This window comes from Protopterus annectens, chromosome 9.part0, assembly GCF_019279795.1.
Source record: "Protopterus annectens isolate FY-2018-M chromosome 9.part0, PAN1.0, whole genome shotgun sequence".
Classification (NCBI taxonomy): Eukaryota; Metazoa; Chordata; order Ceratodontiformes; family Protopteridae; genus Protopterus; species Protopterus annectens.
The window spans coordinates 154,976,924-155,121,102 of record NC_056743.1 but is presented as its reverse complement, the minus strand read 5'-3'; the positions used below and the strand labels follow the sequence as shown (position 1 = coordinate 155,121,102).

Here is a 144,179-nt window from a genome sequence, read left to right as displayed (position 1 = left end):
ACAACTGAGGGTTGGCGTGATGCAGATGTCTAAAAGGGAAGAGAATAGTATTGTATCTAAGGATATAATTATCGATGATATATTGATAAAGTATGCATGGAGAATGAGGAGAGTTGAATGTGAGTGTTGGAGAGGGGCAGTGTTTGATTTTATAGCCATGGAGGTCAGTGGAATAGTGAAGTAGGAGGAGGGAGTACAATAGTAGAGTGTAGTAGTGCAAGCAGTGGCAGAATTTAATTGTGAGATAAGACTATATGTAACAGAGAAAGAGAACTGAGGGATGTTAGAGTAAGAGGACTAGTGGGAGGAGGTTAAGGCTATGAGGTACTACAAAGGAATGTGACTGTATAAGTATAGCAGAGGGAGGGGTTTTGAAAGAGGGTGGAGGAATTGGTTGGAGAGTAGAACAGGGGTGTGGTTATCCACTTGAAGGATTGGAATTTGCATCTTCCCTAAGTTCAGGCCATGTTATATTCACTAAAACAATTTGGCTTACTGTTGTTGTTGTTGTTTGTCTTTCGGCTCTTCCCGGTTAGGGGTCGCCACAGCGGAACTCCGGTCCGCTAATGATTGGCAGTAGGTTTTTACAGTGCTGAGTTGCCAGCTCAGTACCCAACCTTCAACAAAGGCACGCCCATTCACGCATGTCTTTCGGAACGCCACTCAACCGCAGGGAGGACATGCAGACTCCACACAGAAGGCACTCCCTGCACTCCAGTATTTGGCTTACTGTTAAAGCCCCAAAATATAAAGTGGGAATGACAAAGGTATGATATATGGGGTATGTGGCTAAGAGGGGAAACTATCAAAGCCCAGAAGGAATAAAATAAAGTTGTAAAGGAATGATCAGTTCCCCAAATGAAGAAAGACATAAGGGACTTTTTAGGTTTTGCAGTTTATTGCTCAAAATTCATGCTCAGTGCTACCTTTATTGCATGTCCTCTTACATAAATTATTAAAGAGAAGCTGCCCAGTAAAATCAGGTAGACTCTTGATGCTGAGTAAGCCTTCCAGTAATTAAAAAAAGACAAGATTCAAATTCATTTTGATGTCCCCTAATTCTTCTGAGCCATTCATTGCACATATAGAGCCTTCAGAAGTGAGATTGGGGCACTTTTATCTGGATGGTAAGGGACAAGGCTCATTTTCTATGTAGGTAAAAAGCTATCCAGCACAGAAGACAGATATTCTATGCTGGAGAACAACTGCCTGGCCATTAAGTGGGTGTTAGGATATTTATGCTACAATCTATGATATCAGGAATTTGCCCAGTTTATGGATCACACCACACTGCAATGGCTATGTTGACAAAAGAAATCAAGATCAAGCTTTGGTACTGGGCCATGACATTAGTCTTTCCATTTTTGGATACAGCACAGGTGCAGTGTTCATTGTCACAATTCAGATAGCCTGTAAAGGGCCCACAGACCTATTGTGAGATTTTAAACTGGTTGTTTCAAGATGGAGGTCATCTGTATCATAATGCAGTAGTTGACATTTGTTCAAGGTTAACTTTTTCTTATGACAGGCATAAACTGATGTATTATGTGGATCTATAATGTAGTTTAGGATATACATGTTGTTGACATCGGAAAAAACTCTCTCTTTTACACTTGAATATAATCAGTATAGTACATAGCACAGGAAAGCTCAGTCTCTCCAAGTTTAAAATGCTAGAACAAGTATAAAAATGGCTCCAGGTAAAGGAAGAAGCAGAGAGGTAAAGACAAAGCATTTTGAAAAGAAGGTCTTAATGAATCTGAAGGGTGCCTGTGTAAAAGGAAGATAAACTGAGGATATAACTTTAGCTAAAAGACAGAGTCTACATGGAAAGACTGGAATGCCAGCAAAAATCCTGGTAACAATAACATTGCTTCCAGGACACAGACCAGCAGTATCTTCTGACAGACTTTGATGCTGTTAATTATAAAATATAATTTAAAGTTCTAGTTTACAGTTGTTAGTACGAGAGTTCTGTATAGTAATTATCAACACTAGAAAGCATGAATATTTGCTTGATGAAACTGCATCAGTTATTTTATATTTTACATACTGATAAAGTCATCTTATGGCTTTATATTTTTAATAATAATAATAATAAAAGAATGTAAACATCTGATGATTATGTTCCACAGTATAAACATTTACACATGCATAAGGCATTTTTTCATGTGGTTCTTGGCTGGAGTGAAAATCTTCAGTGCTGCTACAATCTCCAGTTCTGGTTCTCCTCTTCTTCGCAAATGTAATCAATACTTAGAGTCCATATTTGTTCATCTTTCTGTACAGTACCTTCCCTCAGCATTTATCCTCATCCCACTTTTGGGCTGTGTGTAGCAAGGTGCTTGTACAATATGTTGATTGTTGTCTTGTACAAGACCCTAATCCTTTTTTTCAGTTCTGCCTTGTATCAGACCCTGATCCTTTTTTCAGCTCTTTCCTGTATCAGACCCTGGCTGCTCCTTTTTTCAGTTCTATCTTATATCAGACCCTATTCCTTTCACATTCTGTCTTGTATCAGACCCTGTTACTTTTCACATTTTTGTCTTGCATCAGACCCTGTTCCTTTTTACGTTTGTCTTGTATCAGACCCTGTTACTTTTCACGTTTTTGTCTTGCATCAGACCCTGTTCCTTTTTACGTTTTGTCTTGTATCAGACCCTGTTACTTTTCACGTTTTTGTCTTGCATCAGACCCTGTTCCTTTTTACGTTTTGTCTTGTATCAGACCCTGATCTTTTTTTCAGCTCTTTCCTGTATCAGACCCTGCTCCTTTTTTCAGTTCTGTTTTGTATCAGACCCTGTGCCTTTTTCAGTTCTGTCTTGTATCAAACCCTGCTCCTTTCTAAGTTCTGTTTTATATCCGATACTGCTTATTTTTCAGCTCTGTCCTATGTCAGATGCTGCTCCTTTTCCTGTTCTGCCTTGTATCAGACCCTGCTCCTTTTTTTCCTTCGGTCTTGTAACAGACCCTGCTCCTTTTTTCTTGCTGTCCTACATCAGACCCTGGTCCTTTTTAAGTTTTGATGAGTATCAGACCCTGTTTCCTTCCCGGTTCTGTCTTCTGTTAGACCCTGTTCCTTTTCCAGTTCTGTTTTGTATAGAACTCTGCTCCTTTATAAATTCTGTCTTGTACCAGAGCTTGTCCCTTTTTTTATTTTGTCTTGGATCATGCCCTGCCCCTCTTTCTGGTCTGTCCACTATTCACACTCTACCCATTTTCCATTTCTGTCTTGTATCAGACCCTCTTCTTCTTCAGTGCTCTCTTGAATCAGACCCTGATCCTTTTTTCAGCTCTTTCCTGTATCAGACCCTGCTCCTTTTTCATTTCTGTCTTGTATCAGATGCTACTCCTTTTTTAATTTCTGTTCTGTATCATACCTTACCCCTTGTTTAGTTCTGAACCAATGGCCCATTTTCAGTGGAGACCCAGAGAGAAAAGCTGCAAAAACAGATGCAAAAACATTTAAACTGTAATTGATCAGTAATTATATACAAGGGGAGAAAATCCCTGCAACAGATTAAATATTTTACAATGAGCTGGGAATAAAGGCTCCACAAAACACATACATTCACATTTTACAATAGCTGATAAGTAAATTATATACAAGGGGAGAAAATCCCCACAACAGATGAAATACAAACAGATTGAGATACATTTACAGAATATTACAAGAATAAACTATGATCAAGAAGATAATATGACTGCAACTAGCAAGGCACACTGCAGAAGTGGATAGCCTATGTCAAGTAAAGTAATATATATACCTTTTTCAAAATATTGACTATATTTCTAATAATATATGCAGCTCTGAAATAATAGAGTATTCTGTTGCCAAAATAGAGCAATAGAATGAGATTAGGAGTAATAAGCGGCAGGGAAAATTAAGGACATGGAGAGAGAGAGCTTATTATTGCACAGAGGAGAATGTTACGGAAGGACATTAGAGACAAAAATAAATAGTGGAATGTTTTTGCAGAAGACGTAAAAGAATATGGATTGGTAGTATGGTACCATTAAAGTGAGAGCTTCTTTTGATGTAAGCCCATTACTAGCTGGTAAGATGTAAAGGTGTTAGTCAATTAAGAGGGAGAAAGGCATGGTTATAGTGAGTCAGTGGTCCTGCACCTGTTTTTGAGGGTTGTGCAGGTACAGTGCCAGGTGTCAGATATATATATTTTTAGATTGGCCTTGAAAATGGAAAGTTTGCTATTATGTTTAAGGGATAAGGGAACAGAGTTCCAGGAGTGGATTACATGGCTGGAATAGAGACAGATTCCTTCTGACAGGTATGGTTTGAAGGTAGTGAGGAGCATTTTGTTCTCAGGTTGAAGTGACCTAGAACACATACCTCTCAACTGTCAGGTTTTTTTTCAGAATGTCCAGATTTTTGCTTTATATTTTTGGTCTGTTGTTCTTCATAACATTTGTGGTTTTCTTGATTTTTATGGACAATCAGTGAGGACTGTATTCAGTAAATAATAACAGGAATTTGAGTTTCAGAATTCATATCCTTCAGTAAATGCATGGTAACATATAACCTTTTATTCTAGCAACTTTCTAAATCTATAAGAACAATATTGAAAATTTGTACCTGTTTTGAGGGTTTTGTCTCCCATTATTTTTCGCTTTGCCCAGATTTTTTGAGCTAAGAGGCTGAGAGCTATGCATAGAAGGGGTATATGTATGTAATGAGTCTAGTAGGGCTTTGTTTTCTGGTTGGTATATCAATTTGTGAACTAGGAGTAGTTGGTTGTAAGTGAGTTGCCTGGGTAATTAAAGCTAATCAAGCTGTTTTAAGGCTAAGCTTTGATGGATTACTTTTGGTGAGTTAGTGGCAAATTTTGCTATTTTTGTTGTAGCACTCACTGGTTTAGTTCATTTTGAATGGAAACTTGAAGGTTAAACAGTACTGTTGAGGTATACAATAAAGTGGGGAGTAGGAGTGTAGAGGCCATGAGCTTCCTGGATGAGTCAGTTACATTTTTGTTCCATGCAGTGTCCCTAATTTTTGGCAAGTTTTGTTTTGATAACCCATTGCAAGTGCAAGTCACATTTCAGGTTATCATCAATTGTCATGCCAAGTAGCTTTGTATGGGGGATGGCATCTACAGGGGTGTTATTAGAGGCTGTAACTGAGAAATTATGCTTGAGGTGTGTACAGGCTTTTGCAAAGAATAATAGCAGCTTTGTTTTTTTGGACTCAGAAGAGACTAGGAGTTGTTGAGACAGCTTTCAGTTGATGAAAATGACTCTCAGCTAAGGTGGCTGAGGTGTATATGTTACTAGCAAAACAGATTTAATATGGAGTTGTCAGCATATTGTGCGAGGGATGTTTGATATTTGGCAGAGCATAGGTTGTTGGAAAATATGTTGAAAAGCAGTGGCTCCAGTATGGAACCTTGGGTAATACTTGGATTGACAGGTAGGAAGGATGAGTAAGAATTAATCCATTTAACAGACAAGAGCCTATTGGAAAGGAAGCTGGATAACTAGTTGGTGGAGTTGTTTGACAGACCAAGTGAAGAGAGTTGTTTTAGAAGTAAGGTATGGAAAACAGTATCGAAAGCTTTGGATAAATCCAGAAACACTGCAGAAGTTAGTTGGTATTTATCCCTGGCAAGATTAATAGTGTTGGTGAAGTGGAGGAGAGCTGCAGTGGTGCAATGACCTGGTCTGAAACCATGTTGTTTGGGGATAAGGAGTTTGTTCATTTGTAAACAAGTCATTAATTGATTATGAATGCATGTTTCAAAGATTTTTGAAAGTCAGGAGAGAGTGGCAATTGGTCTAATATTGGCTATATCATTGGAGTTACTTCCTTTGTGAAGTGGGATGATGTGAGATTTTTTCCATAAGGCTGGGACATGTGATTCTTGAATAGACCTATTTATGAGAATGGATACTGCAAAGGAAATTGAGCTGGCTGTCATCTTTAGGAAATCACCAAGAATTCCATCTGAAGATAATATACTTGGTTCAATTTGTTTGAGATATTTCTGGATTGTTGTGATGGATACTGTTTGAAAAGAAAAAGAGTGAGTTAAGATGGAGTTGGGAAGTGAGACAGACTGGGGTGTGGTCAGGTTATTAGAGAAGGTTGAGTTGTTTTGAATTTGTTTGTGAAATAGTTTAGTAATGATAGAGATGAAGTAATCATTGAAAGTGTTGGCTGTTTCTTCAGGTGTGTAATAGGGGTTGGAGTTTGGTTGGGCATTTGAGCCAGAGTAATAAAGTTTTTTGTCAAGTTTCACCTGGCATTCGGCTTTATTTCATTTGTATTTATATTGCTGAACATTGTTTTCAGTTTTATTATTGATTTGAGCCATTTCTTCCTGGCCTTATCTCTATTCCTCATTAATTTCCGGGCGGTAGGGGTGAACCAAGGAGCAGGGTTGCACCTAGCAGTACTGTAGTTTGGCCAAAAATGATCTTAGAAGTTCTGACTGCAGAACGTTTTTTTTTTTTCAGTTTAACTTTTATTAATGGTGTTTGTATAACTCTAAAAATGTATAGTTTAGTTTCATTATTGTTAACGGAAGTGTCTTTCTATGAAGTAAAGAAAATGGATATGTTACAGCTGTAGTACTTGCCAACCTATACAGAGAGTGTATGTGTGTGTTGGGGGGGGGCTGATAAACTATTAATGGGATAGTATTTAGCAGGCAGATTATATTTGAAAAAGACACCATTTTACTGTGACCATGATTAAGGGGTTGGTGCTGACTACATCCCAAGCCTTGTGTGTGTACCTATAGTGGTCAGTAAAACAACAGGTCAAAAGCCAATCAAATTATTTGAGAGAACATAAGACTGCTTGTTTTTGTTTTTAAATAACTGCTACAGAGTAAGCTGTTAATACAGGCTGAAAAAATCTTGATTGCTTTAGTGGAGGCACCCTTTGTTCTTTTAGACTTGCTTACAGATTGACCTCTCAGTTGGAGACAGTGCACTTTAGGAGGGACAGGTGTAGTTGCCTGATAGCTGGGGGTGGACACAGACCTTTATCTAGGACAACAGATAGAAAGGAAGGAAGAAAGAAAAATGCTTGAGAATGTAGCCACAATGATAGACTAGCACAGTATGAATGCAAAAGCAGAGTGTGTTAGAGAGCCAGCCTTCTCCACATGACCACTGAAATAGTTTTGGCCAAGTATATTGAGACACCAGCAAGCTGAAAACTTCAGGAGGAGGTAGAACAGTTCGGGTTCAAAAGATAACCAAAAAAAAATGCAATCTAGAAAGGGAAGGCCAGCCTTCACTACATACCCACTGAAACAACTTTGGCCAAGGATAGTGACACACCAGCAAACTGAAAACTTCTCTAATGTAAAAATTATCACACTTGACTTAATCTGGAAAAGGGTGGGTTTTTTTGGGGGGGTAGTAAATTAGCCCTCCCTATGGTAGATTATATCAGGAAAATGGGCTGTATTAAGTGTCATACCATTTATAAATAGTACAAATGTATATAACTGTAAAACATAGTTAAAAAGACATGATATGCTCATTAAACATTATGAATATATAGTACAATATTCAACAAGAAAAGAGGAGACAAACAGGATGTACTAGATCATTGAATAATGGCAATAAAATATGCACAACTAGATGGAAATAGTAACTTTCTGATTACTGGCAGCACCAACACTGTTAATTTGTGGGTGAGGATAGCATTAAATAAATAACCAAGTGTCTATCACAATCTCACACATACCAGAAATCATATGATAACTGATCTAAAGGCTCATTTCCATTTATCATTAACAGGATCTAAAGCTCACACCAGTTTAACATTAACAAGGTCTAATACAGTGATGTATACTCTCATAATACAACTTTCTACATCAGCATTACTTTTTACTCAAAATACTTTTTTTTTTTTGCAAATGAACAGGAATATTACAAATTAACCTTGTTAAACCAGAATTGTAAATAGAAGCTTGATGCCAGAAATAACATTGTCTGAGTTAAAGCTGTATCTCTTTTACTATCAGGATAAACTAACAGTCATAACTAAGCCACAGGACCAGCCTTAGAAACTGCATCATCTGATCTGGACCATTTTGGTGGGGTCCTTCATTTGGTACCCCATTGAATATCCCACCCCTCTATATATACCTCCACCCCTCTCCACTTGCTTATTTCTTGAATATATAAGATTATTTCAGATTAGTTATCAAGAATGAATGCTGTTACTGTCTATTAAAATAAAGCAATATAGAGGAGTGGATTATAGATAAATCATGGTCATGCTTATGCAATGACCCAACTTAATGGAGGCTGTCCTTTAATTGTAAGATTGATCCCTAACACTAACACTTTCAAAAATAACATTAGTGGTAGTTTATTCCATTCATTTGCCATTGAGTGGCTGTAGAGGAGTTTGCCAATATTTCCATGGGGCACATAAACTTGGTGTACCTGCTGTTGAGAGCTACAGAGTGTGAGGTTGGGAGTATATGGCTGGAGGGTAGAGACAGAAGGACTGGAAGATGGTTTATGTAAGATAGGGTGAGCCATGAGAAGTTGGGGTAGTAGGATTTGATGATGAAATTCAAGCCACTGCAGGTTTTTCAAGGATTGGCAGTGATGAGAGTGGTTAGTGGCAAATCTTGCAGGTTTATTATAGGTGAGTTCCTGTTTAGACAGAAGATTGGATTGGAGGTTTGTAAGAACAGGGGCAGCATATAGTAAGGTGGGGAGTAGGAAAGCTTGTGCAAGAGAGAGCCTAGAAGCTCTCTTTTGTGTCTATATAGCAGGCCCAGCCTTTGATGAGTTGTTTTAATGCACTGCTCAATATGAAGACTGAAGTGTAGTTGGTCATCTACAATAAGTCCTAGAAGTTTTGTGTGAGGTTCAACAGTGATTATAGTGCTGTTAATGGAGGAGACAGTAAAGGTAGTTTTGTGATGTTGGAGAGATTTTGGAAGGAATATGAAAAGTTTAGTTTTCTTAGAGTTAAGTAGGAGTTGGTTGGAAGCTAGCCATTTTTCAACTAAGTGGAGAAACTCTTTGGTGAGGGTGTAAAGGTGGGTGATATTGTCAGAGTAGGAGATGGCTGTCTAATCATCAAATTGAATTATACAGGAGAGAGGACAGGAAGAGTAGAGGTCATTAGTAAAGATATTAAATAGTAGGGGTCTGAGGATAGAGCCTTGGGGTACTCTGCTTGTACTGGTAGGAAGGGAGAAACGTTAGATTGTCATTTAACTGCCTGGAATCTATTGGAGAGATAGATGGAGAACCAAAAAAGTGGAGAATTGAAGATATTACGGGTAGTTAATTTGGATTGAAGTAATCTGTGGGAAACAGTGGCAAAGGCTTTTGAGAAGTCTAAAAATAAACAGGAGACTAACTTATTGTTGACACAAGATTTTGCAATAGAATTTATGAAGGATGTCAGAGCAGTAGCTGTACGGAGATTTGGATGAAAACCATGCTGTTTAGGGGTTAGCAGACTTTCAATCAGGGAGTAGTCAAGGAGCTGTTTATGAATAAACTTTTCGAGAATTTTTGACAGGGGAGATAGAATGGCAATTGGCATAAAATTTGAGGGGTCTGTTGAGTTATCATCTTTATGTAAAAGTATGACATAGAATTTCTTCCAGATTTCAGGTACAACTTTTTTTCTGGATTGATATATTGATTAATATGGAGACTGCATAAGCGATAGAATTTGCAGCAAGTTTAAGGAATTGAGAAGCTTGGTTAAAAGCTGATGGAGAGCTTGTTTTAAGTTTGGTAAGAAGTGATTTAATATAAGCTGAGGGGACAGGTTTAAGAGAAAAAGAGGTTATATGGGTAGTTGGAGGGGTAGTGGGATGGACAATGATGTCATTTTTGGTTAGATTGTGGATAGAGTCAATGAAGAAGGAATTAAGAAAGGTAGCAGCATCAGTGGAACATGTTAGGGCATGGGTTAAGCAATGAGCGGCTTCCAGGATGCAGCAGTTTATTAACAGAATGCCAGAATTTTGGGTGGTTGGAGTGGGGATTATTTAGTGGTTCTTTGTAAGAGGGTTTTTTGGTATATTTGCCATACGTCATGTTAAAACAGAAGTAAACTACTGGACTTCTTGATTACCCCCTCCCCCACCACCGCCAAATTCCAACATCTCTTATAGTTAATTCCTCTCTCAGGGTCTGCTTAACTTACTCATGAACACTGTAAGGGGCCAGTTTGACAAGATACTGAGTTCCTGTGTCAACATATGATGTCACCAGATGGGTGCACCCTGGCTTAACAGGAAATATGTTCCCAAACTCCTATAGTACTGTCTGTTTCTCCTAAATCTAGATAGAAGGTAGCCCCTACACGTTCCCCTTAGTTTCCCCGCATTTTTTATTTTACTGTATTTTACTGTATTTTGTTTTATTTTTTTTTTTGCATTTTCTGTCTCTCTCCTTTCCTCCCTTCCCCTCATTTGACTCCTGGCTTACTCTCCTTCACATTCCTTGCCCAACAATTGCATATACTGGACACTGTATATGGCTTTCTCCATAGACATTATACTATATGGTGTTATGACAGTATGCAGGTACTTTTTTTGCCTATTTTACTACATATCTTACTGATTTAAATCGTGCATCACAATCACTTAATTGTGTTCACTTATGCTACTTAACACTTTTCCATGCTTACTCTTACATTAACACTATTGCATTTATGTTGACTAAAGTTTATTGTTTTTTCCCTTGTTTTCTGCTGTTCCTGTTAAATACTTTCAGCAAAGTGAGTAATTTTTCATCCACCTTTGCCTCCCACTTTTCTGCAGGCACACCTTATATTTCACTAGTCTGGGATTATTTTATTCTTATCAGAGATTGCAAAAAGTATTTCTTTACCATACTACTAAATTGGCAATATTATGTTACAAGTTTTAGTGACTTTACCATACTACTAAATTGGCAATATTCTGTTACAAGTTTTAGTGACTTTACCATACTACTAAATTGGCAATATTCTGTTACAAGTTTTAGTGACTTTACCATACTACTAAATTGGCAATATTCTGTTACAAGTTTTAGTGACTTTACCATACTACTAAATTGGAAATATTCTGTTACAAGTTTTAGTGACTGGAAGTTACCTCTCATCACAGTATCACCATTTTTTATGCTTACCAATGTTTGTTTTCATGCTGTCTGAGATTGATTATACCACCGTTATTTCTTGTAGCTTTATTCATAGACCCCATGGCAGCAAGAGAAGCAAAATAAAACAGTGCCTCTCTATCAGTGTTGAAAATAAACAGGTCTTCTCTTCTTATACAGTAACTATAGTGGGTACACAAAAGCAGATGTTTAATCCAACCAGTTTTGGGTTGAAAACTCTGATGACCACTCAGCAACAGCAATTGACTGCTAAGAAAGTGTGATCAGCTAATGGTGCAAATCATATGAGATGCATGAAGCTGCAATTACTAATAATACTGGACTAGCCACTAGTGAAATTCATTATAGGAAATGTCTGCTTCACTAATGAAGTTGTAGTTACTATGGCAGCAGGACTACAGTAGAAAAATGCCTTGTATGGTCTGCTGTTGCTTCTTTTAGGCAAATCACTGGGTTATGTAAGGCATACTAACCCTGTCATAACCTAGTTCGGGATCCCCTGAGGGAGCAGGACCCTACTGGGCCAAATTGGCCCAAGGCTGGCCCTGTCAAGCCATGTAGTTCTTTAGAGTATCCATCTACAGACGCTGTTACTTTTCCAGTTCTGTCTTGTATAAGACCCTGCTCTTTCTTCAGTTTTCTCCAGTATCGTACCCTGCTCCTTTTCATGTTATGTCTTGTATCAAACCCTACCCCTTTCTCAGTTCTGTCTTGTATCAGACCTTGTTCATCTTTCAGTTCTGTTTTGAATCAGACCCTGCTCCTTTTTCATTTCTGTCCTGTATCAGACCCTGCTCCTTCTTCTGTTCTGACATGTATCAGACCCTGTTCTTTTTTCAGTTCTGTCTTGCATCAGACCCTGTTCCTTTGCAGCTAACAACATAACTTCTTAATCGTTACAGGCTACTGCCCCACTGTGTACATTTTAGTTGCTACCTTAAAATAGGCCATCATCATTATCTTCTTACATAAAAGTGCCACGTCTTTTGAAATCAACATCTACTGCTCAGTTATACTCTTCTGCCCATTACTTATGAAGAAGCTAACCATGTTTCATAATACCATTTCTTGTCACACAGCATGGTGTATGATTTGGGATACATATTTACAGGGTATTACTGAGTACCAATTTGCAAATTTAAACTCCATTTATGTTCCTGTAGCCATACATCTTGTCCTATCCAAGGTGCCCCTCATTGTTAATCATCTCTCTTTACTAGACTAAACCAGCTTTGTGTTTCTTCCCTCACATTATCCTTATTAACCAGTTACTTCCTGAAAAGAAAACAGTTGCTATGAAGGAGCTGTTCTGTTCTGTTTCTGCATCTTATCTAATGAGTCAGAGTGTGCCTCAATGTTCCTTCAATGCCCCCATTTCATTTTTTGTTTTCATCAATGGCATGCAGCAAAATAATGAACTTCCCAACCATCTCACTGTGATTTGGGTAAAACTGCCCATAAAATGTTTTTTGTTTGTTTGTTTTTTTTTGTTTACTCCTACCTGTGTTTTTCAAAACACACATATCATGCTCTCAAGCAGGCATATCCTTGTATAATGACAAGGCCATCACAACAGGACACAGGCAAAAGGTTAAACTGCTTTGAAAGCTGTAAAACCTTTTCTTGCTGTCACAGAAAAAAGGCAGACCAAATTCATATCCTTTAAGGGCATTCAGAAGTACATATAGTGTTGCTGCACAGACAGTGGCCAGAAGGTAAGTTTTCTGTAATGCATTTTTTATATAACTAGCAGTACACTGGAGTGGCAGAAGCTGCATGTACTACACAGAATTACAGCTGAGTCTCTCCAGTCATCACAAGCTAATTATGTGATCTCAAGTGTCACCTCTGATCTCAGTATGAATTTCTTATCATTTATATCTCAAACATTTAAGTTCACTATGACTGGAAATCAAATCATAATTCTTTATCGAACACATCTAAAAAATGCTCACTTTGTTCACTGCTTCCCAGCTGCTTCCCAAAATAAGTATAATTTCTGAGTCATCTTTCAGCTAACTTCCACCATGACATCACTCTGTAAATCCACATTTTTGTGATTATTCTACATTTGTCTTTCATATACAAACATTGGAATAATTTCCTGCCTTCATTCATCAAAGTTGTTGTTGTGTCTTTTGGCTTTTTCCCGGTTAGGGGTCGCCACAGCGGAACTCTGGTCCGCTAATGATTGGCAGTACATTTTTATGTGCCGAGTTGCTGGCCCTGACGTACAACCTTCAACGAAGGTACACCCATTCATGCATGTCTCCACACAGAAGATGCTCTAGCTGAGAATCAAACAGGACAACGTCTTACTGTGAAGCGACAACACTACCGCAGCACCACCACCACCGCAGTCCTTCATTCATCAAAGTAATAACACATTTTTTCCGGAATATCCTTTATGCTTAATCTTTTTTGCTGCATCCAGTTTGGAATTATACCGTCTCTGAAGAAGCAACCTAATAATTCTTTAGCAACAAGTTCCACACAGTTTTTTATTGTTTTTCTCTCAGTAAACTGTATGACAGACCTATACTCAAAATGTAGGCTTATTACAGATTACTACTCAACCTCTATCCCTCACCTCAGTGTTTCATTTTTGAACAGCCTAGACCTAGGGACATTTGTGCCTCACTACATCATTAAGCATAACTTGATCGATTGGGTGGGTAACCATAAATTCACTTCAGGGGTTTCACCTCTGTCCCTCTTGGATAGGGGCAGTCTGTGCTGATTTAGATCTCCTTGAAACATAGACCATATCTGTATACCCTTAAGGAACAAGGCTTGAACTTGGCTAGGCTTGTAAGGGCCCTAGGTCCATTAGCCTAGTAACCTTCTATGAACCTATGTCCATGGCATTTATGTCTTTGATGGCAGCAATGTCTACCCTCCTGTCTTTCATCTCTGCTTGCATCTCCTCAGCTTCCTATTCAGAGCACTTTTTTCATAGTTTATACCCGTGCTGATACACCACAGTATTCTATATACTGCTTCTAGTTTCATTTCATTCTACTTTGGGTAGACCAGTCCCAATGAGACCAATGCCTGATTTCCTTTTTTTGCTCTATTGCCATCATTTTCAATCCCCTCGTGTCTGAAAAAAACCCTTAATGTCCATGTTTTTGTACATATGGACATCCTCTCCAAATCCTTCCTTAGACTCTTTCTCCATCCTCTACTGCTGCACCTGTCTTTGTGACATTATTGAAGAGGCCAGTCCCATTTCATTTCCCACACGTGTTTGAAGCACACAGACTAAAGGGTGAGTGACTCTGGGCCAACATTTGTAGTACTCAACTGATCATATTTTATCCTTGGCATTTGCCCTTCCTTTACAACTCTGTGTAACTGGAACATTTACTTTATTTATTTTATTTTTATTTTACATTTGTTGACCGGGATAGTCCGACTGGATGCATGTCCATTTTCAGCAGAGGCCCGGGGAGAAAAGCTCCAAGGGTAAGCAGATACAGCATTACATAATACCAGCATTACATATTACAAACAGACTATTTATGGAGATTACATAAGTAAGCAAGTTAAACAAGTTCCACAGGTTACAGTTAATCCTGAGCACAAGTCAGGATTAAATTAAATTACACAGTAAACTGGTTAACAGATTTTTACACGTTCTAGAGAAAGTTAGCCAGGCTTGATACAGTGACATAGCCAGTTAAGTGACAAATGTTGTTTGAGTCTCATTTTAAATTGACCTAAGGTGGAAAGTAAGGTAATATCAGCTGGAAGAAAGTTCCAGGATCTACTTACAGAGTTTGCAAAGAGAGAGTTACCGGCTGTGTTATTAATTTTGCTAGTCTGAATTAGTAGTTTGTTAGAGGATCGAAGCGGTCTATGATTGTTATAGGGGGTGATAATAGTTTTAAGTGCAGGAGTATTGTCCGGATTATAGAGGATTTTATAGGCCATAATCAGTTGGTTATACTGGATTAGGCTGGGTAGTTCAAGCCACCCAAGCTGATTTAGATTGATGCAATGATGGGTCCTAAAAGGCAGCCCAGTGGCAAACCTGGCAATGTGGTTGTAGCAAATTGAGAGTTTGTTAAGGACAGTCTTGTTTAAATTCGAGAGTAGAGGGGATGCATACAGAAGGGTTGAAAGAAGGTGAGAGTGAGCTATGGCAATTTTAGCTGGAGGGATTAGGAAGGCTTTTATTCTGTAAAGTGACCCCAGTTTTTTATTGATGGTTTTGATAGTTTGGTTAACATGTTGGTCAAATTTTAGATTATTATCTATGATGACACCTAATAGTTTTGTAGAGGGGGCAGGGGAGATTATTGTGCCATCATCTGAATTTATGGTAAAGGTGAAAGCGGTAGACCTATGTGTTGGTGAAAAATAACAGCATTTTAGTTTTTTGGGGGTTTAGGATCAGATGATATTCAGAAAGCCAGTTTTCTATTGTATTAAAGGTGGTCTGGGTAGCTGACCATAACTCTATTGGAGATGTGGCCGAGCAAATCAGAGTAGAGTCATCAGCATATTGGATACAGCTGACTTTTGGGATGACAGTATAAAGGACGTTAATGAAGATGGAGAACAGCAATGGCCCTAGTATAGAGGCTTGTGTTACTCCAAGGGTGTTAGGTAGAAGGTTAGAGAGTTTGTTTTGCCAGAGGACAGCCTGCTGTCAATCATTCAGGTAGGATTGAAACCATTGAAGGGCTCTAGTATCTATACAGAATTATTGCAGGCTGTGGATTAAAAGTTGGTGATCAACCATATTGAATGCCTTGGAAAGACCTAAGAAGAGGGCTGAGGATATATAATTATTGTTACGATTATGGTTTATGGTGTTAGTAAAGGCTAGGAGGGCTGAAGTAGTGCTGTGTTGAGGACAGAAGCCATGCTGAGTGTCTGCTATAAGGTGATTCTGGATTAAGTGGTGCATGAGTTGTCTATGAATACATTTTTCCATAATCTTTGCAAGTGGAGAGAGTATAGCTATTGGCCTATAATTGGAGAATTCAGAAGAGCTGCCTCCTTTGTGAAGTGGGATTACATAGGATATTTTCCAGATGGTGGGAATTTTAGCTTCTACTATGGTTCGATTGATTAGTATTGAGACGGGGTAAGCAATAGCATCAGCTGATTTTTGTAGGTACTCGGCAGGGAGTTGATCAGCAGAAAGTGTAGTGGATTTTAATTTTTTGATCAAGGTACGGATAAGTGAAGTGGTGACTGGTTGGAAGCTGAATGCGAGTAGGTTTCTAGGGGTGCTACTTTCAGGACCAGGGGAGCTAGGAGGTAGTTGGCTAGCTAGGGCTTGAATTGCCTCAGTAAAGAATCGGTTAAAACTGTCAGAAACATCTTCAGGGGTTTTATGAGTAGTAGCAGCAGGGATTGGGGTTGAAGTTTGTCCAGGAAGCAGTAGATTATTTAAACCTGCCCAAACCTTCTGAGGGTTATTTTGATTTGGGTATATAAAATTATTTTTAGCATCATTATATGATAGAGTGTATTTATATTATTTATTCACATACACATGTGTATATATATATATATATATATATATATATATATATATATATATATATATGTATAATTTAAATAAAAGTGTATATATTTGCGTATGTGTATATATATATATATATATATATATATATATATATATATATATTATATTTATTTATTTATGTGTTAAAGTGTGTTTTATGTCAATATGTTCATTATTAATTCATATGCATAGTTAATTATATATGAAACAAATGAATGTTAAAAAAGCTTTTTTCTAAGGTCACTTTAAGTAAAAGTTTCATTCCTTTATTAAATTGAAACTTTAATTGATTAATTAATTAATTGTTTCATATCAAATGGTATAAAATGTACTGCCATGATGGATTAAAATGTGATCCTTGAAGTCGAACTGCCGAGGTACCAGATCGTTGGAACAATAAAGGAATTACTGGTGAAGTACAGGCTGATTGGTGTGTATTTATATTTTATTTTGATTTACTGTCTGTAAATTACAGTAGTATTGTTTTTTGTCTTGTAAAATTGACTTTTTAATTTAGTTCCTGGATTGCCTGTATTTAATGTGATCTTGGGGGTCTTTAGAAGAACACCATAAAGCCCATGCTTTGTTTCTAAGGGTAATTTTGAGTTTAGACTCTTTAGAAAGCCATGGCGCAGTTTTTGCCTTTGTTTTTTTTGAACGAACAGGTGCATGCAAATCAAGGATCTCAAGGAATTTGTTGTTAAAGTATGCTACTGCTTCCTCTAAGGGGACGTGTTTTAGAATAGACCAATTACATGAGTTTAGTTCTTCTTGGAATTTGGCAGGGTCAAACTTTATATTGTTTCTATCCTTTCTGAGTAAGGGTTGTTGGGATTTAATGGCTTTGTGCTTAATCACATATGTGAGAAGGTGATCGCTTAGGCCATCAGGGAGGCTACCAGAGGTGTACAGTTGGGGTGACTATTTATGAGTACCTAGTCAAGTATGCTTTCTTTTTGGTTGGGTTTACCTATCCTGGTAGGGGTGGATATGATTTGTGTAAATGCATGCAGGTTAATATGGGTGGTTGGGGATTCTGAGGAACAGGTGCCCCAGTCTATGCTAAAGTCTCCAAGTAGTAGGGTTTCTTGGGGGCAGTGACATGATAGCCAGTGCAGGATATCTGCAAGTGTAGATATATTGTTACCTGGGGGTATGTACATACAGATGATATTAATACATTTATTTTTATTAAGTTGCAATTTGGTGGCAAGAATCTCCGAGTTATTAATCTGAGGTGGTAGTATTACATCTATGGTGACATTCAACTCAGATTTATAGAGTACAGCTACCCCACCCCCCCCTTCCTCGAAGCACGATCCAGCCTGTGTATGTTGTACCCAGGTGGTAACACTTCATTGTCTGTAGTGTTAGGTTTTAACCAGGTTTCAGATAAACAGAGAATCTCAGGGGAGTGGACATCCAGAAGTGCATGCAATTCATGTACCTTGTTATTAATGCTTCTAATATTGAGATGCCAGGCTAGGAGAGAGCTAGTTGGCCTATTAATTGTAGGTTTGTAGCTTAGATTGCAAGTAGAGGGGGTATGTGTATCTGAAGTGGGTGGGCCAGGGTTGGGGTGAATATCACCACCAAGTATTAGGTTAATTCTATACTTGGTGATGAATTTCAGGAATTTGTTTATTAGTTTGTGGTAGTGTTTGGATCTAGAGCTAATGTGCCTGGGGTTGAGATGTTGATAGACTGAGCAAGACATTGGATAGGACCTGGTACTGTAAGTATGGTTGAAGGTGGGAGAATTTACAGCTGGGGTGATAGTATGGCATTTTGGGACCTGAAATCCTGTGAGAAACTGTTTTTTATACAAGGTAAGGAGGTATGGTGCGAACAAGAGGGGTAGTAAAGAGGAGTATATCATTATCTGTGATTCAGCTAGTGAGTTAAGGAACTATTTTACCTGGTGATGCAACACCAGAAGATAGAGTGGTGAGGTAAAGGTACTGGAAGGGGGATGGGAGAATGCCAGATAAAAGCTAATAGGTGCTATTGAATTGTAGGTAGAAGTATGGGGGTGGGAGGAATTATCCCAGATGAAAGCAGATAGGATCTAGAAAGTGGGGGAGTGGCTATAGCACTATAAATTTAGAGATACTGGGGGTGGGAAGGAATTTGGGGCAGGGAGGGGAGCGAAGAGAGCCCGAGCGCAGCGAGGGCAAATGTAGCAGGGCTATTGCAGTTTACAAGGTTTCCTAAGGTGTCCTAAAGCTATAAGGTAAGTATTATAGTTCTTAATGTAAGAATCAGTTTACTTAAGTTACAGGGGAAGGAGGCAAACACTCAAGTAGAAACAAAGAGCCCTATGGCTGACCAAAATGGTGACCTGCTTAATTACACAGCACTGTAAGTGAAAGCTTAACAAATGTTTTTTTTTTGTGCAACCTACTCTGCTTAAATGCTGAGAGAAACAGTTTGCAGTCCTGTAGACTCTGTTTTGTAGGGAACTGTAGAGTTCAACTAGGAAAAGAGAAAAGCAGAGATTCTAGAGTAAGCATGAAGGCAACAGGAAGTTATTTTATTATAATACATTCAGAAAGGTTTGATGGTGGGGGGGTAAAGTAGCATACTTCAGAATGAACTAAGATTTATAGCTAAGAAACCTAAGCAACAGAGCAATGCAGTAAATAATTAAATACTTAAGCTAACTGATTCACTTAAATACTTAAGCTAACTGATTCCCTTACTACTTCCAACACACTCACATGTGCATCTCCATTCATGCCTGCATTCACTCTGGCTGACTGTACAAAATGGCACTGATCTTGCATGTGCTCAGTAACTTATATGCATGTGCTGTTTAGCTACAGTGGCTGACTAGGTACAATACACACAATGATCTACAACCACAACCATACATTATACTTATAACACCTCCTCAGAATGTTAGTTACTTGTGGAGGTAATGCTTTTTAAATGTTACCTTCATCTTAACATCTCACCTCTATCTTCCTTCCCCTTGTTGCCAACACATCAGCTGTCTTCTCTGACATGTTTTTGGTGCTTGCATGTAACATCACACACATCCATTTCACTTTCCTCAGTGGTCAGTTTGGGAATTAATTTCTTAGCTTACATCTGAGACCATTTTAAGTGTCGCCTGGTATGTGACATATTCCTTTTCAAGGCTGTTAATCCTCTTGGTGTTTCATCACCAAAGCCCTCTATTTTGCCTCCCATGCATACTCAATTAGTGCAGGCTCCTTCGTGTTTGCACTCTGTATTTTCTTTTTCACTTGTCACTTTTTCCTGCAACTATACTTTAACAGTGGTATCCATTCCTTGACCTCTCTTGTACATATTGTACAGTCTCACTTCACCTTACTCTTTCTGCCTCACTTGTTCACTGACAACCACTACTCGTGATGTCCTGCTGTCCTCTACTTTTCTATCTCCAACTTTTCCACTCTGCTTGCCTAGGGGCTTTCTGTTGGTTCCTCCTTTATACTTTCTGATTGCATTTTTTTACTTGGTTAGCCACCATTTCTATCTTGTCTATTCTTCAGTGAAGTCCTTACTTCTCCTGAGTACATACAGTGTGTTCTGGACACCTAAGCTAAGTCAAGCTATTGTCCACACTCTATGTACCTCATCCACGTCCATCAGTCCCATCCAGATTGTACAGCTACTTTCTTGGATCCTGCAATTTACTTTTTCATCATTTTTAAGCCCCTAGCTAGGCCTTCTCTTTTCACACATTGCTGACCAGCTTGTCAAATACCAAACAAGTAACAAGAAGTTAGAGCAGTAGGCATGTAATTATCACTTAAGGTGCCTTTGAAGACCTTGTCCAAGAGCAATGAAAAATAATGCATGTGTGTTTCTCTATTCTAGATGAGATGCCCCATGTATACTTCAATCCAAATTCACATTTTTAGAAGCAGAGGAAAAATTGACATGCAAACATGGTCAGAAAATGCCGTAAACATAACATTTGGAACTAAGGAATGAACCAGGCTCCATGGCATAGAAGGATGGAGCACTTTTTATAATGCAGGTGACATGAGTTTGATTATCTATGTAGGCACTGGAAAAGCCAGGCAGGGAACTTAGGAAGGAGAAGCTGTTTGTGAGCTCAAAAGTCTGGAAGGAAAGGTTGAGTTTCTGTTTGTCATGTGGCATGTCCACATGCCCGCAGTGATGGGGGCAAAGCTGTAATTGTGCATCAGATTGCCAAAAAAAAGGTCCCTATTAGACTGGCAAAAAATCAAAATCTCGAATGGCTGACAGTTCGAAAATGCCGTTCTTCGAAATCGCTATTGTGAGCTCGCAGTACAGTTAAGATCAGAAAATGTGCCCTTTCCTCACTATAGTGCGATCTCAGAGTTGGTATATATAATTAGAGGGGGGTGTGGGGGGTGCACCCCCCCCACATTACCCATTTGAAGAACGGCAATTTCGACTTTTAAGCCGTTTCATATTTTAAAGTTTCATTCATATAATAGGGACCCGCCAAAAAACTTTGTAGGCTGCAGAGATACATGTGATGTCAGTAGCTGTGCCCAGTTACAGCATCGAAAAAATCCCCTGGTGAACAGCACATATGTGACTGTCGGCTGCGAAATCCTAATAATTTTCTTCCCAACTCTCCAATGGAACCATTCCAGCCCCAGAGGTTTTTACCAGAGAGATTAGGGATGAAAGGAATACAAGTACTAATGTCAGATAGAGGATAGGCAAACAGGTGGAAATACAAACAAATTAAGAAATAAAACAAACAAAAAAAACAAATCTATATGCGTGTGTGTGTGTGTGTGTGTGTGTGTGTGTGTGTGTGTATGCATGTATATATATATATATATATATATATATATATATATATATATATACACACACACACACACACACACACACACACACACACACACATATATATATATATAGATATAGATATAGATAAATACATTGATAATAGATATTTAGATATATAAAGATAGAGAGAGATCCTCTTTCTCTCTCTCTCTCTATGTATATATATATATATATATATATATATATATATATATATATATGTGTGTGTGTGTGTGTGTATACACAGGTGTATGTATATATATATATATATATATATATATATATATATATATATATATATATATATATATATATATATACAGGTTCATAGGTTCATACTAGGCTATCTGCCCTAGCGCATTTATAAGCCTAGCCAGAGTATGTTTGGCTTTCGCCACCCATTTTAAATTAATTTTGCTATGTCCTTTTTCGAGGTTAGTATATTGTGCCTCTGTCTAACAGTGACACAGAAGTGACACCCGGGGTAAACCTATGATCTCCCATCCACTCTTCAAGATTCCTCTTGAAGAGAGTCAGTGAGGGACTCTGCCTAACCTAGACTGGGATTTTATTCCAGAGTGAAGGGAGCCTCTGGGTTATGAATCTGTCCCTCCAGCATGTCCTATTTATTTCAGTGCTGAGGTTCAAGTCTCTCGAGCGCATAGCTCGATGGGATTTGGATTTTCTGAGGTGCAGCATGTCCATTAATTCCGGGTTGGACATGGCTTTATATGTCAGGCACAGATCGCCTCTGAGCAGGTGGTGTGCCACTGAGTAGAGCTGGAGTTTCTTTAACCGGACAGCATATGGCATCTGTTTGAGCCCTTTGATCCTCTTGGTGAGATACTTTTGGGGTCTTTCCAGTTGCTGCAGGTGTCTGGTAAGGTACATCCCAAAAGGGGCATTCTACTCAATTATGGGTCTGATGAGGGATGAGTAAAGAGGCACGATGACCTCCCCTGATCTAGATGTGAATCCCTTCATGATTAGGTGGGCTATATAAAATGTTTTTCTAACCACTTTGGCCATGTGGTTGACAAATGAGAGAATGCTATCAACTTGGGTCCCCAGGTCCCTAATTACTTCTTCTGTACTTAATGGATTACCACCTATGTGGTAATTTGTGGGCACTTTGTTTTTGCCAAAGGGGATGACTATACACTTTTTGGCATTTAGCTTGAGGCCATGGCTCTGACAACAGTTGTCTGTTTCTATGAGGTCCTTTTAGAGGATGCTTGTGTCGGCTGGAGAGTCGATTATGGCACCCAGTTTGCAGTCATCTGTGAACTTGGTCAGCCACAGTCCTTCTGTGTTTGCCTGTACCTCTGAGAAATATATACCAAACAAGAGAGGTCCCAGGACTGAGCCTTGTGGGATGCCACTTGTAACTGGTTTGGAGTCTGACATGGCTCCAGCAATTCTAACCATGTGGGTTCTGTCCTTGAGCCAGTTTGCAACCCATCTAGTGACATAGGAGTTTATATTTAAGCTGGTGAGCTTATCTATAATGCCCGAGTGGGGTATTGTATCGAAGGATTTTGTGAGGTCCAGGTAGGCTGTGTGGACCACCTTCCACTCGTCAATGGCCTTGGTGACTGTTTCAAAGAAATCAACCAGGTTTAAGAGGCAGGATCTGCCCTTAACAAAGCCGAACTGGGTAGGATCCAGTGTCTGTAGGTCCCCAATATCTTTATTTATGAGGTCCATGATGATCCTTTCCATAGCTTTGCAGACCAAGCTAGTCAGGCTTATGGGGCAATAGTTTCCAGGATCCGTTGAGGCACCACCTTTGTGGAGAGGGACCACTGCTGCTGTACACCACTCTTTGGGTACATATCCTGTAGTAAGGCTGAGACTGAACAGTAGTTTTATGTTTGGGTTTAGCTCTTCTTGGAATGCATGTAGGACGCAGCCGGGGACACCGTCTGGTCCCATTGATGCTGTGTTTTTTGCTTTGGAGAGGGCGGCTCTTACCTAAGCATCTGAGATGTCAAGGGGGCAGCAATCTGCTGGGATAGATATTCGCCCTTTGGGGGGGGGGGGAGTTTGCGCTAAACCTGTCACCTAGGATGTTGGCAATGTCTGTGGGTTCGGTGTATTTTTTGTCATTTTGGACTAATTCTGAGCATATCTGGGAATTCCCACCCAGGTTCCTAACATAACTAAAGAAAGCCTTGTGATTATCCTTAGTGTCCTGTGCAATTTTTCTCTCGAAGCTGGCCTTAGACGATTTTATGAGTGCCCATAGTTTTTTTGCTAATACTGATCAGAGATGCCTTCCCTTTTTGGGATTTTGCTCTATCATGTAGTAGCTTCCTCCTTCTATTGTATAGCTTGTTTATGGCTGGGGTCCACCAGACAGGACATCTGCCTTTGGAGGATTGGGTCTTGGTTTTATTTGGGATTGCATGATCCATGCATTCCTGAAGGTGTTCATAGAATGCGTTTATAATGGATTCTGCGGTCTGGGCCGTATTTTCCACAGGCTCGGGGGCTTTGAAGGATTCCACCTCAGTTTGAGGAGTGTGAAATTTGCTTTAGAGAAGTTTTTCACTGTGGTTTTCTGGGCAGGGGGTGGGGTCGGGATGTGAATATCCAGTGAGATTAGTTTATGGTCTGATCTTACCTGTGAGGGATACACTTCTAGTCTGGAGCATATAGTCCCCATGTTGGTGATGATCAGGTCCAGTATGTTTTCCCCTCTTGTGGGAGTGGTAACAAGTTGTTCCATAGCATTTGCGTTTATAAATTTTAGGAACCTTTGGGCTAGGGTTTTGGAGCTAGAGTAATGCTCCCAGTCTATGTTTGGGTAGTTGAAGTCGCCCAATATAATGGTGTTTGGAGAGACCTTCATATTTTCCAGTGTTCTCAGGAAGGCTGAGTGGGGTTCCTGGGTTTGGGAGGGTGGTCTGTAGCAGGCTATAAACTGGAAGGCAGTTTTACCCACTGTTAGTTGCACATGGATAGACTCTGATGCTTCGTGCTGTGTCACCAACCTGGAGGTGTGGGTATTTTTGATGAATATTGATACTCCCCCTCCTTCTGTGGTTCGTTCCAAGTTTTGGGGCCGAAAAGCATGGTATGAGGTATAACCTGGTAGTGCTGGGGTGCTCTCAGGAGGCTTGAACCAGGTTTCTGTTACTGCACAGATATCGATGTTCTCCATGCTAAGGAGAGTTTCGAGTGCGTGCATCTTGAGGTTTAGACTTCTGGCATTGAGTAGCATTACTTTTAGTTTCTTATCCCTTGTGATACCTATGGAGGTGGGTTTGTCTTTTGAGCCTTGCCTAAAAAAGGCACTATGGGGGTAGCAAGAGCCTTTGCCAATATCCGAAAGCCCAGGTGTGACATGTGCAAGCCATCCCTAGCGAAGCATTGTGACTTGTCGAGCATGTCATCCCAGGCTGACAGGCATTGGATCCCCTTTGAATAACACCAATACTTAAGCCAATTGTTGAAATTGATCATCTTGTATTCATATTGTGGCATCATTCTTGGTGAGGGTAAAATGCTACTCAAGGCCAGGGTCATACCGGCCTGGGCTACATGCTCAGAGAGCTCCCCTATGTCTCTTTTCATGTAGTCCAAGGAGGTACTTCTAAGGTCATTCACACCAGCATGGACAATGACTGAGTCATATTTGTACTTGCCTTGGAGTGACCTGAGTGCATGTGTTATGTGGCGGATCCTAGCGCTCGACAGGCAGCTCACCATGACCTTCTCCTTGTTCAGCCTGGTGAGTGGGACGTCAGTGTGCCTGACGATAGAGTCACCTATTACAAGTGTATCAGGTGTGTTGTTTAGCCTTAAGGGCTGTGACTGTTCGGCACACTGGCTTTGTGAGCTATGTGTTGCACGTGTTTTGTTTTGGGGTAGTGGTTGCTTGGGTGTCTGCTTTGGAGGTCTCTGCCGCTTAGGCAGATTTTTATTTAGAGCCTCCGAGTATGTTTTTGTGTGTTTATGTGTTTGGTTTGCTGTCGTGGTAGGTCTATGTGAGACTGGAATTGTAGTGAGTGTGGTTTCCTTCTCCTCCTGACTGGTTACGCCAGTACTGAGTTGATAGAGCTTAGCCTCCAGTTTGGCTATATGGTTGCATCTCTCACATGTGTTGGAATTTGTTGGGAGGATGAGAGGGTTGTCTGTGTACATGAGGCAGTTGTAACATTGCCTCAAGATTCCCAGATTCACCAGCTGGACCGGAGAGGAGATTGACAACTGACCTTTGGACATGCTAGAATAGTATTGGGAATTCCTTTATAATTGAAAAAAGGGCCAATGGGGAACAAGGTACTCAAGGGGAGTTTGTGAAGGTGTAGTGCTTTTAATTTTTTAGTGCTGACTTAGTGAGCAAGTGCCAGGTAACTTAAATGCAATGTGTTACAGGTAACTTAAATGCAAAAATGGCAAACAGTAACTTTCTTTCAAGTGAAACAAGGAAATAAGTACAGTAAGCAATGCAGATATCACTAGAGATCCACAGAAGCGCTGAAAAGCCACGTTTTAGGTGGAATTAGCATTTCAGGGAAATAAGCAAACAAACAACAAGCATACAAACAAAGCTAGATTCAGCAGGCCTGGATCTAGTCTATGCTACAGCAAACAAGGTGTACCAATTTCAGTAAGAAGCAGTTCAAATATGCAGGCACTATAAGCCTTTAACCAGAAATTCCCAGCTCAGAAGGGCAGAGTCCAGCTTCTCCTTCCACAAGAGTGTAGACCATGAACCCTCTTAATGTAAAATAACTGGCCTGAAGCCCAAGTGCTTAAACCAGAATTAATACACTTTTAGAATAACAGACACTGAGCCCTCAATCAGCAGTTCCCAACTTAGAAGGATGTAAGCTACCTGTTCTGCCACTACAGTGCAGACCACAAACCTTCTTAATGTAAAACAACTGGTGCTTAAACTAAAAGGCTTAGAATGAGTTACACCAAGCAGTAATAAATACAATTGAGTACTTTTAAGATGACGCAAAAGCAAAATAAAATAGGAAGAAACACAAATACAGTAAAAGCAGATAATTTTTTTTTTAAGTGGAAAGAGAGAAAGGAAAAAGAGAAAGGAGTAGCAGAAACTAAGCTGATTGGCCTTCTCAAATGTTCTCCCTGTACTGGGTAGAATGAGGTAATGACACTAGACTGGGAGGAGGGTCCCAGATCAAATTTACACTAGGGGCGGGCAACTGCAAAGCCACCAACTATAAACACTATACCAAGAGGGAGGGAAGGTGGGAAACAAACTGCAGAAATGTTTCTCACAGCTAAAAAGCAGCAGTGAGCCTTTAAATGAAAGTTTTAAACAGCTAAAGGAGCCTCTAGAAAAAAGAGTTTAACTGCAACAAGTTATCAGAAACAAACAACCCAACAGATGCTTAATAAAAGTGGACAATTTCCAGTTAATACCTCACACACAGTGAAACTAGCTAGAAAAATACACAGTACACAAAGTGCTATGAATAACAAAGAAATAAAGAACAAAATAAACAAAAAATAGGATACTTAATGTTATATATTATTGCTTCGAGTTTCCTCAGTGTCCTTCCTTCGATAAGCTCAGTGTGAAAATATATGTAGATATACTTGTGTATACACACACACATAGATATATATATATATATATATATATATATATATATATATAGATACACACACACACATACATATATATATATTTTTTTTCCCTTTTCAGTTTTATTTCTTAATTCTGAAATAATGAGGCTAATTTGCAAAACTTACAAAGCAGTATTTTTGCAGGGAGGTAAGCCTTTTTCCAGGGATGCACCCCACACTCTTGCTACTTCAAATTTATCAGCTCTAAGAAGTTACAATAGTGGGGAAAAGGACAAATTCCTTTAACTTATCGTGTGTGTGATTGCAGAGAAGCCACACCCAATGTACTGGGATTTATTAGCAGTGAAAGAGAATGGGACACTGGGAAAGGAAGTTACACAGAGTCAATTACCTGCATACATCCATGAAACATACTTTGCTGTAGTGTAGCTCAACAGCTACTTGACCAAATGCAGCTCAAATTGACTGAATCACACTGATCTATATCTGGACATTAAATATTAGGGCTTGTTCTCTTTAAAATTTAAATGAGTGTCACAGTGGCACAGATGTTTGCATTGTCACCACAAAACAAGTAGTTTATAGGTTTATTCTCAGCTGGGGTGTCTTCTGTGTGGAGCCTACATGTCCTTCCTGCTCATTTTCTCTGGGTGCTCTGTTCACCTCTTACATTCCAAAGACACACATTAGGTGGACTGGGTACTCTAAGCTGGCAGTAGGTGTGAGTTAGTGTGTGTGCTACTGAAGAGCCACCATGGCAGGGCTAGTCACCTGGCAGTGTGAACTTTGGCTCTACATGATGTTCAGTTTTGATGTGACACTCTGACCAAATGTGCAATAATGCAGAAAAGGAGGGGGTGATGGATGAATGAATATACAGATGAAATGGATGCAGCATGTTTAAAAATGTACATTGTGGCAATTTCTTGAGGTAGACATGCTTTGAGTTCCTAACAAACATTGTGTTATAGGTTAGTTTCTCCTTGTCTTGTACATGATTCTGAGCAAGTTACTTACCGATTAGTACTTTAGGACTGCCTATTAAAAGAGGCACTTGCACTTAGTGGGTTTGCCTAGTTAACAAATAAAATATCGTACAATGTTTTTAGCTAACTGTAAATTACAAGTTAAATCTGCAAACTGCAAATCTCTATCACAGTAGCATTGACTATTTTGCAAGGAATCAGAAACAGCAAACTAGCAGCATAAAATATTTGCAAAACAAGAAACAAAACTGAAAACTGACACATTTTCTTAACAGATAATTTATTCATGTGTTCAACTAGGATATGGCTAAAATAATATGCTTTAAGCATGTTTTCAAATGCAGTACTGTATGTTAGAAATTAAATCAGCAAACACCATTAACCTGGTTCTATTACAGACATTGGTTTCTCAGGTGAGAGGGCCTGAAAAACACAGGGAAAAAAAATCCCAATGTTTCTAACAGCACCTGTGGAGCAACTGACATCTCCTTGGAGGCAGAACACAAACCGCATGGTGGGCAACAGTAGAAATCAAGCTCCTTCAGGTTAGAGGTACCCAAGTAATGTAACAACAAATAAACCATACTAAAGACAATATAGAAATGGACTGGGAGACACTACAGGCTGTGTGGTGGAAGTGTGATGTGCTGGTAACAAGAGACGGCAGTGAGAATTGTACCATTAGTGTCAGTGTCACTGACTCCTTGGTAGGTGGTGCTATAGTAATTAAGCCAAGATGAAGCCCATGAACTACTACTGGGAGATCAGACTGATGAAAGAGATATTTGTTCCTGGAACAATTCTGCAGACAGGTAAATCACGATTTTGCTATAGCTGATACCTGCCCTCTAACTACGAACCTATTATCCAGGATCACTCCCTCATTATTCACTTTGCTGACCAACTCATTTGCCACTGCATAAGCTGTGGTTCGGAAGTAGAATAGTCCTTCAGGCTAGCCTGAACTTCCATAGCCTCTGTTTCTCTGAAGGGTATGAAGTATGAGACTCAAATGTTTGTCACATACCTCTCAACCTCTTAATACAAAAAATCTGGACAAAGCCTGACAAAATGGGGGGGTGGGGGTGGAACAGGCCCAAAACCAGGGACAGATTTTTAAATACTACTCTTATAAACTTTAGAAAGTTGCTAGAATAACAGAAAAATGCATGCTAAGAGAAATCCTGAGGGGTATGAAGACTGAAACACAAATGTAAATCATTCTTTAGTGACTTCCTTCCTCAGATTGTCCCACCAGGCGGCACGGTGGTGCAGCGGTTAACATTGTTGGCTCACAGCAAGAGGTTCTCTGGTTTGATTCTCAGCTGGGGTGCCTTCTGTACAGAGTTTGCATGTTCTCCCTGCATTCGTGTGGGTTTCCTCTGGATACTCTGGTTTCCACCCACTATCCAAAGACATGCATCTGGCATGTTTCTCCCCGAGCCTCAGATGAAAATAGGTGTTGTCCTATTCAGTCTTTCCTGGTCAACAAAATGATAAATAAAATTAATTTGTCATAAAATTATACATTTTATGAGGAACAGACCAAAAATATGAAGCAAAATCTGATCATTTGAGAAGTACAGCTGTACAAATAGCTGTCATTATGTTAGTGCAACATATCTGCACAGAGGCCAACTTAATGAGAGGATACATAACCAGTAATAGGAACATATTTAACAGAGATCACATGGGAATGTGTTTAAATGTACCACTCTCAACCTCTTAGAGTGAGAAATGTGGACAAAGCCATAAAAATAGGACAAAGGGTCAGAAATAGGGTCAGGCTGTTAATATTCCACATCCAAACTTATGAAGTTGATAGGATATGTAGGTTGTACATTAGCATGAACTTACTGAAGACCATGAAGTTTAGAACTCAAGTCTCAGTTATCAGTTACTAACTGTACTCTTCCTGACAAATCATTGGCATGTCATTGCAAACAATATGTTATGAGGAAAAGATCACAAATATGAGACAACTGGATATTCTGCACAGATGAGGACAGCTGAGAGATATGCACCCAAATGTCTCTAATATTGAGCCACAGCAATCCAGAGATCATCCCAGTGACATGGCAGAAAGCCACATAATTGATAAGGAAAACATCTGGACATTCTCGGAATATCTGGACAGTTGACATGTACAAATGTGAAGTGTATAATCTAAACACAGTACAGGATAGAGTACCTACAGTGCAGTGTATTGTGATATCCCATTCCTGGCATTCTGTACTGAAGCTGTGTTAATGATCTGCAACAGGACATGGGACTGACACATAAAATGATCACTCAGGGGAAGTGGGTCTATTGAATAGGCACACACAGATGAATTGTAAGAATGAACACAGGGAAAGAGTACAGGTGAAACTCCCGAATGTACAGCACAAGAGGGCTTTTCAATGGAACATGGTTGTAGCAGCAACACCAAGCACATATCTGTATGGTACAGTACAGACTGTACAGTGAAAATGTGTTATCTGTGACTGTCACACAAAGTGATATAACAATGGGGAGGATGTATGTGTGAGATAAGCATCTTTACATGAATAATGTAGAGGACATCTATCAGGGATCCGACATGTGATTGAGGTGGGGTGTATGTTAGGAAGCTGTGCAAACTGATATACCTGAATATAAGTGTACTGTCAGCAGAGGTCTCCAACATGATGGCCACAGGTAAAGGATCATGGCAAACATTACAAGAGCCTACCACAATCATGGACAATATCTGAATAATACAACCACTAATCCCATGCCTCTGACATAACATATGTGATGTGGAGTGATAACAGATGAGTCTGCACACACACACACACACACACACACACACACACACACACACACACACACACGACAACTAGTATGATACATCCACACTCTATGAGGGTAACCATGCACACTGTCCTAGTACTGTAATATCTGCAGGAGGTGTTAGAAGGGACACTGCTATACCTGTATGTGACAGTGTGGGCATTACAGGCTCATTGCATTGTGTGCATGGCATATATCTATGGCACAAGTCACACTGTCACAAATGATATACATGCCATTAATGTTGTCAAACACCTATATATGTGATGTGTGCATAAGGTGACTAGTTAGGATACCTGCATCTGGTGTAACAACTTGATTGGTGTTCCACCCCATCCGATAGTCATGTATATTCCCCAGAAAGAATACTTAGGTATGGACAATAAGCTGTGTGACAGCGCACTGTGACAAAGGTAGTACATTTCAGTTACACATCACTGGAACATATGTAGAGAGATATAGGGAGAATGGTGCATTGTACTGGGAACCATGACATTCATATGCCCTCTGATGTGCATGTCCTTCACATATCCAGTACTTGTGTTACAGTCAAGGCAGTAGTCATCACTGTGATCACATGCTGGTGGATGTGCCACTTGCCATCTACCCCAGGACACAGTTCATATACCTATAGGTCTGATTATAGGGCGTGATGTTCCCATTATACTTGGGCTGTTTCCTGATGCAACACATTCCTAGTCAATGCACATGCTGTCATGGCTGTGGCAGCAGTATCTGGTATGTGATGATGCTGTGTATAATATACTAATATCACAGTTGGAATCAATGATTTCCCACAAGCTGTAGTCCTTCAGGCAGCTGTTTGGAAAGAGCATATGTATGTAATTTGTGATGTCCATCACTTAAAGAGCGAGCAAGGGCCTAGCAGACATCCCTAATGTACTACCCTGATCACTGGACGTGAGATGTATGTCATGTCACACACTTCAACTTAATGAGATGCCACATATGTCATGCACTGGTCTAACCACTTGGTGATATAGCTGTTTATGGATACATGTGACAGTGTTGATTGAATATCACAGTGTGTCATTTTGTCAAATGCCTTCACCTGTTCAAGTTCCACAAGATGATACTGTTGTCATCATGCATGTGCTCAATGACCTCTTTGAGGAAATCTATCAGATTTAACGGACCTGATGTAGCAGTAACAACTCACACAGGTCTGTTGCATACAACTGAAATATTACTAGTGTACATGTAGAAGAGGTCTGTGATGACATGTTCATCTACCTCACAGTCAAGGTGAGTCAGGATGTCTCTCTACATGCATGCATCAGATTCTGTCCCCCAAATGCAGGTGGATGCAGGTTGATAAACACCTTAACACAGGAACATAGGCCATGTGGAGGGTGTGTTGAACTGTGTATTCTATCGTATCAGGAAGGTGTATGTGCTGAGTTATGCCATATGTGAGTTGTGATGATGTCACAGCACATTGATTCCATGTGATAGGCCTGGAGGAAGGTAAGACAGTGCATACTGGCTATTGTGATCTGGCCTTGGGTTTTGACATAGGTTCATAGGTAGGTACTAGTCTATTGGCCCTAGGGCCTATATAAGCCTAGCCAAAAGGTACCCTGGCTTTCGCCACCTAAGAAAATTATTTTCCTGTGCCACTGTTGAGCAGAGTGACAGAAGTGATACCTGGGGGTGAATTTCCTATCTCCTATTCAATCATCAAGATTTTTCTTGAAGATTGCTAATGAGGAGCTTTGTTTGATATAGATAGGTAGTTTGTTCCAGAGTATGGGAAGTCTCTGGGACAGGAATCTATCTCTCCAGCATGTTTTGTTTATTGTGGTGACAAGGTTTAGGTCCCTAGAGCATGTAGCACAGAGGGATTGGGATTTCTTTAAGTGGAGCATGTCCAAAAGCTCTGGGTCTGACATAGCTTTGTGTGTTAGGCAGAGATCGCCTCTGAGTAGACGATATGCAACGGAGTAAAGCTGCAGGTTTTTTTAGATGGTCTGCGTAGGGCATCTGTTTGAAGCCAGTAATCCTCTTTGTGAGGTATTTCTGTGGCCTTTCCAGTTGTTATAGATGTCTTGTGAGGTACAGACCAAAAGGGGAGCTATACTCTATAATGGGTCTAATGAGTGATGAGTAGAGGAGAACAATGACCTCTTTTTTCCTGAATGAGAAACCTTTTGTGATGAGGTGTGCCACATAGAAGGATTTCCTGACTACTGTGGTGATGTGATTATCAAAAGAGAGACTACTGTCCACCTGTGTCCCAAGGTCTCTTATCACACTTTTGGTGTTAAGTAGACTACCGCCTATGTGGTAGTTCATAGGTACAGAGTTTTTACCAAAAGGGATGACAATGCACTTTTTGGCATTGAGCTTGAGGACATGGCTTTGACACCAGGCATCTGTCTCAGCAAGGTCCTTTTGTAGGATGTCCACATCTTTTTGAGTTTTGATTCTGGCTCCTTGTTTGCAGTCATTGTCTGTACCTCACAAGACATCTATAACAACTGGAAAGGTTGGGAGGATGGCCTAATGGTTAAGGAGTTTGCCTTATAAACACAAGGTGCAGGGTTTGAGTCAAACAAAGGATAATTGGCTAGACATACAATAGCTCGCAAGGGCCTTTAGCCTAGTACTAACCTATGATCCCATGAACCTTCATTAGCCAAAGACCTTCAGTGTTAGCCTGTACTTCAGAGAAATAGATACCAAACAGGAGAGGACCCAGGACTGAACCCTGTGGTACTCCACTTATCACTGGTCTGAGGATGGATTTGGAGTCTGCTACTTTCACAGTGTGGGTTCTGTCATTGAGCCAGTTGGCAACCCATCTTGTGACATAGGAATTTATACCTAGTTTAGTGAGTTTATCTATAATTCCGGAGTGGGGGATGGTGTTGAAAACCTTGGCGAGATACATATAGGCTGTGTGAACCACCTTACCCTCATCTATGGCTTTGGTGACCACTTCAAAGAAGTCTATCAGGTTTAGGAGGCATGATCTGCCTTTTACAAACCCAAACTGTGTGGGGTCCAGAGTTTGGAGATTACCAATGTTCATTGTTTATAAGTTCCATGATGATACATTCCATAGCCTTGCAGACCAGGCTCATCAGGCTAATGGGGCAGTAGTTTCCATGGTCCATGGTGGCTCCCCCTTTGTGGAGTGGGATAACCATCACTGTGCACCATTCATTGGGCACATAGCCTAAGGTGAGGCTATGATTGAATATGGTAGTTAGGTGGGGTACCAGTTTCGTTCTGTAGTTCATGTAGAACACAGCCTGGGATGTTGTCAGGTCCCATGGATGCTGTGTTCTTGGCTTTGGAGAGTGTGTTTTTTACCTGTGCAACCATGATTACAGGAACTTTGCATTCTTCCGGTATATCAATGGGCCCTTTAGGGGATGAAAGGGGGGTAAAGTTAGCACTGAACCTAACTGCCAGGATGTTGGCAATATCAATTGGTTCTGTATATTTAGTGTCATTGTGCTGTAACTCAGAGCAGATCTGAGTGTTGCCATTGAGATTCTTGACATAGCTATAGAATGCTTTCACACAATCACACATACAGGTATGATTGAGAAACCCCCCAAACTTGGGATTAAACCTTACATCAGGTGATGGGTAAACAATTAGCTCACTGACAGAACACATCATGTGACAGTTGATGAATCAACCTGTACCAGTAGAGCTGTCACCATTGGCAAACCCCAGTTATTTGTACTTGTCCCTTCCCTTTTCGAACTGTGTTTCCTGACAGTTCGGGCTAATGAAGTTTGCTAATTCTTGCATATCGTGTGCAATCATTGAGTCCACCAATGGTGATAGCATAGTACAGGAGGAGCTAACACAAACAACTGAATGGTGACAAAGGCACACAATCTACAAATAAATGCAGAAATGTCTGTTTATAATGGTGTCCTGAAAAGTGGAGGTCCAAGCTAATCACAGCATTGAAAGCAGTCCTGCTATGCAGAATCCCAGTGATACAAGAACTGGGAGCACATTTAGAGAGCAATCTGAACTTTGTCCACCAAGTACCCACACTGTTATTGAAAGCATATGTGGTCCACATCATAAGTCACACCATCTCATTGACATTTTAGGATTGTAAGACAACACTGTAGTCTAACCTCATTACAGCACTAATAGAGTATAATGATCTTTTCCACATGTACCCCATCAGACATGTAGCAGCGGGAGAGACCTCAGGGCTTCATCAGCAAGATAACACAGGGTCTACACACTATGCCAGATGTATGTGAATAGATTAAAGGCCATGTCACAATAAACTTTATTGTATAGGATGACATGACTTCTGCCTAGACCTTCAGCCAGTCTCTGACCCTGCCTTGGTGGGAGTATTGCATATTCAAAAATGTAATATAGCTGATGATATCAGCAGTGTCTGTTGAGAACAAGATGACAGTGTCCCACTTGCTGGTGTACAACGATGTCTGTAATGTCAAGCAGCAGCTCACACATACACACACACACACACACACACACACTCACACACACACACGCACACACACACACACACACACACACACACACACACACACACACACACACACACACACACACACACACACACACACACACTCTCTCTCTCACACACACACATGCACCCCAGCTGACTACAGTGAGGATTGAACCTTTACCTATCTATGTATACAGGCTACAGAACACAGAACTTCAGACAGCGCTTTATATCTGATGAAAGCAGCAGTGTTTAGCGAGGAGAATATGGAAATAACCGTGTTACACATGCTGGTGTAAAATACTCTCTGTAATTTCAAGTAAGAGCACACACATGCACACACACACACACACACACACACACACACACACTTGACTGCAGTGAGAATAGAACCCCTACCAATCTAAGTTAGACTACAGAACACAGTACTGAATGCAAGCACCACAGCTCAAGTCTTATTTGTACAAGAGTGCAGGTGAATGTATAGTAGATGACACCAGCAGACCCTGTGGGAGATGAGATTGGGAGGACTGTATGAAATGAGTGAGTAGATATGAGTAATAGGATTGCCAGCTTCTCATGTCAAAAATTCTGGACACGACAGCAATGAAATACAAAGCATTGTAATGTTATGGTAGGTTGTGAGCTGGGTAACTTCATGGTTGAGTTCCTGTCTGAAGCAAATTCTGGCTCTAAATGTGTCTGACTTTGCAGGTGGTATGAATGAAGTGTAAAATGTTGAACATATTTCTTGTCATATCTGCAAATGTTAGATGTATACTACAGTGGAAGTGTGCCCTTTGTGTCTGTGGCTGGGGTGCAGAGCCAGATCATGGTCAAATGGGGCCCTAGGCAGAGTAATGGATCAGGATCTCTCCATACACAGCACACTCCACTGCAGCTATTCCAGTGTCCCATCACTTGGCTATTTCTCCCCAGTTACCATAAACACTATAATGGGCATACTGTTTTCTGCTTTACTTCTACAGTGATTATTTTGATATAACTTAAAACTTTTATGTTAAATTTTATAGCACACTGATTATATTGCTTTATTTAGCAAATGTCTGTCTCACAATGAAAACAGTCTTGGCATTAAAACTTCTCTGACCTTGAAACTCACATTCATTGAAACAACATTGAAACCCACATTCAAAGAAAATTCATCTGGCCAGTGGTGGATAAAGTTTACCTTTGGGCTGTTTTCAAATCATAGGCCCCTTACACACATATTTAGGACTATGCATACATACATGTGTTCTTTTATTCACCTTCATGATTGTATTAAATTATTTCCTTATATAATATAGCATCACTTGTTAGAACATGTTTTAAATTTATAGTTTTGAACATTTTTTCCAGAAAGCAATGAAACAGCACATATAATCCAATAATGACAAATCTGCCCAATTCAGAACATTTCCATTATAAAACTCTACTCAATTTTCTACATTACAATCCACCAATATAGGTAAATATGCACAATCTCTGCAGAAGCAAAAGTCATCTAAATAATTCTACATTAAAAAGATATGTAACAATGAAAAGGTTGCTGCTAGCAAACAACTTTATATTTCAGCGTTTCATCTATAAATAAAGTGCCTATTGCCTTGAAGAATAAATTGCCTATGGTACATTAAAAAATTGGTAAGCTGGTAATATTGCAATAGGGAATGGATCACAAACTGACAACAGGTTCATAACTTCTAGGCATCTCATCCAAAAGAGGACTTACTCAGGACTGCAGCACCCCACCCACCTTAAAGTACAACATACTATCAGCAATCCATCTACATGTTGTTGGAGTAGAACCCACAACCTTCTGCATAAAAAGCAAGTATACTACCTTTTGTGCTATTAACTTATGACAGTTCAAGCAGTAAAAGAAAAGAATAGCCTATAGTAAATGATTGATAGTTTCCATAGCTCTACCAGGCAATAAGCCATTCTGATTTAGGATGAATATAATCAGCTATGTGTAATATCAAATAATGTTCTTTTTCATAACTAGCCATGACCCACAATCCTATCTGTAAAATGCCCACATCCTAAGCAAAATTCACTATCTCTACTCCCCAAGCACATTATTCTGTTGCAAAAACAAGCTGCTCCTCCTTTCCTAAAAACTTAATCAACGAGGTCTGCAGGGGACTTGTACTCCTCTTATTTCCACAGATTATAAAACCTCTAAACACTATCTCTCAAGCAAATTAACAATACATTCTTTAAACTACAACTCATACAATATCTGATGGACTACTGGCTATGCTCCTGTTGTACGTTGGTGTGAGCCTTTGTGTCTATGTCTGCTGTAGCCTTTTTTCCCTCCGTCCCTATAGTTTTCATTTATGTTTATTGCTGTTATGCCAGTTTACTATCTATTATACTGTACTTTCTGGAAAGGGAGCATAATAAAAAAATGCCATATTTAGACGTGACAAGTGTGTGCAACTGGACCTTTCTTAAAGAAGAATGCCCTTAAAAACAAAAACAGTATTGTTTAATTAAAAGGTAAAAGTGACAGTCCCTTGGCAAGTAAAGATTTTATTTTTTCCAGACAATACACTGTCCAGAAAAGGTAGTCTCCATTTTCTGGACAGTGTCCCTTAGTTCCAGACAGTCTGGAAGAATTGCAGATGGTTGGTAACTCTAGTGAGCAAGTATCAAAATACTGTCATTTCATGGTAGTGGAGAAGTAACTGTATGATACACATATCTGCCCTGTTGTCTACACACACACACACACACACACACACACACACACACACACACACACACACACACACACACAAAACACAGTACTTAACACAAGTGCCACAGCTCAAGTCTGATTTTTACAGGAGTCCAGGTGAACTTATAATGGATGACATCAGCAGGCCATGTGGGAGACAAGAGGTTGGAAAGCCTGTATGAAGTGGATGCGTAGGCATGAGCAAGTAATAAAATACTAGCAATCCATCTAATTGGAGAAGCAACTGTAGGATACATGTCTGCTCTGCTCTCTAGACACACACACACACACACACACACACACACACACACACACACACACACACACACACACACACACACACACACACTAGATGACAGCAGGCCATGTGGTTAATAACAAGTTGTGAGTCCTGCACATGCACACAGCTTCATAGGTTCATATGAAGCAACTAGCCTAATAGCACCAGGGTTTTTAGAAGCCTAGCTGTATAAAAACACAAGTATCATTACTGAGCATAGTCAGATGGTCACTGAGGAGCACTGCTTTGCATGCAGTGGGAGCCTACCACAGAGGAGTCTGAATGGTCATGTGATATATCTGTCTCCCTAGCATGATCTATGTCACAAGCTAGGTTGAGAATCCTGGGGAAAATTATAGTTGTCCCATTTGAATTGAAGATGTCCATCATTTCCAAAAAGCCAGAGTCTGAGACGGCTTTGCAAGGCAGCCATAGGTCTCCTCTCAGCAGTCTGCATGATACTGAGTACAGTGACAAGATTATCAGTCTTTCCATGTATGGCATGTTTGGAGGCCTGGATGTTTCCCAGGCACAACCCTGTTTTTTTCTGCAATTGCTGCAGGTGTCTGGTGAGGTATTTATTTAACATTTGTTTACTGGGAAAGTCCGACTTGGAACCAAGCCAATTTTCAGTGGTGGCCTGGGGATAAAGGCTCCAGATGTATGTCTTTGAAATGTGGGAGGAAACCGGAGCACCTGGAGGAAACCCAGACGAATGCAGGGAAGACATGCAGACTCCACACAGAAGGCAACCCAGCGAACCTCTTGCTGTGAGGTGACAATGCTACTGCTGCACTAGTGCACCATCAGGTACAGAGAGATGTTAGAATTGTACTCCATTATTGGTGTGATAAGGGTAGGGTACAGCAAGGGTATGACTACCCTCATCTTGGATGTGATGTCCATATGTATGATGTACATAATGCAGATTGTGTGTGTCACCACTATGGATATATAGTGATGAAAGTGTAGATTGCTATCAACATATGTTCCCAAGTCTCTCAACCCTATGTTTGAGCTTAGGGGGGGTACTATGTATATCAGAATTAACAGAGGTACTTCATTCACAAAGGTGATAAAGAGTCATTCTATGGTTAAATTAGTCCATGAGTTTGTCACCAATCATCAGTCTGTGTTAGCCCCTTCCATAATATGCTGTCATCACTGGGGGACTCTGTATGAGTGCATCCAGCTAACAGTAATCTGCAAACTTTGGAAAACCACAGAACATCTACTGTTGCCTGTGCTTCATGGAAGTACTTCTCAAACAGTTGGGGGACCAGCACAGATCCTTGTAGCATTCCAGTGGTGAGTGGGCTAGTGGTGGAGGTACAGTCCCTAACTTTGAGAGTTTGTATTCTGTCATTGAGCCAGTAGGCTATCCATCTCGTACTTGAGTCAGCCCATGTTGCATTTGTCAAGGATAGATCTTGCTATTTAACTCTGTGGACTTCTTTGATACTGACCCCAAAGACATGGATGACAGATAAAAGGACATACCACCTATGTTCAATTATCCAAAGCCTTTGACAATATCTCCATTAATGTCTCATAGTGAAAAAGTTCCATCTGGGAATTAAGTCATACAATACTAGCTGGATTGCCAACTGGCTCACCAACAGAATACAAATTCTCAAAGTTGGGACTGCACCCCCCCCCCCCCACTAACCACTTATCAATGGAATACCTCAAGGATCTATGCTAGGCCATCAACTGTGTGGAAATTACTTCCCTGAAGTGGCGGCAACATTTTTTGGCCTGTGGTTTACCATGTTTGCAGATGACTGTTAATTGGACACAATAATATACATTCCACCAAGGATGGCAACATATTAAAGAAGGGGCTGATAGAGACAAATGATTGTCACCAAATTCACTGACTAAACTCTACAGCAAACAATGTCTCATTGTGTTTGAGCTGAGAGGGGTGTTATGTATATCATAATTAGCAGGAGTACTTTATTGCCAGAGGGGACAGTCTTGTGTGACTTGTGAACACATGTTCATAGCAATCTACAATTTCATCACCCTATATCCATAGTGGAGAGACACACACACTGCATTGTGCACATCATAAATATGGACATCACATCCAAGACCAAGGAAGTCATAGTTCTGTTGTACTCCACCCTTAGCAGACCACTAGTTGAGTACAAGTCTTCATTTTTGTCTATACTAAACCAGACAACTTCAGCAACTGGAGAAAAAATAGAGGTTTGTGACTGGGCTGGGAGAATGCAGGTTCTCCAAATATCACCTACATGGAAAGACTACAAGACCTGTCACTGTACACAGTTTCCTAAAAGCTGCTGAGAGATGACCTATGCCTGACCTACAGAGAAGTCTCAGACCCTGTCCTACTGAAGATGCTGGACATCTGCAAATCAAATGAGGCAGGAATAACTTGGGCCAAGGTTCTCAACCTAGCCTGTGACATAAACTGAACATGCAGGGGAGACAGATATATCCCCCAGCAACTCACACTCCTCTGTTATAGACTCCCACTGAGTGTGAAGCAGTGCTCCTCAATTACTCTTTTCAAGCACAACCTTCACTACTGCTTGGGTGATTGTAAAGTTACCACTGGGCCGGCACCTGTGTCCCTCAGAGATAGGCCCAGTTGTTGCTGCTCACAAAACACACTACTAACAATGACCATCTAAATATGCTTAATAAAGGTCCTTGTGTTTTCACAAAGCTAGGCTTCTATTGCCTAATGTATGCTGACAACCATGTACTTGTAAAACTTACAAATACAATATGTGAGAGATGCACCTATCCAATGAATCTAGAATAAATGATTTCTGTCTCTCAGGTAACAACAAACCAGATATCAAACAGGTTTTCAACACACACACTTCACCTCTTCAACAGACCAAGTTCACAACATATAACCCCACATACAAGTATATAAGTGTATTTGTAAAGGTAGCATCTTGCATTCTGATGAAGTACTGAAGTGGATGAAAGTACTAAATAAAGTGCATTATTGATCCTTCTTTCATGTGGCATCCTTTGGACGTGATTTGGTTGTTGTTCATTATTTTTTCATCTTCAGTCTTCATCACATTACTCAATTTAGCTGTTTAGAGTATTCATCTTAGCACATCATGACTGGCAGGGACCAGCCTAGAATAGGCAAACCTCATGTTACATACCAAAGATCACAATAAAGAGCTTGACATACTCTAGAATATTGGACACCATGTAAGACATATACTATGTACGCTACTCATAGTTAATATATAGGCTGTGGCATCTGTAGATTGAAATTCAGACCTCGTTTATCTGACTTTGACTCAATGTGTTTGTATTTTGCTTGAAAAATATGCTAGTGGTGCATCTATATTCTGACCGTGCTCATGGCTGATAAGGCCCCTCAGACCACTTAACAAAATAAAATATATAACTAAATAAATGAGGGCCCTGAATTTGACCAACAGTTGCAGAAAGATCAAAAAGAAAGCATCTGTGACAACCACTGATATGAAGACTCTGCAGTGGGAAGAATCTGGTGAAGTTAAATGATCCCTTGATGACTCAGAGAGGTTCTACAAAACCATCTGATTTCTTAGGGGAGAAAGGCTGAACATTGTCCAGTTTGCTATTAGCAAGTATGAAGTGCTGTCCTCAGCTGTTGACAGTGTTAAGAGTTGGAAGGAATACTTGCACCCAAATGACATCACACACCACTGACAGGGCAGTGTCAGTAGCAACTGTTGGGCTAGGGTCTATTTCTGTAGGTGAAGTCACTTTTTAATTAAAATGTCTATTGTGACAATGCTGCAGAAGCACATACAGTCTCTCCTGAAATACTGTACACACTAGATATTATTGGCTTTTTATGGTTAGGGCTACTGTTCAATGTTGGAAGGCAGGGGAAATATCTCTGGGCTGGCAAACTGGACTGGTAGTCCTCATTTTTAGAAAAGAATAAACAGGACTTATCCTAATTATAAAGAGATCATTCTACTGAACCTCTCTGGGGAAGTTTATTGTAGAAGGCTGCAAAGTAGACTTTGTCTAGTAGTCTAGCCTCTGATTTTAGAGGAACAGTTCATGTTCCGTGGTTGTCATCATGGAAGAATGGATTAACTCTTTGTCCATACACAGGTAATGAAAGGGTTATGAAAGTTGGCCAGTAGTATTGATATAAAATTTGTAGACATGAAAAGGGCACAGCTGTATACCTAATATTTTACTCTTGGACATGCTCCTGGGTGCTTATGTATTACATTTGGCCCTTGTCTCCACAAAGAAAGAGTTGTGTCAACATTGTTAGTTTTGCATTAGCTTCATTTAATGTGGACATAAGACTCTGTGGATGGGGTGTCAGGGTTCCTCTCCTGTCCATCTTTGTGTTTGTAGATAATGTTGTCCTCTTGGCATCAAAGGTTCATGGTCTCTGGCATTCAGTGGAGTAGATTGCTCCTGAATGTGAAGGCTAGGAGGAAATTGAGCACCATTAAATCAGAGGTCATGGTTTCTTGCCAGAAAAGAATGGCTTGCTCTCTTTATTTGAAAAGTGGAGTAGCTATTTCAAATGGAGGGGGTTAAGTACACTGTGGTCTTGTTCATGACTGAGGGGAGAGTGAATCAGGAGATTGACTGGTGAAGGTATATAATGATGCAGTCCTTTAGACATGGTGCTAGACAGTTGTGATGGCATAAGACGTGGATAATGCAGTGAAGCTGTCATTCTATGTGCCACTCTTCTCCTGTCTTCACCCAAGCTTATCATCTATGCTCATCAACCTTGGGTAGTTACAGAAATAGTGATTTCATTAATGTAAGCTGTGGAAATTAGGTTTCTTTGGAGGCCTGTTGACATCACTATCCATGAAAAAGTGAAGAGTTTATTAATCCATAAAAAATCTCTTATTAGAAACAATGCTTCTTGGGTTTGAGAAGAGTCAGTTGAGATGTTTTGACTCTAATGAGGATGGTTCACTGGGTACATCTTCTAGGCATGTATCAGATATGGCCTATGGAACGTCCTTACAATACATCCCTGGACTGTCTAGGGAGGTTATATATCTCAGCTTTTCTAAGACTACCCAGGGAAAACCAAGAATGATCTGTTGAATTTTACTAAGAATAAGGAAGTCTAATCTTTCCTGCTTAGCTTGATACTCTACAAAAATCACAAGGACAATCAATTTAGGAATAGGATGAATGAATGTGTGGATGGAAGGATGGACCAGTTGGAAAACATTAGTTGTATAAGACTGGCGTATGGCAAGTGGGCTAAATTGTTTCAAGACTTAGGCTATAATGACACATTGTTAATGTAAGGACTGTACCTATAGATGACATGTGAAAATTAGTTAAATAGTGTTCAGTAAGTGAATAGTATACATCCTTCTGGAGATAACATAGTATATAAAAGAACCAGTGGATAAACAAGAAGATATCATAAACGTGATAACCACTACCACCGATCCATTTATAGTAACCCCCAAAATACTTAAGACAGGACCTCTGTGTGATATGATTGGAAGTGAACAAGGCTGAATGAGCACAATCATAAGAAGGATGATAGAGTCGACTTCTGCCCATTTACTGATAACAGGCTAGTTCTTTGTCTATACAGGGATGAATGTTCAAAGTTAGTCAGTACCACTGAATGATAGAGACAGTAGTGCCACAGTCTTCTCAGTGGAAAAAACACTACAGAAATTGAAGAGAACAACATGCAAATGGTATAAATTGTTTAGTTAGTTACGTTCATGATTTGGTAAAACCAGTTGGGAATTAAACTATTTATTAAGGTTTATTTGTAATCTTGAAATTAATATTATTTTCCTTTACTATCACTTGATACATCACATGCTTTATTGCATTTGAGTCATCAATTAATAAAATGGGGGGGGGGGAGGAAAACACTACAGAATGTTCTAACCCCACAAAATAAATGCACTTTTATCTCCAAGGTTGGCATCAGATGACTGCCTACAGATGAAACCCAAATAATCTTTCTACTTTTTTTGTCATTTTTGCCATGACTGCTATATTTGGAAATATGATTGGTTTTGTACTTTAAGATGCTGTATTCTTATTCAGTAGTTCTCTGTGTTGGATACCCTTTTTGACACGTCACTGTGCTGTGTTCTCACAATATTTATTCAGCAGGTGAGAGGTCCAGTTTGGTGTATTGGGATTCTTCTTGCAATGTAATAGAGTCCCTTGCTGGGTATTGTGTCATTTAGCACTTAGGCTTTGTCTACCAGACAGCTGAGAACTTTGTCTTCATTATGTGATTAAACAGTGTGTACAGTGTTGTATCCTGTGGAACCTGTGTCTTTTGCTCTTTTCAGATGTTAAGGAAACTTGCTATTTTGGGAGATAGGTGTCACTTGTAAAAACTTCATGACCCATCTTGCATAGCTCTCAACCTCTAAACTCAAGAAATATGGACAAAATTAAAAATATTGGAGGAACAAAGGCACAAAATCAGGGACTGATTTTATAGATTGTTTTTATAAATTTGCATACATTTTCCAAAGGATATGAAGTCTGAAACTCAAATGTATATCATTCTTTAGTTACTTCATTCTTTAATGATCAAATAGAAAAACTTAAATTTTATGAGGAACAGATGAGAAATATGGGTAAAAAAATGGACATTCTGAAAAAATCTGTATTGTTGAGAGGTACTTGGAAAATTTTCAGCAAAGTACCAACAGTCTGATGGGTTATTCTAATATGACTATCTGCATCATGGTGTGTTCAGCTGTCAGTAGATAGTCTAGGTGTTAATGACTCCCAAGGAATAAGTGTACACTGTTAACACAAGGTTAACTCACACTGTCTTTGTCTTAATTTTAGTTTTCCGACTGATTTTCTTGTTGCCTTAAACACAGAGGGGAATTCATAAAGCTTATCACAAAGTGTAGACTACATGTACACTTATTGTAATCTTTCTGGATGACTAGAAAGCACAAAACATGTGATGGGGTGTTCTTGAATACAGATAGTGTACACTTAGGTGTTAATGAATCTGGCCCACTTACTTTTATTATTTATTATTTTATTTATTTATTAATTTATCCGCGGTGGTGCAGCGGTAGCATTGTTGCCTCACAGCAAGAGGTTCTCCCATTCGATTCTCGGCTGGAGTGCGGGGAGTGCCTTCTGTGTGGAGTCTGCATGTCCTCCCCGCGGTTTGGTAGGCGTTCGAAATACATGCGTAAATGGGCGTGTCTTCGTTGAAGGTTGAATGTCAAGCTGGCACCTCGGCGTTCGTGAAAATCTACTGCCAATCATTAGCAGACTGGAGTTCCGCTATGGTGACCCCTAACCAGGAAAATTCGAAAGACAAACAACATTTGCAGTTTGTTTGCCAGGATAGTCCATTTTCAATGGAGTCCTGGGGAGAAAAGCTCCAGAAAAATGCACAGTACACATTGCACGTATACATTACAGATTATCTCATAGGAATACAAAGTAAATATGAAAAGAAAAGGTTAACAATGATAGAATACATCAGTATAGTTCATTAAACAGCAATAAAAAACACTTTTTTTTTTGTTACATAAGTACCAGCATAGGGTAATGTTAAGTAGTTTATCAAATAGTTTAATGGAGCTGTTTTTTTTCAATAATATTAATGTTTTTATTTTTTTCAATAATATTAATGGTCCTCAAGCTTGCTTTTAGCTGAAGAATTTGACCCTGGAAGTCTGCCATTTTACTTAATTTTTTGCAAATATAGGAATATAACGATTTAGAAGTGTTCCTTTTACAAGTGAAGTTCAAAATATCTAATAGTTTATTTTACTATGCATTTCTGGAGCTGATCTGACACATTAAGTTTTAATAGCATTTCATTGTCTGTTATTTATAATGGCTCATTCAGTGTTTAAAATACTTAGGAAACAAGCACTGAAATAAATCTGACCTTGACCTGTTACAAGCCTAATGGGAACAAAGAAATGCTATCTCAGAAATCCAGGAAGCAGAGCTGCATTTTTAAACAAAAGTAACATGACTGTGACTGTAAGCAGATTCTCACTGTCAGCAAATAAGCATCAAAAATGTAACAACCAACTGGGATTCAACAGCATTACTTTGCAGAAAATCATGTATCCCTGTTAATAAACACATGCTTTTAAAAAGCAACCCAAAGAATATATTTTAAAATAATTATCTGATTATAGTGTATACTTAATTACTGTATGCAAAGGATATGTACTTGTGTACCAAGTGAACATGCCACTTCAGGAACAGAAGTCATTGTGTAAACTGTCATTGACTAACAGATACACTCTCCATAGATTCATTAATCTTTTATTATAAGTCTATGTTTAGAACAAATACACAATCCTCCATCTCTACAAAAAAATCTTTTTTGCATAATACCCTAATCAGTTACATAAACAAAGCAGAAAATATTCAGCAGTCGCATTTTCCGATACAGAGTTGCTTCTCTTCTAGGGGATTTCCTACTTTGGCTAGCACACGTAAAAAAAATAGAAAAGCCAATGCATACAGATTGCTCCAGTTAGACAGCTCCACCTCCTTTAGAAGTAAAAATAATTTCCTCCCAAATTCATAAACAGCATTTCAACCTACAATAGTAAAAGTTCTTCTAAGAGGAGGAAAGTATCTTAGCTCTAGGCAGAACATGGAAAAACGTGTTGATTCAAATGATGTTGCAGTGTTACAGCCTCCACCGTATGAATCTGTTGCATGTAATCCTAGTGAAGTAATCAGCATTGAACCTTCACCTCCTCCTGTTCGGGACCACTTTATCTGGTCACTCTTTAGCCTGACAAACTTTAATGTTTTGTGTCTCGGTCTCCTGGCGGTTGTTTACTCTGTTAAGGTAAGCACAGCATTTTTTTTCCAGTTCAGGAAATGGCAAACCTTATTAAAATCAGAAAAGTGTTTTTCACGTTGGTTAAAGATTATCCAGACATGTTTTCGGATTCGTTAGCTTTAAGCACTTAATCTGATCATTTCCTTCAAAATAACTCATTAAGATGGCCCGTCTGAAAGGTACATTGTGTAGTATGTTCAAATAAAAAGCTGGCTGGCGTTATGTTGCTTAAAAATGCTTTGTATTCTGTTTATAGAATTATAAAACATTACTCTTTTAACAGCCTTCTAAATAGCCTTCTAAATAGCATGCTTAAAAACGCAGAAATCGGGTGCTATATAATTTATATATGCTGCAGTCAGCACGTTACATGTACTATTTCAGAAATAAAACATTTTGACATTGTGTATTCTGTGATGGCATTTTGCAATTAGCAGCAGAGAACATCAAATAAAAATGTTTTATCGTTTATCTCACATGCTACACTCTTGACTTTTCTGCAGCTTTCCTGTCTTACAGGATGTTAAAGTGGGTGATATTTCTGGCTGCAGGCATTTTCACATAACTCATCTGTTAAATAATACTATAACTGACATTATACTACGGTTTCCTATTTGCCCTGGTTAAACAAGTCGTGTACGATTTCTTAACAAAGTCTATTCATCTTTATACTACGTTCACTAATAGAAAACCCACAGCCAGAAGAGCATAATTAAATGTATTTATTTTGCACTGTGAGAATATTACAGATTTTATTTGATTTACACAACAGGATATGCCCTTGTTCTGTGAACCTTTGTTTAATTAAAGCAACATGGTTTAAAATTACAGCATTGTTTAAACAACTTTTTGCTCCCCACCCTGAGATATAGCATGATTCATAATTACATAATGACAACGTAGGTGTTTATGTATTTTTTGCTTATATGGTTACCAGGTACCAGCTCCAAAGGCCCTTTTGCTCAAACTTGAGCTGAGTGACATAAAGCAAATTTCTCTTTAACATAAACATGCACAATAGCATTAAGTATATAATCACTAGTAGCAAACTGCGTAATAGTAACATAAAATTAGTACCTAAATGCAGTAATTATTTGACAGACCAAAATAAAATTGCTAGTGAGATGCAGAACTCAATTATGATAGATCTTCCTGCTTTATTTCTATGTGGAGAATAAAATGTTCAATACAATCCATTAGAATGGCAGGCTTCCTGTTTTTTTTTTGTTTTGTTTTGTTTTTTTTTATTTTATTTTATTCCTATTTATTTTATGGTGATGTTATTTGAATGTTCTATAGGTACCTGGGTTACAAGTGTTCGAAAAAACATTGTCTCGAATCTAGAGAACTGAGCACTTTGCAGCTTGTGAAAGTTGCTGCTCGTGGTCAAAATCAGTATGAATTTGAGTGAGTTGCCATTAGGAGGGAGGGAGTGAGTGAGTGATTTTTGGGTTAGGGAGTGAGAAGGGGATTTTTGGGTTAGGGAGCACAGTGGGAGTTTTAGGGTTAGGAATGATCAGAGAATTTAATTTTAGGGAAGGGGGTTGAAGTTTTAGGTTTAAGAAGCAACTGAGAATTTTAGGGTTATGGAGGGAAAGTGAAGGTTTAGGGTAAGGAATGGAGGAGATAGTTTGGGACCTGGGTGGGAGTTTTAGGGTTGGGGCCTAGGCTTTGATAGGCAATGTAGTTTATTTAATCAAGTGTGGGAGGTGTGGTATTTAGAAATGTGAAGTCAGGCTAGTGGGAGTTCAAGCAGTTGCTTTTTCAAGCAAGTAGCAGATATATCGCAAGCTACTAGCACATGAACACTTGTAGTAGGCCTTGTTAGTTTCTTGTTAAAGTTGAGAGCATTTTCTTCTGTTCTCTGCAGTTCTTTGTTATCATATCTATGTATTTATTTATTTATGCATTAGCATTTATAACTAGCAAATCCTAGTATGACTGGGCATGAAGCCCCTTTTCAATGGAGGCCAGGGAAGAAAAGTTCCATTTTTTGATTTGCTATGTATAGTTTATTCTACTGTAATATTATGATTATATTAATTGTTTGAGCATTATGTCTTCTCTGTAGATAATTAAGGACTGACATTCTGTTTTACTAGTGAATATAGCAGAGGCTGGAAGTACAGCACAGTGGTTTAACTGGAGGTAGGTTAATGCCACATATTTAATCATGTGACCACAGAACAAGTAAATCATGTGACCACAGAACAAGTAAATCATGTGACCATCAGAGTAAGACATGTCAGTACCAGACATGTTGATCATTTGATTCCATAGAGATTTGCTGTTGGAATTACACACTGCTTAGTCATCACATTTACACAACTTGATAAGTATATAAAGGCAGAACAAGGAGGTTGTGTAGTGGCAACACTGACCAAGAAATGTTACTGCATCTTTGTAGAGTATCGTTTAATAGGGTAGCCTTATGAGGTAACTTTTAGAAAGATATTGTATGGTTTTAGAATGATGGACTTTGGATAATAGTCTGTGCTTTGTTGGGCTGACTATGAAAAAGATTAATGGCTGCTTGTGCATCTGCTTTGAGGGACTACCCATTTCAGAGCACACATTTTCATAATTGTTATACATTTGCAGTACTCACTATATGACAGTAATGTTTATGTATTGCATTTTTGTCATTTCTTGATAACATGTTATGCTTGATGTTTTATGTCTGCTTATCAGCAAGCATTCACTGTTGGTTACTAGGATCATTCAAATTCATGCACTTACACAATTTAGAGAAACATTTTCTTTCTGTTCATGTGGGAACTCAAGCTGACCACTGAGTTTTTTCCTCACTGTTTTTATTTTTACTCTTCCCCACCACCACATACGTTTTCGTTTTCTGAAATTATGTTAACATTAAAATATAAAATCAACCCAGTGGTTGGATGAAGGATGGTATAAAAAGCACAGCAAACCAGAAACGAAAAGTAATATACCAAACCAAACACAGGCATAAAAATAATAACAGAAATGTTTATTGGGTAAGCACTTTCATGCTGTTACAATGCACTTCAGACAAATAACATTAGCAACACACATCATTAAATACTATAAATCCAGTTAAAAGAGCCAATCAATGCGGCAATTTACATGCTTTCAATAAAGGTTTTAAATATATACCACCATTCAGGCCAGGAAATCTATGAGCCTGAAGGGTGGTAATCCATTTAGTTTCAGTCACTTCAACATCATTGACCATATCACCACCTCTTAAATCACAAATGAAAACTTGCAGAACTAAAAAACTAAATGTATGGTCATTAAAAGCAGCTATATGCCTGTACAAAACACTTGCGGCATCTTTATTCCTAATATAACCAATATGTTCAAGAAGACATTCTGTAAGTGATTGGTTAGTTTTACCAACATAAAAACATGTACAAGTATTACAATGAGCTAAATAAACAAGATGACCAGTAGTACAATCAGCTTTCATCTGCAGTGATGTACATGACATCGCTAGCCTCACAAAGTTATCGCATAGAAGAAATCCCACTCACCAGGGAGGGGCTGCCACAACTTTAAAACATAAATAACATGTGTCTTTAAGGGCATTCTTCTTTAAGAACACACAGTGCATGCTTCTTCCTATGTACATCTTCACATGCACATACATTTATTCCTGCAGTTTTTCTTTCCACTCGTAAAATTTAAACTCATTGACAAGACACATACTTGCTGCTTCTTCTGTCTGCGGATTAACATCTTGGGGCATTACATGTAAAATGCCATAGTAAGGGATGGCAAGTTAGTTAATTTGCGCTAGCTCAAACCCTGTATATTGGTTCCAGGTGACAAGAGCCTGAATCCTCTACACCAATTGCCAGGCTGTTCAAAACGTATGAGTTTCAGTGCATTTTCATGGACTTGTGAGCTTCGAGGAAAGAAAAGTTTACTGTTGCTCATGCTAAATCTGTTTTTAAAGTGCAATGTTATGTTTAACAGATGCCTGTCACTGTTTATGATATAAAATTTGAAATCAGTGTTAGTAGCACAAGTAACATACTTGCCTTTGGTGCAAATGGCTGTGGGCTCTACTCCTACACTATGTAGATGAATTCCTTCCTGATACTGTGGTATGCCTTAAGGAGGGGTTGGGGTGCTGCAGTCCTGTGTGTGTCCTATGGAAAAGATGCTTAATAAGTATGAACCTGTTGTCAGTGTGCCATCCATTCCCTATTGTAATATTATCGATTTACCATTTTTTTATGTAACATAGGCAATTTATTCTAAGGGTACCAGACACTGAAGTTGTAGATGAACCACTGAAATATAAAGTTTAGAAATAACACAAATGAAGGCAAAAGGCAAACTGATCCACTCCCAAGTATTTATTTAGTGCTTTTGTTTATAAAATACAAACTTCCTCAGAATAAAAGCTTAAAAACTTGAACTATAGTGGCCAGCTCATTTATATATGCACTAAATACCATGTGATAAAACTTGCTCAGTTTGAAACCAGCATTTAAAGATATATTACATATGCAGTTTGTATCTCTTGCATTTTCATATACATTACATACTTTCCCACTGCTAAGCTACACAGACACATACTTACATATAATACTGCTAAAATAACTAAAATACCTCTACTAGATAAATTCTTATATATGTAAATAAATGCACATGTGAATCTTGCTATCATGCTACCTATAACAAAGCTGACATTAAACACAGTGTATGCCCCATGAACATAGTTATACCTAGATAGCAAACTTGGCTTTCAGTCTCAGAACAGGACAAAAAAAAAGATTTAAAACCAGAGTATATCAACATCAATATGAATATATCAACATCAATATGATATCAGTACCCTCGGTGGTGGTGCTGCGGTAGCGTTGTCGCCTCGTAGTAAGACGCTGTCCGGTTCGATTCTCAGCTAGAGTGTCTGCTGCGTGGAGACATGCATGAATGGGCGTACCTTTGTTGAAGGTTGTGCGTCAAGCCTGGCAAGCCGGTACATAAAAATCAACTGCCAATCATTAGTGGATCGGAGTTCTGTTGTGGCAACCCCTAACCAGGAAAAGCCGAAAGACACAAACAAACAAATATGATATCAGTAAAAAAGACTCCAAGAAAGCCTTAGCTGAACATATAATCCAACTTGCAGACCATCATTTTAAATATATTAGTATAGATCATGTTGATATAGCTGAAAGAGGAGGTCCTATAGATGATTTTTTTGAATTTAAGGAACTCAAATGGCAACTGCGAACCAATACAACATGTTATCCAGGACTAAATGGTGTGGTTTCTATCAGTCCTATTCTGCAGGTGTAATATATCATTAAATGCTGGTTTCAGACTGAGGCAAGTTTTATCACATGGTTTTTAGTGCATATATAAATGAGTTGGCCACTATGGTTCAAGTTTTTAAGCTTTTATTTTGAGGAAATTTGTATTATATAAACAGAAGCGCTAAATAAATACTTAATCAGTTTGCCTTTTGCCTTCATTTGTGTTATTTCTATAGTTTGTGGGTGTCATGGAAGTTTTGAAATATAAAGTTGCTTGTCAGCAGCAGCATCTTCATTAGTTATGTATCTCTTTAATGTGGAATTATTCAGATGACTTTTACTTCCACAGAGACTCTGCATATTGACTGATATCTGAGGATTGTAATGACAGAAGTTTGAGTGGTCTTTTATTGTTGAAATGTTCTGAAAATTACAGTTTTGTCATTATTGGTTCATACGTTTTATTTCTTTGCTTACTGGAAAAATGTTCAAAACCACAAATTTAAAACATACTCCAACAAGTAGTGCTATATTATTCAAGGAATATAATTTAATACAAGCAAGAAGGTGAATTAAAGAACACACATATGTATGCATGGTTCTAAAAATGTATGCAGGGGCCCTATAGTTTGAAACATAATCCACCAATGGCCAGATGCATTTTCTTTGAATATGGGTTTCAATGTCAATTCAATGAATGTGAGTTTCAAGGGCAGGGGAGTTTATTGTTCACGATAAATCTGCATTCCTTTTGAGACTGTATTGTTTTGTTTAGCAAATAACTAAGATACAACTAAGATACAACAAACATATCTCCATAACTATCTCCAAAGTCCATAAAAAGCTAGGGACCATCTGTCACTGTAAAAGGTACCTTACTTCCAAGTCTAGAACTGATATAGCTGGAACCCATCTCTTGTCCACATTACTTTATGCATCCACAGTTCTAACAAACCGAAATAAAACCGACTTGAACAAATTTTCCACTTGCTGCAACAAAATTGCCTGGTTTGCAACCAATGCCAAATCACACTCCAACCACTGACAGTCCTTACATTCATTACACTGGCTCAAATTTCCCAATTTACTACGCTACCCACCAACTCAACCTAGCCCACCAAATACTATACTATCCTGAGAAAACCCCTGCCCTGACTGGTCTTCTAAACTTCTACAATTCAAATAGACATTTATGATCCAGTAATAAAGCTCTGGTCAAAACAATTATATGTATAAACAGCTGTGGGGGATCTCTTTTCCCTAATGAAGTCACTAAAACATGGAACACCTTGCCCCCTGACCTCAGATTGCAAAACTGTACTTCCACTTTCAAAAACCTCCTTAAATTAATCCTTTACACCAACTATTTATGTAACTGCAATGCATGCCCCTGAAGCCTCACCCTACTGTAGGATTTTATTCCTTTATGCTTCTGGTGTTCACTATTGCTGTGCTCTGCCAGTGCTCACTGTCCATATTATACATATTGCTATTACTTGGTAAATGCCTTGCAATACTGTCTTCTAACTATGCTGATTATTTATATTGCAAATATTGTATCGACTAGATATAGCATGTTTCCTAATTGTTATTATCATTTTTCCACTTTGTAACCAAAATTGTTAACATTAATTTACTCTCTGTAATGTATGGAGCCTTTCTCCTCAGTACTCCTCTGAAAACGGACACTAGTTGTCCAGTTGGATTATCCTGGTAAACAAATGTTAAATAAATAAATAAAAAGAGATATCAGTGTTTGTGCTACAAAATTTTAAATAAAAAATGTAAATATCTGTAATCATTGTAGAAATAAAGAAGAAAATAGTTAAGTACACTGATAGGTTTTAACGGGGTTTTATAGCAACTGGGGAGAAACAGCCAAGTAATGGGACACTGGAATGGCTGCAGGGGGGGGGGGTCTGTTGTATGTGTGTGTTGGGGGTGGCAATCCATCACCCTTACTAGGGCCCCATTTGACCATGATCTGGCTATGGTCTCAGCCCAAGGGATAATGCCAGAGATATTCAAGCTAAAATATTACAGCCACGATGGTCAGCTAGGTCATGCAAATGGGAAGAAAAGAGAGAATTCTATTTTATTTTGCTAAAATTAGCCTAAAGGTTTGTAGACTTCAGAAGCATCCCACAACGAGAAATAGTGTGGAATCATTAACCTACTGAATGAAGTTAGCAGGGGCACTATGCAAAGTACTGTCATTTGCAAAGATGTCAAAGAGTTCATAGTCCTAAAACTCAGCCTTGGGAAACTTTTAACTACGTGGTCAGAGGAGGAAAAAATTTAACATTTTCATCTTAGCATGGGACCTACCCTCAAAGTAACCTCTGAACCATTGTAAACATTTAAGAGGGAGAAAAAATTCAAAGGGGATATTCCAGGGTGACTCTGTCACCGCTGGTATTCTGCCTTGCCCTTAATCCATTAAGCTGTCTACTTAACAGCTTAGGTCATGGGTATAATTTGGCTCCTAGAAAACAACAAAGTGCAAAGACTTCTCATCTTCTCTTTGTCAATGATTTGAAACTATGTAGCTCATCAGATGAGGAACTAAAAGCACAAATACAAGCTTTCAAAACTTTTTCAGATGATATACGAATGTCATCTGGTCTTGATAAATGTGAAAAAGCAACCTTTAAAGTAGGAAAACTGCGGCACCAAGAAAACATCAGTTTGGGACAAGAATGTGATATAAAATAACTTGAGCAAGAGGGAGTGTATAAATATTTGGGAATTGATGAAGCATCAACAATAAAACATAAACAAATGCAAATAAAACTTAGTAAGGAGTACTTCAGAAAACTTAAATTAATCCTGAAAACAGCATTGATATCTAGGAACAAAATGCAAGGTATAAACCAATTTGCTCTTCCTGTCCTAACTTACACTTTTGGAGTTATTGACTGTCCCCAAAACATGCTGGATAGATTAGGTAGAAAAACAAGAAGGATGCTTCATGCTCTCCAAATGATTTATAAACATCAGTGCATATCAAGATTATATATTCCCCATTCTGAAAGAGGAACAATCCTCATTGAAATTGAATATATGTATAGATCTGCAGTCGTGGGACTGCACACATATCAGCTGACCTCACAAGACCCAAATGTAGACAGAGAGAGAGAGAGACAAAGTCATATAAAATATCGGGATTTGCAAGCAGAAATGAGAGCAATATGGAAGAAAGATACCCAGATAGATCCAACAGTAGAAGGAGCAACAAGTCTTATAAAAAAAGAGTCTACAGTCATATTTAGATATGCTACCAGTACATGTAACTTCACATGAATTACAGGAGTCATTACTGGGCACAGTGGGTGCTGTGAAGAGCACTTTTGGCTGACATCAAAGAGTGAAACAATACTAATTTCATGAACTTTAATTGTAGTTTGGCTTAGTAACGGGGTCCATTCCCATCATGGTATTAGAAACCCAAAAGATTTGGAGAAATTAAAAAAAAGGGAGAATGTAGGTAGTAAGTGTGTAATAGCATGTAATGGTTGTAACACCCCTGCACTGGCCCATTAGTCAAGGAGCCTCAATCCTCACCACTGGTAACAGCTAGGGGATGTACACACTTGGAGAATAACACGTACACACACAGTAAAGTGCAGTTTCCCTTATGAGCACACAGAGATCAAAGTCTGTCCAGGGTTTTTCCCTCTTTCTCCAGATCACCAATATGACTCTCCACTGGCACAGCTATAGGGTTAAGTCTCAGCTGAGGGGCCAAGCCAAGACCTCCAGCACCTTCTTTGTCCAACCACTGCTTCTTGTCCCTGGCCAAGTAGCTGACACACACACTTTGAGATTTGGTTTGTGGATGGTGCAGTGATGCAATGATGCAGTGGTAGCATTGTCACCTCACAGCATGAGGTTCTCTGGTTTGATTCTTGGCTGGAGTGCATTCTGTGCAGAGTCTGCATGTCCTCCCTACATCCATGTGGGTTTCCTCCGGGTGCTCTGGTTTCCTCCCACATTACAAAGACATGCATCTGGAGCATTTCTCCCTGGGCTTCTACTGAAAATTGACTTTGTTCCAAGTTGGATTTTCCCAGTTAACAAATGTTAAATAAATAAATAAAAATAAAAATATACAAACACACACACATACCTAGGGAAAGCTGGCACAGGTTTGCTAGCTATGCCCCCTTCTGCCCAGACTATAAGGCAGTTCCAGCTGCCACCAACCCCTACTTATCAGCTACCATAAGGCCCTTACAAAGGGTGTTCAGACCTACTGTGTAATGTTACTATTAATCCAAATGGTAGTTTTGACCAAGTGCCAGGCTATTAGGAGTGGGCATACAGTGTCACCAAATACATATGCCAGTACTCTAAGAACTTAAATATGTCTCACAAAGTTAGGTTTAAATATATTTAATAATAAATAATAAAAAACGACAATACTCAGTAGCTCAACACAGTAACTTCAGAGTTCAAAATCACAGGAAATACTTTAAAACAACATTGCAGGACAGTCTCAAATAAATGTAGAAAACATCTAAACTAATCTTTCTATATTCCTATCTATATGGCAGTGTGACAATGATAATGTTGCCAAAAGCTTTACATAAGCCTAGATACATAGAACCTACAAATTCACATTAGTCAAATGTGAAACAAGAATAGCAGATAAAAGCAAAAAGGGCTGTTTTTATGCCATTGCTTGGGCAGAATCCATACTTGGTGGCCTAAAGGAGAACACAATTGGCAAAGTACTCAAAAATTAATATTGACACATTTCTCAAGAAGCTGGATTAAGAGGTTAGGAGAATGGTTGGCCTAAACCTGTTATGTCATTTCACCTTGCCCATTTATGGACTGTTGCAACTGCTGGAGATCTGAGACTGATTCAGTGATGGATATTTTGATTAGAAATGGAAAAAAAGCACTTCCATTGCTAGACTGAAGTTGTTACCCGAAAAGCCTAGATAAAAAGAAAAGATAATTGGTTTCAGTATCAGCTGGCATCTTTCATGCAGGATCTAGTATATGTCAGTAGAGGATAACATGCTTGTACATACTAGCTACAGCCTTTGCCTAAAAAGTCATTGGGAAGCAGTTGATGTACATTCCAATGTAACTAACATATCAGTCTTGAATTCGGATCACATTAAAGAGGCTCTTCTCAATGCCAGAAGTCTAAACAATAAATTGTCTGATCTTGAGGCACATCTACATTTGAAATCATTGTCTGTATTGTTGATGAAATTTGGTTTAAATGAAAAAAACAGCATTCCTTCCATACCAAGATTTTGCACTTTTCTTACCTTGAGACCCAATGGCAACTGGGGTGGAGTCTCCATATTTGTCAATGAACATATTACCTCCTGGCAAATCTCTGTATAGACTCAAATTGAACTCATTTTAACTATGGATCACTCTAGACAGGATTAATTATTAACTAATTGCTTCTTTAGAACACCTGTTTTCCCCACAATGATCATGTAAGATTCCTCAGCTTTCTAAATGATCCCTCTGTTAACTAAATCTCCCTTATTTTTGGTGACTTTAACTATCCTCTAACTACCCTCCTAAAACTGGGATACCTATATCTCCAATGTAGGATTTGCCCTAAAAGTTCTCAACTTAATAAAGAAAAATTCCCTTGAGCAGTTGGTATATAATCCTTGTAGAGGACACTGCATTCTTATTCTCATTCTTACAGTTCTCCTCTAGTTTGTCCTTCTCCATTGAAGTCTAACCATAAACCTATGAACTCCTCCTTTAAACTCCCAAAGCTCCTTCAACAATATCCACTGAATTTAAGGACTACAAACATGCAAAACCTAAACCAACTCTGTGATGAAGTATCAAAATTTACGCATGACTGCACCTCACCAGACCTTAATATATCAACAAGTTTCACTAAGGAATTCTGTAACATTTAGAAAAATACAGACATAGCAGTCCCTACCAGAACCAAATGTCATGAGAAATTCAAAAACTAACCATCATGTTAGTCTATGTTTATAAATAAATCATATAACAAAATAAAGACACTCTTTAAATTATTTAGTATGGACAACCCCCCCCCCCACATTCAAACATAATATCAACTGCTATACAAAACAAAAGAAGAAAACTATTAAGTCAACTAAATGGGGTCTAAGAATTCTGGATGGACACTAAAAAAAGAAAAAGAAAAGAAGCAATAAACTACATTGCTCTAAACATATTGACAGTGATGCCTTCTGTTCTGACGTAATAGATATTGTCCAATATCCTTGCAAACAAATTTAGTGTCAATGTCTCCCCAAGACGTCTATTCAAAGCCTCACAATATTTGAATCATTTACTCTACAGATTTCTCTAAAGATCATTTACAGAATGTGCTAACCAAGATTAACAATATTTTCTTCCTGGGTCCTGACAGTATACCTGGTTGATTGATAGATTTAGCATGCCCTTGCAAACGCACTCCCTAAACTGTTTAATCTAACTTTTGCCAGGTATTTCGTCCCTGATGAGTGGGTCACTGCAGTGGTGATGCCTCTCCATAAGGGCATCCTTACAACTGATCAAAGTAATTACAGACCTATTAGCCTTACTAGGCTCATCTGTAAAGCTGTGGCATGTATTGTAACTGATCTTATAAACTGTGCTATTGAGAATCTTATTAGACTTTACTTCAACAGTCTGACTTTTTTAACAGTATTTTCTGTCGGTTTCATCTGGTAAACTTATTTAAAAAGATTAAGGAGGCTGTAAATGATGGTCAGGTAGTGCACTTGGCATATGTTACCTGGAAAAGATTGTTGTCACCATTCTCCCTGACATCATACAAAAGCTAAATGATTTAAAAATCAATCCACTTGTGCTAAGATGGATAGCACAAATGGATACCATACAGTAGATGGATAGCATAGATGGCATTTACTGTCAGATCTCTAAGCGGATAGCCCAACCCCCCCCCCCCCCAATAACAAAGTTTGCAGATGTTTACAAGGTATAGTGTTGTTGTAAAGGCACTCTGTTATACCCAAACCCTCCATAATGAACTCTCCCTAATAAACTTTTGGTGCACTAAAATGGAATCAAACTAAGTAGTAAAAATGGTATCATCACACTGTAGACAATCCCATCCCTCATTATATTGCAGAGACAACACACCAATCTCCTCCCTCATTATACTGTAGAGACAACACACCAATCCCCTCCCTCATTATACTGTAGAGACAACACACCAATCCCCTCCCTCATTATACTGCAGAGACAATACACCAATCCCCTCCCTCATTATACTGCAGAGACAACACACCAATCCCCTCCCTCATTATACTGTAGAGACAACACACCAATCCCCTCCCTCATTGTACTGTAGAGACAACACACCAATCCCCTCCCTCATTATACTGTAGAGACAACACACCAATCCCCTCCCTCATTATACTGTAGAGACAACAAACCAATCCCCTCCCTCATTGTACTGTAGAGACAACACACCAATCCCCTCCCTCATTATACTGTAGAGACAACACACCAATCCCCTCCCACATTGTACTGTAGAGACAACACACCAATCCCCTCCCTCATTGTACTGTAGAGACAACACACCAATCCCCTCCCTCATTATACTGTAGAGACAGCACACCAATCCCCTCCCTCATTATACTGTAGAGACAACACACCAATCCCTTCCCTCATTATACTGTAGAGACAACACACCAATCCCCTCCCTCATTGTACTGTAGAGACAACACACCAATCCCCTCCCTCATTATACTGTAGAGACAAAACACCAATCCCCTCCCTCATTGTACTGTAGAGACAACACACCAATCCCCTCCCTCATTGTACTGTAGAGACAACACACCAATCCCCTCCCTCATTGTACTGTAGAGACAACACACCAATCCCCTCCCTCATTATACTGTAGAGACAGCACACCAATCCCCTCCCTCATTATACTGTAGAGACAACACACCAATCCCCTCGCTCATTATACTGTAGAGACAACACACCAATCCCCTCGCTCATTATACTGTAGAGACAACAACCAATCCCCTCCCTCATTATACTGTAGAGAAAACACACCAATCCCCTCCCTCATTATACTGTAGAGACAACACACCAATCCCCTCCCTCGTTATACTGTAGAGACAACACACCAATCCCCTCCCTCGTTATACTGTAGAGACAACACACCAATCCCCTCCCTCATTGTACTGTAGAGACAACACACCAATCCCCTCTCCCATTGTACTGTAGAGACAACACACCAATCCCCTCCCTCATTGTACTGTAGAGACAACACACCAATCCCCTCCCTCATTATACTGTAGAGACAGCACACCAATCCCCTCCCTCATTGTACTGTAGAGACAACACACCAATCCCCTCCCTCATTATACTGTAGAGACAGCACACCAATCCCCTCCCTCATTATACTGTAGAGACAACACACCAATCCCCTCCCTCATTATACTGTAGAGAAAACACACCAATCCCCTCCCTCATTATACTGTAGAGACAACACACCAATCCCCTCCCTCGTTATACTGTAGAGACAACACACCAATCCCCTCCCTCATTATACTATAGAGACAACACTCCAATACAAAATGAAAATCCTGTCAGGGATCTACGTACTTGGGTAGATAGCTCCCTCTTTTTTTACCATCATGTGACAACAGTTGTAACAATTTTATATAGCCCACCTAATTACCAAATGAATATCATCAAGGTGTAAAGATGTAACAAATTCCTTCTTCTCAGCATTGATCAGGCCATTTACTGAGTGCAGCTCCCCCTTTGGGATGTATCTGATGAAACAGATCAAACAATTCAAAAGATCCCCAGGTTTCTAAGCAAAAGAATCCTAGGCCTAAAATCCTTGAACTGAGAAATGATAAAGGATCTATGCCTTTACTGTCTTATAGACTGCTGAGGGGAGATCTTACCTTGTTTACCATTCCATCATAAATATTGTTGTCCTGGAACACCTGTATTTTTGCAAGTCCAATGTCTTCACCAATACTAGAACAAGGGACTTAAATATTCACAAACATATTTATAAAACATGGTGGATGGACAAGCTTATAACTCAATGCCTCCCAAATCTATGGAATAAACTTCCCTTACATATTAAGCATGGTCAATTGCGGATTTAGGCACGGGTGGAGGGGTGCATGTTGCACCCTTTTTAAAGCCATTGCAAATCTGTGGGAAAAAAAAGGAATGTACTATACTGTTTTTTTTTTAATCATTTCAACTTACCAACTTTTTTTACTGTTTGCATTATATATCAGAGATGCTATTGGAGGTTGCAGTCAGGTTATCTATACATTGATCCTCAATTGCCCCTCCAACTGAATCTCAGTTGCAGATGAGTGAAGGCATGTTTGTTGACAGGTTGTAAGACTCCCTTTGAAAAAAAAAAAAATTAAATATACTTTTTTTCAATCTACCATTTAGTAGTATAGAAAGTGCAGAGTTGATGAACTATATCCTGTACAAGTAAGAGAACTGTTTAAATTCACGAGTGAGTATCAAGAATCAACAATTGTTCAGTGTATACTGTTTTGCATTTAATGGAGAAGTAAAAAGCACAGGCCAGGTTGATTAAAGAACACATTTCTGAGTGTGAAAGTTAACATTGTTGACATTAAACCACATTTGTATTTAGTTAAAAACCAGAGTGATTCTGAAAAAAAAATCTACTCTGGTCACTGTTGCAACAGTTGAACAAGTAAATAGTACTCTTGCAAAAAAAAAATGCTCAGTTCACTTGAGTAACTGAACGTGAAATGGAAATTTAATGTGATACATTTAATGAGATGATAACTACAAAATATCCTTGAAGCTGTTACCAAGCTCTATATGCAGAACTATGGATTATTATTAAATTTTTAATCACACCACTCTTTTTTATCTCCAGAATCTGGGACAGATCCATAAATAATCAGGCCAATGTGAAAAAAACTGAACAAAGCAGTCTATAATTCTATTGTTGCTTTTATTAAGTATAATCCATCACCATTTCTCCCCAGATCAGCAGTTTTAAGAAAGATTATGATGAACACAGCAAACTTCTGAGACAATAATCAAGGACATTTGAGAGGTTGCACACAATACAGCAGCATGGAAATGGAGAAGGTGCGAATCATCTGTTAGTGGAGTACTGAAAGCTAATGGTTCCTTCCCCATACTATATTTATTCAATGGGTAATGAGTTTGGTTTTAGTGTTATAATGCACTTGTATTTGTTTTATTCATATTGCCATCTGTGGAGCCTTTTATCCATGTCCTTTCTTATAAAAACAGATCTAGCCTAGCTAGGCAACCTAGTTCATAGTTATCAAAATAAACCTGACATAAATTTTCAGATTGTATTGATAATTATTAAAATTACAAATAGTATTTAAGCCAAAAAATGTTGTTATATGCATACAAGCATCCTTTTTCAAGCCCACAGAAACAAGTTTATTTTACTATCATTTAAACTCAGCAATCAAAAGTTTAGGAATGCAACTGTACCTCACTGTCCCCCACCCATCATCTTCTTATCTATTATAATATGTACAAAAATACCAGTAGTCCCAGCTGAAGGCAGTTTGTATTTTATGGATATCTAATCAAATGTTTAAATGTGAGTAGCCAAGCAGCCTCTGTCCAATAGATTTGGGTGTTGAGAGGTGAGGGGGTGATGTAATGCAACCTAGCAAAAATTCTGTAAAGGCATGTCTCATGGATAAGCTCAAGTTAGCTATGCTGACAGAGAACCGTAGCATATCTGAAGTCACTGGAGCTGGAGGAAGCAATTTTATTTATTTTTTGCTCTGTATAATTTATTTATTTTTTATTTTAGATTTGTTTACCGGGATGGTCTGACTGGGACTGTGTCCATTTTCACCAGAGGCCCGGGGAAAAAAGCTCCAGCTTAAGCTTACATACAAAGTCATCACATCAAGTAACAGAAATTATAGACAAAAAAAAAAAAAAACATGAGTGTTAACACATTTACAGGATATAAATTTAAAAACAAAAATATATACATAGTTTCAAACAGAGCAAGACTTTAAACAGTTGAATATAGACAAATATATGGTTGAATTTATATATGTGGAGGAACATAACATTAGTTAGGAAATTAAGTAGGGAGAATCACTTAGGCAAAATAGTGCATAGTTAGTAATACTTCCGTGGTGAGAGTTGCAGCTAAGAATGCAACTACTTATAGAAAAGTAGTGTTGTTAGAAAGGATATGTTAACATAGTAAGTACAGCCAAATTGTATAAGTTATGCTAAGTTAATAATTAACCTGGAGTGCTACATGTGCAAAACCAAGATTTAAATAAGTATCTTTTAAGAGATATTTTGAAATGATTAAGATTACCCTTGGATCTAATATTATGTGAAAGGGTATTCCAATTTTGGCAACAAATTTAGAGTAAAGAAAGTTGCCTGCTGTAGTGGATACTTTGCTTACTTGGAGTAAGTCTTTATTAGATGATCGAAGATTACGAATGTTAGAATAGGGTTGTAGAAGATTTTTTAGGGAAGGTATGTTGTCAGGATTGTGCATTATTTTGTGAGCCATTATTAACTGGTTATAGTTCATAACATGAGATAGTTCTAACAATGAAAGATTTTTGAGGCATTGACAGTGATGGGTTGAATGTGTGGAAACTGTTGCAAATTTGGCAATTTTATTATAACATGATTCTAATTTACTTAGTTCTGACTTTTTGAGGTTGGTAAGTATGGGGGGCTGCATACAGGAGTCAGGAGAGAAGGTGTGTTCTAGCTATGGCTATTCTTGCAGAATCTGTTAAGAATGTTTTGTTTCTATACGTTGTTCCCATTTTCTTGCGAACCTTTTTGATTGTGTCAGAAATGTGTATGTCAAATTTTAGTCTGTTGTCAATTATGATGCCTAATAGTTTTGTTTGGGAATCTGGGAAAATCCTAGTATTATTACTGGCAGTGATATAAAAATTAGCTGGGAGGTTAGTAAGTTTAGATGGATGAAAGATCATAAATTTAGTTTTATTAGGGTTGAGAATGAGTTGTGAGCTTGCTAGCCATGTTTCAATATCAGAGAAGACTTTTTGTGTGACTGTAAGAAGTTGAGTTATTGTGGACGCTGCACATATAAGGGTTGAATCATCTCCATACTGTATGATAGATGCTTTACAGGAGGCAGTATGAAGATCATTTATGAATATGCTGAAGAGGAGGGACCACAGGATCGAACCCTGAGGGACTCCAAGTGTAACAGGAAGGAGTGGGGATAGATCTTGCTTCCATTTCACAACTTGCTGGTAGCTAGATAGATAACTTTAAAAACAGTTAACAGCATCAGGGTTGATATTAAGATTATTCAGAATGGACAGTAACTTAGGATGGGAAACTATATCGAATGCTTTAGACATGTCCAAAAAGACTGAAGATCCTGTTTTGCCATCATCTCTGAATTTATTTATAGTATTAGTGAAACTTAGAAGAGCTGGAGTAGTGCTATAATGTGGTTGGAATCTATGCTGTGATGATGAGAGGAGATTATTGTTTAGAAGGTGTTTAAGAAGTTGAAAGTGGATACATCTTTGCAGAATTTTAGAGAGTGGTGAAAGTATAGCAATGGGCCGTTAGTTTTTTAGTTTTGTTGAATTGCCTCATTTGTGTAATGGTGTAATATGTGCAATTTTCCAAATAGCTGGGACATACTGTTCTGTTACAGAGCAGTTTATAAGTATTGACACAGGGAAGGTAATAACAACTGCTGTTAATTTTAGATATTCTGCTGGCAAGTTATCTGCTGACAGTGAAGTGGGTTTCAACTTCTTTAATAGTTTTATAATAGTTTGTTTTGGGACTGTCTGAAATGAGAATGCATCTACAATATTGCTTGGATTGTTGGGTGTTGGCATTGTGGGCGACTTGGTATTCTTAGTTGGTGCTAAAACACTTTCAGTGAAAAATTGTTCAGCAATATTTTTTGTGTTATCAGGTAAGTTGGGGGGGGGGGTTGCGGTTTAACCAGGATCAAGTATGTTATTGACTGTGTTCCAGAATTTTTGTGGATTCATTCTGTATTTCCATTGTAAATTAGAATAGTAGTATCATTTGTATAGTTTAATTTGGTGTTTGGCACTGTTTCTAAGTTGTTGGTAAATTAAATGGTTTTAGAGGGATTTATTTTTAGCCCAAGTATGCCATGCTTTGTGCCTTTGTTTTAAGAGGGTATGAGTGTCATGGGGTAACCATGGTGTGTAGTTTGCTTTGACACAAACTGTTCTTGGAGGTACAAGTCTGTTTAGAATAGTAAGGAAGGTGTCACTGAAGTGTTGCAAAGCAGCATCTAAGGCCAGTCTGTTTAGAATAGTAAGGAAGGTGTCACTGAAGTGTTGCACAGCAGCATCTAAGGCCAGTCTGTTTAGAATAGTAAGGAAGGTGTCATCGAAGTGCTACACAGCAGCATCTAAAGCCAGTCTGTTTAGAACAGTAAGGGAGGTGTCACTGAAGTGCTGCACAGCAGCATCTAAGGCCAGTCTGTTTATAATAGTAAGGAAGGTGTCATCGAAGTGCTGCACAGCAGCATCTAAGGCCAGTCTGTTTATAATAGTAAGAAAGGTGTCATCGAAGTGCTGCACAGCAGCATCTAAGGCCAGTCTGTTTATAATAGTAAGGAAGGTGTCATCAAAGTGCTGCACAGCAGCATCTAAGGCCAGTCTGTTTAGAATAGTAAGGGAGGTGTCACTGAAGTGCTGCACAGCAGCATCTAAGGCCAGTCTATTTAGAATAGTAAGGAAGGTGTCACTGAAGTGTTGCACAGCAGCATCTGAGGCCAGTCTGTTTAGAATAGTAAGGAAGGTGTCACTGAAGTGTTGCACAGCAGCATCTAAGGCCAGTCTGTTTAGAATAGTAAGGAAGGTGTCACTGAAGTGCTGCACAGCAGCATCTAAGGCCAGTCTGTTTAGAATAGTAAGGAAGGTGTCACTGAAGTGCTGCACAGCAGCATCTAAGGCCAGTCTGTTTAGAATAGTAAGGAAGGTGTCACTGAAGTGTTGCACAGCAGCATCTAAGGCCAGTCTGCTTAGAATAGTAAGGAAGGTGTCACTGAAGTGCTGCACAGCAGCATCTAAGGCCAGTCTGTTTAGAATAGTAAGGGAGGTGCACTGAACTGCTGCACAGCAGCATCTAAGGCCAGTCTGTTTATAATAGTAAGGAAGGTGCACTGAAGTGTTGCACAGCAGCATCTAAGGCCAGTCTGTTTAGAATAATAAGGAAGGTGTCACTGAAGTGTTGCACAGCAGCATCTAAGGCCAGTCTCTTTATAATAGTAAGGAAGGTGTCATCGAAGTGCTGCACAGCAGCATCTAAGGCCAGTCTGTTTAGAATAGTAAGGAAGGTGTCATCGAAGTGCTGCACAGCAGCATCTAAGGCCAGTCTGTTTAGAATAGTAAGGAAGGTGTCATCGAAGTGCTGCACAGCAGCATCTAAAGCCAGTCTGTTTAGAACAGTAAGGGAGGTGTCACTGAAGTGTTGCACAGCAGCATCTAAGGCCAGTCTGTTTATAATACTAAGAAAGGTGTCATCGAAGTGCTGCACAGCAGCATCTAAGGCCAGTCTGTTTATAATAGTAAGGAAGGTGTCATCAAAGTGCTGCACAGCAGCATCTAAGGCCAGTCTGTTTATAATAGTAAGGAAGGTGTCATCAAAGTGCTGCACAGCAGCATCTAAGGCCAGTCTGTTTAGAATAGTAAGGGAGGTGTCACTGAAGTACTGCACAGCAGCATCTAAGGCCAGTCTATTTAGAATAGTAAGGAAGGTGTCACTGAAGTGTTGCACAGCAGCATCTGAGGCCAGTCTGTTTAGAATAGTAAGGAAGGTGTCACTGAAGTGTTGCACAGCAGCATCTAAGGCCAGTCTGTTTATAATAGTAAGGAAGGTGTCATCGAAGTGCTGCACAGCAGCATCTAAGGCCAGTCTGTTTATAATAGTAAGGGAGGTGTCACTGAAGTGTTGCACAGCAGCATCTAAGGCCAGTCTGTTTATAATAGTAAGGGAGGTGTCACTGAAGTGTTGCACAGCAGCATCTAAGGCCAGTCTGTTTATAATAGTAAGGAAGGTGTCACTGAAGTGCTGCACAGCAGCATCTAAGGCCAGTCTGTTTATAATAGTAAAGAAGGTGCACTGAAGTGTTGCACAGCAGCATCTAAGGCCAGTCTGTTTATAATAGTAAGGAAGGTGTCACTGAAGTATTGCACAGCAGCATCTAAGGCCAGTCTGTTTATAATAGTAAGAAAGGTGTCATCAAAGTGCTGCACAGCAGCATCTAAGGCCAGTCTGTTTAGAATAGTAAGGAAGGTGTCACTGAAGTGCTGCACAGCAGCATCTAAGGCCAGTCTGTTTAGAATAGTAAGGAAGGTGTCACTGAAGTGTTGCACAGCAGCATCTGAGGCTAGTCTGTTTAGAATAGTAAGGAAGGTGTCACTGAAGTGTTGCACAGCAGCATCTAAGGCCAGTCTGTTTAGAATAGTAAGGAAGGTGTCACTGAAGTGCTGCACAGCAGCATCTAAGGCCAGTCTGTTTAGAATAGTAAGGAAGGTGTCACTGAAGTGCTGCACAGCAGCATCTAAGGCCAGTCTGTTTAGAATAGTAAGGAAGGTGTCACTGAAGTGTTGCACAGCAGCATCTAAGGCCAGTCTGTTTAGAATAGTAAGGAAGGTGTCACTGAAGTGCTGCACAGCAGCATCTGAGGCCAGTCTGTTTAGAATAGTAAGAGAGGTGTCACTGAAGTGCTGCACAGCAGCATCTAAGGCCAGTCTGTTTATAATAGTAAGGAAGGTGCACTGAAGTGTTGCACAGCAGCATCTAAGGCCAGTCTGTTTAGAATAGTAAGGAAGGTGTCACTGAAGTGTTGCACAGCAGCATCTAAGGCCAGTCTGTTTATAATAGTAAGAAAGGTGTCATCGAAGTGCTGCACAGCAGCATCTAAGGCCAGTCTGTTTATAATAGTAAGGAAGGTGTCATCAAAGTGCTGCACAGCAGCATCTAAGGCCAGTCTGTTTAGAATAGTAAGGGAGGTGTCACTGAAGTGCTGCACAGCAGCATCTAAGGCCAGTCTGTTTAGAATAGTAAGGGAGGTGTCACTGAAGTGCTGCTCAGCAGCATCTAAGGCCAGTCTATTTAGAATAGTAAGGAAGGTGTCACTGAAGTGTTGCACAGCAGCGTAGAAGGGCAGTTACTTAAGAGGAGTCCAGTCCATTTTTTCAAGAATATTAAGTAGAATCTGTAAGTTAAGATTTTTCTTATTAGGAATTTGATGGAAGTTGATTACTTTAGTAGGGTTACTGTGATTTCTCAGTAATTAGGTTCCAAAGAGGTCAGTTAAGTGAGCTGGGAGACCCTCTGCTATTTGGTAATACTGTGGTTAATTAGTTAAGAACCAGTTCAAAATAGATTGTTTATCTGTTTTCTTGTCAGTTCTAGTTGCGTGAGAAATCATTTGAGTGAAACCATGGAGGTTTAGGTAGTTATGAGGATTGTCAGAGTTACATGTCATCCAGTCTGTGTTAAGGTCTCCTGCAATAATGGTTTCCTGTGATATGGATTTTGTGATATTTTGGAGAATAATTTTGACTGTAATGGAATTGTTTTCTGGTGGGATGTAGATGGCTATTATATATGTATGTGTTCTGGTTTAGTTGTAATCTCGTTATGAGTAGCTTTGCATTAGTAATGTTAGTAATACTAATCTTTACACCTTGTAAGTTGAGCATGTTCTTAAAGAGAATTGCTACACCACCTCCCTTTTTTCTGTTCTGTTAGCTCTTAAAATATTGTAACCAGGTGGGGTTATTTCTTTGTCTGGTATATGCAGTTTCAACCAGCTTTCAGTAAGGTTGGTAATGTTTAGGTTGTAAAGGGAGAGAGTCACATGGAGTTCATGTATTTTATTCAGCATACTTCTAAAATTTAGGTTTAGTAGTATTATTTCAGAATTTTTATGTGGAGTAGGTAGTTTGATTTGCATTGGGGAGTTTAATAAAATCATGTGTTCGGGGCCTGGGTTTGGGTGGATATCATCACTAAGCATAAGTTTGGCTGCTATGTGACTGAAGTATAAAGATAACATTTGTAATTCCTTGTAACAAATAATATGGTAAGTGACCAAAGACTATTGAAATTATATGTTTGTGTATTTTTAAATGGTGGGAAATAAGAGTAGTTGGGGAATTTTCTTTCTTTTTTTAATTGTCTTCCTACTTGATTTATGGACACTGTTAGTATCTATTGACATGCACCCAGCGGTGGTAATAGAAGCTTCTTATCTGGTCTGGGATTTACAGCGTGCGTGAAGTCGGGTTTGGCTCACTCCATACCATGCAGCATGGATAATGGGGTGAAAATGTACCTGGGTTTGCTATCAAGCCTTTTGGACATAAGCTTTGATAAACTTGATGTTATCATGCAGCTGGCAGGCTTTGATCTCTATTAGTAATTTTGTTTTTCAGCTGCATGGGTGGGAAAGATGTTGGGGTGATAAGTTACTTTGTATGGATGGACTCTGCCTTTTCATGCTGTTATTTTTTCTCACTTAAGTCACTGCTCTTTCACATTTAACCTGCGTGTTCGAGTACAGGACTGCTCACATGTCATCTACCCAGACAGACACCCTATGTTGCTTGCCTGATGTTTTAAGTGTTGAGGAGACTTTCTTGGCCACCTAGCAGTTTTAGATACACTAGCATTTGTAGTGTATAATGTAAACTAACTACAGCAAATCAAAATCTTTTTTGCAATCTCTATATGATACGTTCATTGTGTGACACTGTTGAGTAATGCAGCCCATTGTTTGATGATTACAGTTGATGAAGTGGGGATGCGGTGGTGTCAATAACAATACAATGTATATAATAACTGTATTTTGTCGACTTTTTTAATTATGTCGGCTACAAACTCTTATTGATGAGCACTTGTCCCCAGTCAGTCAGTCCGGTCCCATACCTTCAGCACATCAGGCAATGAGCATTGACCAAACACTTGTCATTTCATAGAGGTTATGGTTTTAAAATGTCCATGTTCCAGGCAATCAAGAATTTATGAGTACCTCTGGTAAGTAAGCACTGTTATTGTATGACTGAGACATAATTCAAATATTTTTGTACACAATTCTACTTTTCACAGAATATATAGTTGATTCAAAGTGTGTGGATTGGCTTACTATCAACTTGATTTTTTTCTGGACATTCTAATGATTTGGACCACTAATGTTCTGTCATTTTAGTATCACTGAATGTGTAGAAAACAGTCACTGACACTGAGGCACAGCAATAATAGCACTAATTATTAGAAGTAACCCAAGATCTACAGCAGGGAATCTTTGTTACATTTATTCATTCATTTATTTATTTTGTAATAAGATGAGATTAAATCATTTTTAATAGGTACATGCTTTTCTTGTCACAAGTCACTGGATCATAGGAATTGGAAGGTCAGCACTCTAAAGACATTTATGCCTTGTTAGATAACCACCCAATGGTTTTGCTTCCTTGAGGGTACCCATCCAGTTGTCCAGGTTTTGTTTGAATGAAGATAAGGACTCCCATTCTTCAAACTGCAGGTAAAGTAGAAATGGGAGACACTGGATGATATACCTATCCCACCAGCATGTCTGCTATGTGCAGTGTTTGGTATGCAACTATATATTCTCCTGGAATGTCTTTTCTGCCTCTTGTCTGAGATTACATATTTGTTCCTTAAATAAAAGAACAAGTATATAATCTCAGAAAAGAGGTGCAGAAGGGATTCATATGAATTTATTTAATTTATTTATTTTATTTATTTTATATTTGTTGACCGGGCTTGTCTAGCTGGATATATGTCCATTTTCAGTAGAGGCCCGGGGAGAAAAGCTCCACAAGGATCAGACAACATTAAAAATATTTAAAATTACAAAATTTTAAGATTAAAAATACAATAACAGTTACAAAACATTAAAGTTCAGTTACAGATACATTAAAGTTCAGTTAATTTTTTATTTATTTTTTTATTTTTTTTTTATACTGTGGGTAAGTAACAGAAGGAAGATGGAGATTCCCAGAACAACAAAGTCATTGGTACGGACTGGCAAAAGAGACTAGTTATAGAAGAGCAGAAAATCTGGAATGGGAGAGAGTAGTAAAGGGGAAGTTACCCCTCTAGCAGAAGCAGTTGGGATGTTTGTTATGTTTACCTTGGGTATGTTAAGTCCAACTTAGAGGTAGTAACCTTAGAAGTGACAATAATGTAAGGTGGAATAGCTTAGGAAAAATTCCGTGATGGTGAAAACAAGAGGAGAAAGTATTAGTCAGGGTTGGTACAGGGACATAGCCAGTGGCTAGTAAGATAAAATTTAAGGTTCTTTTTGAAAAGTAAAGTAGAGGAGATACAAGTGAGGTCACCAGGAAGTAGATTCTAGCTTTTACCACTGTATTAGAGAAAAGGGAGACTCCTGCTTTATTGTTGGGTTTATGTGTAGATACTAGTAGTTTATTAGCTGAGCGTAGATTGGAAAGATTTTTGTATGGACTGATAAGATTTATAAGAATTAGTATTTTCTCCAGATAATAAAGGATTTTATGGGAAATAATTAGTTGCTGAAATAAGAACTGATTGTGTAGTTCCAACCAACCAAGTTGGTTTAAATTTAGGCAGTGGTGGGTTCTAAATGGGGAGCCGGTAGCAAATCTGCCTATACTGTTGTAGGAGACTGACAGCTTGTTGAGGTTAGTTTTTGATAGATTTGTGTATATAGGTGAGGCATAGAAGAGAGTGGAGATGAGGTGGGTGTGGGCAATAGTAATTTTGGCTGTGGGAGTGAGGAAGGGCTTAATTTTGTAGAGGGACCATAGCTTTCGATTTACCGATTTTATTGTGGTAGTGATAGTTAAGGCTGTGGTCAATATTAACCCCTAAGAGTTTGGTTGTTGTGTCTGGAGATATGACTGTGCCATTTTTGGATTTTATAGAGAAGCGAAATGGGGTAGACTTTTGTGTAGGAGTAAATAGCAGTAGTTTAGTCTTTTTAGGGTTGAGGAGGAGACAGTGCTGTAAAAACAGTCTTCTACAAGCTCAAAGACACTTTGGGTGAGGACCTGGAGTTCAGATGAACTTGTAGCTGAGGAGATTAAAGTGAAATCATCAGTGTATTGTATGGTTACAGCTTGGGGAATACTAATAGCTAGATTGTTGATAAAGACGGAGAATAGAAGAGGGCCTAAAATAGATCCTTAGGGTACACCAAGGGAGACAGGAAGAGAGGTGGATAGAGTGTTTTCCCAGAGCACTGCCTGTTGCCTGTTATCTAAGAAGGACTTGAACCACTGTAGTGCTTGAGTGTCAAATGAGAGGGATTTCAAAAAATTCAAAAGTATTTGATGATTAACCATGTCAAACACTTTTGAAAGATCAATGAAGATAGCAGAGGACAAGATGTTATTGTTACGGTTTTTGTTGATGTGGTCAGTAAATGAAAGGAGGGCAGTAGTAGTGCTATGGAAGGGTCGAAAGCCATGCTGAGAGCTAGCTAATAGGCCATTTAGGAGAAGGTGGTCAAGTAGCTGGCAATGGATGTATTTTTCCATGATTTTAGCTATGGAAGAGAGTAGGGCAATTGGACAAAAGTTGGAAAGTTCTGTAGAGTTGCCACCCTTATGAAGGGGGATAATATGTGAGATTTTCCAGATGGATGGGATGGTACCTTCTTTTATGGTTCTGTTAATTAGGATTGAGATAGGGTAAGCAATAATTTTGGCTGCAATTTGAAGATTCTTAGCAGGTAGTAGGTCTGCTGAGGGGGTAGAGGGTTTGAGTATTTATAGTAGGGTACAGATGAGGGAAGTAGGGACAGGTTGGAGTTGGAAAGTGGGTGGAGAGGTAAAGGAGGAGGGGGTGGATTCGTGGATACAGGAGGTAGTGAATTGACAAGAGACTGGATAGCTTCAGTAAAGAAGTTGCTGAAGGAGTCAGCAATTTGATTGGGAGTGACTTGAGTTATTCCAGAGGGGGTGGGTGTCTTAGTGCTGCCTGGATGAAGGAGTCTATTGATCCCTGACCAGAATTTCTGTGGACTTTGTTGGTTGGTTTGCTGGCATTGAAAGAAGATGTTTTTTGTCTAATAGAATAGATGCTTTAGTAGAGTTTCTAAGCTGTTTCAATTTTATGTGATCAGATGGGTCCTTTGAAGAATGCCATCTAGACCAAAATTTGTTTCTCAACAAAATATTTTGTTTGGTTTCCTTTGTTAGCCATGGCACAGTTTTGGTCCGATTCATAAGGGTACAGGAAGAGGAGTGGAAGTTGAGGATTTCAAGGAACTTAGAATTGAAGTAAGCCACTGCTTTCTTGAGTTGGAGGTGTTTCAGGGGTGAGCAGTTGCATAGGCTCAGTTCATTTTGGAAACGTTTAGGGTTAAAGTGTTTATTGGAGCGAGAAGTTCTGTAGGTTGTAGGACTGGGTGTATTGGTCTTATGTCGAATTAAATAAGTTAAAGAGTGATCACTCATGTCATCGGGGAGGATGCCTACCATGTAGATTGGGGGCTGAGTATTTATAAGCATCCAATCAAGTATAGATTCTTTGTTGATGGGTTTATGGATTTGAGTGGGTAAGTGACAATTTGAGAGAAGCCATGAAGGTTTACGTATTTAGAAGGGTTATCAGTATTACAGGTATTCCAGTCAATATTAAAGTCACCTAGGACAATGGTTTCTTGAGGATAGTTAGTGGACAGCCAGATGAAGATGTTTTCACGGGAGTTGATGTTATTACCTGGAGGAAGATATGAGCATAGAATATAGATGGACTTACAAGTATTAAGTTGTAGCTTGGTGAAAAGAATTTCGGAACTGGTATTAGCTGGAGGACAAGTGTCTAGTAGTGTAAGTTGGAGCCCTGTTTTATATATTAAGGCCACGCCCCCTCCCTTCTTGTTAGGGCGATCAATTCTTAAAATACTATATCCTGGAGGAGTGATTTCATAGTCCTGGGTAGATGGTTTTAGCCATGTCTCAGTTAAACATAGAATGTCAAAGTTGTGTACCTCAAGTAGGGCATAAAGGTGAGTTATTTTATTGTTAATACTATGTATATTTAAGTGAGCTAATAAGTGAGAGCTAGGATGCTTTGTAGGGTTGTGTATGGAAGTGGAAGAAGGACTGCTTGTGTAGGTAAGGGTGTTATTGGTAGGGCCAAGATTGAGATGAATGTCACCATCTATAAGGAGGTGAAGGTGTAATCTGTAAGTGTAAATAAGAGTAAGATTCGGTAAGTTATGTGCTTTCTTGACTTGGTAGTGTTTGTAGGAAATATGGGTGACTCTTATGAAACATTGGGAGGAAACAGTTGGTTGTGCATGTTATGTTTATGTGTTTCAGGGTGGTTGATAGAGCAGGAAGGGATGTTTGTTTTGAGGGCTGGTGGAAGTTAGAGCAGTGAAGATGTTCATAGGCGATTAAGATATATGGAAGGAAAAGGAGAGGGAGAATTGAAAAAAGAAGTAGGGGTGTAAGGTATGCAGATGTAGGTGAAATAGGCATAGTGCTGAAGAAGTAGAGAGTGGGGACTGAGAAGGTGAGAGTAGAAGATGTAATGGGAGGTGTGGTGAGCTAGAGGGAAAACCTTAATGAGGTGTGCAATGTGATTGGCTGTTAGGGGAGTAGGAATGGTTAGAGAGGTATAAGGCTAGATGCAGTGGGGTGGGTGGGATTTGGGGGTAGGGGAGCAGAGGGAGCCCACAGGGCAAATGGAGGGGGAAGAGCCAAGTAAGGAGGAAAACCAGCCTGTGAAAAACAATCAGTGGAAATGCTGACTGCTAGAGGTAAGTTTAGGTGCAGGTAAGTAAAGGATGTAATAGATGCAGTAATAGTCTGGGTAGCTTGGGTCGATAGGTAGATGAAGGTGAAAAATAGAAGCTTAAAGTAGGTCTAGGCAGAAATAAGTAAGCTATACAGCTAGTTACGTGCAATGAAATAAGTAAGGTAAAACTAGTTTCCTGAGTGCTTCAAAAATGAGGGAGTGGGATAGATGACTAAGGAAGAAGGTGTCATCTAGTGGGTAATAACTATAGTACAATATTAACACCTGGAAGGAAAGAAGTGGATCTAGTAGTAGGGGAGGAAAATAGTAATGCAAAGTGAAGGCTGTGAGAGGGGGTAGGGGAGAGATAAAGAAGTAGAAAAGAGTATGGCTGCTGGCTATCCTGGTAAGGGAGGGTTATTAAATGAACCTAATGTTTAGACAAATATACTTTACATAAAGCAGCTAACATACTTTCTTGCTTTCTTGAGGGGATGAACTTGGGGAGAGGTTGGCTTCTATTCCTTATTGTAGGAAAAGGCAGCAGGTACTATTGTTTAGAAGAAATCCTGGTCAGCAGATAGGACAGGTACATAACTCTAATGCAGGACAGGCAGCTTGCCAAGCTGGGTAAACAAGGGAGAAAGAAGACACGGTTGTAAGTAAGCCATAAAGTTAACAGTAAGCCAAGTAAAATAGAAATATATCAATGGTTCTAACCAGAGAATGTTACAACAGATAAGGACTGACGCATATTAGTATGCAACAGTACTAGCCCAATGATAACAAACATATAGGCTCTTAAGACAGCTCAGGTAGATTCATGATATACAGTAGAAAATGACTGTGGCTGTAAAAACTTAGAGAAAAGCAGTGTAGTTAATTGAAAACTCAAGTCAGTAATTTGCCAAGTTCCACGGGCCCTCTATTATGAATGTTATAAAATATCAGGCTGTTAGAATTATTAAGGAATTAAAGGAACATTGTTGTTGTTATGTCTTTCGGCTTATCCCGGTTAGGGGTCACCACAGCGGAACTCCGGTCCGTTAATGTTTGGTAGTGGATTTTTACGTGCCGAGTTACCAGCCCTGACGCACAACCTTCAACGAAGGCACGCCCATTCATGCATGCCTCCACACAGAAGACGCTCTAACTGAGAATCGAAGGCGACAACATCTTGCTATGAAACAATGCTACCACAGCACCATGAGATAAAATTTGTCAGATGAGGAGGAAGATGGGCTGCTGTAAGTACAAGGTGCATTTTTGCATAACTGTTGATTGTTGCTGTAGTGAACTCTAAAGCGGAACAGGGTTCACACCTAAACTAAGCTTACCTCACTCTTTCAGGCCTGTTAAGAAAAAAAAAAAGAAAGACTTGGTCTCATGCCTCAGCCAAAAAAAAAGTAAGGCTAGTAGTGGAGTAGTATAGCTTAGTCTTTCAACACCTCTGCATTAATGTTACAGTCTATATTGTAAGGAGTTTTGTGGAATGATATGGACTTTATCCAAATAAAAAATGCATTTATCTGCATGTGCGTGTGTGTTTGGGGGTGGGGGTTACTGACAGTTTAAAGGTATAGGCAGGATCAAGAAAATGCAATGCCACTTTTGACTCAAGCAAATAAGTATCTGAGAGCCTCGATCTAAAAACTGATCAGTTATTTAAAGGTTAAGTTGTTTATAATGAAATCACATAACTGTTAGTCATTGCTTGAGAATAAGGCAATTAAATTTCGACTATACAACTTCAGTAACTATTAGTAGTTGAAACAATTACTCAAACGCCACTCCTTTTAAAAGGCACAGCAGCTCTTCTATTCCTGTGCGTTGGCTGTTTACTTTCATCAGTGATCACAAGGATACAACTCGATCAACTTCTTTTCCAAGGATCAAAGTGACCCCCCCCCAAAAAAAATAAAGTAGTAGCAGAGAAGCAAACATAGCATATTTGAGAAATGTACTACTGTTTTATTATATTAATATAAGTAACCAAAGTCAGTAGAATAAGAAGCTTTATGATGGCATGCACTTTCTGAAAACTGAAATGTCTTCCTGCAGCTGAGTATTACATTGTGGTTTCAATGCAGTGCCCACTCACTGTGATGGGCCAAGGACAAATGTTTGAGGGTAGATATAGCAAACATTTGAAGAAAAAATGGGATTTGTTAAAGGACTGTGGAAAACTAGTAGCTGCCTGTTTTATGACTTATTTAGAAACAATCCTCTATTTTTAGTACATTAGTGTGGTTTTACTTTAAGGATGAAAACATTATGTCAGCTATAACACAAATTTAGCATAATGCCTGAGGCTATGTGGCCTCTCCATAGAGTGGGCAATATAAAGGATGTTACAGATAAAATCCAACAATAAAACACTTGATAATTAGGACAACCTAAATTTCTGAACCCCACTGATTCATTTACATTCCCATGAGCCTCTCTATTTCATTAGATATCTTTAGGCAACCTGTTGGATATTGAGGTTTTACCAAAGCTGTTGTTTTTGTTGTAAACCACATTTGTGTTTGTTGGCTTACATAAACTTCAGTGTCAACCTATATGTATATATTGCAGCTTGTATAAATGCTGACAATGTTGGGGGGTGCCTGTCCTCTGAAGAAAATGCTGAAATGTGACTCTTATTTTGTAAACAATTGTCTCTGCTGCTTATAAACCAGCATTTGACTTACAAAACAGAAGAAAATTAAGAGCACTTTCTGCAGTCAGTTTAGTGAAAACTACACCTCTTTAGAGAAAGTAGTTTTCTGAGGCTGTTACCATAGCTCTCAAACTTCCATCCCCCAAATGAGGAACATGACCTCTCAAAATATGAAACAAATAAGCAAAATATGGAGCTCTTACTAACAGCTTATTAACCCCTCCAACTAGGGAGATCATAGGATGGTTAAAATTTGTTTGTTTGTACTTATAAAATATTTTTTGATAAATTAATAATATAATCCAGTATCCCATGAATATCGGGTAAAACAATTCTCAAGATTGTATGTGTGACCATACCTCTCAACTGTACAAATTTTCGCAGAATGTCCAGATTTTTTTGCCTAATATTTTTGGGATATTCCTCATAAAATTTGTGGTTTTCTGGCAAATCACTGGGATGATCTGAGGAATGAATTCCCTAAATAATAACATATATTTGAGTTTCAGACTTCAAATCCTTCAGAAAATGTATGCTGACTCAAACCCTATTACTGTAGCAGCTTTCTAAGTTTATAAGAGCAATATTTAAAATCTTTCCCTCTTTTTAGGCCTTTGTCTCCCCATTTTGTCAGGCTTTGTCCAGATTTCTTGCACTAAGAGGTTGAGAGGTACGTGTGTGACAGACCTTTCAATTTGGAAAAAAATTGAGGAACATGGACTTTTAAGGACTCAACATTTGGAACATTCCTCATAAACTTGAGAGGTATCACTGTTACTAAAGCTTCATGACTTTATTGTCCTCCTTTGCAAGGACTGGACAGGAAAGGCAAACAGGATATTCAGGATCCCAGTGCTTGTTTATGTATGAAAGGACGTCTAAAGAACAGCTTGGTCAAAATATGTACACGTGAAAGAGAAAAATATTAAAACTAAATCACATTGCTGCTACTGTCCTTTGTTCAGTGTTTGTTAACATACACTATGTTGTGTTAAAGTTAACCTTTGAAAATACTTTTTCTTCTGCTCTGCTGTTTTGTTGGATAAATTTATGCCAAGGCACTTCAACAAAGTTGAATAAAGTACTTTCCAATTATGGAAATATGAGTCATTTTATGTATTTAGAAGAATCTGTTCTTGCTTAATGGACTGTGATAAAGTGAACTTTTCCCAGATGTATTAATCTATTTTTCATTATACCATCACTACTAAAACATAGCATGGGCAACTAATCACCTCTTCCAGGCATGCATTGAAAAAACTTGTAGTGTTTGTACATGTGCTGTGTGCTGCACAGGAATTACCTATTTCTACTTCCACATCCATACTAAAATGATGTACAACTGAATGTATATTCCTGTCTTTGCACAGATTATGTCAGAGCTTCTTAAGGTAGTCTTTCCACACCCACCAAACCCAGTGTCTCACTTTCCCACTTCCACCCCGGTAATCAACTAACCAGACGGCAACCCCCCCCCCCCCCCCACACACACACACACACACACACACCTTTTGCAGATTCCTGGACTCACTATCTTCCTTGAAACATAAGTTAGATGACTAGATAGATATCTACAAACTTACCCCTGCTAAAAGAAAGTGCAGCCTGGAGGAGACAAAATATGAATGGTTACTTGACTTAGTGGCCATGGAATATATATGAATTTATTCATCATATATAAAAAGATTATCTTATAACAGGAGGGACTGATTTTATTATGTATGTATCATTTATGTATCATTTTGTCTGTGTGCGCATATGTATATCTATCTATCTATCTATCTATCTATCTATCTGTCTATCTGTCTTTCACCAAAAACACATTGATCTGCTACAACACATGCTCTGAGGCTAATTCTTGGAATGTGCTACACAACATAGTGTTTTTTTGCAGGGGGCCACGCCTCCCCATTCCCCCTACTAAATATATATACTAACTTCAAGTTTGCATACTCCCAGGGGAAAAGACATATCCCTCTAACAGAAGTTAATAAAAGCAAAATTCAGTCTCTGCTGGGCAACTCAAACTATATATATATATATATATATATATATATATATATATATATATATGTGTGTATATATATATATATATATATATATATATATATATATATGTATATATATATATATATATATATATATATCTATGTATATACATATATATATATATATATATACATATATATATATATATATATATATATATATATATATATATATATATAAATATACACACACATTATATATATATAAATATATATATTATATATGTGTATATACATATATATACATATATATACACATATATATATATATATATATATATATATATATATATATATATATATATATGTCATGCCTTTCAGATACATGAATGGTGGACAGCAGCAATAAGCAAGTTCTATAATAAAAGGAAACAATTGCTGTCCAGGGCCAAGAAGGAGCAGGTGACAAGCTAGAAGCAATCTCTCCTTTGTCTGAACAAGCAAATACCGTCACTGGTGAAATCCTCTAAGGCTAACTTCATGTCCAAATTGGTCACATCCACCAAGGACAATCACAAGGCCTTCTTCACATATGTCCATAGTCTTAAAGGCAACACCCAAATCTGCTCTGAACTGGTGGTCAATAACACCACATACACAAATGCCATAGATATAGCCAACCTGCTGGCAGACAGGTTCAGTGAAAACATCACCCCCTTGTCCCCCCATTAGTAAACCAGGACATCCCCTGCACCTAACCCCCTCCCCTCATCACCAGAGAGCAGGTCCTTAATGCCCTGTCAAAGGCAAAAAATACAGTCTCCATGGGACTCGATAACATCCCTGGCAGTATCCTACATGAATGCAGGCATGAACTCTCAGCTTCATTAGACACCCTATTCAACCAAAGCCTCAGCACAGGCTTCATCCCAGCTGAATGGAGGACAGCCACTGTCATCCCTCTTCACAAAGGTGGAGCGTCCACTGACCCAGGAAATTAAAGGCCCATCAGCCTAACTAGCCTGATCTGCAAGGCCATGGAATGCATTATCATGGTTCTTATAAACAAGGACATTGGCAACCTCTAAACGCTTGACCCCACACAGTTTGGTTTTGTCAAAGGGAGATCATGCCTGTTAAACTTTATTGACCTCTTCAAAACAGTCACCAAAACCATGGACAAGGGGAAGACGGTGCACACCGCCTACCTTGACCTAGCCAAAGCCTTTAACACTACCCAGTTGGGTATAATAGATAAAGTCTCCCAGCTAGGCATCAACCCATATGTTACCAGATGGGTAGCTAACTGTCTCACTGAAAGAATCCACTCAGTCAAAGTAGGGGAAGCCACCTCTAGTAGTAGACCCATAGCAAGCAGTGTACCCCAAGGATCGATCTTGGGACCTCTGCTGTTTGGGATATACTTTTCTGAAATGCAAGCCAAAGTCAGTGGTCTGTGGCTGACTAAGTTTGCAGATGACTGTAAGCTTGGCACTGTCTTAAATTCCCCTAGTGATATGAATATCCTCCAAGAGGGCCTTACCTAAACTAATGACTGGTGCCAGAAGCATGCCCTAAAACTGAATGCCAAGAAATGCATCATTATCCCCTTTGGGGAAAATGTCATCTCCATTAATTATCACATTAATAACAATGTACTAAGCATGCAATCACTCGTGAGGGACTTGGGCACCCAGGTTGATAGCAACCTGACTTTTGACCACCAAGTTGCCTCCATTCTACGATGGCCCACCTCATAAATAAGGGTATTTCATCCAGGAACAAGGAGGTCATAACATCCCTGTACTCCTCCCTTATCAGACCCATTATCGAGTACAATGCTCCCTTCAACATGTACCCTTCCAAGCACATGCAGCAGTTGGGGAGACCACAGAGGTTCTTGACCAGGAAAATCCAGGGTCTCAAACACCTATCCCATACAGATAGGCTAAAAGCCCTGTCCCTCTACTCAGTCTCATACAGACTTCTCAGAGGTGACCTGTGTCTGGCATACAAGGCCATTTCAGACCCAGCCTTGATGAAGTTGCTGCACATCTGTAAGACTAAGTCCACTCACACAACCCGCATGCAAGGCCTTACCCTGGTCTGTGACATGAATAGAACTTGTTGGTGGTATAGATTTGTGTCTCCAAGGCTCCTGCATCTGTGAAATAGACTCCCTCTCCATGTCAAGCATTGCATCTCCCTAGCCCTCTTTAAGAGGAACCTGGACAACTGGATGGGAAACAGAAAATGCACTTCTGGGATCCCAGCTGTGTCCCTGCTGGACAGGAGAAGCAGGTGTTGACTTTGAGGGAACATGGGCAAAATTCTTTGCTAGGCTTATAAGGGCCTCTGGGCCAGTAGCCTAGTAACATCCTATGAACCTATGAACAAAGTCCTGGGGAAAGATATGCAAAGAAAAGGACATGTTCTAATTCAGAGATCTGTATGCAAAGGACTGCAAAAGTGATATATCAGTGTGCACCATACAGGCAGAATGCTACAAAGGGCATATGCAAGAGAGCTGCACAGCACTAATAACAGTGGTAGCATAATGCATGGACAACTAACTCTTGACCTGTACTGACAGAATGTTGCGCTCTTCCTCCCCACATTTATTCTCATTATTTAATAAGAGGTACCTATGTAACAACATGTCCCTTCCATAATAAAAACTATCTCCTTTTTCTGAGCAATTACAATCATACCTCTTGTCTCTCCTATTTTTTTCACAGAATGCCCAGATTTCTGCTTCATATTTTTAGTCTGAGCTTCACAAAATTTGTGGTTTTCTGGCAAATCATTGAGGACTAAAGTCAATAAATAATGACAGTTGTTTCAGACTTCATATTCTTCAGAAAATGCATGCAAATTCAAAACCTGTTATTCTAGCACATTTCAAGTTTAAAAGAAGAAACTGTAAAATCTATCCCTATTTTTTTTTTTTTTGGCCTTTATCCCCAAATTATTTTTTACTTTGTCCATATTTCTTGCTCTAAGAGGTTGAGAGGTATGGTTGCAGCAGTGTTTTCACATCATGGTCACATGACCTTCAGTGGCAGTTGCCGTCTCCATAAACATCATGACATACTGCTTACAAATCTTATGTACCATTTGTAATAACGTCTTCTATTTCCAAGCATTTTCAGTGTTGGATTGTATGTTGGGGTGCATTATGCCACTCTAATGTGTATTGTTGGCTCAACACAAGCACTGTGTCATGGAAGTGAGGATGCTTTGGGTTATATCGTCCATATCTGCCATCTCCTTAACATAATCACCTGTGGGATTTCTGTTTGTTTGTGATAAAGTAAAGACTGTCTCCCATCTAGTGAACCTTCAAATTCATAGTACAGTTCAACAATAAACAAATACATAACAAAATAAACATAACTTGCATACATCTTTTTTTCAGACAACTGACTTGCTTCCGAAATAAAACTCATAAAATCATGCTTCACTAAGGAAAAAATTAACAAAAAGACACTAGTCTCTACAAAAAATGTCAGTTCACAACAATAACAGCAATATGGAAACTACCAATACAAGAATTATATCATAACCAAAAAGATAAAAAAAAAATTCAAAGATCCAGACAGTGATTTCAGTCTGACAACGTATTGCATATGCTGAAGACCCTGAATTTTATTTGTAAGAAACCTTTAAGGTTGCCCGGTAGTGTACATACCAAAGGTAGCACTGTACTCTATTATTGGCCTGATGAGTGAGGAGTACAGGGGGATTATAACCTCTTTTGTTCAGGATGTAATGCCTTTACTTATGACGATGGCGATGTAGAAAGCCTTTCTTACCACTGTGAAGATGTGGTGGTCCGTGGAAACGTTGCTGTCAATCTGTGTGCCCAAATCTCTCGCCAATGATTGCATGCTTAGGGTAGTGTTATTAATGTGGTAATCTGCACAGATGTCACCCTTGCTGAAGGGGATGGTAATGCATTTTTTTGCATTGAGTTTTAGCCCATGACTTTGGCACCAGTCGTTTGTCTGTGTGAGTCCCTCTGGTAGGATATTGACATCTTTTGCAGACAAAATGACTGCACCCAGCAAACTTTGTCAGCCATAGGCTTTTTGTTTTAGCCTGTACATCCGAGAAGTAGATTCAAAACAACAGGGGCCCCAGTACCAGTCCCTGTGGAACATAACTGATTATGGGTCTGCTGGTGGAGGTAGAGTCACCTATTTTGACTTAGTACATTCTATCAGTGAGCCAGTTTGCAACCCACCTGACAATATATGGGTTAGTTTCCATGACACCTGAGTGGATAATAGTGTCAAAGGCCTAGGCCAGGTCCAGGTAGGCTGTATGTATGGATTTGCCTTTGTTCAGGGCTTTAGTGACTGTCTCAAAGAACAGTAATTATTTCCTAATCTATACAACCAGACATCTCACACATGCACACAGACAGCATGTTTATAAAACAACATGCAACTTTCCAAGTTTAACAGAAATGCTCATTACTAACCTGTCATCTATTAACTGGAACTTCCTAAAAATTCTTACCTTAGATGATGCTATAAATGAATTCAGTAAAACTTTCCTGAATATTCCAAATAGCCTTACACCACCTGGAAGGTAGAAATTAACAACAAATAATGCAGTCTGGCTATTTAAAAAGAGTAGAATGCTAATGCAGATAGAGAAAAAACAGGAAAGAATGGCTAAAGTATAAAACACCCCAATATCTTGAAAACTTCAGAATGCTTTGCAATCAAACTAAAATGCAAATTAATAAAGACAAAAACTATACTATAATAACTTTCAGAATAAGAGTAAACATAATCCTAAAAATGTCTGGACAGCCATTGCAGAAATCATGCATCTCTGCCATAAATACAGTCCCATCCCCTTTCCCAATAACTCCTCACCACAATACAATTCAGCTATTATTTTACAGATTGTATAGCATCTCTAACCAAGCATTTTCTGACATCTAATACTAACTCAGCCCAGCAGCCATGCATCACCACATCCACTTTCACCTTCAAACCTGTGCCCACATCCTATATAAAACTACTCTTAAACTCAAATCATGCTCTACTTCAGCTGATGACCTTCCAAGCAAGCACCTTAAAATATCAGGCGATAGCATTACCTACGCAGTCTCAATCTTTATAAATGGGTCATTGCAGGAATACCACGTTCCCTTTCAATGGGAAAAGTTACACATTATCCTTCTGCACAAAGGAGTCAATTCAACAGATATTACTAACTTTCAACCTATAACAATCTTATCCCCCTTTCCAAAATACTTGAAAAAATGTTCAAAAAATATTGCTAAACTATCTCCTGCACGAAGATCTCCTATCCCCTACACAACATGGCTTCCATCCTTCACACATACAGTTTTTCATAGCAAACTTCTACTTTAAATGTCCTCACTAGGTATGTCTCAGCTCACCTTCCTATGTTTCAAAAGGTACCTGTTCAATAGGTAACAGTCAGTAAAATGGCACTCCACTGTCTCTTCATACCTCCCAGTCACCACCAATGTACCACAAGGCTTTATCCTTCGTCCCCTCCTCTTTAAAATTCTCAGTAGTGCCCTCCACACATCCATACAACTGGCCTCCCTAATATAGTATACAGATTACTCCACACTCATTTGCACATTTGACAATGTGGTACACCTTCAAAAAATTTCTCAGAAAGCTTTAACAGCAATTGAGACATGCCTTAGTAACTCACAACTCATGCTCAACTCAAAAAAAATAATTATTTTCCCCGAAGCCTTCTCCCATGGGGGGGAGGGTACTTAAGTCCTGTTGCTTGATATACAACCACTGAAGTCACTTCTCATAGCAAATTGTTATGGATGATAGTGAAAAATAATCTTAAATTTGACCTGTATATGCAAAACTGCATAAGAAAAACTCATCACCAACTAGGGATGCTTTACAGATCCAAAAACGTTTTCATTGCTGCAGCTAAAGCTACACTTGCCACTACTTATCTACTCCCAAAACCTGAACAATGCTGTAACAAAGTTGGTAAGTTTGCAACTAATACCCCTTTTAGAACAACCACTATATTGCACTAGAAAGCCTAAATTAGTTAGAATTACCCCATCAACTAACATACACACAGCTTCTTACCAGATAAAAAATTATCCAGAATCCATCTGCTTGTCCAGCACTAAATAACACTCTATACAACTATTTTCCTAGTCGGTCATTATGATCCAATGAACAAAAACTCCTGTCTGTCTACAAACATATGAAATCTGCTGGGCACTGTCTGTACTCGTACCATGTTACTAAGACCTGGAACTCCTTAGCTCTATTCATCAGGTCAGTATCTTCCCTCCCATCTTTAAAAAACATTCTGAAAGACCCCCTAGCTAAAAGCTGGCTCTGTTTTTGCTCAGCGCCAGGATAAGCTATATCTCTAAATGTAGACAAATACCTGTTCATACCTTGTATTTCCTTACTCTCCCTTCTTCACTCACTTCCTCATTTTTATCCGTTTCTCAACCCCTGGCTTTCTCTCTATATATCATAAGCCTGTTTTTTCTCACTAAATATTGCAATTCTTGTTTGTATTATATTAGCTTACTTTAATTTCTCTATAAACTGGTTACATTTTCTCTAACTATTAAATCATTGTTGTATAACTTGTATCTATTCTTAACCAATGTTTTCATATTACATATAATTTGCTATACTTATTTAAAGTGTGTTTGCTTGTTGTATTATCTTTAAAGACTTTGAAATTGTTATTCTTATAATATTATATTATACGTTGGAGCTTTTATCCTTGGGCCGTCACTAAAAAAGGGGCTCCTACCCAGTTGGACTTTCCCGCTAATCAAATGTGACTAAATAAAAATAAATACATATGTCTGCTCTGTTATTTATGTGACTTACTGGAGAAACCCTGTAAATGATCTTCTTTTTGCACTATTTTAATATGACTGGTCTGATACACTATATAGAAATAATACTGTTACTAATCAGTTAATGCTTGGTTATTATGTTGCACAGTTTGGAATGTTATATATTATTGTTTGTTTGGTTTTTTTATAAAAGAAAAATAATACCCTGTACTCCTGACTGAGTTATTTGAGAACATATACCAATTAGGTACATTATTTTTTTAAAAAGATTTAAAACAAGCTTTTTGGTACACTGTGAGACATGCTAAATATATATGTCACCTGGCACCTTTTCTGACACAGCTGATTTCTGCCTCTCACTTGCAACACATACTACTCCTGGCACAAGAAGCAGAAGAAATCAGTAAATGTCTATTAGCTGTAATTACTAAAGGTCATACTATAACAACTGACAAAAAACATATAAAGGTGATCAAAAACATAGAACTGGGCCAGTTACAGACAAATGTGATACAAGTGGCAAATGGCAGTTATGTAAACAAGCTGCAGAAATGTTCCCATGACTTAACTTCCTGCAGCAACTTACCTCAAATTACTGGAGCTGAAATCATGCAACGGAAAATTCTTTATATTCTGTCTTTACTGTTGTGGCTCAAGGCATAAACATTTGCATCTGGTTACTATTATAAGCAGATTCTGTGTATTTTCCATTGACTTTTCCAGGGTCTGTACTAAGGCACTTTTTCTAATGCCCTTTTGCTACCCATTCCTCATTTTCTCAAGTTAACTTTGACACTGAGAGAAAATTGCTACTATCAGTCTTCACATAAAGGTTTTATTGAATGTTGTCATAACTTGCCTGTTAATCATTAGCCATTAGCAAGATCCCTAGATTGTGATAAAGCTTTCTAGTTCTTCTGGTGAAGAAAGTAGATCAAATGGTTGGACCTAGCCCCATGTCATAAAGTGATAAAGCCATAACTATATCCCCAGAAAACACCAAATATCTTCCAAGAGAGCCTTTCACAAACAAATAGATGGTGCCAAAACCATGGACAAAATCTAAATGCCAAAAAATGTATCACTGCATCCTTTGGCAAGCATGATTTCCTTTCTAACTATCACATTAACAACACCCTCCTGAAAGTCGATCCACAAGTCAGGGATCTGGGAACCTATGTCAACAATTAACTGTCCTTTGACCACCACATATCCACTATTGTAAGGAAGTCCTTTTAGTTGCACAAAGAGTGGTGTCCACGTCCAAAGGTGTAATCATTCCACTGCACTTGTCTCTCATCTGGAGAATCATTGAATATAATGCCCCATTCAGTATGTACTTCTCCAAACACTTTCACAGCTGGAGCAAACACAATGCTTTTGTACAAAAAAAAAGTCAAGGGCCTAAATCATAAAAATTATGCAGACTATCTCAAAGCCTTGTCCCTCTTCTCTGTATCATGCAGGCTACTAAGAGGTGACCTCTGCCTCACATATAGAGAGCCTTTGCAAACTCTATCCTGTTAGACCTATTACCCATTCATAAGTCCACTTGTCATGTGAACACCCGCTGAAGGTGATTTTGGTCTCTTTTGCAACATAAATAGAACATGTTGTAAGGACAGATATGTATCATAAACAGTGCTTCTTATATGGAACCATCTTCCATTTCACATACTCCATCAAGAACTTCTCTTTCTCTGTTTAAATGTAATTTGTATGAATGGATGAGAAACTGCAAATTAATTCTCAGTTTAGCACCCATGTCCCTTATGAACAGGGGCAACAAGTAAATGCCCCAACATATCCTTTTTCTGGCTGCCTCTTGGTTGTTTGTATGCTAAATATAAAGGCTAAAAACTACCATGGGAATGTAAGCCTAGGCTTCTTAAGATCTTCACAGATCAATAAATTATGAAATACCTATGAACCTTTTACCCAGCTGATGTGTTTGACTCTTGATATGGGCCCTGAATGGGCTGAACAGGAGAAGATGGGATGCAGTAGTAGTCAGTTCTGATTTGCCCATTCTGGGGGAATGAGATTATGTGGCTCTTTGACTGGTTGACTCCTATAGCAGTTTATATGTATAGCTATAGCAGCTGCACACTGCTCACTGAGCTCTCAATGGCAAGGGGTTGATGTGTATGGTTATACACACACATGCATCCTCTGATAATAGTAATTATGGAATCAAAGCCATTGATCAGAGGGAATTAGAGCTGAAAGACTAGATCCCTAGCATGAGGATGAAGCTTCTGCTTTCATCTTGCTTTCTTGAGTCTCACCCCCAAGGAATAAATGATCATACAGAGTGGCCCGGAGGGGTAAACTTAAGCTTTTATAATCTGTAAGGGAGCTCCAGAAAAAAAAAAGAGGCCTAAAAAATGATCCCTCCTGAATATGTGAACACGATGAACTTGTATTATTAGATAGTGACTTCTATGAAGAATCTTCACTGAACTATATTAATATATCTTAAGAAAAAAGTGGACTTAATGATTAATGACCTACTGGACCAAGGGCAAATCAACTATGATCTTTCATTGTTTTTAAACTCTAGATACCCTATAGTGCCTTCAATCTTTGGTATACCAAAGATCCATAAAGACATACATGACCCTCCTTTAAGACCTATTGTGAGAGCTGCCAAATCTAAGATACACTCTCTAGCTAGGTTTGTTGATGTTACCCTTAAAAACTGAATTCTTTTGAACATTTATGTACTGCTTCATGACATTTTCTAAATAAGCTCAATGAATTAAGTTTTAGTGAAGACATTTATTAACTATTGATGTTGTCAACCTTTTTAATGTATTCCCGGACGATGTGGGAATGGAACATTTTCACAAATTTTTAGTCGACTTGAAGCAGTTCAAGAATGACCAAATTAACATGTTGTATGGCTTTATGGAAATGATTCTCTACAGTAATTAGGGTAATATTTTTGCAGAAAAAGGAGTAGCAATGGGGGCTGCTTGTGCCCCCATGTTTGCCAATATCATAATGTTTCAGTAGGAAAAGAAATTTATTCTAAACTCCTTTTTCTCAAAACCAAGGAATTTGTATACACACTATTTGGATGACATCTTTATGGTTTGGAACAAAACCTTCCCAGATATAGATAACTTTGTCAACAATCTTAGCAGTACTACAACTTTTTTGAAATTCACATACAACTACAATGCCTCTATGATGAATTATTTAGAAGTAGAGATAGCCAAAAATTACACAAACAGAAAACTAGTAAGTAACATCTTCAGGAAACCTACATACTCGAATAGTCTGCTCCATTACTCTAGTTCCCACTCAGAACATCAGAAAGTTAGGATTGTTAAAGGACAATTTGTCAGGCTAGCAAAAATGGTTTCCAGTGGTGTTGAATTACTAGCACAGTGTGAAACATTAGCTAGCATGTTTCATTCCAGGGGATATCTAACCAACATAGTTAAAAGAACAAAGGAAGAAGTCATTTTAAAAAGGAAAGAAGGTATTTATTTGCCCCTTTTGAGAGAAGGTAAAATTGAACAACTTGTCCCTGAAGCTCCCAATAAGAGTTACACGTACTCCTTTGTTACAAGATTCAGTGTTAATCACAGGTATATATCTGATCTACTCCAAAACTGGATAATTTTTACTTGTTTTCAGGGTATCACTGATTTGATAGGCAACAAACCACACACTCTTTTTAAAAGAGGTAAAACTTTTAAAAACTATTTAGACGCTCAGAATGAATGGATCATAAATAGTTCACAGGAAAAAACAGGTATGTTTAAGTGCAAAACAGTGTAAATATATTTCTAACAAAGAAAGTATTATAATTAACAACCGCACTATTAGGTCCAACAGCCATTGCACCTGTAACTCAGTGGGGGTTATATATATGGCTTTGTGTAATTTATGTACAAGTTTCTAAGACTGAACATAAGAGCATACGCTGGATAGCAAAAATAAGAACGGCAGCAATGCTTTATTCAGACACATTACCAATTTCACCAGCATACTTTTCAATTTTTTTTGTTGATGGAGTGCTTAAAGATCCTAGAGGGGGGGTTGTGTGCTGACTTTGTTGAATATGAAGAATTGTTTGGCAGATTAAACTAAGTGTCCACTTACCCTATTGCCAGTGTTTTACGGCTTAATTTTAAGAAGTTTAGGTTATATTAATAACCTTTCTGTATTTCTTTATATAGTACATAAGTTTTCTCCATTCATCTTTTATAAAATAGTATCCACATAACATTTTCGCTGTAATAAATTTTATTGATTATTGTTTTTCATCAATTGTTTTAGCAGCTATTCGACAATAACAGAAACAGTGACAGTTGTATTTGATTCAATGATTTATTTCCTTATTGAATATTTATGTGAGTTTAGCTTTTATTGCTGTTTTAGTCATGTGACCTTAGAAGAGGGCTTTTTAAATGGGTTATTTTAATTGTGGTTTATTCTGAAGAAGTCATTTGTTACACTCTGACGAAAGCGCTCAAAAAACTTTTTTTTTTTTAACTTTGAGAGCATGTGGTTTCATTTATATCATCTGGACCAGCTTTTGAAACTGGTGAACCTCTTGCTATTTATTTGTACTTGTTTCCTAGGGTAGAGTACTGATCTCCACCGACCATTTTCAGACTCAGCCCGGGAGTGGAATCTGGGTAAGTGACTTGCTCAGAGTCATACAGTTAGACAATGGAGGCTGAGGGAATCAAACCTCATACGACCAGACCACAGGAAACATCTCGTTAACAGCTCCTAACAGCTCCTTAATCCTCTAAGCCAACTGCCAAAGTCTGGCATTGTCGTCAGGCGGGAATACTATCAACTGCACCTCTGTGCCACTCCTTGGCATAAAAGGTTATGACCTCTTGCATGCCCATTTCTCTGCTCCCTCTGCTCTCATTGAAACAGTTTTATTTTTTTTTTCAAGCAGAGAGCAGCAGAATAAATAATGGAATATTTGCAAGCATATAATCTTGTTAAAACTTGCCAAAAGATTCAAGACCAAAGACAGAAAGCATTAATCCTGAACAACACAGTCTCCCAGTTAAAACTTCGTAAAAGTGGAAGACGAATCATAAATACTAAAAAAAATATATAAAATCTGTTAATATCTAAAGTGGCATAAGCAATCCTGCATTACATGCATGTTAAGGTAATACATCTGAATTACAGGATATAGTAGAACTATATAAAGATAATTTTCATCCACTATACAATGCCTCTTCTTGAAATAAAATCTGTCTATTCCTATTTCTTCTGTAATAGCTACTATTATGATACCTCACAGGGCCTTTACAGTATAAAGTCATTGAGCGCCTTATTCTGATTCCTGGCCTCAAGAGAAATATGGTCCCTGACCATTACTTTACCACTTTCCTGATACTATACTGTTTATTTCACATTAGAACTGCAGTAATCCATTCTTACTACTCCAGGCTTTCAACATCATGTTATCTACTTCAGGCAGTTTAGTGATTTTACCTGCAGTCCATCAAAGCACCAGTCCCAAACCACATCCACATTTCGTTGTAGTAACCAACTCCCATCTAAACAACTTTAAAGTTTCTGTAAATGGATGCTGCTTGGCAGAGAGTGCTTCTTTCTGAAACAGTTGTGACACACAAAAGAAACAAATGTGCATGTCAATAACATCACGCTCTCTTTCTGTTATACCGTTTGGTAGTTGTCATCGGATGTGGCACATTGGCTTTGTTTGTCGAAGGTCCCCCTCCTTACTATAACGTTGTTACACTGTCTTTAAATAACTGGTGTCTTTACAGCATTCAGAGAACCAGTATGTAGGTCATGTGATCTTGGTTTCCTGTGTACTATTGCACAGTATAAAGAGTAAAGCTCGGGATCTGGCACCATAGCACCTCATATCCAACTCCGTTTTTTTCTTTGTTGAGTCCAAGTATTTCAGATTTATAAGTGAAATAGAATGATTTTGTTTGATTATCTGAGTCATGTGTAACTGAACTGATCCCTTGATGAGCTCTATCCCTACAGGGCAATTTGCCTGAGAACTGGAGACTGTGAATGCAGAAATTTGACTTCTTATGGACTCCAAACGGAATAGTGAAAAGCAATGAGATGGTTCAGTGAAACATGTTTCTAAATGTCTCAGGGAAAATAAACAATTAAAATAAGAAAAAATTATGTTCAAATTTAGAGTAGGGTAAAGTATAGCAATGATAAGACAGAAGCTATGAGTGAATGAATGTAGCTTTTACTTTAGTTTGATAGTTTTAGTAGCAAAGAGCTGCAGCTCTAAGCCAATGGGTCTGTTATTTTATATACTCAGCTTTGGGTTTTGGGTTGGGTATTCACTAGTCTAGAGACTTCCAATGGTGCCTGATTATCTAGCTACAGCTGTAAAGTGAGAAATACTTTTTAAAGTGGAAAATAATGCAAATAATGGAAAAAAACAAGGAAAAAATTTGTTTGTAGGCAAATTGTATTGATTGAAAGCATTGTTCTCAAGAGCATAACACAGGGAATTTGAAATAGGGATCGGTCAGAGAACTGGGCAATGAAGCTCAAAATAAGTAGTAAAAGAGGTAGTGCTTAAATAGACACTGGAAAGAGAGCAGTGTAATATTTATTCAAACATAAGAAATGCTGATGTAGAAATTAAAACAATTGAAGACATCCAACTGCAAACTATTTATTTATCCAGGTCATCAGGAGTAACTACTCTGGGTGGCCACAGTAGTGCAGCAGTTAGCATCATCACCTTACAGCAAGAGGTTCTCCAGTTTGATTCTCGGTGGGGAGCCTTCTGTGTGGAGTCTACTTGTTCTCCCTGCTGTCATGTTGATTTTTTCCAGGTGTTCCGGTTTCCTCCCACATTCCAAAGACATGCAGTAGGTGGATTGGACACTCTAATTTGGCCAAAGGTGAGAGTGTGCATGAGTGAGTGGTGCGAATGAATTACTATGGCAGGGCTAGCCATCCAGCAGTGTAAATCTTAGCTCAAAATGATTGTCACTGTGGAAGTCACACCTTGAACCCATGTGCAAAATGGAAAAAGGGGTTGAGGATGGATGGATGAATCAGGAGTCACTACTGGATCAGATGCTGCTTTCACATAAATAGAAGAATTAGAAATGTAAGAATCAGTTCTAGATAACAGAAGCTCATTCTGCATTTGGTTCATTTGACTTAACAGAAGCTTAGGATGGTGAAAATGCATGTAAAGAACAATGATTTGCCTTGCAACTCAAAATATGTATTTACTGGTCTGTAATATTTTGTTGCTGTCAGATGTCATCACATTCAAACAGTTCCTAGCATTTTATCAGATTCATGTCCCAAGAAAAGTTCTAGTAACAGTGAGAGGTAAAACTGGAAGGGAGCTGTATAGAATGTGAAACACAGGTGTGATTAAGAAAAAAGGATGTGCCTACAACTAACTATGGTTAAACCTCACAAGATTGACATCTACAAATTCCAAATAAAACAGTAAAGGGCAGCATTAATCACTTTGTACTACTGAAAAAATTGTTACTGGCATGCCAAATTAAAATATTTCTTTACACTGGATGCTAATCTGTGATTTTAAGATATTAAGCTAGATGAGAAAGTTTTGAGCTTTGTCTAAAAGCCTCAGAGATAAAAGCATTGATTGTTTTGTGAAAAGTGATTTTTGTAGACATTATTTTGAAACTGGGGAAGGGATGATAAAGTTTTTGAACATTGCAAACTAAGAGAACACGCTTTTCTATGGAATAGTTATGTGGTAGCATCACTGACTGTGATTTTGAAAAGGAAAGTAACAATACAGTTTGAAACTGATATAGAAAAAGAAGATTTGGATAACTTTTTATAAAAAAATATGAGATTGTTAATATTTAAAAAAATAAAAGATGAAAGGGAGCTGTAGACTGTAGGGTGGGATTGTGTAGTTAGTTTAAAAATTGAAAATAAAAATGTAAAATATTTGACAAGTGTTATAAATATCAAAGGTAATAGAGGTGCTATGAAATATAATAGAGATGCTATGAAATATTGGGGACAATAGCAAACTTTTTTTTTTTTGTCTGAAGCACATTTCATTAAACAATGTGAAAAAAGTCATTGCATGTAACATGGGGAAAGAGGTCATATTACAAAGAAACGTGTTGCAACATGTTTTAAATGTAGGAAACAAAGGTATTTTTGTATGGATTGTAAGGAGCATATGTATGAGGAAAACAGAAGAGAAAACATAGAAGAATCTACTTTGAAATAGACAAAAGTGTCATTGAAAAAGCGACATAAGTTAAAAATAAAGTGTCAGATGATGAAGATGAGAGTGAAGAAGAGCAAAATGTAGAGAAAATGAAAAGTAGACAAAAATAATTATTTGTGTATAATGAAGATACCAGACAGGATGAAGAACGTGATGAAAATGGTGAAGGAAAAAATCCCATAGGAAAAGAAAGTATATGAAAAAACTTTAAAAGAAAAAAAAAGAAAATGGATAATGTGAATATAATATCAATAAATGTAAATGGTATAGCTTATCATGCAAAGAGGTTAAGTATACATCAGTGTTGTGAGAAACAGAAATCAGATAAATGTTTAAATGATAAAAAAAGGGAAAAGGGAAAAATAAGAATATTTATGGGGAGGAAACTTTGTGTAATATAGGTGCTGCAAGATGTTCTGGCCTAGAAGTTATTGTTAAAATGGCCAGATTGTAATATTAGATCATGTTATTGTGAAAGCAGGTTGGGGGTACTCTATAGTGGATATAAGAATAAAAGCTAAACCAATAAGAATTACAATGGTATATTTGTAAACCATGTTATATGTTTACTAATTTTACAGTCAATTGATCTTATACTCTGTGTACATTGTTTTTCACCCAGTGTTGTTCCAGAGTAGCTTGCATTTAATTCTATTTACACACTGCAGTGATGATGCATTTATTGTGCATGCTATTCCCAGATGATGATTTTTGTCATCACTATGTTATGTTTTGTATTATTTGTTTTATCATATTTCTCTATATAGCTGTAAATTGCTGCTTTTGTGTGGAGTTTTTCTCCCCAGTTCTCCTCTGAAAATGGTCTTTCAGCCCAGCTGGATACTTACCCAGTAATCAAATGTAAAATAAATAAATAAATATGTATATATGGACAGAAAGAAAGTTATTTGGAATGTTAAAATTATGTGTTGCTAATATAGTCAATGTGATGCTCTAATATTTTAACTGTAATGTAAGAAAACAAAGAGGAAAAATGATAAGAGATATAATAAAATTGAGGGCGGTGATAACAATAGGGTAAATAAAAATACAGAAAGAAAAAGTTTTACATATATAACAAATAATGTAATGACAGATGTAGACTTTCTTATATATTCACATACTATGAAGGAAACAAAAAAGAAAGATAAGTGGTTGTGAGAAATGAAAGGTGATTAGAATAGGACAAGGACTTAAAAAGTTTAATGGAATACATATGAAAATATTGGAAGAGAAACAAAGATTATATGGGAAGAACACAAGACAACATTTCTGTATGATAATTAGGGTATTTGGTGGTTAGAATATAAAAGAAAAATTAAAGGTGCATATTTCGAAGAAGAAAAAATACAGAAAAAATAATGAGATATATGTTGGAAATGTAGGGATAAATACTTTATGTGGAGATGGAAAGGGCATTCTATAAAAAGAATAAAAAGGGTACAGGATATATTAAGATGGCAAGATTTGCTGGTGAAAGGCAAGAAACCAGAAATTATGCCATTTTAAGTAAAAGTCTTAATACTCTCTGTCATCATATTCTGTTTTTTTTAAGTTAGATAAGGACAAAAAATAGTAAATCAAGATGAAGTATAAAAAGAAGCAATAAGATAATTAAGTGGAAGGTTTAAGGAAACTAGAATCTATAAAACAAGAAAATGGAAATTAGAAAGTCTGAATGATAAAGAAAATGAAGTATTAATAAAAGAAATAATTGTGGAAGTAGTAAAATAAGCATTAAAAATATGAACATTCAGTGCTAGGACCAGATGGTTTAGATAAAAATGGAGATAAAAACATGAGTGAATAACAAAATAAAATGTTAACTGAATTGTTTAATGAATAGATAGAAGACGGGTTAGTGAAATAGATCTGTGAAGAAGTTGATATAGAAAAGGGGAAATAAAGATGTAACTATATATTAGATAACTAGAGAACTATATCTTTAATGAATAATGATTATAATTTTGTTTATGAAAATAATACAGACAATGAAAAAAATATACATGAATTTGGAAAAAAAAATGTAAATAGTATAAAAAGGCAGGTAAAGGAAATGTAAAAGATTATTAAGGAGGTAGTGTATAACATTAAAGAGGGAAATGATGTAAGAATTATATGATGTGATAAAGAGAGGTCATATGATAATGTAAGAAGGAAACAGTTATGGGATAGCATTGAATAATAGAAAAAAGGTAAAGATTATTAGACTATTTAGAACTGAATATAAAAATAATTGTGCAGGAGTAATGATCAGTGGATGGAATACAGGAAACATTTATATATAAAAGGATGTTTTACTGCTTACTAGACATCATTGTTAATTATTTTCTTTAATCATGAGTACACTTATAGGAGGGGTGAAAAAGGGTACAGACAGTGGAAATAGCAATACCTTTAGTTATGAATTATGTAGATGATGTCATGATTATTGCTAAAAGTATTCACTGGATAGCAGAAGTATTTAAAAAGTGGTAGAATGATTAGGTTACATAAGGCTAAAGAGAAATAAAAAAGCAAAGGGTTAAGACAGAAAGGTGGAACTGAATTTAATAAAACAGAACTTATTTTTTAGGAATTAGATTTGGAAGTTATAAAAACATACATGAACAATGGATAATGATATTAGAGGAAATATGGTGAGTAATTATTAGAAAAGTTTGATGTTAAGTTTTAAGAAGATTGTATATTTAATAAATGTAATAATATTAAGAAAATTGTAGTTATTTAGGCTCTGTAGTAGCATTTTCCAACATAAATGGATAAAGAACCAATGCAAATAATCATTTATATGTTATGGAGTTCAAGACTGAACCTGATAAAAAGAGGAATTATTTATAATATTGGAGAATGGAGGATAGAACTTAAAAAATGGAGGTAGTATACGTGGCATTCTTAGCTTTCAAATGGTTATAAAGTTTAAGAAAACAGAATGAAAGAACAGTTATAAAATTTATAAATAAAAATATATTAAAGATTTTTAGAAGTAATAGAACAAAAGAATGGAATAAGAGTTATGAAAATTCAAAATAAAGAATGGGGAAAATGAATTAAGGAACAGAAAATTAATTTAAATAATATTGTACAAACAGGAAGATATGTATGAGGAAAGTTATGCTGGAATTCTATTATGTTGATCCATGGGAAGGACTGAGTGAAAAATTAAAAATAGCCATAAAAGAGAGAAATAAACATTTAAAAAAAAATGTGATAAAGGAAATTATTTTATGTGGAGAATGGTATTAAAAATACATGTGAAAGCAGAAATGAAGTATAAGAGTGTAGTACAAAATATATTAAGTATGTTAAAATAGAAACTATGCAACAACCTTTCTGAGTCTGAAAGAGTTAAGAAAGTTTTGGAATTGATAAGAAAACAGAATTATTTTGAGGGGTTAGGAAATATAAACATGGAAAATGCAATGTATGGGTATTTTGGAGATTATTGTTGAAACATATAGATAGGAAAGATAACATTTTTATGGCAATACTTATCAAATATGGCAAACAAGAACAAAAGAGGTATTATTTAATTTAAAAAATGGGGTATGAAGGATACTGTGGAAAAATAAGAATGTATTTGTGGAATAAAGGGTGGGATCTAAAAACTATAAAAAGTAGTATCTCACTCTAAACTACTAACTAAACCATGTGAACTCAACCTCTCATTTTCCATTCTTAACTGGTTCTCCAATTATCACATCAATAGGCTACAATCCATGAGATGGCACACTTCCTGCTCCCCCTTCCTACCTATCAAATCTGGAGTCCCCCAAGGCTCTATCTTGGGGCCTCTCCTATTTAACATCTTTACTAACATGTTCCATACAGCCTGCAGCCACTCTTCTCTTATACAATATGTAGACAACTCTACACTTAACTTATTTTCTGACATCTCTCACCTCCACACACATAGCCAAAACTCCTTCCAGTCCACTGATGACGTCCTGAAAATCATCTTATGTTAAATCCAAAAAAGACAAAACTGCTTCTCTTCCTCCCTTGTACTCTTTCCAATCACAAAGCCACCTTTACCATCACATGCCTCAACAACACTACTATTAAAATGGAACCTCATTCTAATATACCTGGCACCATAATCGACAAACAATTACAATTCGATCTTCACTTTCAACAGAATATTCAAAAACTGGGATTACTTTACAGAAATAAGAAATTCCTTTCCTCAAACTCTAAATCTTATCTAGCTCAAGCTTCACTCCTACCCTGCCTACCCTATGTGGCTCCAATTCTCACAAACATACAAGCTTCATTACTCTTCAAACAAACCTACCCTACAACTCTCACCACCGCCATGCACTAAAAAAATTACACTGTCTAGAATTTCCCCAACAACTCCTACTGCCACAGCGACAAATCACACATCCAGTACTCTACAAACCTACCCCCCTTTCCTCACTTGTATCCTATTATATTGCTAACCATCCTCTTCATAGCTCCGATCAACATCTCCTTGACATCTACAAACCCAACAAAAACATAGGCAAACTGCTATATAAATACTCAGAGTCCCAGTCCTGGAACAAACTCCCTGCTTATGTAAGAAATATCTCACACCCAAATTATTTCAAAAAAGAGCTAATACTCTCTCTAGTAAACTCATTGCTCTACCCCTGTCAATACCCCACCTAACCCTCCACATCCTCTGTCTCCATCCTCTATCTTTTCATTCTCATTTCTTCTCACTGGGATAACTCCCATTTATTTTCTCTTCTTTCATAAAGATACCATACCACACTTTCAATTGCACCTACAATCTATGCATATATGTATATTTTACTATATTTCTGTAACCACAATCTATGTCAATCCCCTTATACCTAATATACTCATATCAACTTTAGCACATTTATCGCACTCTATATTTTTACTTTTGTACATGATGCCTGACTACTTTGTACATGATTTCTTTGTCCTCTATACTTGCTTAGTACTACCTTATGTCACCATCTCTTCATTTTTGTATGGCTTTGTACTTATCTTTTTGTTTGTATTTCTGTGGAGCTTTTCTCCTCAGGTCTCCATTGAAAATGTGCTTTTGGCCCAGTTGGACCAACCTGGTTAACAAATGTCAAATAAATAAAATAAAAAAATAGTATAAAAAAGTTAAGCAAAAATAATAAAAGAAAGTACATTTTTGTAATTGATATTAAGATTATATGATTGTATGGAAAGAAAAAATGCTAGTGTTTTTATTGGTTTTAATAAAATACCCCTAGTCTTTGCAAGAATCTTTGTGAGATGATGACTAGGTGGCACCAAAGAGCTGTTACTGGTGATCACTAAATCTAAGATGGAGGCTGTGAGTGGTGAGGAACTGAAGAAGGAGTAAATAGAAATTGTAATTCATAAGGAAAAAGATACTTTGGAGATGAAAATCATGGCATCAGGGGGTCCATATGGCTCTTTTACAAAAAATTATGAAAGGAGCAGAACCAGAAAAATTGGAGACCATGCAAACGACTGTGGCAACGGACAAAATATTTGGCAGAGAGAGAAGATGAAAGAACAACTGAGAGAAGAAAACAAATTAAAAATATTTTTCTAAGCTTATGTTAGGATGTGTATGATATTAAAAAAGCTGTGGATAACAGAAATGTAGGCACACACTGCAACTTGTTATTTTCTGAATTTTAAAGTTATATAAAGTTCCCATCCTCAGTCCATAATGTGAAATAATAAATGGGGAAAAAGTGGGTATTATTGTACTGGGGCAGGCATGTTTTTCCTGTGAGGATGAATCATATTTAATTCAGGATTATACAAAAATAAGGAGGTGGGCAATTTGGGCATTCTGGAAAAAATGTAGACATTATTGTAGGAAATAAACCTTATTGTAGGAAATGTGGATGCAAGGAGGATTTTTGGTTTGATTGTCCACTAATTAATGAAGAAGAAATAGTGAGAAAAATGGGGGAGGGATCAAGTTTTTATGCAAGAAAATATAACATACACATACTTGTGGCTCATACTAATTACAATATCCATGCGCATTTCACTACAAGCCACTTACCTGCCCTCTGGATATCAAAACTAAAATATTAATTTTAATGGGAGATGACTCCCCCCACCATACAGGCTTTATCTCAACATCTCCTTATGTGTGTGTGTGTGTGTGTGTGTGTGTGTGTGTGTGTGTGTGTGTGTGTGTGTGTGTGTGTGTGTGTGTGTGTGTGCGTGTCTCTGTACACTTTATGGTTATATATCCATGAAAACAGTGCAACACTCTATAATTTGCTCTGTGATCCAACAAAGCATAGCTGAACACAACAAAGGTAAATGAAAGTTAAAGATGACACCTAAGAAGCTGACAAAGTGCATACTCAATCATCAATGGGCTAGATTCAGAGACAGTTCCCTGTGTTCAGTAAAACTGCTATGGTGAAAAGTAGCATTTTCTATGATTGCAGGGTATGCAATTCAGAGACTTGTTAGTCACAGTAAGGAAAGACCTCATTATCAGCCAAGTTGCATGATTCTGAATCACATAATATAACAACTAGTGCTAATCAGCACTTTCCTATGGCAATCACTTCTCAAAGCCCATGCATTGAACTGGCACAGGCATCCCCCTCATTCATTCTCCCAAATGCATGCACATGCTCAAACACACACACTGCCATACCTCTTACCTGTGCCTTAGTTTACAGGCTGTCCCCACTACTTACTTTTTTCCCTCTGTCTCATAAATCACAGATGATTAAAGTCAGTCAATAATGCCAGACATTAGAACTGCATTTTTCTTATTGTTCAGAAACTTCATAATGATGCTAGACCTGTTGTTCTATTACTTTTTAATTGACTGAGTGTTATTTTAAAAATTCTCCCATCTAGTGCTCCTGCCAAAATCTTTAGTATGGCCATTCAGAGATATGGCATCCCCATCCCAACTCCACATGGACACACTATCATCCCTCTCAACTGTCTGTTCCTGACATCCCTGATTTTGTCTTATACCTGCCCTGTCCCTTGTAAGTTATGGTTCATTACAGCCAGTCAGTCAATAATGCCACACATTAGAGTATTGTACCTCTTGTTGTTCAGAAAATACATCAGTATGCAATAGCAGATTTGTATTAAAATCCTGTTAGTACAGAGGACTAAAGTGTTGAGCTATTGAAGAGGTGCTCCCTACTCCAAGGGTGCACAGTTCAAATCTTTTTTATTTTTTTATTTTTGTTTATTTTATTTTTTTTTTTACCAATGATAAAATGATTTTATTTTTAATGTTGAAAGCAGCTTAAGTGTCTCTGTTGTCTGGAGTCCCCCCCCCCCCATATGAATAATATATTTTGTGCTTTAAAACCTGCTATCCTATTAACTTTATAAGTTAAACTAGTAATTTGAAATATTGTCCCTGGTGTCTAGAGTCCCCCTATATATATATATTTCATGTGTCAAATCCTCCTGTCATTCTATGAACTTTTTAGCTGACTTTAATGTAAATTCCCTGGTATCTAGTGTCCCCATACGTATCTGTGCACCCAAATCTCCTCTTTTTCTATTCCCTTTTTACATGACATTTTGTGTAATATTGTAAATTCCTTGGTGTCTTGTGCCTCACATATGTATTTTGTGTGCCCAAGCTGTCTATTGTTCTATTAGTTTTTCAAAAAACTTTACTATAATATTTTTAATGTCATGGTTTCTTTTGCCTACCCATTCCCCTGTACTGCAGGATTTGATCATTCATTTAGGGGAGTTTAAAAGTATGGGAGCTTTCTAGACACACAGACACACATGCATACACACACATTTATCATAGATCAGACCACCCCTCACCCAAACACTCATATAAACACATGCACACCTACCCTACCTATCCCATAACTAAGTCTGAGAACACTCATCTCTCTGTAAACACTCACACATGTAGCCACACACATATACGATACATACACACCTCCCCACTACTACTACCTGTTCACTAAATTATGCGGCACTTATCTTAAACATAATCTCATTTACTGAATGTAATAGGTGAGCACAAACTTTTTACTGAGTTTATTAACTCAGCTGGCCTACCTATTTTATGCAAGCAGGTCCAGGGAGAACACATGACTAATTAGAACAGGCTGAGAAGAAATCTCACAAAGAGCATAGAATCATTGCAACAGACCTGTCCCTTAATCAAAAGGGCTACTTCATAAGGGAAAATGGCTGAGCTAAGAGTTTAGCACTAGTGGTAGTCCTTTCTGAATTCCAGGATCTAACTATACATGCAAGTATATATGTATATAAATATACGGTTTAACTGGGTTTGAGCACTGATCCCACTGGGCCAATTTCATCTCAGCCCAGAATGTGAACACACATCAAGTAGAAATAAATAAAAATAATGTATACAACAAAACGTATGCTAAAAACAAAGTCACAGATACACACAGCATAGCTAGTTTATCAGGTGCCCTGCGCAGTTCATTCCTTCACTGAAGAACATAAGAAAACAAAAATTACAACAACCACAATGAAGATACTATATTACTGCTCTCCTTAAGCTGTGAAGGGGTGAGGGAGCTTAAGGAGTAAAAAAGGCCTTTACAGTGAATGCAAAAATAAAAAGCTCTTCTGAAACTGCAGCAAGCTGCTTGCTACAGATGTAACAAGCAGCTTATTATAGTTAAGCTACCACACATTAAGTGCTTCAGACATGGATGCAAATACAGTGTCAGCATTCATAAACTTGTTCCAATTCTATACTTCCATCCATAACACTCAGCTGTCCAACATTTTGCAGAATGCTCCTGATTTTGCCTCATTTTATTTTGGTTATGTCTCCCATACAAATTTTGACTTTTGGTTCAGTCATTTAGTTGTGCATACTTGTTATTGTTTAATAATAGTATCTTTTTTATGCAAAACATTTTATTGTATGAATGTTTTTAATGAATTAGAGTAATATTTAAAAAATTTCCTGATATTTGTCCCCACATTATTTTTGGCTTTGTACAGAATATTCTTGAGCAAAGAAGTCAACAGGTATGCACCCATTCCCTGATAAGCTTGAGGAGCAAAAAAAAAAAAAAAAGCAAAAAAAAAACATACAAGCAAATGCAGTATTGACATTCATAAACAAATTCCATTACTTCACTCTTGTTTGATTGGCATCTAACAGTCACAACCGTTGACAGCCTGGTGGCAACTGCCCCTTCAACCCAACCTAGATCTTTTCTCGGCATTCATATGTGTGTGTCTGTGTGTGTGTGTGTGTGTGTGTGTGTGTGTGTGTATGCGGGTGTGTATATAAATATATATATATATATATATATATATATATATATATATATATGTGTGTGTGTGTGTGTGTGTGTGTGTGTATATATATATATATATATATATATATATATATATATATACATGGGTCTACTTAATTTGTACAAAGTTTCAGTACTTCAAAACCCACTTGTTCGAGACCAGTTGTTCAAAGTACAAAAACTTCAAAAACTAAGTACAGAGATCACAATACAGCGTGGAATAGGAATATTCCCTTTTCCTCACTGTACTGTGATCTCGGAGTTGGTATATTTAAGTAGGGGGTTGTGGGGGGCACAGCTGCAAAACATGTTTTCTGTGTTTTTTTTGTTTAGTCAGCCCTGATCTGGTGACTAAGCTTCAGCAAAAGAACACTTTCGTTGAAATGCACTTTCGCTGAAGTGGGCATCTACTTTGTTCGCTGTAACATATTTTCGAGCAAAGTAGATCCATATATATATATATATATATATATATATATATATGTATGTATGTATACAGACACAGACACACACACACACACACATAAAATATGCTTATGTATATATGCATACACATGCTTCTCGTGTGTATGTGTGTGTGTGTGTGTGTGTGTGTGTATACGTAATGGTGGGTTCTCTTCAGAAAATTATGCATCATTGGCCTAGCTCTGCTAACCTGAGCTTAGTTTGCTGCTTACCTAAGTAGAAGCATTGAATCACTGGCATGCATTGGTGTTCATATATGTTTCTTCTATAGAAAAGACAGAGTTCTTCTAAAGTATCAGACATGCCAACATTTTCATCTAAAGTCTAAAAGTCAGATATGAAACACTGACTAGAAATGTCTTCCACTAATGAGTACAGCAGTCTACGCTCATACTTTATATACAGCCGGAAAGGAAAACTCTACCTTAGAATTCAAAAAACATATTTTTTCATTGTAATTTTTGAGGCATTAAAATAGCTCTGAAAACAATCACTCCAAGTGCGTCTTTTACAATTTTAATGGGTTTGCCTCAAAATGGCGAATGGTGGGGCCTTGGTAACCTGATCTTGTTTTCTTCCTTTCATTCCTTCTTCCCAGAATATATTTTAAGTCCTCTTTACATTACTCATGCTAGACATAAGGAAGTGGTGGTGTTTTCTCATGCCATTTAGATAGAATGGCAGGACTGTGAAGCACCGTCATCTAAATACACCTTCTGAAACAGAGCTACTTCTATGTTTCCCTGACTAAGCTTCATTTATGTCTCTGTCAGAGCTTGTTCTATGCTATAAATATCTGTTAGCTACTTCCAGGAAAAAAATGTAGGTAAATGGCAGGCTTTTGTAATGGGATTTTTTGTAGTTCTAAAAGAATTGATAGATCTTCCCCCACACTCTCATGCTGTGGACTGTAAACTCTCACTGCAATAAATGATCCCTGTATACATTTACAAGTGACAAGTAGTAGGACTCCAAACTAAGTCTGTCTCCTACTTCCCATCTTACCCTTCAGTCTGAACCACGGTGGTGCAGCAGTTAGCATTGCTGCCTCATAGCAAGAGGTTCTCTGGTTCAATTCTCAGCTCGGGTGCTTTTTGTGCGGAGTCTGCATGTCCTCCCTGTGGTCGTGTGGGTTTCCTCCGGGTGCTCCGGTTTCCTCCCACATCCCAAAGACTTGCTGTAGGTGGATTGGACACTCTAAATTGGCCCTAGGCATGAGTGCGTACATGTGTGTGCCTTCTGTGAAAGGTTGGATGCCGGGCTGGCAACTCGACACCGTAAAACTCCACTGCTGATCATGAGCGGACGGGTGATCCGCTGTGGCGACCCCTAACCGAGAAAAGCCGAAAGAAGAAGAAGAATATGAATGATGCAGAATTAAAATGTGCTTTACTAGTTCTTTAATTCCTTCTGTCATGTTCACCCTCCTTTTTTCTATTTCATATTTATTTAAACTTTAGTAACCAAAAAGTAAACTGGTCCCAGGACCCTTTTCAGCCATGACTTGGACTACATTGGCAAATATAATAATGAGTATTAAATGCATTTAGCAATAGAATGAAAGAAAAAACTGACATAAAGACGTTGGCTATGTGTGCGACAGTGACCAAGTAAAACATTAGGCAACATTTACTAGAATGTGTAGATTAATAATACTTACTATGTTGTCTATTATAAGTAAAGAATTGTATTCACCAATATTGCATATCTCTTTCTCTCTCTCAGTATATAGTATGTGTATGTGTGTATATTTGTCGATATGTATATGTGTATAAAGTACATTCATATAAAAACATGTATATGTGTGTGTATAACGGAGAACTAGAGTATATGCCTGTATGTGTACTTCATGTCCTTTCAACAAAAATCAAAATGGAAATGTTGTCTAATGTATATGTGTGCATCTACATGTAAACACACACATACACAGATATATGCATGTGTGTGTAAAAATGTATGTAACGTTTAGAATACTATAAATGGGATGCAGTACTGTATTTAAATGCATGTCTGACTCTGTGTGTGTGTGTGCATTTAAACACAGTTAGGTACTTCTGATTTCCTTTTCTTAATGTTTTCAATGCAAAAGCACATAGTAAATGTACATGAAAGTAAATTCAGCTGTGTATTATGGTTGCCATCAATGGTCAGATTTCCTTTGTGAACTACAAAATGCTCATGTAGTCTAGCAGTGTAAGGACTGACTCAAAGTCACCGGGAATCTCTTACCATAAAACCAACTGCAGGTGAAGTTAAATAATATGAGAAGGAGTGGAGATGAGTTTAAATACATGGGATCAACAGTTCAGAGTAATGGCAAGTGTGGAAGAGAGGTGAAGAAGAGAGTACAGGCAGGGTGGAGTGCATGGAGAAGAGTGTCAGGAGTGATTTGTGATGAATGAGTACCAGTAAGAGAGAAAGGGAAGGTCTACAAGAGGGTAGTGAGACCAGCTATGTTATATGGGTTGGAGGCAGTGGTACTCACAAAAAGGCAGGAGTCAGAGATGGACGTGGCAGAGTTGAAGATGTTAAGATTTGCACTGGGTGTAACGAGGATGGACAGGATTAGGAATAAGTATATTAGAGGGTCAGCCCAGGTTGGAAGGTTTGGAGACAAAGCCAGAGAGGCAAGATTATGTTGGTTTGGACATGTGCTGAGGAGGGATGCAGAGTATATTGAGAAAAAGATGCTAAGGATGAAGCTGCCAGGTAACAGGAAAAGAGGAAGGCCTAAGATAAGGTTTATGGATGTGGTGAGAGAGGACATGCAGGTGGTCGGTGTGACAGAGCAAGATGCAGAGGACAGGAAGAAATGGAAACAGGTGATCTGCTGTGGTGATCCCTAATGGGAGCAGATGAAAGAAAAAGAAGCAGCAGCAGTGGAGATAATACCAACTTTCAATAAAAAACACCATTATAATGTAGACTGCACTGCTTATGAATTTCACACTTAACACTGATACACTCCTTTTCTATCCACACTGTACCCAACAATCCCTTTTTGCATTTTAATAAATGCAAAGCAAGGTGTATGGAATCATAACTATAACAAAACCTTCCATCCAGGCACCCCCTTTAACATTCCTCAGCCAGGAACTACTTGCAGAATGAGAACATCCCACACACATACACATTAGTGGTGGCAATACAATCAGAGAGGCACCATTGTATACTGGAGCTAATTGGCATGTAGAACCTCATAAGAAATCTAGCCACACCATTTAATAAAGCAAAAAAGAAAAAAAACAATTATTTAGGGGTACAGAATAATGACTAATACAGATGCTTATGTGTTCTTCATTATGGCCTGCTAGAACTCTCTTTCACCTGTAGCGGCATTGTGATGGCATGAATGGTTGGATAACGATTTGCAGACTTTAATTGGTGTGGTGAAACAGGAAGAACACAGCATATTGTTGAAATGTTATATAGATGTTTAATATATATCTGCTGGTGGTTGCTGCTAAAGTGTTTTGAGAAAGACTTTAGAACTAATTCTCAAATCTCTACTCTATTCTTCAACAGTTAGGCTTTTTCTCCTGAAGAGAAATGACAATCCACTACATGGTTAACCAGGTTTGAAATGATGCTCATTTTAATGGCATGTAGCCTTAACAGTGTAATTTATTCTGTGTAAAACATCTGCTTACTAATTTTACATATCTTCTGTGCAGCGTGTATTTTTGTAATATTTTCATGCAATCTTTCTAGGTTCACGTGAAGTAAACTGATTCAAACAGACGTAACAGGTACTACAGCTCTCTGTTGCCTTCCCCTTAAATGGCAGTAGCCAGTTTTGAACCTACTCTTCTCTAGTCCCCAGATGCAATGCAGAACATTATGTTTTTTAAAATTTAGTTGTGGAATTTTTTATGTGGCCATAGCTTTAACAGTAAGCAGAGTGTTCTACCTTTGATACATATCTATGGTTTAATCTTTTGCTTATTCAGCCAGTCCTTAGCATTTATAGTTTTCAGCTGTAGCCCACAGATCATGGAGCCAGTTCTTTCAGTATCCAGTTCCATGAGTGTTCTTGCAGAATTTGTCAACACTGGTAAGCCTTTCTTGTGAGAATTTATCCAGATTGGCTGATACTTCCTGTCTTTGTTCATCTGACCTTTGATCTTTGTTCTTGGGGGTTTGCTTCCCCAACTCATGCTTACCCTCTCTGGAAGAAGCCAAAAGAGGAACTACCTCATACAACCCACCTTTTCACTTTTAAGAACTAAGTAAATGTAATTTGGGGTCACTTGGCATGTTGTTTTTCCCCGAGTGAGGAATATATCCATCTGGGAAGGTGATTCAGACTGGATTTTTCAAGCGTTGTTCACTATGAATAGTGTAAATGAAACAGAAAGCACAAGTTCATTCCTTTCACATCAGCACAATTCATATTCCACTACAGGCCTTCTGAAGAAAGTATAAAGGCTTAGCTAACCTTTGACATTCTTCACTTCATTAATCTGGTGTTCATTCTGATGTCTGTCTGTACTCTTCTTTTTTCAGGAAATTGCAGGATACAGCATACAGTCTATCTGGGAGAGTATCTATTTGAATTTGGTCTATTTGTGTATTTTTTTGAAGCAAAAAATTGTTGAGTATGATGTAATGACTGACATGTATTAAAATGGAAGAATCAAGTTACTACTTAAAAAAAGAATAATCCCACTAGTTGGTAATATAGATTATTCAGAATGTTTAATTTGAAATATCTAAAACTGTGTGATAAAGCACCTCTTTGCTGATTAGGAATACTTTAAACAAAACAGCATAACTTAAAAAAAGCTGATCAAGAGAGTAAGTACACTGTTATGTTACACTAACCAGACGTATTTAGCTGAAGTATTTACCTCACTAAAATATGATTGGTCTTGGCCCCAGGCTACAATGGTAACTTAGGAATCACATTCTTTGTGCCTTTCTAAAACAATAATATAGGCAGCAACATGAACAAATTTTTGTCATTTTTGGTGTATTTTGAAAGCGATTGCTTTTAACTGAAGAAAGGAAGATGCATAAAACCCATACTAGGGGATTCTTAAGCTAAAGAACATAACAGACGTTTATGATAATGTTGGATCCACTTCATACTAATGTTTAGACTAACTTGTACAATCAAGAGCAAACCGCTCCAAAAGCTTGGTGCTTTTTCTGTGAAAAATCAAGATGGTAATTTACAATATTACTATCCAAGTCCCACTGAGGTCTGGTAAGTCACCATTAAAGTTTTAGAATAGTGCCACAGGTGCTCATTTTCTGAAAGCATCTTAAAGTAAACGGCTTACAACCATAGCCTTACTGCAGGAATTTAGTGCATGCATATCAGAAATTGGCTAATATAAATATCTAAATTCCTCATTGTTTGGCCATTATGACGTCTTATTTTAGATGTAAAAAATCAGATGGTCTTCCTCCTCTTCTAAGCAATACTCTGTCCACCTACAGGGTAAGGCAGCAGTGGTCAGCCAAATTTAAACAGCATTCAAAACATCAGGATTTTAACCCTGCCTTCTGCACTGCTTCAAGTAAGTCTCTGTCAAATGTCAGATGGACTGAGGAAAGAAAGAAAATGGGCAGTGCAAAGAAAACAAATGTTGACAAATTAAATTCCTATGCATTCTTACAAAAGTTAATACCTTGCTGGAAAGTTTCCTTTTCATTTATAACTGCAACAGACTGTGGCTTTAAGTCTGTAGCCCAGATTGCCATATCAGAATTGGGAGAAGTTAAAATAAGCTGTGATTTGCTAATCAAGGGAAAAATGACACTGCATCTGACCTTTTCCCTTTGTCTACTAAAAATACTTTTGCCCTTCTTTATCCAAACCCAAGGTCAACCATTAAATTCAAGTGTGACTGAATTCCTGTTTAATTAGTCTTTCGTACGTTCAACTTAACATCTTGGATGGACATTTATGGCTCACTAATTGTTATTTTTAGTTGCACTGGGGAATAAGCCCACTCTTCTCCACTATGCTCTACATTCACTAACCTCCTCCCCCTATCCTACCATTCTTACCCATTCCCATATAATTTCATTTACATTTTTAAATAGCTTCATTTATTAAATTAACTGAAACAGCAAAAAATATCCAAGATTTGAACAATCAACAAAAAAAAAGTTAATTGCTGTTTAATGAACTATACTGATGTATTCTGTCATTAACCTTTTGTTATCATATTTACTTTGTATTCCTATGAGATAATCTGTAATGTATGTATTTGTATTTTCCTAGAGCTTTTCTCCCCAGGACTCCATTGAAAACGGGCTCCTTGTGGCCCAGTGGACTATCCTGGCAAACAAACTGCAAATAAAATAAAATAAATAATAGCCACAATAAAAGTTACCCAACCCACATACTTTTCCCCTCATGTCACTTAATTCTAATTATATCTTATTAGATAACATGTTCTATATCGGAATGTTGTTTCCTAGCTCTTACTACTTTTGTCTCCTTCAACTAAGTTGTGAAATAGCAGAGAATTTTAATAGGATGAGGTGTTTGCTGAATGTTATTGCATAGCTGAAACCTAGAATAAGGGTTGCTTAGTCATCCCCTAATACCAGTCCCTATGGTGGCAGCTAGGTTACTGCTTCTCCACCACACCTCTGTTCCCAAACCTAGTCGCTATATTACAGACTCATAGCTGGCCTTAGGCACAGGCCAAATAGGTGGCCGTCTATGGTGCCACTCTAGCAGGGGCAATTTTCCAGTAATCTGAACTGTGTAGGTAGGCCAGGATAGGGGCATAAGGTGGTGTGTCTGTGGGGGGGGGGGTCACCATGAAGTCCTTTTGCCTATGGCACCAGTTGACCAAAGGCCAGTCCTGTAGATACTCCCTATTACTAAAGAGACAATAGCTAAATTACCAGTCTCATGTACTATACCTCACCATTCTTTTTATCAACCTAGGTGGCAGCTAGGTTACTAATCCACTACTATTACTTACCTGCTAAATCTGCCTTCCATATCACAGCCTAGGTGGTGGATAGTCTGCCTCTCTCTTCTGCAGCATGTCCATTGGTAAACTCCCTCTCACTTCTTCACAGTCTAGGTGGCGGTTAAGTACTACATCCCCTTGCCATGCCTGCGTTACACATTTCCCCTCTATTTCGGTCTAGGGTTGAGGTGGGATGCCTCTTTCTCTTCTACTTTAGCTCCAACAGAAACCTCCTTCTTGCCTTCCTTCCAAGGTGGAGCTCTGTTATCACCCCCTTTCACCATATCTTTGCTACAAACTTTCCCCTTCACTTCTCAGTCTCTCTCCTTTTTGTTCTCTTCTCATACCTCCCATCCATACTTCTCAACTGTCCCGATCTTTTTAGAATGCCCAGATTTTTGTCTCATATTTTTGGTCTTTTCCTTATAAAATGTGTTGTTTTCTAGCAAATCACTGTGGATCAAAGTCATTAAATAATGACACACATTTGAATTTCACTCTTCATATCCTTCAGGAAATGCGTGGTAACAGAAAACCTGTTATTCTGGCAATTTCCTAAGTTTATAAAAGCAGTATTTAAAATCCATCCCTGTTTTTGGGCCCTTGTCCTCCTACTATTTTAAGCTTTGACCAGCTTTCTTGTACTATAAGGTTGAGAGGTATGCGCCCATGATCTATATCACAATGTATAAAAGCTAGGCTGATGTGATCCTTTCCTCTCTGTAATCCTTATACTAAACTTCTTGCTCTAGTCAAAGTCCAGCAAGGTAACTTCTACTACTACTACTACATTTTCTTAATAAACTTCTTGCTCTAACCAGACAGCACTCATCAATCATACCATTACATCACTCCAAAACTTCTTACTGAATAAACCCCAAAACACTGACACCAACCCACAATCAAAAGGACACGGATTAGAATCCTACTGTCAGTGGGAATTACTGAAACCCTTCTGCACAGCCTGCTATGGCTCTTAGATAGCAAACCACCATGCGATATTACTAAGTACAGGCTCCACTCCCAGCCCAAACTATCAGAAAGTTTTATCACTGTAACTTACTCATTACACAAAACTAGTAGTATAAAGCTGTAACAAACGGTTTCTATTTCAAAATACATACTTCACCAAAATCTCTTTAAAAGCCCTATTAGCAAAACATTACAATGTACTTCAGAAACGACTAACATCAGCAGCCATATATACAAATCCAGGCCCTCTTGAAAATCAAGCCATCTCAATATTTCAACTATCAGAGCCACAAACAAAGACTTTAAACTATTCTCCCCAAATATTTACAGGTATAAACAACAAATGGACAACCCTTGATGCTTTGCAACCCATAGAACAATGACATATCATAGTCATCTCTCTCTAACTGACTAAAAGATACTGACTACCCCTCATATTACATACAAAAGAAGTGTACCATAGTCTCCAGGTCTAGACCAGTTTAAAGGTCAGGAGGAGGAGGAGAAGCATTGCTGTTAGTAAACACAGCTTGTCACCAGATATCCTAGCTATATCTAAAAGCAGCACATCAAATGACGGTGCACCAAATTGGGCATTATGCCATCTAACACTTGTGACCCTGGTCATCTACTCATTAATTACACTTACCTTCCACCTCTAGCCATGCTTATACAAATATGAAATGTAATTCACAAATATTTCCCATTGGCCATCCCAAAAAATAAATATGTAGATCCCCATTATCTAATTAAAGATGTATTCTAGCCATATTGGTTACATCATACTGTTTGTATATAGTACATCCTTCATCATGGAAGCTATAATCCACTTGTGGCTATAATGCCTTTGTGCTCCCATTGCTATAACATATTAATTTTGTATAAGGAAGAGAGGCTTGCTTGGTCTCTATAACAGGTCCAATTCATATACACTGTAATATAAAGCAGTTTTTTTTTGTTTGTTTTCTGTTTCTTTATGACTCATCCATTACCTGCCTGACCTCAAACCCAGGAAACATTAACACCCTTGAAATGGCCCTGTCCTTTCATGGACATACTTAACTTCTATGTGACCTACTGTGGTGGAGTCGCTTTGACAGAAGGAAACCTCAGTTATCTGTGAGTGATGTTGCTGAAGCAGTGGGCAGTAAGTAGCCATTAGCTGGCCATTCTCTCTGTTAATATCAGTGCAGGCAAATACAAGAATAGTGAGTGAGTGCACCAATCATCAAGAAATAGTTTTAGAAACATTCAGAATTAATATGCTGTAATAATGCCACAGTCATAATGTCCCATTAGTTTAGAAGGAGAGCTGCAGCTGTTAAGGTAACACTACCATTGTTATTGTGTGCTATTGCTGAAGTGCCCCTGGTCAAACAGCTGGTTTATATTTCTTTATACTTATCTTTTTGTTATGGATGCCCCACTACTTGCAGAACCATCCTAACCATTATAAGAAAATTTTGTTCATTTTATACATGCTTACACATCTTCCCTTACGTTAGAGAGGCTTTATTTTCTGTCTTTTAAAAAATGCTTGCTTATACTGTTTAAGGGAACACATATAAAATGATTTTCTTTAACTTTTGACATCTGTTACAGAGATTACCAAAAAATTTAAAGCCCACACATCACCTTTAGTCTTCTTTATACTTTACTTTTAACCCCCACCCCCCAAAAAAAACGTCTACACCATAAATACTTACTTAGAAGAAGTGACTTTTGGTGTCTAGGACATAAATCACACAAAGCACTGCCTTGCACATTAAGATGCATTCCAGATGACACATAAAGTTTCATTGGGGAAAAATTACATTTTAACAAAACTGAATAAATAATCTTAACATCGTCTTTGCCTGTCTAACTTGGGAGTGGTGATTCCTTTACTTTTCTGTTAAAATGTTTTGTTTCCTGTTTCTGATTGGATAACTTTGCATGTGTAATATTCTTCTCATCAAGTTTGTAAACAGAGGTAGAATTTTAAAAAAAGTGTTTGAGTATATTAAATTCAACAGGCTTGAATCCAAAACTATTATACCTTTCCTTGATGGTGTAAGTCACTCCCTGCTTTTTCGGCATACCTCTCAACTATAAAGATTTATGCAGAATGTCCAGACTTTTGCTTCATATTTTTGATCAGTTTCTCATAAAATTGTGGTTTTCTGGCACATCATTAAAGATTGAAGTCAGGAAAATAATGACAGACATTTGAGATTGTAAGAGCAATATTTTTAAACTGTCTCTAGTTTTGAGCTTTTATCCCCCATTATTTATGGCTTTGGCTAGATTTCTTGTTCTAAGAGGTTGAGAGGTATTACATTCAGTGTGAGTGCTTGCCCCATGTGATAGCTGTAGGTTGAAATCCACTCAATGGAATGAATTTTCATAATTGTGGTTTTCTGAACATTATGTTTTCAGTCCTACTATAATTTTTAATAGACTTTGTTAGTTCATTATGTCAGTGTATTACAACTTGAACAGTGGCTAAAAAAATCTTTAGATTAATAACTCTGCTTGATGAGCATCTGGAGCATTTCTCCCTGGGCCTCCGCTGAAAACAGGATCTGTGGAACCTAGTCGGACTTTCTCGGTCAACAAATGTTAAATAAAATAAATAAATAAATGAAGAGACAAATAAATGTGTGTGTGTGTGTGTGTGTGTGTGTGTGTGTGTGTCTGCGCGCGTGCGCACATAGACATTAGGTAATTGTTTTTTTTCCCTGTGGTCAAACATTAAAGTAATTTGCTCAACGATTCACAGAAGAACCTCTTCCTACACAGTAACTGGGCACTTTATGTTGTTAGTATTGTTATACAGTCCCAGTATTGTGTACTTACAGAGAATATTAACTATGCTATTAAAAAAATGGAAATATTGAGGAAATACCTTTAAAAGTACACAACAACACATTTGCTCTCAGAGGTGGACATTTATAGTAAACACTGAGCAGAAAAGAAAAAGTCATGCACAGAAACAAGGACAGGAAACACATGTTCCTCACAAAGATTCTGATCAGGGGCACACTGATGGGGAAAACAGTGGCATTCCTTTTAGTCTGGAGGAGTGTTCTGCAAGCATTTAAATCCAGTGCTGTAAATTCCTAAAGTGCAATAGGATAACAACTTTATAAGCAACAGTGCTGAAGTGATTTAGGGTACAAAACCACAATGAAATCATTCTGAAGACAAATGATTGATAGCATAGCTTTCTGCATACATGCCTCAGTGTTTGGTGTAATAAGATTTGTGGTTCAAAAAAAAAAATCCACAGGATAAGTTTTACTCTACAGTCATTGAAAGCCAGGTGAAAGTGAACTGCTGAAGAGATCAACATACAAGCTATGCAGACATTTTAAGATGCAAAGTAAATGATCCCAAGTACTGTCCAAGCATTAATGTTTTGCAACTCATTTGGGATTCAGTTATGCTGCGGTAACACTTGCCGTGTAACAGTCCAAAGGAATGTGCTTAATCTATTTACCAGTGAGCATTCTTCAGTGAGCTGATACCTGTATTTTGTTTAGGCAGTCTGTAGTTCTGTATTCCTTTATGCTGCTTCTCAGAATCTTGCAGGGATATCATATTGGGCATCATGTAGTATGTAAAGGCTGTATTTTGGCAGCTAGTTATATGCTCTGCATTAAAATAATAATGACGGTCATTTTCCATGAAGACATCCAGCACGTGTGTGTGTGTGTGTGTGTGTGTGTGTGTGTGTGTGTGTGTGTGTGTGTGTATATATATATATATATATATATATATATATATATATATATATATATATATATAGTATATATATATATATATATATATATGTGCATATGTGTTACATAGTAGTAATAACAAATTCAGAGCACTGTAAGTGACATAATGCAATTCCACCTCCATTCATTTTCTTATTAACAATAATTAGTAACAGACTGAGAAAGTCATTCCATATCTGAATGGAAACCAGCTCATATCTAGAAGTGCTTTTTGTTTATCTTGAACTTCATCAGGGTCGGATACTCTCTGCAACTCCTCCCCCCACGCATATTTTATTCAAGTGTGTTTTTTTTTGTTTTTACTTTCTAAGCAAGGCATACATAACCAATGTATTCAATCACAGTTCTCACTCCACATGTACAAAGTACCCAAGTTTCACAACAAAAGAGTTGATCATTGGCTACCAGGCTGACGACTGAAAGCAGCCTAGATGACTAGCTTATGCCCCATGTTAAAGTATGTTGTTATATCTCACTGGTATAGTTATTAAGTGGGCTGAGACTGGCAGCAGCCTTTCATGGGACCTTCGTTTTCATGCGTGAATGATACAGGTATAAGAAGGAACTTCTCTTCACTTTATGACAAGACATTTTGCCCACTGGATTTACCCCATTAAGAAACAGATAAAACAAAATTCAGTCATTAAGTAATGACAAGCATGTAACTTTCAGACTTTTTATCCTTCAGAAAATGTTTGCTAATCCACTGTCTATTATTTTAGCAACTTTCTAAGTATATGAAAGCAATACTTATTATTTTTTTCATTTCGGGTGTTTTTTCTTTGATTTTTGAGCTATGAAATTGAAAGAGAAGAGAATAGCAACAATGGGTTACACTCTATGACATTAACAGCAGAGAAATGAGGCATGTTTCTGGACAATTATTACTTATTCATTCATTTGATCTCAAACAGGCATGCACTTAGAGCACAGCTCTGAAATGGGATAAAATGTGTCTCATTTTTTGTGTGTTTCTCCAAAAATGTGTGTTTTTTGAGACAAAAGTTGTGGATTGAATTCACTACTAAGGACAGACGTATGGGTTTCAGGGTAACCATTTGAAATCCTGTACCCAATAGAATGAGTCCCAAAATGAGGAGATTGAAGGGCTGAAAGGACAGACTTACTTATACTAAGTTGGAGATGCCATTTCGCAAAACATTCCCTTTTCTCCGAGGTATGGTTATATGGTTATCTCAGAGTTAGTGTATACATATATATATATATATATATATACATATATATGTATATATATATATATATATATATATATATATATGTATATATATATATATACATGACTATATATATATATATATATATATATATATATATATATATATATATATATATATATATATATATATATATATATATATATATATATATATATATATATATATATATATATATATATATATATATATATATATATATATATATATATATATAGTCCAGGGATGTGTTGGGTGCAGGGGGGGTTTCCCTCCTGCAAAAAGAAATTTTAAGGAGAAGAGCGATTTTCTAGATTTGCTCTTCTCCTGGGTTTTCTGTCTTTTTCAGCTTATCTGCACTTGGGATTTCGACTGTCAACATTTCAGTAAGGAGCAGTCCTTCAGATCAGCTGTCTAAATACATAAGTATTTAAAATTTGCACTTTGATTCCTTGCTTCTTGGTGTAAGAGACTGGAATGGGGGCGGCATTGCAGTGGGTCGTATTATGTGGTTCTGCCAGCACTCAGCTGAAATACATTTTTAGGTCATTATGTATTTAAACATTTACCCGCAGTAGTGGTACTGCAGTAGCATTGTCGCCTTACAGCAAGACGTTGTTGCGTTCGATTCTCAGCTAGAGCGTCTTCTCTATGGAGGCATGCGTGAATGGGCGTGCCTTCATTCAAGGTTGTGCGTCAGGGCTGGTAACTCGGCACGTAAAAATCCACTACCAAACATTAGCGAACCAGAGTTCCGCTGTGGCGACCCCTAACCGGGATAAGACGAAAGACACAACAACATGTATTTAAACATTTGATTGCAAGCAGATATCAGAGGTGGTCACATGTCTGAGTGTGAATGAGTGCAATGCATTGAGCAGGAAGGGCTCTGTGTGGAAAATACAAACTGCTTTGTGCAAAGGCATGCAAAGGCATGCAAGACTTTGGTAAGGTCAGATGGCAGCAGAGTTTTGGAGTATTGCTCTAACTATGGATCATATGGCCCTAAGATGCTATCTTATCAATTTCATATGCTACACTCTATTCTTTATAAACCCTCCTTCTGTCCATCTCTAGCTTCCTTAGTCTCCATCTACATCCCATCCCGGACCCTCCATACTTCTAACCAAAAATTACTTTATATCTACCACCCAAAAAGGTCAGTAGGCAAACTACTCTACAAACACTCCCTTGCCCATGCTTGGAACAAACTTCCCTTTGGCTTACGTTCAATCTCCCACACCTCACACTTTAAAAATGAACTAAAAGCTTATTTTCTCAATTCCAGAACCTATCCTTGCCATTACCCTACATAGTCTTCCTTCCCTTTATGTACCCTCAAAAGGACCATACTTAGTACCTCATTACACCTCTATCTCCACTGTGTCTACTATGCATTTGCACAATTTTATACAAACAAAAAATGTTAATTGTTGACCTATTGAACTTTATCAATGTAAAATTGTTACTTAGCTTCTTTTTAATGCAACTTTAACTTTATGCATGTATCCCAACATATGTGAATCGTTTTGCTAAAGCTGCTATTATATCAATATTGTTTAAAATTGTACCTGTTTTAAAATGTATTACTGGAGCTTTTCTCCTCAGGTCTCCACTGAAAATGGGCCACAAGCCCAGTTGGACAAACCCGGTTAACAAATGTCAATAAATAAAATAAATAAATATTAGCAAAATAATTTTTTTCTTTTAAATCATCACTGTTTCTCAGATTTGGAAAGCTTTGAGCTGAGAATGATAATTTAAGTGGATACAGGGGAATTATTTCTCATTTCTTTTCTTTTCTTTACTTTGTTTTCATTTTGCATATTGCAGTTAACCTGATGGTATATCACATGTGTAATGGGGTAAATAACTTCAAACACTAACATATATAAAATCTGTAAAAAAGGAGGCATATTAGACTGGATCCTTGCTTTCTCAGCTACAAAGATCTTGCATATAAAAGCATACCTCTCAACCTCTTAGAGCAAGAAATCTGGACAAAACTATATATGTATATGAAAGGGGGACAAAGGCCCAAAAATAGGGGCAGTTTTTAAATATTGCTGTTACAGACTTAGAAAATCGATGGACTAACAGGTTTTACATTAGCATGAATATTATGAAGGATATGAAGTCTGAAACTCAAATGTCTGTCATTATTTTGTAACTTCAGTGTTTAATGATTTGCCACTAATTGGCTATTAAACCACAATTTTATGAAAAATGGACCAAAATTATAAGGGGAAAAATCTGGACATTCTGCAAAAATCTGTACAGTTGAGAGGTATGTTTAGAAGGTATAGCTGTGATTTCCTTCATATGGTCAATTGCACAAGTAGTTGAAGTTGTGATAAGATGATCTGTTTCATTCGATCACTGCTAGTCAAAAACTGTAGAGTGAGATCATGGTTAAATGGAGATAAGGAATGTATCTTCTTCCCACTGTTGTGTGATATTACTATAATGAGAGATGCAGAGATGTGGGCATGCAAGAGTTTGCCTCCTTGCAAAATCATTGCTTAAATTTGTTGTATTTGACCATATGTGCTGTCATGGTTCACTGAGGATAAGGATTTTATCCATTCCACATTGTTGGGTATCCACACAATATCATGAGAGATGAGGGGTGTGAGGTTCCCAGTCCCCTTGTAAGGGATATGGGAAAGCCCACCCCTTTAAAAATATTCAAATGTGTACTGTAGGATTTTAATTAATTTGGGACTCAATCATTTAGTTTTTATTGGTAGAGTCTTGACTAGTTGTGAATATGATCACTGTTGTAAACTTCACAGCTGATACCATCAGTGGTCAACTTTCTTTTTCTATCTGTTTCTTTCTGTTTCTTCCAGGCTAAACGATAGAGAAATTTACTTTTCTTTCACCAGAAACACCAGCCAATGTGACAAATTTACATTCTGCAATACTCTAAGACAAATTGACTGGTTTCAATTTCACATTCAAAATCCTGATGAACCAGCAGAATAGTTTTATAATGCATTCATCCAATTAGCACATTCTATGTCTCCTACAAGCTTAAATGGGAAACATTGAATCAACTTCATGGGTTATTAAATAAAATATGTCTCTAATGTACCAGTCAGATAACTTATGGAAGCTTTAGGATCAATACAAATTCCATTTCTACCAAGTAATTCAGGGAGCTCCATAATAAGGTTAAACAATCTATTATTGAAAACATGCTTATACCAACTGTGACATACCTCCTCTGGCCCAGTAATCAATGGGTCTCAATCCTCACCAATGATACTGTTGAGGAATGATCACTTAGAACAGAAATAGATACACACAGTTTTTTCAGATACAACTCTCTGCACCAAGCACAATTTCTTTTAAGAGCACACTCCAGTCCTGGGGATGCCATTTTCTCTCCAGGCCCCAAATAAGACACCACCTTTCTCTCTGAAAAAAATCAGTGCTCTCTGTCTTTGTTCCAAGTAACTCTTTGAGATTTGATTTTCACACAGACACACACACACACACACACACACACACACACACACACACACACACACACACACACCCACACACACACCTGAGAAAGGCTGGCACAGATTTATCTGCTATGCCACCTCCACCCAGACTACAAGATTGACAGACTGCCACCAGCCAGTGACTTTAAGGCTCTTACCAGGGTATCCAATCGCTCTTAATAAAATGAATACTTATACAAATGAAGGTATTAACCAAGCAGCAAGACTTTCAGGAGCATGAAGCCACAGTGCCACCAAATAAATGCAATTACTCTCAAAGGTTAAACTATTTTCTAAAAGACCAGCCACAATGAAAGGTTTAGACATATTTAATAATAAATAATAAAACGGAAAACATGAAAATATTGATTATCTAGTTACAATAAACACCAGAGTTTCAATTCACAGAAAATATAAAAATAACACAGATGGAAACACTCATACAGATACAGAAAAACAATATTTAACTAATCTCATTATATTTTCCCAACTGACTAAAGAATTACTATTCCCTGGTTACTTACTAAAGCAAGGCAAGATGAAGTGAGTGATTAAACTTGTCAGTTCCAAAACAGAGTGCCAAGTGTCTCATCTCTCACTAGTATCTAAATACGATTTCAGTGTTGGCTACAAAGTGATGTTATATCTAGTTACCTGATTCTGTGGTTCCCACACTACTTCCTTACTGGAAATTGAGACAGGATCTCACACAGATGTGTCACAATACACACCCAGAATCCTGCTAAAACTTATTCCAGTATCTGGAGACTATAAAACAATTGCAATACTTTCTTTCTTCCTGCAGTGACTATCCAGCCATTTTCTGGCACCCCAGGGTAGCAATTAGTTCACCACGAAGGATGATAAGCACAGGATCCCAGCCCAGACATTGTGTCTCTTGCTGCATTCAGCCTTTGATATATACATATCATCAGTTACAATACAGTCTGACATATATGTATATTTATTTTCTGTCCAGCAGGAACCACTGTTGATACATTTTTAACAACTTTTAGCAACTTTACAAATACATTTTTGACATTTTAGCATCTGTACAAATCAGTTTGATATTTAAATGACATAATATTCTTTATAAATCTCCAGCTAGTTATGCTGGCATTTGCTACACATGCACTGCCCTGCTCTCTATGGCAAAGCTTGTACTACCTCACATCATCACACCAACAACAGAATATTTATAACTAGAATACAAAAGGGTTGTACTGTATTTATAACCACAATCCAAAGGAGTTGTACTGTACTTTTAACCACAATCTAAAGGAGCTGAATTGTACTTATAAGCAGAATCCAAAGAGTTGTACTGTACTTATAACCACAGTCCAAAATACTTGTGCTCCACTGACAACAAAATACATAACATGGCAGAGGAAAACCAATAAATCCAGCACCATTCCTGTCCACCAAGGATTTTTTTTGGTATTGCCCTTAATCAGCACCTGAAGTGTGATCTACACATTAAATCAATTACTCTCAAAACTAATCACAGACTTGGTCTTCTGTATAAAACCAGCAATTCATTGTAGACTTTACAATAGTTAAAGCAGCTAGAACCTTTCTAATATATAAGCTCTTGTATGCATCCTCTTTTGTTGAAATTGTCCTTCCACTTAGCTATCCTATTGTCTTTCTTCTCTTTAGAACTACTATAAGTTTGCCTCTGGGCACACCTCAAAATGTCTACAATCTTCCTGTTCCTGAACATGTATACAATGGCTAGAAATAGGATAACTTCTTGGAATGATGCCGTCACAGTTTCTACTTTCTGTCCTATTCCACTGAAACAGAGATCCTGTTTTGGATACACTAATGGAATGGTACATCCCCTACCATAATCTATACTCTGGTGAGCTACTTCCTGTAACAACTCTCTCCTCACAAGAAGATTCATTGTTCTTAATAGTCGTGTAATATTGTAGCATAACTGTCCCTTAAATATTTGGCAAATGGCGTGTTTTCAGGAAGGCTGTTTCCCTTCACCTATTTACTAAGTGGTCTTGTTTATATAGTACTGATCTCTAACTTTGTCTACCTTGATGCTCATATAAGTACCCCTTGACGCAATTTCTCTAAGCTATGCCATCAACAAATTTAAAATCATATATTAATAGCATTTGTATTCAAGTTTCTAAATGACATAAATGCCACTTTTTTGGTATTTTTAGGGGTGCATCTTTATAAGAGACTGCCAAACATACAGCAACCATTGTAATATTTAAAGGACCCTATGGGGAGAAATAAAACCATATATGTATGTTTTTTTTTTATCTTAGGTTAATGGTCTGCTTTGTACAGTCCTTCCCAGTATGCTATAAGTAGCAACTTCTAAGTTTTATTTTGCTTTAACCTGAAATACTTTAAAGGATGTGAATATACTTTTTTACTTTTTTTTTTGCTATCATTGGTGCACCAAAATATAGGATTATAATACCCTTTGATTATATTTAATTTATTTGTTGATCAGCTTGTCAATTGGCTGAGTGGGCTGGTACTTAGCACTTTTTGGCCTTACCTCATGTTGCTCATATAATTACATATACAGGCATTTCACAAGACAGCTAACATACGTAATACACGATATACAATTTTAAAAGTAACAGTTTTGATATATGTATATTATTTGACATAGTAATTTCCCATTTCAGTTTCGCTTAATGTATATTACATACTTAAAAGCATTTTATAATGGATATATTTTCAGATATATTTGTTATCTTAAGGAGTATTCACACCTGACATGTATTTTGGTTTTACTTTGATAGTGACGTACAGAAAACAAAACTAAACAGACATTTCTCAACAGTGCAAGTCCTGTAAATATAACTTAGGGTTTTGTAGAGTGACTTTTTAAAATTTACTTTAAAACCATAGAGCGCTAATTGGTTTCTTAAGTCAGCAGGAAGCTGATATTAAATGCTAGCCCAGTTTTAAAGAAGGCCATCTCTCTTATGGCTAATCTGATTTAGGGTCTCATGTGAGACAGCACCCTCATTGATGCTTACCAGCATAGCTGAGCTTAGTGGCCAGCAGAAAGAACAGTGTAGATGTGTGCAACATGGTGGCAACCCTAGTCAGGATATAAATGTAACAAAATAGGTGAATTGGAAGGCAAGGAAGGGGAGAACAACAAGCAGAGAGAAACGTGCAATGGTAACCAGAAAGTAAGAGGTGGCATTTTTCTGGGAAAGAATCTCTTTTGTAAGTTTTAGAAAAGAAGAGTTGGTGGAGAAAGTACTACGTGATGCCTGTGCATTGGACTAAAGGAGAGGGATGGGTGGCAGAGGTCACAGAGGCAGACAGAGCACAGTCACAGATAGATATGTTATGCAAGCAAAAATGGAGAGGACAGTGGATGCACACATACATGCATACAGATGGTAGGCAAATAATAATTGGAAGCACTGGACAAGAAATAAAGACTGAGAGTGACACTCTAATAAGAGAATCTAAAAGGATGACTGACTATCAGTACAGCCCAGAGGGTGACATACCCAGACATAACTCATCTGGTTGTCCAATGGTATGGGCTGAATACTCATCCACTAGCTCTGTGAGCATCTTCTACTGCATTTGGTAGAGTCATATGTCTTGCAGGTCCCAGCCATTGTTTCCAACATGGCTGTTCAGCTATTGATGTACCATGTTCCCAACATGGCTGTTCAGCTATTGATGTACCTTAGCAGCATCTAGCTTCTACATCTCATATTGGGAGGCTCTCTGTTTGTCCTTCAGTAGAGGATACTTCACCCCATGATGCAGATGTGAACTGGACTGCCACATAACACATGCACACCGCATTGCCTGGAGAAATAGTCATACCTTCAGCAGTAGGCAAGTGTGCTCACTTGTCATTCTTCTGTAGTGAGGCTTAGGAAAGAAAAGCCTAAACTGCACTGCATCTCCCATTGATGAAGCAGACTAGGATGGTGCCACTTCAAGTCACACTGGCAAGTACATTACTCACCATAAATAATGATACCAATAATCATCATTCAACATCCTGATGGCTCATTCCAGGTATCCAGTTTCTTCATATGGTTATCACAATGGCCAAGCAGATGAACACTAAAATTCCTTTGCAGAAAGAAAGACAAATCTCATTGACACAGCATGCAGGAGCCCCGTATTCTCATTTCCTGAAGTAGCCATGGCTGTCGATCAGGTCAAGTCAACAAGCAAAAAAATGTTAGCCCCATGGTCACAAACACCTGTTTGTGAATCACACATCCTGAACATAATACTACCTCTCAGAGGTTTGTTTGTACACATGCCATGTGCAAGAGCATACACGTCACGTACTTTATGTTCATTAAACACATGCAGCTGTCACTGATATGTATGGATAGCTTATTCTATACTGGCAATTAGCTACAGTGATGCTTACTGGCTTCAACTGCATCCCTAACAAGATAACTGCCCTTTATAGCATGATATAATCCATTGTCACCATTTTGTGCAACACCAAGTAAGCTGAATGGCTTTGAAAGAAAGGAATTTGACTAAATACTCTACAGAAGTAAAGCTTTGCAGAGTAAAGGGATGGACCGTTAACTGGTAAAATGGGCCTATATTATAAACCCAAAAGTTTACTTCGGTGAATGCTCACATGAGCGAAAACGCTGGTAAAAAAAGGGTGTTTGTGGGGTCGCGGTACAGTGAGGAGTGGGATTTTTGCCCTTTCCTCACTGTAGTGCGATCTCGGAGTTGGAATATATATAGTTAGCGAGGGGTGTGGTGGGTGCAGCCCCCCCCCCACAATCAGCAGTTCGATTACCAGCGTTTTCACTCATGTGAGCGTTTGCTGATGTAATATTTCGGTCTTCTAATATAGACCCGGTAAAATACCTCAGTAACATCAACTTACTTGTTCTTAGGTATCAGGGAGAGTGAGGTAGAAGCTGTGGTGCATTTATAACCGGGATGCCATAACAGGGTCTATGTTAAATCAGGGAATGCTAAAAATAGCAAATGCTGATTTATTGACCTCTTAAGAATGAAAGCTAACAATGTCGAAAACAAGGAACAATGATTTTTTTCCCCAAGGAAAAAAAAAATCGCTGTTCCACAAAAAAAAAAAAAAAAAAAAAAAATGTTCAAAACACAAAATAAAGTACCCTCCACACACCTCCTAATTAAATATATCAACTCCAAGATCACACCACTGTGGAGGAAATGGCAAAGTCCCAAAAACGGCCCAGTGATTTTTTTCCTTGGGAAAAAAATCACTGTTCCATGTCTTCGGGATTGGCAGCTTTCACTATTAAAGGGTCAATAAATCAGCATTTGTTATTTTAAGCATTTGCTGATTTAATATGGACCAACCCCACAACACTGGCATTGGCACTGTATCATATTCCTATGGCTGGGGATGAGTGGGATTTAAACAATGAGTATAGGGAACCAGTGGGAGGACCTGACACACGAGATATGGGATCCAGTGGCCTGTGTGGATGCACGGGCACAGTACAAAAATGGGGGTTGAGGCAGTGCATAACACTAACTGCAGCTGATCACCTGATGCATAAATTAGGAAATGGCCATAGTCATGTACATCCCATAGCATACCGTACACAATCACTCACAACTGGCATGTTTTGCACACAGGTGCACAGCTACTAGCATGGCCACCCAAGGGAGGCAATGCTGAATACTTGAAAGTGCACTAACCTTAAGAATGAAATCATACTCCAAGCCCTCCACAGACTTGACATGCACCACCATGGCAAAGTTGCTGCAAATAAGAATTATCAGGATCATATTTGGCAGCCACTGCTACAAGACGTGAATGCTGTGGGTGGCTATGCTAGGTCTTTACAGCAAGTGAAACAAAGTGTTACTGACATGAGACTCCATGCAAAGGATATGACATGGGGCATTCCAAGAGACAGATTCATCACCAGGGATGTAACACTAACTCAGAGGTTGCAAAGTAAAGTTGTGGAGTTTTTTGTATCATTAGCTAGCCAGGTTAAGTAACCCTCTCATACCTGGGGTGACTTGAATGTGGGAGCTGGTTTGGTATCAAGCACCCATGTGTCAGTGGTGAAGAACCAGATTAGCAATGTACATTATGATTCAATATAGTATGCTCCACTGCATGTTCAAAGTGAATAACTAGACATGGCCCACTTGCCTTTCTCTCCCCTCCAGGCACTTGTGGGCTGCAGCTTCAACAAACTGTATGATAAGTTAGAACTTTCAGGGTAATATACTGTGACATAGTGATGTGTATCAATATGCATGCCACACAGGACTACAGAGACAGATGCAGTGGGCTAATATGTTCATACTTCCGCTAGTTAAAGAGTCTAGCATGACAGGACAACACAAGACAATGATGGCAGAATGTAAGTTTCATGGTGAAAAGACATAGTGGCAGTGTCTGTAGCAGTACAGGAGGATGAGTCACCCATATAAACCACTACAGGGGCTCCAGCAGAGGTACTGGATGGGCACATAGAAGGAATATCCCACAGTCAGTTAGCAACATCTACTGTAAATCATATAACTGTTTCAGAGACAAAGGATCATGCTTTGAGATGCTGGTTGCTCACATTACATTAATGGACTGTAGTGTAATGAATGCCATCTAAAAGGTGTTCTGTTAGGCGTATGATGTCAAGCATTATGGATTTTGTTATCACAGGATTTTGACATCTTCAGCATCTTGCTCCGTTTTTTATCCTACAACTTTATGGGCTAATTTCTTTATCAAAAAATTCAAGAATGCAAGCCAGTGCTATGGCACGGAGGAATAAAACCCCAATGACCCACATTCGATTAGCATCCTGGCATCGGAGGCACTGACAGGGAGGGCTGGGTAAGCCCATCCTGTGAGGCAGGGTATTTGCTGATAATGCTCCCTGAGTGTAAGTGTGGTCCGTTGAGGAGAGCAGTGCTTGGATGAGATCAGCAAATAAAAAGGAGAGGCAGTGAATGGTTAGGTCATAAAGAAAAAAAACTCTCCCCTTGGAAGTAGTTGGCCAGAGCTCCAGGATACCTTTATACTTCATGCCAGCAACACCCCTAACTGGAGAACGTTTGGTAGGGCTTGTAAGGTGGCTGGCAGACACAGTGATGGAAGTGAGGCAGTGAGTAGAAGTGACAAAGAATGATGGGGGGGGGGGCAAAAATGCTAGAACTGAAAAATCATCATTCCATGAAACAGGAAATAGAAAAAAGCAGTATAACTCAGTAACTGTTTCTAAATATCTGCTTGTAGTACTAATGGATGATAAATTTAACTGATATTACACTTGGCAGAACAGTCCATTTCAGAACATAAAATCCAATTATTTCTTTTTCTTTTTTTTTTTCAGTCCAGAGATCAGAAGCTGATTGGAAATACAACCGCGGCACGTCATTATGGGAAGACCGCAAAGCAACTGAACATTGGTGCCATGATTGGCTCACTGATTGTACTTGCTTTTCTTATTTATAAAATGTGCTATGATCCACACTTCCGGAAATTTTTCTAAAAATACTACCATCAGGACTGCAGAAAAAAATGGGGCTCTTCTGAATACTTCTTTTTTTTGCAATCACTAAAAGAAGTGAATGAAATCTTTTGAAGTAAAGCTGCTATAGCGTTTGTGTACTGAGCTGTTGTGAATTCTGCAGTCTGTATTAGAGCTGAGTAATTTTCGTAAAAAGATGTTTCTTATCTGTGCTTTTTGTTGTTTATGAAATAAAATTCATGTAAACAATTATACCAAAATACTAATCACTTACTCAAAAATAATTTGATTACGCAGTGCATTTTAAGGGAGTTTGCTTTTGCCAAAGATGATTATTTTAATAATGTTCTACTTAGTTTTTAAAGGAGTATATTTCCTAATATACATGCAAACAGTATATGGAAGCTGTTGCATCCAAAATGAACACTTAGCTAGCTCATGCTCTTTACTAACCAAATGTGCCATGATGAAAATATTATGTGTGTCCTAGAAGTGTTAGAAAAGAGAAAAAGTTAATGCTTCCACTTACCTCTGCATAGTTTAATACTAAAGGATGCTGAAATTGCCAATAAAAGCAGTTTTCTAAGCACAATGTTCTAAAGAAGTACCATGTTGCTGTTATGAGCAAACACGAGTGCTGGAGAGCTATTGAGAAAAAGAACACTTGAATAATAAAACATATTGAATACTGATTAGACACTAATGATTTTCTTTTCTGTCTGAATGGTTAATGATTTTTAAGAGTAGCTTGTCAGAGAAAAATATTAATTTAATTAGTTACAATGAACATCAGTCTTATTTACATTCGTTTTTGAGCAACTCCATTCACAGGCCAGATAAGGTAATGAAAAGGTGGTTGAAGATCACTGAAAGAAATAAAAGGTTAGCCAGCTGATATATTTGGTTCCTCAATAAAATGTAAATGCGAGTCCCTTAATTGTGAAAAATAAAGTGCACATAGCACAAACAGAAAGCAAACCTTGAAACTTACTGCTCTGACAACATTTGCAGGGGGTGCATCATTCATTTTCCCCAAGTATGGAGAACAGTACTCCTACACCACTATTATTTATATGCACTCTCACCAAGACTGTTGCATCTCTGGGCAATGCAACTTTTCTGTAGTGCAGCATACATGGGCTTAATATACATATGTTGCCTTTTCACACTTTGTCTTAGACTTCTGAGGATGGCAGTTGTAGTCCACATAATTTCAAGAAGAACCAGATATAGACAATGGCTGCTTTCACCCTCCTTTCTTACTGTCTGCCAGCGTTATGATTGTGAATGCAGAGTTTGAGGGATATGTGGTAAAAAAACACAATAATAGAATGTCGAAACCCCCTAATCCAAGTATTAGCTAAGACTAGACATTTCCTTCACATTGCATCATTGTTTGGAAATAGGTGCCCAGTAAAGGCTTAGCAGCTTTCACATTTTTTGTCTTTGTACTAGGATGGAGACGATGCAAGAAATGGGAAGACATGTTAATCATAAGTATAATCATGGCCTACACACATCATGTGTCTTGACTGAAGAGAGTTTCAGAACATCAGCATTGAATGCTGTTAATTCCGACTTCAAACTCCAAAAGATAAACTAGTCTTTTAAATTTAACTTGTTGTTTTAAGACAAATGGCTGGCTGTGGCAGTCAACTTTAAAACAAAAACTGGCAAGCAAGTTGCTCATATTGTTAATTTTTGTAATATCATGAATGTGATAACTTAAAGGACAAATTCTACATGTAATAAGTTAACTATTGATATTTCATCCCTTAAAAGGATTAGAACTGGTGGCTGAAAACTCAGTTTCTGTAAACATTAGCTTAGCAGCATTTGCCTTAAATCTAGACTGATATTCATAGTCCGTGGCTGCACAAGTACGCACCATGCATTTGTAGACAGCAGAGCTATGCGGATATTCAAACAAATTCAGTGTAATGTAGTTGTGTTGAATATGGAAAAATGAAGCAATTTCAGTAATCACATCCTATTTTGTAACTTGTGCAAAGAATATTTAACTACTGTATTTTAATAATACACATACATGTACGCATTCAACATTTACAATCAGACAGGATAAGACAAAATGAAATGATTACAGGGAATATAAGACATAATGTGTTTATGTGGAATACAGTCAAATACAAATAAACAAGTTTATCCTTCTCACTTTGCGCTCACTGTGCAAAGTTTGTCTTGTCAGATCTGCAAAGTATTTCACGGAATCATAAAAGGTATGTACCTTGGCATATCTTGGGCAAGCTTGACTGAGCACAATCATGGTAAATGTATGATAGCAAAGCTGTGGACTGTACAGCTGCTGAAAGTACTTTTTTTTTAAGTAGAGGGGTTAGAACTGTTTCAAATAGTGTTATTCTTTTGTGCATACCCTGATGGTTTCACTAAATAATAGAAAGGGGTGATAGGACAGATTGAAAAAAAGGGGAGACAAAACAAAGAGGTGAACAGACAAGGGAAACATCAAGAGGATTTGAGCTGGAGGTGGTGGGAGAGGATGGGCATTATTTTTTGTCAGAGGATAGACCCTCTCTCTTTTCATATATATATATTTGTAAAAGGGTAGTGTGGGTGGGAAATAGGGAAGAGGGTGAAGGAGTAACAGTAAGGAAAGAATAGATAAAGAAGTCCCAACTTTGTTCCCAGCCCACAGAGCCTCAAGCACATCCAGTGCCAGATGGTGTTGCAGTGGAGGTCAACACTGCTGAGGGGGTAAGGGCCTGTGTTGTTGTGGTGGTTGGCACCAGCTGGGTGAGCATGTCTTCTACATGCTAATGAGAGGCTTTGACTAGTGTAATTCTCCTGTCTACTACCTCTTCTAGTCCATCCTCAACCAAACACTGAAATCCCCATTCAGTGAGATTTGCCAGACTACCACATGTCTGAGTGCCTGCAAGGACCGGTGCCTCCACTCTGACCCTGCGAATATGTCACCAGATAGGCAGAGATTGATCTCTCCCTAGTCTAGGAGGTACGTGTCTGGTCTGCTGCTGAAGGATTTGAACCTGTATAAAAGAAATACAAAATGGGAGAGATGCAAAACAACAAAGGACAAAGAAATGCATAATAAAAATAAGTAAAAACAGAAGAAAAAAAAAACAGGGCTAGGGAGAGACAAAACCAAAAAAGCACAATAAATCCCCACAATATTATTGTAATGCAAGACAGCAACTCAATAAACCACTGAGAAAATTATGCTTATTGAAGTACTGTTGTGTATGGGAAGTGCTTATGCATGTAGTTAGGGGTAGTGATTGGGGAAATGTTTAAGTAATCTGGGTGAATGTGTAAGAGCAGTACTTATGCATATTTGTGATGAACTGAAAATGCAAGGGAATTTTTCTTTCAGGAGGGTTTTGTGTTCCAATTCATTACTTTTCAAATACATTATACAGTACACAGACAACAAACATGAAAGAAATCACCAACTGCTATAGTTAATTATAAAAGAACGAAAATTAATAATGTGACTTAATAGATTTTATAAAGGAAGTGGTTTACCATTTCATTTTATCTGAAGAAGGTTGTCCACAAATGCAGCCATAAATCGCTTCATTAAATTTGTGTTTTTTTTTTTTTTGCTCAAAGCAGTCCTCTGGTTTTGCTATAGTCAATCATGCTTAAAAATGACAGGCTAGCACATTTTCCTTCATCTTTTCCTGTCATTTGCATTTCTTTCAGCTGCAAAGATTTAACAACAGTTGTTTGCAGGATTTCCACTGAAATCAGTTTTAAAGGCATTGCTGTACTACATACAGTGTATGCTACCCTGAATTATGTGTAATAATTTTACTATGCTTAGTTAAGAAATAAATATCATATGGACGCCTCTTAACTCTTACCGGAAGATTCCACTTGCCTCATGATTCTTCTCGTGTCCTGTCAGGAGCTAAGCTGGCTCTCTTCCTCAGCTAGAAGTAAAAGTGAGAAGGATAAACGTGTTTATTTGCATTTGACTGTATTCCACATAAACACATATGTCTTATATTCCCCGTAATCATTTTGTTTTGTCTTATCCTGTCTGATTGTAAATGCTGAATGCGTACATGTGTGTATTATTAAAATACAATAGTTAAATATTCTATTGCGTCATGTAGGGTAGAAAAGAAGTAAGAAGTATGACTTTAGTTCTGTCTTTTGTTTTAAAAACGCATGTAACACTCTTGGGAATGCCTGAACTGCAACAGATGAAATGTAAGAGTTCAAGGAGGTTTGAGTTTCCTTTTTCAAAGGCTGCTCTTTGTAAGGTTATGTGTTTCTCATTATTAAAGCAAAGTAACCCTCACTTCCCTCCCCAACAGTCAGTCTGACTAGGATGTGGTGAGTATCATTTCAGCCATGCTGTAGGTGCAGCAAGAAGTACTTATGAACAAAATTCAGTTCAGCGGTTCTTTACTTGTATCTAGTCATCTCTCTCAGAAACTGTATTTTTGTAATAATTAAAAGACATCTTACAACTTTTTCAGTGCAGTGCTATACAGTTCACATCTGTAACTGCAAGTGTATTACATGCAGTTAGCATTACTAATTTGAACATTACAAATACATTTACAGAGTTGCCTGTATAGATTACTATTTTCATATTCTTATTCTTTATTTATTACTGTAACTTCTTAACACAGTGATATTTTCTCTCCTGTCATTGACAGATCTGATGACATAAATGCTATTTAATTTTTTTTTATGAATTTCAGAATGTTCTCAAATACATATTAAAAGGTTAAGACATCTTACATGTGAAGTATTATATGCATACATACAGCTATATATGGATTAAAAATTGTACTTACTGTAGATCTCAGGCCTTCTTGCCTGAGCCTGATCAACCCACTTGGCCAGTTGGTCAGCACTATGCTTTTGCAAGTCATCATACCTGTGATGGCACGGCTGACCAGAGTGAGTTATACCTGTTAGGTCACCCAAATCCTGCCAGGTATCGATTTTATTCCAAGTGCTGTTATATGTGGATGCCTGGATCTTCTTCGGGTATGAGGCATATAGAAGGTAGAACATGATTAGGGTCTCTTTCTCAGACCATTCAGGACTGTGGCCTTGTGCCTTCAGAAGTGCTACCATCATTTGGAGAGCCAGAACCAGAATGAAAAAATTATGGTGAGGGCTGTATTAAGCAGGGTTATAACCACTCCCTGTTGGGTATGACAACACCTTAAACAAATCCTTTTTTCCTAGCATGACCATTAGACCAGGTATTGATACCATTGGAAGGTTTGGTGTAATCAAACCTGCTTTGTCTCATACTTTTTTTCTTAAAGGGAAACACTTATGAGGACATCCAAGTAGTAATGGATTATGTCTGAGTTTATCTAAAACAAATAGGTTACCAGTAATATTTCTTCATAACATTTACTTTTATGGCTGACTTTAGCAGCATTTGGTTTCATGCACTGAAGTAGGACCTATTCCTGTTGTATCACCTTTTATTTTTTAATAAGTAGTGGAAAAAGAAATATCAATACTAATCTAATGAAGTATTTCCATGACATTTGTATATGTATTGTTAGGGTGTGACATATAGACTTGGATGACCAGGGATTAACCTTCAGATTCATTACAATCTGACATTCAGATGACTCCATTTTGAATTTTACCAGTATACCGTTATATTGGCTAGTTTTGGCCAAGCAGCACATGTCCTCAAACAGCTTGGCAATGCTGTGGACTGATAAATGTCCACAGTGCATCCATGGCTTTTCAGAATCTTTCATGTAGTGTATTATACGTGTTCGCAATCTGCGAAAATCTGGAATACATCAATGTACTTCGTAACATATTTGCATTATACTATGATTCATATATCTGCATATAAATTGGCCTATTTTGCATACTAAACATCTGCCTGAATTTATGCAGCAAATTTGAGCTGCACCATCATACCTCTCAATTGTCAGAGTTTCGCAGAATGTCCAGATTTTTGCCACATATTTTTGGTCTGTTTGTCATAAAAATTGTGTTTTTTCTGGCAAATCATTACCAGATCATTGAAGATTGAAGTCAGAAAATAATGATAGACATTTAAGTTTCAGACTTCATACCCTTCAGAAAAATTGTGTTAATGCAAAATCTGTTATTCTGTCAACTTTCTAAGTTTGCAAGAACAATATTTAAAAAATTTCGCTATCTTCGGACCTTATGCCCCATTATTTATTTGCTTTGTCCAAATTTCTTGCTCTAAGAGGTTGAGAGGTATGTGCACCATATTGATTTGCAAATAGCCGAGATAGACAATAAATTACTTAGGATAACTCAGATATCACAAAGTAAGAAAAAGTTTATAAATTAATTAACAGTTATTAGCAGGGAAATTAATAATTGTTGTCATAAGGTTTTAAAGGTCAATTGCAATGCATTTTGAACTGTATTGCACTTTTAAACATAACACTGAATGACTGGTAAATTGTGGGGAAGAGCTTGTAAGTTGTTTGACATGTGGTGCTGTTCACTGAAAATGTCATAAGTGAACAGTAATCATTACAGAACTTTGGTATTGTCCATACATCTGAAAACTTATTGCAGCTGAAAATGTGTACTGTGCAGGAAACAGGTATACAGATGCGTAGTGAAAGTGTTGTTTTACTACTGTCAGTGGGGGAGGAATACTTGAAAATGGCAGACAGGATTGCATTTTAATGTAGGCATCATTACTTCCATCAGTATTGAATAAGCTGAAGTTGTGATGCACTTTGAAATCACATTTCTGTTTGCTTACTTATGCATTAGTGTTGCTGGCAGGAGGAGCAGGCCAGTGGTTTATAGTTTAACTGCTGATGTCTTGCAGAGAGTACTGTGGCAAGTGTTTGACCACAGCCCTTTTATTTGTATTTTGTTCTTTCCTGTATAGCACAGATGGCAAAAACTACATGAAAAACCTATCCAAGCTAGAATTTTCACTGTGTGATACCTTAAACCTCCTGGAGTTTACCCCTTATGGGATATATGCAAATGACCCCTTAAGAACATCAAGTGTTTCTGCTGTATGGCTTCTGAATGTCCTTGACTTTTTCCTTTTTAAGTCTTTATGGAAAGATTCAGGCCAACAAAGCCTGATGCCACTATCCTATGAGCTTCTATTCTAGGAGGTTTAAGGTATCATACGGTGGAAACTCTAGCTTGTCTCGTTTTTTCTTGCAGTTTTTACTAATTGGTTTTTCTGTGTGACTTTTTTCCTTTTTGGTTTTGTTTGTATATTACAGATGGACAATTAGGGATCTAGGCATAGACATTACAACTTTAGCAACAAGGAAAATCGTGTACTCGTGGCAGCACTTAGAACATATGGCAAACTGCTGTTTGGTAAAGGGAAGTCCAGACAAGCTGAAAGGAGCAAAGCATGGAGCCAGGTAGTTGTTAAAATCAATGCAGATGGAAGCAGAGACAGATCTCTGGCACAATGCAAGAGAAGGGCAAATGATATGGTAGGACATTCTAGAAGCAAGGTGAGGCAGAATGCAATTTCCGGGACGACTATGGGGGCAGGACTCAGAATCTTATTAAGTTAACACCAGATTATGGATTCCGTATGTCCATCTCTGGGGATGACTATGATACAGAAGGTGGTGCAAGTGGAATAATTAGAGGTAGCATGGACACTGTTCCATCAAACCAAATTCATCAGTTCATGAAAGCTGATTTAAAGTATGCACCTTGTAATTGTTTAATTACAGAAATGTTTATCACCATTCAGTTTTTAAATAATTACAATTCATTATAATTAGGTCAGGCTTGTATGTCAGCAGCTAATGAAAACAAAGATAGATTTAATGTTAAGGGTCCACCTCCCCTTGTAAGCATGCTGTACTATATGCTGTTGCATTGTTATTAATGTGTTGTAATGATTCCTTTCACAAAGTCAGTATTAGAAACAAGCAGTTCAACTGTACCAATAAATATGGATGAAGTCAGCAATAGAATAGATGTTGCTGCTGCTGTTAATGATGATAATTTAGTTGTATTCACCAGGTGCCCTGTAGGAAATGGCAGGCAGTCTGCCAGTGTAATGACAGGCTCTCTCACCTTGCAGTTTGTTAGTAACTCGACAGTGACACTGCATCACAAAGTCAAACACAGACTGACATTCCACTCATGCTTCTTTACCAAGAACAAACTGGCACATCTACAGCAATGTCTCCACATGCAGAAGAACAGTCTGAGGATGAAACCAGGCAGTTTGTGGCCACACTGACCACAGTGACAACATTACAAAGAGGTGCTACGTGCAGAAATTACCTCAGGAAACATGAAGCATTGGCTGCACAACAGGAAATGTGCCATGACATAATTAGGGCTCAAACCAGTGCAACAGAGAGTCATCTAGAAATGTTTAGAGTCCTACAGGATATGCATGATGATTTCAAACAGTGCTTTGAATTGACAGAGAGCAGGGATAATGCCATGGTGTCACTGATGTATAGCATGGTGGCACACCAGAGATCAGTGACAACCTCCAGTCCTATACTGGTTTGGACATACCAGAGTCAAGCTGGACTCGGTTTAACCAGAGGAAGGGGACATGGACAGTCCGGATACTTGGGTAGGATCACATGATACCAACACTGTCTCTCAAGGCAGTAATGTCAGCAATCACAGCACATTTCTCACAGGCCATAGCAACAGTAATCTACACCTAGGAGAAACTCATGTTCCAGGTCATGGTCATGAAGCACTGTGAGGTCTGTGACAAGAGGACCACCTTCCTCTTCAAGATCACATCATCATAATACCTCACCTTACAATTATCATGTTAAACCATCATCCAGATCAGTTGCACCATCAACAGTCCTATCGATAGGAGATGTGTATGACTCACTTGATCTGTGACTACTGTGTCTTACATTTATTCATAGGATCATACAAAGTTACTAGGCTAATGGCCCTAGGGCCTTTACAAGCCTAGCCAAGTTTTACCCTTATTTCCACAATCAGCACCTATTGCCCCTGTCCAAGGAAGACACAGGTGGGAACCCCTGAGGTGAATTTATGGTTACCCGTCTAATCATCCAGATTGTATTTGAAAAGGGCCAATGAGGTGCCCTGTTTGACATGAAGTCGGAGTCTGTTCCAAAGGTATGGTAACCTCTGGGAGACATATCTGTCCCTCCAGCAGGTTCTAGTAATGTCAAATCCTAGGTTATGGTCTTTAGAACGAGTAACCCATGTACCATTTGACTTGTGGTCTGAAAATGTGGAAAGAGGTCTAACCTGGTATGGCTGGGATGCTCTCCACAGCCTTGAACTAGGTTTCTGTGATTGCACAAATGGCTGCATCTTCCAAGGTGAGGAATGCTTCCAGTGAGTGCAGTTTCATGTTAAGACTTCTAGCATTTAGCAGCATAACCTTGAGATTGTTTTTAGATGGAGTTTTTATATTGGGAATTTTGTCCTTGAGACACTGCCTAAAAAAGGCACTATGGGGGTGGCAAGAGCCTTAGCCAGTAGACAAAATCCCAGGGATGACAGAAGAAAACCATATCTGGCAAAGCATTGAGGTCTGTTGATTATGTCACACCAGGCTGGCAGATGCTGGGTCCCATTAGAATGACACCAGAAACTAAGCCAATTATTGAAGTTAATCATTTTCTGTTTGTAGTGAGGCATCGTCCTAGTGAAGGTAAAATGCTGTTTAAGGTAGGGCCATACCTACATGAGACACATAATCCAAGAGCTCAGTCATGTCTGTCTTCATATAGACCAGAAAGGTAAGCCTCAAGTTGTTCACACCAAAATGGACTATGACAGAGGCATAACAGTACCTATTGTTGAGAGACTTGATTGCATTTGTGATATGGCAGACCCTAACACCAGACAGACAGCTGACTGTGACCTTTTCCTTATCCATCCTAGTGAGAGGGACATCTGTGTGTCTCACAATGGAATCATCTATGACTAGTACGTTTGCTTTTGTGTTTTGCCTTAAAGGCTTGACAGGTGAGACACTGGTACATGAGCTATTATGTGTATTGTGTTCTGCAGAGGAAGTATTATATATAGCATGCTTGTGTTTGTGTTTGGGAGGTCTCTGGTGTTTAGGTATGCTTCTGGTGAGGAACTCCACATACGTAGGTATGTGTAATGTGTGTTTGGGTGGAGTAGGAGGTGAGGTGTGCATGCTGATAACACGCTTATTGTCATATGTACTGACTGGTGTGTGAATGACACAGCATGGATTCAAGGTTCTTAATATAGTTTCATCTCTCACATGTTGTGTTTGTGTGGACTAGGAGTAGAGAGTTATCATGGTGAACATGAGGCAGTTACTATGCTGTCTCAGGATGCCCATTCGACCAATCTGTCCGAAGACACTGTGGGAAATTGTCCATCCATAGTGTTAGGTAAATTTATATGGTAAGGAAAAGAGGCCACACTTAGGAATGGCTAGTGGGTGAGAGGTGTGTTGGTACCTCTGAGGCTAGGCTTAGTGTTCCACTTGACAGTAGAGCAGGGCCATAAAAAACCTCTGGAGGTGCCCAAGCAAAGTGCTAAGGGAAAATTTAACAAGCAAAACGTTTGCATCAATAACCACCAATGGTAACCACCACTATGCGGTAGTGTATGATGATGTGCTACATGCAAACAAGTGTAAATATGGGTCTTACATAAAACAAGAAACCAACCTTTTAACTCAAGCTAGCCAGTGAGGATACTCTCTCTGAACTCCAGTCCAATCACTCTCAATTAGATGGGACCAAGACAGCACTCTCCTCCCACAAGGGTGCAGAAGGGCCTTCACCAACAAGGATGACGTGAATTTGATGCTCAGAAGTTACAAAGCAGACCCAGAAACAAAAATCTGATTGATAAATATTTCTGTGTAATACAAATAAGGCTTAGTTGTGGATGAGGGTGGTGGTTTGGGATGGCCATATATGAGAAGTCATTCCCTTTCCTGCTATTACTTTCACCATATTCTGAAATTGCAGTCTTGTAAATTTGTGTTTAAATGAAATTGTATTTTGGGGAGGAGGGAAGTCTATGTACATAGCTTAACTCTGGGCCAAAACAGCAATGATACACACATTACTGTGCATATGCTTACAATTAGATAAGAAATCACAATAGCAATAAGCCAATATTTCCACACATTGAAATAATCATCCTGGTATATACACTTAACTGTTGCCAGTACAACCTCATCAGTTCACAAATGATGAAATATCCTGACCTCATAAATATATTTAATAACTGTAAGAAAGAAAGATATATTTAGTAACTGTAAGAAAGAAAGCTATTTTGCAGTGCAACATAATTCTTTACAGAGAAATTGCAAATGATAGTTACATTTTTCACTGCTGACAAGGTCCACTTTCTATTATATACTACATAAATATTTAAACAAAACAGTTATTAAATGCAGCATATGCAACTGGTGACTTGTTTACTGATTTGCTGCCTTTCAGCATCACTGCACAGGAATTGGTGAGCACTCAGGAAAACAGTTAGTAATAAAACGATTTTAAGATGAGAGAGAATGTCAGTCACTAGACACTACCTCTTAACTTGTGCAGCCACATGCCATGCACAAGCCTGCCACATGGAGCCCTTTACTACTGCTGCATACTGGTCATCATTAGTCATAGTGGGACTAGAACTGGGAGCTGCAATGACTGCATGGGTCACTACCACCAGACCGGTACATAATTATATTATGCAGAATGCAACAGGCAGTGAAAATCTGACATTTAGTAGCTGAGTCATATTGAAGGGCATCCCCAGACTCATCCAGGCACCTGAAATGGCTCTCAATCACAATATGTGTTGGGACAGGGACATATTGTATTTCTACTTTGCAGCTGTAGATTCTCACTGGAGTTATGAGCCATGGCTCCAGTGGATATCCAACATTCCCTTAGAAAAAAAAAGAGAGAGAGAAAGAGGAGGGGAAACACAAAGAAAATACAGATTACTATACAACAATTATGTTTAACATGAATAATTACTTAAGCAAAAAAGGAAAGAAAAACATTTTCAACTTACCAACAAGATGAACACTGAGCATCCTACCATGCAGAAAGAGGTGGTAGAGTGAGCTAGAGTGCCAAATATGGGAATTGTGCACTGCCAGGATGCAGAGCAGAGACACTGGTGATGCCCCCCCATACTTCACATATAGGTTCATAGGTTCATAGGTTTATACTAGGCTATCTGCCCTAAGGCATTTATAAGCCTAGCCCAAATTATTGTGGCTTACGCCACCCCTTATATGAAAAAATACTGTGCCCATTAGTTTGTTGTGCCTCTGTCCAGCAGTGACACAGAGATGATTCCTGGGGTAAACCTACGATCTCCCATCCACAGGTCTAGATTTCTCTTGAACAGAGTCAGCGAGGTGCTCTGCCTCACATGGACTGGGATTTTATTCCACAGCATAGGGAGTCTCTGAGTGATAAATCTATCCCTCCAGCACGTCCTATTTATATCCGTGCTAAGGTTTAAGTCGCTTGCTCTAGTGGTTTTGGTGGATTTGGATTTTTTGAGGTGGCGCATGTCCATTAATTCCGGGTTGGACATGGCCTTGTATGTCAGGCACATGTCACCTCTGAGCAGACGGTATGCGACTGAATAGAGCTGGAGTTTCTTCAATCTGGCAGCATATGACAGATTTTGGAGTCCCTTTATCCTTTTGGTGAGGAACTTTTGGGGTCTCTCCAATTGCTGCAGATGTCGGGTGAGATACATCCCGAATGGGGCATTGTACTCGATCATTGGTCTGATAAGTGAAGAGTACAGGGAACAATGACCTCACTAGATCTGGATGTGAATCCCTTCATGATCAGGTGGGCAATGTAGAAGGTCTTTCTAACCACTTTAGCAATGTGAGTGTCAAAAGAAAGGCCACTGTCAACCTGGGTCCCCAGGTCCCTGATAACCTCTTCTGTGCTTAGTGGATTGCCACCTATATGGTAGCTTGGGGTTACCTTGTTTTTCCCAAAGGGTATGACTATACATTTTTGGCGTTTAACTTCAGGCCATGGCTCTGGCACCAGCTATCTGTTTCCGTGAGTCCCTTCTGAAGGATATCCGTGTTCGATGCACTTTCCACTATGGCGCCCAGTTTGCAGTCGCCTGCAAACTTTGTCAGCCAAAGTCCTCCCATGTTGGCCTGTACTTCTGAGAAGTAGATGCCAAACAATAGGGGCCAAGGACCGAGCCCTGTGGGACACCACTTGTGACCGGCTTGGAGTCTGACACAGCGCCAGCAACTCTAACCCTGTGGGTTCTGTCCTTAAGCCAGTTTGCAACCCATCTTGTGACATATGGGTTTACATTTAAGCTGGTAAGTTTTTCTACAATACCCGAGTGGGGTATTGTGTCGAAAGCCTTTGCAAGGTCAAGGTAGGCTGTATGGACTGCCTTTCCTCATCAATGGCCTTGGTGACTGTTTCAAGAAGTCAACCAAGTTCAAAAGGCATGATCTTCCCTTGACAAAGCCAAACTGGGTCGGGTCCAATGTCTGCAAGTCCCCTATATCTTTGTTTATGAGCTCCATTATGATCCTCTCCATAGCTTTGCAGACTAGACTTGTTAAGCTTATGGGGCGGTAATTACCAGGGTCCGTAGAGGCACCGCCTTTGTGGAGTGGGACCACAGTTGCCGTACGCCACTCCTTGGGCACGTATCCTGTAGTAAGGCTGAGATTAAACAGCTGCCTTATGTGCGGGTTTAATTCCTCATTTAGCTCGTGTAGCACACAGCCGGGGACACCATCCGGTCCCATTGATGCTGTGTTTTTAGCTTTAGAGAGAGCAGCTTTCACCTGCGCATTTGAGATGTCCGGGAGGCTACACTCGGCTGGGATAGTTATCTCTCCTTTAGGGGGGGAGAGGGGGGTGAAGTTTGCACTGAACCTGTCTGCCAGTATGTTGGCAATGTCTGTGGGTTCAGTGATTTTTGTATCATTTTGGACTAATTCTGAGCATATCTGGGAGTTTCCACCCAGGTTCCTAACATAGCTGAAAAAGGCCTTATGATTGTCCTTTGAATCCATGGCAATTTTTCTCTCAAACATATTACTTGGTAATTGATAGAATGGAAGCCCTTCTTATTGCAGTACCAGTACCATTCACTCTGTGGAACAGGAGGGGCAGTCTATCATCAGGAAAATGTGCCATCCCATAAGAGGCACACATAGTTCAAACTTAGTCCTGAGGTGACACCGAGAAACAAATGTACTGACCGACATATGCCAAGAGTATATCCAGGAACTCCTTCAGTATCCTCAAAGCAGAAGCCTGTGAAATCCCCAAGGTGTCCTCAGTTCATGGAAGGCCCCTGTAGAAAGTATAGGTAGGACTATACATACTTTGGTGTCCACAAGAAGAAGAAGCCCACACATTTCCCTGTGCCCCTATGGGGGACAAACATGTCCACTAAGACCCTTATAATGTCACTGTCCACACTGATAATCAAGGAATCTTTAACAGGTTTAAAGTGATAATGAGTAATCCTTTGCTTATCTTTCCACCTTCTTGGTGGACGAGCACCTCTAAGCACAAGCGCTTATGGCTCGATCAAAACAAGACAAGCAACCCTGACCTAGAAATAGCAAAGCCACCATAAGAGAGAGCATTTTTGCCTATTGTAACTCTAATACATTTGTTGAGGCTTTGTTTTTTATACTGCATCTGCAACAAGTGCAGAAAAGTGGAGAAAAATACTATAAATTGAAAATGGCATAAAATAGCCTTAATTTGCATAATAACATTTAAATTACTTCTAATTACCTGCCCATTTGCATAACAATACTCGAGGAGACCGCAAATTAGTGTAAATGGCCTCTATGAATCATGGCTCAGCTGTGCCTGTCTGCCCTCATCCCCTAATTTGTGTTAATGGTTATGAATACCACCCCTAATCTTTGTCAATAAACAATATTTTTTCTCATATTTTGTTGTTCTCCTTTCTAATGAGAGTATTGTAAATCACTTATTATATTTATTGTTTCTTCTGTGTATCTGTAATCTGAGTTGAAAGAATGGTCACAAGGTGAGTTTTAGGAATGATTCAGACACACAATGTAGCAATACAAGGAAATGCATAGAAGGAAAACAAAAGGATATATAAAACAGATAATATAGTGGCATTGGGTAGATGACATCTGTTAACAGTAAAATGCATTTGGAGAACGTCCCTAGATATTACAAATTGCAATTTTCCTAGACACGTGCATACATTCATTGTTATTTCCAAATAACTGGAATGTTCAGAAGTTATTCCACAACTTATAATAATTAAAAATGCCAATAAAGGAGATACCTATTATTTTTTGTTTATTCGATATCTCTAAAACAGTTATATTTATTGTCTCTGAGAAGAAGGTCTTTGAGCTTAGTTTGGAAGGCTTGCATTGTCTGCTGCTCTCTCACTGTCAAATAACAGAAGTTTCAGCAAGCTAGTCTTGTTTGTTTGTGCCTTTCGGCTTTTCCCAGTTGGGGTCGCCAAGCGGAGCTCCGGTCCACTAATCAGCAGGCTAGTCTAATTTTGCTAAATAATTTTCCCCAATAGTTTACAAAAAGCTGTTCTTGTGAGGATTTGATCATAGCCATTAATTATTCTAAAGTCATCAAAGGGGTCTCAGCTTTGAAAATTCTGGATGTATATGCAGTGTTTCATTAGTCTGAA

The 144,179-nt window shown here is 38.2% G+C and overlaps 1 protein-coding gene across 1 annotated transcript; it reads left to right on the top strand.

The window, feature by feature from the left end:
• Positions 1–46,795: 46,795 nt before the first annotated feature.
• On the top strand, positions 46,796–129,217 carry LOC122811096 (dispanin subfamily A member 2b-like). Its single transcript, XM_044082672.1, has 2 exons — positions 46,796–47,137; positions 128,388–129,217. The coding sequence occupies exons 1-2, from the start codon at positions 46,937–46,939 to the stop codon at positions 128,544–128,546; spliced, it is 360 nt and encodes a 119-aa protein (XP_043938607.1). The 5' UTR covers positions 46,796–46,936; the 3' UTR covers positions 128,547–129,217.
• Positions 129,218–144,179: the final 14,962 nt, after the last annotated feature.

Coding starts and splice junctions, on each gene's coding strand:
- LOC122811096 (XM_044082672.1), top strand. CDS start 46,937: ATGGAAAAACGTGTTGATTCAAATGATGTTGCAGTGTTACAGCCTCCA. Junction 47,138..128,387: donor CGGTTGTTTACTCTGTTAAG/GTAAGCACAGCA, acceptor TTTTTTTTTCAG/TCCAGAGATCAGAAGCTGAT.